Source organism: Scyliorhinus canicula, chromosome 12 (assembly GCF_902713615.1).
Source record: "Scyliorhinus canicula chromosome 12, sScyCan1.1, whole genome shotgun sequence".
NCBI classification, from domain to species: Eukaryota; Metazoa; Chordata; class Chondrichthyes; order Carcharhiniformes; family Scyliorhinidae; genus Scyliorhinus; species Scyliorhinus canicula.
The window spans coordinates 122628209-122736075 of NC_052157.1; the positions used below are offsets into that span (position 1 = coordinate 122628209).

General features: G+C 49.5%; 1 protein-coding gene across 1 annotated transcript; it reads right to left on the bottom strand.

Annotated features, from left to right (window-relative positions):
- Window positions 1-4699: 4699 nt before the first annotated feature.
- Window positions 4700-66920, bottom strand: LOC119974770 (eosinophil peroxidase-like). Its single transcript, XM_038813986.1, has 15 exons — window positions 66874-66920; window positions 62792-62865; window positions 57969-58062; window positions 50314-50489; window positions 44677-44809; window positions 39689-39818; window positions 37379-37585; window positions 34634-34988; window positions 31021-31181; window positions 25755-26013; window positions 21450-21620; window positions 17861-18098; window positions 15199-15404; window positions 7779-7940; window positions 4700-6626 (listed from the first exon to the last, which is right to left on the bottom strand). Exons 2-15 carry the CDS (start codon window positions 62862-62864, stop codon window positions 6619-6621), a joined length of 2373 nt encoding a protein of 790 aa, XP_038669914.1. The 5' UTR covers window position 62865; window positions 66874-66920; the 3' UTR covers window positions 4700-6618.
- Between the last annotated feature and the right edge of the window lie 40947 nt (window positions 66921-107867).

A 107867-nucleotide genomic window follows, 5' to 3' on the forward strand; every position in this document is an offset into this window, starting at 1 on the left:
TTCACGCCGTTGCCAAGGTACCGGAGCATGACATTCCATGCAGTGCCTGTTGCTGGCCTTGCTTTTCGGCTGACATGCGATTCTCCGCTCGATTTGCTTTGTGATTCCACCGTGGCTGGACTGAAAAACCTGCCCAAAATGTTGTCCTGTGGTAATGAATTCCACAGGCTCGCCACTGTCTGGGGGAAGAAATTTCTCCCCATCTCTTCCTAAACGGTCTGCCCGTATCCTCAGGCAGTGGCCCTTGGTCCCGGACACCCCCACCATCGGGAACATCCTTCTTTCATCGACCTGATCTCGTACTGTTACAATTTTATAGTTTCAATGAGATCCCCCCTTTGCCCAATCTATATGTAAATTAAAGTCACCCATGATTACAGTTGTACCCTTATTGCATGCACCTCTGATTTGTTGTTCAATATACCAAATTCTGGCCCCTCATGCCCCCTATGCCAAACTCTGCCTGTCCATCCACCCCCTGTGTTCCTTCATGCCCTTTTGAGTTCCTCTACCCACCATACCAAGCTATGGCATTTACATGCCCACTGACCCATTGTACATTGCTGAGGACCATTGAACCCCTTAGTGCAGAGTGCGATTTGTACTAAAACATTTTGAATAGAAGTAATTCACTGTTAACTTTCTCATATGCTTGAAAAAGAAACGTCTGGACACCAGATAAATGTTAATCATAGAACATAGAACAGTACAGCACAGAACAGGCCCTTCGGCCCTCGATGTTGTGCCGAGCCATGATCACCCTACTCAAACCCACGTATCCACCCTATACCCGTAACCCAACACCCCCCCCCCCCCTCCTTACTTTTTAGGACACTATGGGCAATTTAGCATTGGCCAATCCACCTAACCCGCACATCTTTGGACTGTGGGAGGAAACCGGAGCACCCGGAGAAAACCCACGCACACACGGGGGAGGACGTGCAGACTCCGCACAGACAGTGACCCAGCCGGGAATCGAACCTGGGACCCTGGAGCTGTGAAGCATTTATGCTAACCACCATGCTACCGTGTTGCCCTGGAATCATCTGGAAACTGATCCTATCCAACAATGTATTTACTACCTGTGAGGAAAAGGCTAAGACCATAAGATGTAAGAGCAGAAGTAGGCCATTCAGCCCATCAAGTCTGCTCTGACATTCAATGCAATCATGACTCATCTGATATGATAATCCTCAACTCCACTTTCCCGCTTTATCGCGATGACCCTTGATTCCCTTGCTGATTAAAAAACTGTCTATCTCAGCCTTGAACACACATAATGACCCAGCTCGCTGCAGTAAAGAATTCCACAGATTCCCTATCCTCTTGAGAGAGGAAATTCCTCCTTCATGGATGATCCCTTGCTCTTTGACTATGCTCCCTGGACTTAGTCTGTACCAAAAGGGGAAACAAGGGTAGAATGGGGTAAAGAAAGGAAAGCAAAAAGTTGCCCCTTTATTTTGCCCCGCAGTTCCTTGATTTTCCCTAAAATAAACCTCCTGTGGCCTAGTGGTATGCTCACTGAACTGATAATCCACTCACATAGAGCAATGCTCTGGGGTCCCAGGCTTGAATGCCTCCATAGTGGATGGTCAAATTTGAATTTGAAATTCAATAAAATTGTCCTGTGACAGGAATGGGTGAGCTGACTTATTTTTCCCTTTACCTTGTCCCTCAGTTTATTTGTTTTTTTTTTAAAATGTTCTTTGATTTGCCATACAGTAAACCTCCTGCAGCAGGCATGGGTGAGCTAATTGCTGACATGCCTCCATTTTAAACTTAACAGGATGAGATAACATCACTGGCAGCCCCCTGTCTCACAGAGTTGTGGCTCCCTCAAAACATGCATTGTGGACACTCACCCACCCAGCCCAGTACCCCAGGCTTCCTGGCTCAGTGCCAGGGTTCCTCAAGGTTTCACAGCCCCTTCAACTGTGGACTACATCCTCAGGGTGGGTGACACCTGTTCGTGGCTTTGTTGCCCTTTCATTGAAAATGTCCTTGCCTCCTTATTGGGCCAGGCCATGCCCCCCTCTCAAAATCATGCCACTGGTGGACCCACAAGACATCCTCCCACCCCCAGCTAGGGCACGATTTAGCGACCACATTGCTTCCGGCTGGGATCCGGGATGTGTGCCGGGTGAATAGCAGGAGAGGGTAAAATCGAGATTGTGCCGGGTGAGAACCATTTGCCGTTAAACCCGGCCTGTTCCCGAAGGCGAGTTCTGGAACAGGCCCAGAAATGGCGAGCTTTACATTGACCCACATTTGCATTCATTTCAATCTCATTAACGAGATTGAAGTCGAATGCAGCGACCTTACGGGAATTACCCAACTCCCCACTGGGAAGTCACGCTGGCGTTGTTTCGTACTCCTTTCCAAAAACAGGAACCTGGTGCAGTGGCTACTGAGGGGAAGTGAGGAGGTGAATCGCCATTTCCATTTTCTGGCATGGAGCTCAAGGGCACCGGAGGCCCCAGTGCTTTAAGGAGTGGGGCGGGGTGGGGGTGGGGTGGGGCAGTGGAGGGGATGCACCCAACATGGTGTTGGGCTCGGTCAGTGAGCTGAAAGGTTCCAGGTGTGGGGTTGACCCTGGGCTGGGCAGGCGAGGAACTTTGTGTCTGTTGGGCCTTCAAGCCATCTTTAAACTTCCCAACTTTAAAAGAGAATTTGCGTGGTTCATGGCTGGGGCAGGGGTCATGTCATACAATGGGCAGGGTTTTCCATTCATTCCTGCAGGTGGGATTGTCAGGTCCCGCTGTCGGCGTGCCGTTTCCATGGTTTCCATGGCTTCCCTGGCAGCAGAGAGTGCGAACAACAGTGTCAGGACCAGAAGGTCACAAATCATGTCCCTGGGGTGGGGGGGGGGGTATTGGGGGGGGGGGGGGAGCATTGGGGGGGGGGGGGGGGTATGGAGATGGGAGTAGATAATATAAAATCATTGCCAATGTTGTCTCCTGGACCAGTCACCAAGCAGGACCAAGGACGAATTTTCCAGCTGTCCCTGCGATTCGAATGAGTTTCTGAGCTGTTTTTTTTCACAATCTCAACAAACTAAATGGAGTAAGGTGGCTGATGGCGTAACCTTTAAGGTGTCACAATTAAATAGCACAAGCTAAACCTTTCCTGTTGGACATTTTTGTGAATACAAATCAAATCATATCTCCCAAGCCAGATAAATTGGGTTAACTTATTACAAATTACCATCTCTAAAGGGCAGGGAAAAGCAACAGGAAATGAGTGACACTCCGGTGAGAAACAACCATTCATGTGATTTTATTGTCAAATTTTCATACATTTGAGATTTCATTGAAAAGCAGATTTTGAAAGGACAATTTGAGCAACCCTCCTACATTGCTGACTTGCTAATTCTGAATCCATTCATTACAATAGCTCCTTTAAAATATGAATTCGACACATTACCAGATTTAATTTATACCATCTTCGCAAATTTAAACTCTTGTTAATAATTGGGTCCATTCATTACTGTACGAACAAATAATAATATGCATATTACAAAGCAGAAAGTTACAAGTCACCCGCATATGGAGTAAAAGGATCAATTGTCAGAGTTAGCGAAGGGTCTGTCTTGAAGAAACCAGTAACAACTTACAGTTGACGCAGTGTGAAGGGGCGGAACTGATTGTGGGGCCGAGAGAGTGAAGGGACTGGAGCTGCAGTCGTTCGTCTGGATTTTAAACTAATTGTTTACCTGACGATTGTTAATTTGTCACACCATAAAATGTCATCCTCTGTACTTCCAATTAATATAGTCTTTCGGTTATTGATGGGCATGAAGGAGAGTTCTCATTGGCCAAGAGCTGTCACAGGAAGTCATACAACTCCCTGACAAAACAACAGCTGGGAAGCTAATTGATAATAGGTCACAGCAGAACTGACAGATAATGGCCAACAATAAACAAGGTCAAATTAAAAGGTCCATGAGAGTAATTAACTCAAATAAGGGGGCGGCACAGTAGCATAGTGGTTAGCACTGTTGCATCACAGTGCCAAGGACACGGGTCCGATTCCGGCTTGGGTCACTTTCTGCGTGGAGTCTACACGTTCTCCTCGTGTCTGCATGGAAAGATGTGCTTGTTAGGTGAATTGGACATTCTCCCTCAGTGTATCCCAACAGGTACCGTAGTGTGGCGACTGGGGGATTTTCACAGTTACTTTATTGCAGCGTTAATGTAAGCCTACTTGTGACACTAATAAAGATTATAATAATTAAGAGCCTTTATTGTTCTAATGTTAAATTGCAGGTGGGATGTAAACCAATCCGATTGATTTTCTCTTCTCAATATTTGATGACAGAGGCCACTGTTTATGAAGAGACTCTGACTAGAGCAACCATCCATTGTGTCTTCAAATGAATATTAGATTTTCAATCTTGTAGAAATATGATCACCAGTAGATATTCTGACAGCCTTGAGATGGTTGTCATTGTCTATTAGAGAGCAATGAAATAATTCTATTTTAGAAATTGATGATTTAAGTGCAGTTTGTAATTGCCAGTATTCACCACCCAGGAAGTGCAACAACTCCTGTAAGGTGGATGAAAAAGTTAATGGACAGTAAATCATCTTCTTTGGAACTGCATTCTTAAGGGAATATTAACTTGTGTGTAAAGCAATCAGATTTGAAGAAATTAAAACAGATTTGGTTGAATTTGTAAAGTCTAGAGCTTGGCTCAGTTGAGGATTATCAATTTACCAAAGTGAAGACCTTTTGACATAAAATTAGAGGAACCAGTTGAGACAGATAATACAGAAAACTATTGAGAGAGCTGCTGAGTCACTGGGCAAACATGTGGCAAATGAGATTTAACTGTAAAAATGTTGGCATGACAAATGAAACAAGTCTGCAGTGAATGGAGTTGAATTGGCAGAAGAAGCTTTAGAAAAGAAGCTTGAGGAATTGCTATCCGATCACCTCCAACGTCTACTCCATGTGGTGCAGTCATTGAAAAAGCAACGCAATGTTGGAATATAGAACTTGAGTAGCAGGTAGAGAATTTGCAGATTATGCCGTGGCTCTACAATGCATTTGTCGGACTGTGCATGGAATATTGTGTTCAATCCTGCATTACAAAAGCACTCTCCTGTGCATTTGTTTATGAATTGAGGATATGAGTAGGCCATTAGGCCCATGTGCATTCTCCTTGATCCTTGTATGCTTTCATGCTGATGTGCCAACTTTCGCTTCCTTCCACCCCCTGAGAGAGGTAAAAGTTGAGGCATTCAGAGGGTGTGAAAAGAGGACAAACTGCGGGGGAATGATCAGAGACTTAAAATCTGCAGTCCAGAGAGAGAATGAACATGGGAAGGTCTCACTGAGAAATATCGCATTTTAATCTCTAAGATAAATTGATAGATATCATCTGAGTTTAAGTCACGAAAGCAGCACATTTAAGTACTGAGAAAGGTTTAAGAAGCATTGGAACAGGACAACTAATTTAGAACCATTTCCCATGCAGTGGAAGGGATTTTCTGGCCCTGCCATGATGGGGGATACAATGGGTCAGCCAACAGTCCATTGACTCTCAGTGGGACCGGAAGCTCTCAGTGGTGGGCGGGTCTGGTAAATTACATCCTAATAGGACCAAGCTGAGAACATTCAATATGCTGCTGGGCTGCACGATAGGAGAATTTGTGTTAACGAAATGGGTTTTAATAGGAAAGTTAAAATAGTAAAGGAATGGACAAATGGTGTGATTGTTACCATGTTGAATCATTGGCCTCAAAGGGACATTTTAAAGTGTAAAAGAAATCGGCTTCAAGTCAGTGCTTTAAGGAGTTAGAGAAAACTGGAAAGTGACTTGCCTGAGGTGCTACTCTTGATTATTCCTTTAACATTCCTTCAATGGGCCTGATATTACAGGGAGATAAAACAAATCAGAAGCAAAATGTCCAGAGGATGAATTGGGGGGATTGTGTTTTCTGTGTGGTTCATGTCTGAAATTGTATCTCAATTAGAAATAGTAATTGTGAAAATGTAACATGCAAATCTACTGATAATATCTCAGCTCTTATTGAATCACCCTGAAGGAGAGGAGTTTGAGACAGAGCCAGGTCACGAGATCAAACTTCTGAACTGAGTGGGTTTGTTCTACATATCAAACATGACCACGAGAAACTGCTTTTTTGTGGCAAAGATTACAGAAATGGCTCCTGTTTCCCAGCTCAGGTTTTAACCCAGGGTCTGATCTCTTTAACAGTAAGCTAACAAAGGAAACTTTTCAATTTGCAGATAGTAAAACGTCCCAGAAAATAACTGGAAGGCAATATTGTACCTCCCTCAAGCTCTGAGCCAAATTTGAACCACAGAATTTAGCTGAAGGATGGTGCATCCTGATAAAATATCATACCCATTTCCTCTGTCCAGAACTGCGTGACAATTCGCTTTGCAATGATATGAAAATAGATATACTCTGACAAGTGAATGTTCCATATTGATAATTGTAATATCCCTGACCCTTGAAGAATTCCCTTGTACATTGGATTGGTTTTCTTTGTGTTAGATTGGCTGTTTGAAGTTCTACGGAAAAGGCTGACGTCTCATATTAATGTTGTTCTGTTGGTCCATTGGCATCGAGTTTTCAGAAAGTTCCTTCCATTAGGATGCTGAAAGAATTGCAACAGTAGATCATCATGTTTTTCCGCATATTAGGATCTAAGATATACTTAACAATGCTGCCTCCATCATCGTTAACATTTACAGAAAGAGAAGAAATATGCGGATCAATGGGGGGCAGATTTGACAGGTAACCTGCTCTCAGAATTTGGAGCTCAGATGATGGAGGTGAATTTGATTTGATTTGATTTGATTTATTTTCACATGTCCCGAAGTACAGTGAAAAGTATTTTTCTGCGGCCGAGGGAACGTACACAGTACGTACATAGTAGACAAAAGAATAATCAACAGAGACCATTGACAAATGGAACATCGATAGTGATTGGTTACGGTGCAGAACAAGGGGCCAAACAAAGCAAACAAAGCAAATACATGAGCAAGAGCAGCATAGGGTGTCATGAATAGTGTTCTTAAGGGCAGCACGGTGGCCTAGTGGTTAGCACAACCGCCTCACGGCGCTGAGGTCCCAGGTTCGATCCCGGCTCTGGGTCACTGTCCATGTGGAGTTTGCACATTCTCCCCGTCTCTGCGTGGGTTTTGCCCCCACAACCCAAAAATGTGCAGAGTAGGTGGATTGGCCACACTAAATTGCCCCTTAATTGGAAAAAATAATTGGGTAATCTAAATTTATAAAAAAAAAAAAAAAAATGAATAGTGTTCTTACAGTGAACAGATCAGTCCGAGGGGGAGTCATTGAGGAGTCTTGTAGCTGTGGGGAAGAAGCTGTTCCCATGTCTGGATGCGCGAGTCTTCAGACTCCTGCACCTTCTGCCTGATGGAAGGGTCTGAAGGAAGGCAATGCCTGGGTGAGAGGGGTCTCTGATAATGCTGTCTGCCTTCCTGAGGCAGCGGGAGGTGTAGACAGAATCAATGGGAGGATGGCAAGCTTGTGTGATGCGTTGGGCTGAGTTCACCACACTCTGCGGTTTCTTGCGATCTTGGACCTAGCAGTTGCCATACCAAGCTGTGATGCAGCCGGATAGGATGCTCTCTATCGCACATCTGTAGATGTTTGTGAGAGTCGATGCAGACATGCCAAATTTCTTTAGAAAATTACCATTGTTGTATTTCTATTGAACCTTTTTCACTCTATGCCAACCAACGGCACTCGCTATTCCAAAGTGCTGGATTTCAGATCTTACCTGCACAGCCAGGTGGTTCAATGCTCCAATGTCCATTACTCAGACATTTAACCGTATCCCTTCCCACCAGCTTGAATCCGGACTCACAGGTGTATCTGACAGAGGATTTACAGATCGAGAAATGGCCGTGTTCCACAACAGGGACAGAGCCACAGGGGGTCACTGTAAAAGGTAAGAATAAACAGACACTAATTAGGAGAAAGAAAGCCTCCACTTAGGCATTCATGGAATGTGAGCGTCACTGGCAAGGCCATCATAAGAACTTATGAACATATGAACTAGGAGCAGGAATAGGCAATTCAGCCTCTCGAGCCAGCTCCGCCATTCAATACGATCATGGCTGATCTTCTCTCGGCCTTAACTCCACTTTCCTGCCCATTCTCCATAACCTTTCAACTCATTACGAATTAGACATCTGTCTATCTCCTCCTTAAATTTACCCAAAGTCCTGGCATCCACTGCACTCTGGTGTAGTGAATTCTACAGATTGACAACCCTTTTGAGAGAAATAATTTCTCCTCATCTGTTTCCCCTTATCCTAATCTCTCGATCTAGATTGTCCCACAAGAGGAAGCATTGCTCTACGTCTACTTTATCAAGAACTTTTATCATCTTATATACCTCAAATAGAGCTCCTTTCATTCTTCTAAACACAAGAGAGTACAGCCCTAAACGGCTCAATCTCTCTTAATAAGATAAACCCCATATCTCTGAAATCGATTTAGTGAATCTCCTATGAACTGCCTCTAATGCAACTGCATCCCTCCTCAAATAAGGGGACCAAAACCGTACACTGTACTTCAGGTGTGGTCTTACCAATGCCTTATACAGTTGCAGCAACACTTCCCTACTTTTATACCTTATCCCTATTATGGGTGCCTGTTCAGCTTTCAACAGTGGCTAAGAGACTGGACCCGAACCATAACTCTTTTAAGTTTTAAGATCGTGCGGAAAGATTGAATCGTTCTTGTAGTGATAATATAAGAAATAGTGCTTGGTTATTTTATAAACAGACTTTATTAAAAGAAAACAATATTTAAACTTTTAAAATTCAACCCTAACAATAACAGATTACATGTAGTTTCATAGCCTTAACACACTAGTTCCCATTAAACAACACGTCAATAGAAAATACAGCTCTCATGCCTCTTTCACAGGCAGACAAAGGCAACACTTGCAATTACAAAGCTATTTTTCTTCTAGTAGGAGTAGTCATTCTGAGCCATTTTTCCCAAGCCTGCCTCATTGGCAACTTTCATGACCTTCACGGTCTATTTCCAAAGCTTTCTCCCTGTACCTGTTCAAAGCAGGATTTTCTATCTCTCTCTCCAAGCTCCACCCAGCCCCTCACATAAAAGAACAGAGCCATGATATTGATATGCAAATAACCTCCCATTGATGGACAAAGAGGCTTTCAGACTCTGTAATGGGCTAATGGGCTGTAATGGTCAGACAAGAATGTCCAAAGGACAATGGATCTCGAGTGACACCCTCATTGAACCAGGCCATCCTGTGTATTTCCACTGAAGAGTTTAAGTCTGAATGGGACAATGTAACTCAGCCAGATGTGGCCTTAACCCTCTGACTCTGTGCCAGCAGGTATTTTTTACCCCTCAATATGTTTAACCCCGAAATTTCCTGATACATTGGGGTCTCATTTCTGGACCCAATTTCTGAATATCTCCCTTGCGTAACAATCCTTTAGCTATAAAGGCCAAAATTTAATTTGCCTTATTATTACCGATCAATGATGGTTTTTCTAAGTTCCTCCCTTTCTATTGCCTCTGCTATTGGAATGGTACTAGTGTCCTCCACCGTGAAATCAAGACAAAATATTGATTTAGCGTCGCAACTATTAACTCCCTGGTCTCACCCGCCAAGTGACCAACATTCACTTTAGCTACTCTCTTCCCTTTCATCTACTTACAGAGCCTTTGCTATCCTTTTTCATATTTTGCACCAGTTTTCTTTCAGAATTGACCTTTGCTCTTTTTTATAACATTTTTAGTAACCCTTTGTTGATCTTTAAAAGTTTCCCAATCTTCCACTGTCTTTTGCAATATGATGTGCCTTTGTTTTCTGTCTTTGTGTTATCTTTAACTTCCTTGCTTAGCCATAGATGTTTTTCTTCCCTTCTTACAGTCTTTCTTTTATTTTAATTGGGATAAATTGAATATCTTCTTAAACAATGGCCACTGCCCATCAACTGTCCTACCTTTAAGTCATCCTGCCTAGTTGATTATGGCCAAACCTGTCCTCACACCATGCCAACGTAATTACCTTTGTTTAACTCCAGAACGTAAGTGTGGGAATGGGGTGGAATTCTCCGCTCCCCACGTGGCATAGGAGAATCGCGGGAGGGCCCCCCGACATTTTACACCCCCCCCCCCGGCGCCCCCCGCGATTCTCCCCCCCCCCCCCCCGCCCTGCTCAGAAGAATCGCTGCTCGACGTTTTACACGGCGATTCTCCGACCCCGATGGGCCGAGCGGCCGGCCGTTCACCACCGTTTCACGACGCTGGCAAACACACCTGGTCGCTGCCATCGTGAAACGGGCGCCAGATTCCCGTTTGGGGCTTCTAGGGGGCTTGGGGCAAGAGCACCACGACTGTGCTCGGGAGGGGACAGGCCCGCGATCGGTGCCCACCGATCGTCGGGCCGGCGTCCAAATCGGACGCACTATTTCCCCTCCGCCGCCCCTACGGTATTGTGTGAAGCAAATAATGGCATGATGGGAAAACTAGTCAAGTCTTCTTGGTACAATTGAATTTAACATAAGACACAGATACAAAATACAGCCGAGGTCAACATGACCTGAGAACTGGGTGACTCTGAAATTCTAAGATAAGGCTTGTTCGTCATGAACCTAGAAGCAGTCTCAATAAATACCAAGCTGAAAAGCTGTCTCTTCCTGTTCGTAAACAAATTTGTCCCTTTCTTAAAACAAAGACAAGATAATGATATGAAATTCCATTCCGCTAAAGGTCAGCAAGGTGACGCCATTGTAACAATTATTACTTATGTTTTACTTTCGATTAAATTCCTGACCAAGTTGTATTCATGTTATCTTGATCCTATAATGTATAAAAATCGCCTTATTCTTCTGTAATATCGCAGACTTGGGACGGACTCAGCAGTTTGTAATTGACTGCCTTCCGATTTCAAGTCTCAGCCATTACTGCTAGCAGTCAGTTCTAATTCGTAAATAAAGTTCAGTTTTGCTTACCTAATGAATGCTGTTTGAATTTCTCTATCACAGTCAAGAAGCGGGAAAAATATTGAATACGACACCCGCAAGATCAAGCCGCCACGTCTTGCGGGGCGGCTGAGGGGAAAGACTGCCACCGAGCATGCGTGGGTTCGTGCTGTCAGCATCATGACGTCAGCCGTGCATGCGCGGGTTGGAGCCGGCCAACCTGCGCATGCGCAGCTGACGTCATTGGGCGTGCCAGCCGCATCATTCTTGGCGCGACGCCCCTGCGGCCAAGAGTTACGGAGCACTGCTCCCAGCCCCGCCGGGAGGGGAGAATAGGGGGCTAGGAGCGGTGCTCCGAGGCCGTCGTGAAACTCGGCCGAGTTCACGATGGCCCTCCCGATTTTTCCTGGGAGCGGAGAATTCTGCCCCTTTCTCGCCCTCTTCCTTTACCAGCAAAGCTACACTACCTCATTTACCTTTCTGACTATCTTTCCAAAGTACTGAGAACCCTTGGATATTTAATTCCCAGGCCTTGTCTCCTTGTAACCATGTCTCAGTAATTGCCACCAAATCAGTAATTGTCTCTATTTGTGCTGTTAACTCATTCATTTTGTTTCAAATGCCTCATGCATTCTGACACAAAACCCTTAAGTTTCTTCTATTAACTTTGATTTTCCAGACAACTGACCCCCCCCCCCCCCCCCCCCCGACTATTTAGTTAAAATCCCTACCTGTCACCCATATCTAATTATCCTTGAACTGAGTGGCTTTCTTGGCCATTTCTGAAGGCATTTAAGAGTCAATCACATTTCTATGGGTCTGGAGTCACAAGTAGACCAGATCAGGTAAGGATGGCAGATCTCCTTCCCGAAAGGACATTAGTGAACCAGGTGGGGTTTTACAACAATCGACGATACTTTATAGGTCACCATTACTGAGACTAGTTTTCAATTCAATATTCATTCATTGAATTTAAGTTGTACCGAGTGAGATTTGAACCTGTTCCCCCAGAGTATTTACCTGGGCCTCTGGATTACTAGCCCAGTGACATGTCATGCTACTGGGAGCATTTGAAGTTTCATGTACATAGAACCACAGAATTTAAAGTGCAGAAGGAGGCCATTTGGCCCATCGAGTCTGCACTGGCCCTTGGAAAGAGCACCTTACCCAAGCCCGCGCCTCCACCCGATCCACTTAACCCAGTAATCCCACCTAACCATTTTGGACACTAAGGGCAATTTATCATGGCCAATCCACCTAACCTGCACATCTTTGAACTGTGGGAGGAAACCGGAGCACCCGGAGGAAACCCACGCACACACGGGGAGAATGTGCAGACAGTGACCCAAGCTGGGAATCGAACTTGGGACCCTGGAGCTGTAAAGCAACTGTGCTAACCACCGTGCTATCATGCTGCCCTACATTACAGCACAACATTGAGACTAGAATGACAGAATCATACAATGGTTTCAGCACAGAAGGAGCCATTTGGCCACGGTGTCTGTGTGATTTGCTGAAAGAGCACATCACTCACTTTCCCCCCATGGCCCTGCAGATTCTCCCTTTTCGGATAATAATCAATTTCTCTTGCATTCCTCATTGACCCTGACCACGCTCTTAGGCAGAACATTACAGATCCAAACCACTCATTCCGTGTAAACATTTTTTTCTCATGTCACCATTGTTTATTTTGCTCCACCAACAGGAGCAGTTTATCTCCCTCTACTCTGCCCTATCTCTCATTATTTTGAAGGCCTCATTAAAACCTCCTCTCAACCTTCTCTTCTGCAAGGAGAACAATCCCAATTTCTCCAATCTATCTGCATAACTGAAATTCCTCATGAATTCCTTTTTCTCGTAAATCGTCTCTACACCCTTTCTGATGCCTTTACATAAAGAGGGGTGCCCAGTTGAGATCGGACCAATGTTTTTTTTTTACAGGTTTGACATAACTTCCTTCCTTTTAAACTCTATGCCCCGATTTACAAAGCCCATAAATTATTTGCCTTGTTAAGTCCTCACATGCCAAAGAAGGGACTGTGGGCAGGGAAAGCAGAACCCAAGACGGCCCCAATATTCTCCCCAGGTAGATTTACCCTTTGACACACAGCACATTTATTTTTGTTTTTAGTAGGTGCTTTTGTTTCTTATCTGGCCCAGCTCCAGAGTTTTCCTACAAAATTCAGCAGCGACCACCTCTCCCGCTGGCATGATTGAGGTTTTAATGGTTGCTGACTGGACTGGCAAATTCAGGTGCCCGTCTGCTGTGTTTCATTGGATGGTGCACCCACAGATGGCCAAGTAGGCGGGCCTCCAGTGATAAAATTGGCAAGCAGGTCCCACGGCCAGCAAGTGAGGGGGGCCCAGTTTTTGAACCCCAATGCCTCCTGTACGATCAGCCTCATGAGTTGATCGATGAGCGGGACAGGAAGTGGAGGAGCGTTTAAATTTCCTGCTCCTCAGGATATTACCCTCGACCCCATTGACCCCTCAGTTGATCCCTGAATGACGAGAGGAGATAGAACTTGCTGCATGAGACATGTTAGTGGTATAGGAAAACACTGTGAATGCTGGAATCTGAAAGAACAGAGAATTCTGGAAAAGCTCAAGCAGGTCTGGCAGCATCGCCGGGAAATAAAACTATGGGCTGGATTCTCCGGTCACCCCAGCCACCTGTTTCTCTGCAACGCACCATTCGCTGGTGGCGAGATTCTCTATTCCAGCCGCTAGTCAATTAGGATTTCCCATTGAAGCCACTCCGTGCCACCAGGAAACCTGTAAGTGGGGATGCCCAGCCGGTGGGAAGTGACAATCCCAATAGCTGCAGAATTCCGGTTCAGAGCTAATGGACAAAATTGCCCCCAAAAATGACTAAGGCTGGAATTCGTGTGACCCCCCACACACACCCAATCGCAGACATGGGCAACACCCCAAACCCTTGACCCTGGAGAGGCAAGCTTCGCCTCATCACTATATCTCTGTGTCACCACCCCCCACACCACTCAGGCATGAGGGTGACCCCGCCCCACCGCCGTCCATCTTCACAGCATTGGTGCATTCCCATCCCCCACCCCTACCCCCATCCCAAATGAACATAACTGCTATGGCATTTCTGAGGACCCCCACCTTTAAGGATCCCCTGTTTTCAGCCCTCTCCTCTCCCTATCAGACCCCCTCCCTTTCGCCCCACCTTTCAGGTCCCTCCATCATGCAAGCCCTTTCAGCATCTCCTTCATACCTCCCTTCAGGCCTACGCCCCTTTCTCCACCCCTTAATTCACTCCCCCCTTTTCATCGCCATGGCCATCCTCAGGACTCAGTCCTTGGCACCTGGGCATTGTCAACCTGGCACCCAGGCAGTGACAACTGCCCTGCCCTATCCCCGACTACCCTATGGCTTTAATGGCCTCCAAGCCCCTAAGCATGGTCATCGCGCCTGGTTTACTTTTTTGGAAACCAGTACTGATTCGCACTGGCTTCACGTTGCGCCAGTGGGGTTGCTGAATCCTGGGAGCTGGGAGACTCTGGCCTTGAATGGGCTGCACTTAAAGACAGGCTGAGTTTAAAGACTCATTTAAACATGTGCGTCAGGTTCACACCCACTGAGGGCATGATCCAGCTAGGGTCAAGCGCCGTGGGGCAGAAGCCAGCACAAACCCCATTTAGGGCTCTCCTGCTACTCTCCAGCATTGCAGCCAGAAAGCCAGGCCCAATATTTTGAGTTCATGTGACTAGAAATAAAGAGAGGGAAAATGTGTTGGATATTATACTATCGTTAGGAGAGACTGTAACACAGATGTAGCAACCTTCAGAACAAGTGATATATCCATTCAAAGGATCACCCTCCACCATTTCTGGATGACCATTTTGTGGAACATCTTCGCTCAGTCCACGAGCATGACCCCAACCTTCCTGTTGCTTGCCACTTTTAACTCAGCACCATGCTCTCAGACCCACATGTCTATCCTTGGCCTGCTCCAGTGAAGGCTGATGTAAAAAGGAGGAGTGGCATTGCATCTTCCATTTAAGTAGGTTACAGATGCTGGCAGAGCTAATGGGCTTTTTCCAGCATACTATGTTCTTGAAAACCTAATAAAGTTCAGAGTTAACTTTGGAGTGTCTCTTTGCTCTTTTCTTACACCAGCAAATTTGATTAGTTTGATATCGAAACATAAATTAATTTTAATATCAGCTTTAGGAAGGCTGGGCCCAGCCTTGATCCTACCTTGCGTATCCTCCCTCCAGGCACTCAGGTCTACCTTTGGTATCTGGTTGCAGCTTACATATCCTCGTGGGAATGTTTGCAATGTGAAAGCATTCCGAGGAACAGATTGAATCCCGGTGTTATCACAGATTATCCTGGACATGGAGATTTCAGCAAGAGCCCGACGTTGGCTAGCAGTAAAAATGTCTTTATTTTCCCACCAGAACCTGAAATACAATGAGAAACGTCATTGGTAATTCTCTGAAAAGATTTAACCCATTGACTGCAAATAGTCCAACTGCATTGCTGGGTATAGGAACTGGATAACAGGGAAGTCTGGGAGAAGGAAGGCATTTACTGACCCCCATAGAGAATGCTGGGAGGGGAGGGGAAAGATATACGTGACTCTCACATTCAGTAAGTTTATGATAAAGGGACTGAAGGTGGGATTATGACTTCCTTCAATTGAAGGAACAGGTTCAGTTTCCCAGTGCGAAGATAGGACTATATCCAGTAGTTATATTATTCATTAAGAGTGAGGAACTAATTGATGGGCAAATATACATCCTGGAGTGCCACCTTTTCCTGCAGTTATGTGCCAGGTAAAAATGCATCAGTTCAGCATCACATGGAGAATAGCAGGAAATACACTTGGTGATGCACCAGAATTTTGAGTCTAAAATATGCTTATTTGTAACTGATGGGAACCAGAAAACTTGACATTTATTTTCTGTAGGGGCCTGGAGACTATCTCCTTTCCTCTACCTCATGAAAGACAATTGGTGCATAGGTTTGTCTTACCTTTCTCTTTCGCCACCCAGTGCAACTGGGTGGAAAGTCAGTGGTGCCCAGAACACCCTCAGAATTGCTTTAGCATCCTATATGCACGATAGAATCGTGTTGCTATGCACCCAGTGCAGAGGCTTCCTCTTGATCTGACTCATCTGACTCATCCCTAGAGCATCTCGAAAACAAGGACTCCTACATCAGACTCCTATTTATTGACTACAGCTCCGCCTTCAACACCATAATCCCAGCCAAGCTCATATCAAAGCTCCAAAACCTAGGACTTGGCTCTCCACTCTGCAACTGGATCCTTGACTTTCTGACCAACAGACCACAGTCAGTAAGAATGAACACCAACACCTCCTCCACAATAGTCCTCAATACCGGTGCCCCGCAAGGCTGCGTACTTAGCCCCCTACTCTACTCCCTGTACACATACGACTGCATGGCAAAACTTGGTTCCAACTCCATCTACAAGTTTGCTGACGATACGACCATAGTGGGCCGGATCTCGAATAACGACGAGTCCGAATACAGGAGGGAGATAGAGAACCTAGTGGAGTGGTGTAACGCCAACAATCTCCCTCAATGCCAGCAAAACTAAAGAGCTGGTCATCGACTTCAGGAAGCAAAGTACTGTCAGCATCAACGGAGCCAAGGTGGAGATGGTGAGCAGTTTCAAATTCCTAGGGGTGCACATCACCAAAAATCTATCCTGGTCCACTCACGTCGACGCTATCACCAAGAAAGTACAACAGCGCCTATACTTCCTCAGGAAACTAAGGAAATTCGGCATGTCCACATTAACCCTTACCAACTTTTACAGATGCACTAGAGAAAGCATCCTATCGGGCTGCATCACAGCCTGGTATGGCAACTGCTCGGCCCAGGACCGCAAGGAACTTCAGAGAGTCGTGAATACCGCCCAGTCCATCACACGAACCTGCCTCCCATCCATTGATTCCATCTACACCTCCCGCTGCCGGGGGAAAGCGGGCAGCATAATCAAGGATCCCTCCCACCCGGCTTACTCACTTTCCCAACTTCTTCCATCGGGCAGGAGATTCAGAAGTCTGAGAACACGCACAAACAGACTCAAAAACAGCTTCTTCCCCACTGTCACCAGACTCCTAAATGACCCTCTTATGGACTGACCTCATTAACACTACACCCTATATGTTTCAACCAATGCCAATGCTTATGTAGTTACATTGTATATCTTGTGTTGCCCTATTATGTATTCTCATGTATTTTCTTGAATTCTGTTTAAATCCCTTTTCTTCCCATGTACTGAATGACCTGTTGAGCTGCTTGCAGAAAAATACTTTTCACTGTACCTCGGTACACGTGACAATAAACAAATCCAATCCAATCCAATTAATCAGAGGAGTGCCCTGGAGTGCTCTTGAGAAGTGCCTGTACAAAATTAGGGTGGGTGGGTTTGCAACAGGAATGGTGCAGTAACTGCGGTACTGGAATCTTTGGGCCACTGCCATCACATTCTGATAGGCTGAGCTAAAATGATCCTTCACGTCTCTTGACTTTTGATCTTTTTGCCCTCTGACAAGTTTCTATTTCTTTTTCTTTTCAGTGAACCCCCGTCCCACCATTTATCACAGGTTGCATTCACTTTTGTTTATCTTCTAAATTGGTTTATGATAAGGAAAAGGCCAATGACATCACTTTTCTGCTCAGCGATGCCAACCCATCACCATGACTTGAGCCAATAACACAGCTAAAGACTGAACCGATCACAAATTGAGCTGATAGATTTCAGTGTACGGCAGATCTGGGTCTCAGATCTCCAATCCCTTTAATGTGAAGTGGATACCCGTGACTGAATGGATATCATATCAAAGTTTTCAGTTCTTTTGGTGCTGCTAATAACGTCCATTACCTGTCTCCATCTCTCAGGTTCTTGAATTGCTGTCCTATTAGACAGGCGAACAAGGGGCCCACTTTTCCACCTTCCACAGAGGGTTCCGATATTCCCCCCAACCACACATCAATATTATCGGGAGTTCCATACAAGTCGAGGAGACTATTTGTAAAACTTCTATTTGTGAGGATTTTACGAAGCTCACTCATATTCCTGGGTTGCGAAAGGCCACAGAATCTCCGCCAAGCATTGTAACCTGTGAAAGTGAGACAGTAAAATGTAAAACACACGTGTCAGCTACTGTGTTAGTGGAACTAGAAAAAGTAGACATTGAACTTTGTTTATTGTCACTGAAATGTCCATTGTCCAGTATTTTCTGTTTTTGTTTCAGATTCCAGCATCCGCAGTAATTTGCTTTTATATTACAGAAATATTGAGGCTTGAATGGCGATCGGTCTCTATGATTCTGGCAAAGCCTTTCTAAAACTAACCATGCGGAGCTCTGTAGAATGTTCCGGAGTGGTGTCTACTTTTCTGTTCTCTCACCATAACTGATGTGAGATGTATGCAGGAGAATTGAATGGTTTCTGCTTAGTGCGTCCCTCTTGTGGCACAGCCTGAGGGTAAAGACTGAGCTGGTGGAGGGGGAGTGAAGGCAAGAATTATCACTTTGTATACCATAGGCTACCCAACCTCGACTCATTTACCTATTCTCGAGGTCTTTTAGAGCACACATCAACATTGTAATCACTGTACTTATACAACTGTAAGAGGATTACTTTGTTGATTCCCCTCTGGAGCATTTGCAGAAAACACGTTCACAATCATAGAATCTCTACAGTGCAGAAAGAGGCTATTCGGCATATGAAGTCTGCACCGACCTTTCAAAAGAACACTGTACCCTGCTCCACTCCCTCAACCATCCAACCGTATCCCCGTAACCTAACCTGCACATTCCAGGACACTAAGGGGCAATTTAGCATGGCCAATTCACTTAACTTGCTCATCTTTGGACTGTGTGTGTAATCTGGAGCACCCGGAGGAAACCCACACAGACACGGGGATAACGCACAAACTCCACACAGTCACTTGAGGCTGGAATTGAACCGAGTCCCTGGCGATGTAAGGCAGCATTGCTAACCACTGTGCCACTCTGCTGCCCCCAGTGGCAAAATAATCACAGAACCTGAAGTAATGACACAATGACTTCGGAATATATATTCTTTGGTGGCCAACCATATAAAAATTAACCTGCGGTAATAGAAGAATGACTCCATGGCCATCACAAAACAGCCATTCTGCAGTAATTCAGCAGGGCTGCACACTGGCACACTAATCGTTCCCTGGTTGTCCCGATCAGGGAAGAAGTTGTCAACAGCTGCTATGGCAATTTAAATTGAGGATGGGGGTGGCTATCAGATTTAAAATGAAACAAAATGAGGCTGTGTTCAGTCTTCTGACCTAAGCAGCAGGTCACGCGCTCTACATGTATATTGGACATCAAGAGCCCGATACATACGTGCTTTTGGCACCGAATCACAGAGAAGGGCATCTTCCATGCTCTAGCTGCTAGCAAGCAAAGCAAGAAGACTGTAAAGATGAATCATTTTATTACAGGAAAGAGACAGCCAGAGACACAAATAAGCAGAATACCTACTGGCCACGATCTCACATCTGAATCTGTTGGTGAGAGCTGCACATGAGAGTCCAGGGCAGGACAGAGCAGCACTAAAGTTAACTCTACACAGAGCTCCAGGGCCTCTGGTTCACGAAACTTAACTCTGGAACAGAGCAGTATAAAGATGATTCATTGAGGTATGATTTTGTCAATTGTGCCAGTGCAAATATGTTGCAAAGCCAGTGTATGTTATCTGCAGGGAAGTACTGGCAGTTGAGAGGAAAAGATTCAGATTTTGAAAGAGAAGTGGTGGGTGAAAAATTCCTTTAGAGGTTGAGATCCCAGAGCTGAGTTATTAACTTATCACTGACCGCAAATGAAAAGACTAAGCTGCTGTACCTGGCCTGAAAGTCAGCCAGTGTGAGCCCCAATGGTTGGTGGTTGGCAAACGTTGTCCCCGGGAAACAAAGTTTGAAAAACACTGCATGCAAAGGATTTGCAGGTTGACAATCAACATGGTTGGTCATGTTATGAATGCAATTTTTGTGGTAGTCAAGTCCTGGTGTGGGGCTTGCACCCAAAGATTCTGGCTCAGAGGTAGGAACGAACTGCACCACAAAACATCCACTTCCTTGTAAATAAACATCGCTAAATGCTCACTAGTAAATAAATTCTGATAAATATCCACCCATAACTAATCCTTCAGAACACTTCTGGGTAAATGCTTTGCAGTAAATATTGTCAGCGCATACTACCTTTCAAGTATTCTATGCTAACTATTTCTTCGTAAATAGTTCATGGCAAATACTCCTGTAAAAAATATCCATGTACTATTCTTTAATAGACACTTCTCTGTAAATATTTCTAGTGAAAGCACCTCATTCAAAATTATTGGCAGATATTGATTTAATTGAGCAAGATCTGGCATACGTCGTCAGTAAATACTAATCTTAAGTATTAACACCCAATAATTATTCTGTTAAGTACACCTGGGAAATATTTCTATTAAATATTTCAATTAAATATTCCTGCTAAATCTTCCAATTGCTTCTCAGGAATTGTTTCTGATTGCATAATTCTTTAATGACAGTATTTCTTCAGGAAAATGCATCTAAAAAGTTACCAATTTATTTTACATAATTCCAGGTAGATCCAATAAATGATCCTTGCTAAATATTAATTTATAAATAAACTTTGACAAACATTTCATGGCAAACACTTTGGCTAAGACTTCTCTGAAGAATCGGTAGTAAATATTGGTGCCAAATAGTCCCCAGGAAGTATTTACTGCTAAATACACCTCAGTAAATAGTCTTCTGTTAATAACCTCTGTTAAATGCACTTACATGGCTAAACACGTCCTGGTAAATGCTCGCTGGTAGTTTCAAGGAAATTATTGTGATTTGTCGACCATACATCCTAAGACAGCTGGTGATATACTTAGAAGTATAAGTCTGATCCCATTTCTGCAATCTCTGGTGATTGCAAGATGATCACATTGAGCTTTGCCAAGCTCCTCAGCCAGTACCTACCCACTGTTTCACTACACTGGGCACCAATATTCACACCAGCCTCTCCACATCATTTCCAATCAGTATTGGGATCAACCGGCTTTTCTCAGTGAGTGAAGCCAATATTTTCCTGCTGTCTTCTTGGAAATGGTATCTTTAGTAGTTACAGAGGAGAGTTGAAACGAATGGTTTATTGCAAAAGTAAAGACAAGTATCAGTCCCAGTCCCAGCCAGGACTACTCTGTAGCTTGGCTCCTACCTGGGCCAGCTTTTAATGTCCAGAGTTAACTATTCCGCTGATAGGCCTCCACCCCTCAGCGGGGAAGCTCATACTCCATGGAGCTCATGGGGAGATTAATCAGTCGTCCCCGTGAGAGTTATAATAGTATCTTTATTCATAAAATTGTGAGATTCACTCGACAATTCAACAACACATTTTTCTAAGTTACATTCTACACCATGTTGGTTTTCCGCTTACCTGGGATTCCATGATCCCGGGAACGCTGCATATTCAGAGAACCCAGATCCAGGGCTAAATGAGCGGTCAATTCAAACAGCTTCTCGCGCAATTCGTCCGGCAGCATCTTGTCCTGTACCTGCAGTTTGGCGGGTCTGCCCAACAATCCCCGCATGAGGGGGTCGACTCCACCTAAAAGACACACACACACCTTAGAGTTAGCAGACTTTCTTCATCCATTTCCACCCCCCACCACACACACTTTTTAATGTGCAGCTGAACATTTTTAAAGTTCATTTATGGGATGAAAGGGTCGCTGGTTTGGCCAGCATTTATTGCCCATCCCAAGTTGCCCTTCAGAAGGTGGTGATGAGTTGCCTTCTTGAACCGCTGCAGTCCGTGAGGTACATCCACTGTGCTGTTAGGGAGGGAGTTCCAGGACGTTGCGAGTTGTAAACACCGCCCAGTCCATCACACAAACCCGCCTCAACGCCAGGGACCCACATTCAATTACAACCTTGGGTGACAGTCTGTGTAGAGTTTGCACATTCTCCCCATGTCTGAATGGGTTTCCTCTGGAAGCTCCGGTTTCCTGCCACAGTCCAAAGATGTGCAGGTTAGGTAGATTGGCCATTGCTAAATTGCCCCTGCGTGTCCAAAGGTAGGGTGGGGTTACAGGAACAGGGCAGTTACAGGAACAGGCCATTGAACATTCAAACCTGCTAACGAAAGACGCGTTTGTTACGGGCATAGAGTCTGACTACATCCGCCAGCGCCTCTTAGAAGGGGCCACGCTTGACCTCGCGGCGAGCAAGAAACTAACGCTCTCGCTCATGGTCGCCTCACGCAACGGACAGGCTTATGCCCCCAATCGCGCGCCCACCCCCCTGTGCATCGTGGACCCCGCCAGCGGCCACCCCATCGTGGACCCCATCAGCGACCGCCCTCAGCCAACCCCACGCCTGTGCCGCGTGGCAGCCAACCAACCCCGGGGTCCCAAGTGCTACTTCTGCGGACTGATAAAACATCCCGGCAGCACTGCCCAGCACAGAGCGCACTCTGCAAGGCCTGTGGCAAGAAGGGACATTTCACTGCAGTGTGCCAGGGCCGCTCAATCGCTGCTATTGTCCCGGCACCCCCCACGTGTGGCCACTGGGCGCCGCCATCTTCCTCTCCTCAGACCACGTGCGGCTCGTGGGTGCCGCCATCTTGCTTGCCTCAGAACCAATGGGCGCCACCATCTTGCCTGCCCCAGGACATGTGCGGCCCGTGGGCGCCGCCATCTTACTCGCCTCAGGACCCCTGCCCGTCGGGCAGCTCATCGGGCCACTCATCGCCTGCAACCGTCGACGACCAGCCGCATCTCGCCTCGGTCACGATCGACCAGTCTCGACCGCACAACCTCGCGACCGCTTCGACACAGGTGAAGGTCGACGGGCACGAGATATCTTGCCTTCTGGACTCTGGGAGCACTGAGAGCTTCATCCACTCCGATATGGTAAGGTGCTGTTCCATCGCGGTACACCCTGCTAACCAAAGAATCTCCCTAGCCTCCATGGCGATGCGGGGGTACTGCATCGCCACCCTCACCGTCCAGGGCATAGAGTTCAGCAGCTTCCGGCTCTACGTCCTCCCCAACCTCGGCGCTGCCTTGCTACTCGGCCTGGACTTCCAGTGCAACCTCCAGAGCCTAACACTGAAATTTGGCAGGCCTCTATCACCCCTTACTGTTTGCGGCCTCGCGACCCTTAAGGTCGAGCCGCCTTTCCTGTTTGCAAACCTCACCCCGGATTGCAAACCCATCGTCACCAGGAGCAGACGGTACAGTGCCCAGGACAGGACCTTCATCAGGTCTGAGGTCCAGCAGCTGCTGCGGGAAGGTATTATCGAGGCCAGCAACAGCCCCTGGAGAGCCCAAGTGGTAGTGGTGAAAACCGGGGAGAAAAACAGGATGGTCGTTGACTACAATCAGACCATCAATCAGTACACGCAGCTCGACGCGTACCCCTTCTCACGCATTTCTGATATGGTCAATCAGATTGCACAGTACCGGGTCTTCTTGACAGTGGACCTGAAATCTGCCTACCACCAGTTCCTCATCTGTAAGGCGGACCACCCATACACTGCGTTTGAAGCAGACGGCCGCCTTTACCATTTCCTTTGGCGTCATCAATGGGATCTCGGTCTTCCAACGGGAGATGGACCGAATAGTTGACTGGTACGGGCTGCGGGCCACTTTCCCGTACCTGGACAACGTCACCATCTGCGGCCATGACCAGCAGGACCATGACGCTAACCTTTCCAAATTTCTCCACACCGCCACACTCCTCAACCTAACTTACAACAAGGAGAAGTCTGTGTACAGCATGAACCAATTAGCCATCCTCGGCTATGTGGTTCAGAACGGAGTTCTAGGGCCCGACCTCGATCGCATGCGCCCCCTCATGGAACTCCCCCTCACCCACTGCCCCAAGGCCCTCAAACGATGCCTGGGGTTCTTTTCGTATTACGCCCAGTGGGTCTCTAACTATGCGGACAAGGCCCGCCCACCCATTCACTCCACCGTTTTCCCCCTGATGGCCAAGGCTCACCAGGCCTTCAACTGTATCAAGGCCAACATCGCCAAGGCTGCGACGAGACGCTCCCCTTCCAAGTCAAGAGCGATGCATCAGACGTCGTTCTGGCCGCCACCCTCAACCAGGCAGCTAGGCCAGTGGCATTCTTTTCCCGCACCCTCCATGCTTCCGGAATTCGGCACTCATCCGTCGAAAAGGAGACCTAAGCGATTGTTGAAGCTGTGCGACATTGGAGGTATTACCTGGCCGGCAGGAGATTCACTCTCCTCACTGACCAATGGTCGGTTGGCTTCATGTTTAACAATGTCGGGGTAAACAGGGATCTACCCCCGTACCTGTCACACAGCGGGGTAAAATCAAAAATGATAAAATCTTGAGGTGGAGGATCGAGCTCTCCACCTACAATTACGAGATTTTGTATCGCCCCGGTATGCTCAACGAGCCCCCCGATGTCCTGTCCCGAGGTACATGTGCCAGCGCACAAGTAGACCTACACCCTGCACAACGATCTCTGTCACCCGGGAGTCACCCGCTTTTACCACTTCATTAAGGCCTGCAATCAACCCTACACCATCGAGGAAGTCAGGGCTATCACCAGAGACTGCCAGGTCTGCGCGGAGTGTAAACCGCACTTCTACCGGCCAGACCGCGCGCGCCTGGTGAAGGCCTCCCGCCCTTTTGAACGCCTCAGCGTGGACTTCAAAGGGCCCCACCCCTCCTTTTCCTTGCTCCTCCTTCTCTTGTCACCAAAATGCACCACTTCACAATTCTTTACATTAAATTTCATCTGTCATGTGTCTATTCCACCAGCCTGTCTATAAGTCAATCACAATACATTTGCATTTTGCATCATCTACAAATTTTGAAATTTTACCGTGTGAACCCACGTCAAAGTTCTAAATATAAATCAAGAAAAACAGGGTTCCCTCTGTATCCATCTCCCAGCCAGGAGTTATTCTTGGAAATATTTTAATTGAAATTTTAATAATTTTTATACACAGTTCACAAAAACCAAACAATAACACATAATAACAGTAATAAGCTGCCCACAACAATATAAACTAACCCCACCCCCCTCCACCCATTCTATTCCAACCCCACCAACAGCTAACTGTGACCAACTTTTTAAAGTACGTTATAAATGGCTGCCATCTATGGTAAAACCCGTCCCCGACCCTGTCACAGTGAACTTGACCTTCTTGAGGTGCAAAACCTTCATCAGGTCATCCAGCCATGCCGCGACGCTTGGCCTTGCAGCCGACTTCCAGTCTAAGAGGATCTGCCTCCTTACCTCAAGCGAGGCAAAGGCCAGAATGTCTGCCCCCCGCCCCCACCCAGAGCTCTGGCACGTCGAAGTCAAAACCCCAAAAATCACGACCAGTGGGCATGTCTCCACCCCAATGCTTAGGATTGCCGACATGGTATCAAAAACAACCCTCCAGTAACCCCTCCGCCAGAAGCAAGTAAAGCTATCCATAATTCATGTTTTTAATAGGCTTGAATTAAAAATTAAACAGTGACATAATGAAATTCCAGCTGTGCTAAATACTAATGATTGAAAATGTCGCAAGGTTCAAAATAAAATGCCTACTGGCACTAGTATTTTTAAGCTTTACTGACTTTTGGGAACTCAAATGAGCAGGAAAATAATGTAATAGTATCTTCAGAAATGGTTAACTGTGCTGTTAGTATCAGCATAGTGGCTTGGAATGAACGTGCTGCAGTAATATTAGGGTTTTTTGTAACCTACCTTCCCTGATCAGTCTCCAGGGACTGAAGAAAGTCTGGTGCAGGTCAATGTTTTTGAATTGAGGGTGTTCCCGGTAGTTTTCATCCAAGCGGAACAGCTTTGGCTGAATGCTGAGATGTCCAAAACGGAAAACTGCTGTCGAGAAAACATTGGCAATACTGGGATCTACAGATTCATCGTAGCCTTCGTAAGCTGGGAGATATTTCTCCATTGCCGCCGGCCCAATTACCAGTGGAACATAGTCTCTGTGGTTTATTATCTGTGGCAGTGAGAAAAATTATCATTCAGTGCAGTTTGAACAAAGTGCAATAGACATGAAAGGCATCACTAAGTTTTGTTTTAGTAAATGACCCGTTCAGCTCTGCACAGTGCTTCCAGGTGTGGCACAGACAGATTGAAGGTTTCTATCACTGCTGGGGTTTGGGAGTGAGTGTGGCCCTTTCACCCTGGAACCGTGGCCCAGTAAAGGAGGTTTGGACGTAATAATCACAGTAGCATAGTGTTTAGCACTGTGGCTTCACAGCTCCAGGGTCCCAGGTTCGATTCCCGGCTGGGTCACTGTCTGTGCGGAGTCTGCATGTTTTCCCCGTGTCTGCGTGGGTTTTCTCCGGGTGCTCCGGTTTCCTCCCACAGTCCAAAGATGTGCAGGTGGATTGCCCATGCTAAATTGCCCTTAGTGTCCAAAAAATGTTAAGTGGGGGTTAATGGGTTATGGGAATAAGGATTTGTGGGCTTCAGTGGGGTGCTCTTTGTAAGGGGCGGTGCAGACTTGATGGGCCGAATGGCCGCCTTCTGCACTGTAAATTCTGTGAACATCTATGAATCAGGTTCAGAAGGTCCAATCAATGGGTCTAAACCTTTACAACAGCATGAAAATATCACCTGAACATAACCTAGACACTCTGACTCCAGAACAGGAACACCCCACTGAAGGACTCACAAACAGGGAGATCCCATTCTCTGACCCGTAAACAGGGAGATCCCATTGTCTGACTCCAGAACAGGAACACTCCACTGTCTGACTCCAGAACAGGAACACCCCACTGTCTGACTCCAGAACAGGAACACCCCACTATCTGACTCCAGAACAGGAACACCCCACTGTCTGACTCCAGAACAGGAACACCCCACTATCTGACTCCAGAACATGGAGACCCCATTGTCTGACTCCAGAACAGGAACACCCCACTGTCTGACTCCAGAACAGCAACACCCCACTGTCTGACTCCAGAACAGGAACACCCCACTGTCTGACTCCAGAACAGGGAGACCCCACTATCTGACTCCAGAACAGCAACACCCCACTATCTGACTCCAGAACAGGAACACCCCACTGTCTGACTCCAGAACAGCAACACCCCACTGTCTGACTCCAGAACAGGAACACCCCACTGTCTGACTCCAGAACAGGGAGACCCCACTGTCTGACTCCAGAACAGGAACACCCCACTGTCTGACTCCAGAACAGGGAGACCCCACTGTCTGACTCCAGAACAGCAACACCCCACTGTCTGACCTCAGAACAGGAAGACCCCACTGTCTGACTCCAGAACAGCAACACCCCACTGTCTGACTCCAGAACAGGAACACCCCACTGAAGGGCTCACAAACAGGGAGATCCCATTCTCTGACCCATAAACAGGGAGATCCCACTGTCTGACTCCAGAACAGGAACACCCCACTGTTTAACTCCAGAACAGCAACACCCCACTGTCTGACTCCAGAACAGCAACAGCCCACTGCCTGACTCCAGAACAGGAACATCCCACTGTCTGACTCCAGAACAGGAACACCCCACTGTCTGACTCCAGAACAGCAACACCCCACTGTCTGACCTCAGAACAGGAAGACCCCACTGTCTGACTCCAGAACAGCAACACTCCACTGTCTGACTCCAGAACAGGGAGATCCCACTGTCTGACTCCAGAACGGGAACACCCCACTGTCTGACTCCAGAACAGGGAGATCCCACTGTCTGACTCCAGAACAGAGAGACCCCACTGTCTGACTCCAGAACGGGAACACCCCACTGTCTGACTCCAGAACAGCAACACCCCACTGTCTGATTCCAGAACAGAGAGACCCCACTGTCTGACTCCAGAACAGCAACACCCCACTGTTGATTCCAGAACAGGGAGACCCCACTGTCGGACTCCAGAACAGAGAGACCCCACCGTCTGACTCAAGAACAGCAACACACCACTGTCTGACTCCAGAACAGGGAGACCCCACTGCCTGACTCCAGAACAGAGAGACCCCACTGTCTGACTCCAGAACAGCAACACCCCACTGTCTGACTCCAGACAGGGAGACCCCACTGTCTGACTCCAGAACAGAGACACCCCACTGTCTGACTCCAGAACAGCAACACCCCACTGTCTGACTCCAGAACAGCAACACCCACTGTCTGACTCCAGAACAGGAAGACCCCACTGTCTGACCCCAGAGCACTGCCCTCTTTAAATTGCATTCCTGGTATCTTAATTCCCAACTCTGTGCAAAATGTTTCACACAGATTACACTTCGTACCCTCAGGTTCTTGAGTATTAACTTGTGTTTCCTATGAACTGAATCTTTCAGCATAATGAGTAATATCTGTGACCAGTTTTGCAATTCCTTTCATGTTTTTCATCAAGATCAACTTGAATCTGTTTATTTTTCCCAAGAAAACAAACTTAATTTCTTCACCTTTCCTTTCAATGATCACAGTATGGAGTGGTGGCAGAGTAACAAATGTTATTGGACTAGCAATTCTGAGACCTGCCTAATGATAGGGCACCACAAGCTCAAACAAAGGCTCCTATGTACTTTCAATTCAGTTAAGCTGCAGAAACGGATGGTATCAGTAATGCTGATCATGGGCAAGCTTTCATGGGCAGCACGGTAGCACAGTGGGTAGCGCTGTTACTTCACAGCGCCAGGGATCAGGTTCGATTCCCAGCTTGGGTCACTGTCTGTGCGGAGTCTGCATGTTCTCCCCGAGTCTGCGCAGGTTTCCTCCGGGTGCTCCGGTTTCCTCCCACAAGTCCCGAAAAACGTGCTTGTTGAACTAGATATTCTGAATTCTCCCTCTGTGTATCCGAACAGGCGCCGGAATGTGGCGACGAGGGGCTTTTCATAGTGACTTCATTGCAGTGTTAATGTAAGCCTACTTGTGACACTAATAAAGATTATTTTTGAAATAATGATTAATAGAGGTGGCTATTGGTTGCCTTGTCGGTGCGAGCCCCACGCCACCTCCTTTGGGGAAGGCTGCCCATATTCCGTGCCACTAAAGCCTTACCCAAGATCAAAAAACCAAGGAGCAGCAGTTATACCCACCATGGGCTGCCAGCCCATCAGAGGCTGGCAGCTCCACATTTCCGTCAGCATCACAAGGGGCAGTGGCAGCTGACAATAATGGATCCACCATAGGCCCATGATCAACAAGAGATCCCAGCCCAAAAGTGATTTAGGATTGATTGGAGATCTTGACGATGGCTTTGCAGGATAGGAGGTCGAAGGCAAGGGCAGAGGTCTGACTTTCAGCGACTATCCAGCAACCAAGGGATACTCCTATCAAGAAGGGTGTGGGCAAATCCAACAGGGCAGCCTGGCGGCCTTCAGGGGGCATAAGAAATTCATTTCTTATTCATTTCTTATTCATCTTCTTATTCATTTCATTTCTTACCGCAGCACGGTAGCATTGTGGAGAGCACAATCGCTTCACAGCTCCAGGGTCCCAGGTTCGGTTCTGGCTTGGGTCACTGTCTGTGCAGAGTCTGCACATCCTCCCCGTGTGTGCGTGGGTTTCCTCCGGGTGCTCCGGTTTCCTCCCACAGTCCAAAGATGTGCAGGTTAGGTGGATTGGCCATGATAAATTGCCCTTAGTGTCCAAAATTGCCCTTAGTGTTGGGAGGGGTTACTGGGTGATGGGGTGGAGGTGTTGACCTTGGGTAGGATGCTCTTTCCAAGAGCCGGTGCAGACTCGATGGGCCGAATGGCCTCCTTCTGCACTGTAAATTCTATGATATTCTATGATATTCTATGTCACTCGTCCTTAATCCCTGGGTCACCACAAAACCCTTATGGACTCAGGGATAATTGGTGCAATTCACTCCATGCAGCCTCCTGTGCCTGCCCGTGCCCCCTGTCCTTTCCATCCTGGCCTTTCTCGGCAACCTCCTCGCCAGACAAGGCCTGCCGTTCCTTCTCCTCCAGCATGTCATCCCTCTGCTGCGCGATGTTGTGGAGGATGTAGCAGGCCACCACAATGTGGGAAACTCCTGGGGCTATACAGGAGGCCCTCAGCAGAGCGGTGCAGGTACCTGAACCGCATATTGAGGACAGCCCCTGGACCTGGAGCATGTCAGCGATGGTGGTGAATATCACTGCCCAGGCAACCCAGTGGGCTCTGTCCCTACTGAAGTTGACATATTGCGCCACCCGGGCACATAGAGCATCCATGATAGTGTGGATGCACCCGTCAACAGATGTTTGCAAGATCCCTGACAGGTCCCCACTCGGCACCCGTACGATCCCCGTGACAAAAGGTCCCGGGTGACTGTCACCCTGACGGACACTGGAAGCAAGTGTCCTCCCCCAAAGCCCCACAGTTCCAAGTGTGCCATCATCTGGCACAGATGTCGCATGGTCTGCCTGCCTAGCCGCAGATATCAGCAACACGCTGGGTCCTGCAGGTCCTCGAATGACAGATGCTGCCAATATGCATAAGGCCTGATGTGGTGCCTCCTCCCCACCTCCTCCTCGGCCTGTTGGACAGCCGGCTCTCCAGCTTCACTGGCTGGTGCCTGCCTCTCTTTCCCTCAGCATCCAAGGTGCCCGGTCCCCTTTTTAAAATACCACAAGTGAACCACGATGACTTCACTTCCGTCTGGCGGACGCAGAGCATCATGGAGGCTGGAGACTACCAGGTTGCCCATTAATGATATGTTAACGAGTGCTACTGCACGTTTTGCTTGCCCATGTTGGCATAGGCGTGGAATGCATTCATGCTTCAAGGCACCGGAGCATGGCACTCCATTGGACGGCCAGCACCGACCTCAATTTTCCGATTACATCTGATTCTCCCCCCCAATTGCCATTCCGGCATCGCTGGTCAGAGAATCCAACCCCGGATGTTTGTCGGAAAAGAAACCAAATCTGCTATCAGCCACAAATTCAGAAAGGTTTCTTCAGATTCAGTTTCCCAACTTGCTATGATGGATTTGAAATGTAGTCAGTCAGCCATAGTACCACGACTTTACCAGTCACATTCTCTGTCTACCTGTTGAAAGGCTCCCAGGATTTTTCTTGCTTCTAGGTATGTTGTATCTCCACTCCAGTGAGGGTTCAGTCTCTTCAGCTCTCTCGCTAAGCGATTGTGTTCCCGGAGAAATACTGTATGGAATGTTAACACGCCCAGCTGTTCATTCACACGGACATCACCTGTAGTGAACATGATAAGTGTTGATAAGTATTACTGTCATACTGTTAATGAAGGAGGACAAACACATAGGGTGTAATTTTCTTATTTTCAGGTAGTGTGCAATAGCAAGTGGGAAAGACATAGCCGCTGGACCCGAAGGGGGCTTCCTCCGTCGTATTTTTAGGGTCTCAGAAAAAAGTTACGAAGTGGCCCCATGACATCATGCTGATGGGGTGAGCCCTGATTGAGCCCGCCCCACCAGCAGCTTAGTCTGTAGAAAGAGCACTGCAATCTAACGATGTAAAAATAGGAACACGAGGCCCCATGGACCCCTCTCCCACATGGAACTCCCTCTTCACACCCCTAGAACCATGGAACCCCACCCCATCACAGAAAAGGCCCCACCAGTGAAAGGATTAAGTTCGGAGTTTACGCATTCCAGGAGGAGTGGGTTCATGGCTAAATTAGAAGCTTATTTTTAATTTCTTGGCAATGTTGATTACTTCGGCGTGGATCAGGAACATACAAATATACATAAGAACTAGGAGCTGGAGTAGGCAATTCAGCCACTCAAGCCCACTCCACCATTCATAATCATGGCTCATCTCTCAGCCTCAGCATCACTTTCTTGCCTGTTCGCCATAACCCTTCTTCTAAACACGAGAATGTATGGGTCTAAACTGTTCAATTTCTCTCCATAAAACAAACCTGTCATCTGTGGAATCAATCTAGTGAACCTCCTCTAAACTGCCTCCCATCCAATTACATACATCCACAAATAAGGGGACCCAAACTGGAGAGTACTCCAGATGCAGCAACACTTCCCAACTTTTATAGTCTATTCCTTTAGCTACAAAGACTAAAATTCCATTTGACTTTCTTATTATTGCTGCACATGCATACTAGGTTTCTGTGATTCATGCACGAGGACATCCGGATTCCTCTGCACTGAAGCACTCTGAAGTTACTCTCCATTTTACCGACCAAATTGGATAACTTCACACTTATCCACATTAAACTCCATCTAACAGATTTTAGCCCACCGACCTAACCTATCTATATCTTTTTGTAAATTTATAATTTCCTCATTGCAACTTACTATCCCACCTATTTTTGTGTCATCTGCAAATTTGACTAAAGTACCTTCTATCCCTACATCCAAGTCATTCATATATATTGTAAATATTGGGGCCCGAGGACCGAACCAGATGGTACCCCGCGGGTTACATCTTGCCAACCAGAAAAAGGTCAATTTATCCCAAATCTCTGCCTTCTGTCGGCTAGCCAGTCTTCTTTCCAAGCAAATAAATTACCCTAATCCCATGTGATCCCACCTTGAGTATTAACCTTTTGTGCAGCACCTTATCAAATGCCTTCTGGAAGTCCAGATATGCTACATCTACAGGATGTCCATTATCCACATGGCTTGTTCCATCTTCGAAGAACTCTAGTAGTCAAACATGATTTACCCTTTGTAAAACCATGCTGACTCTGGTGGATTGTGTTTTCACTTTCTAAATGTCCTGTTATCACTTCCTTAATAATGACTACTTCCTAATGGCAGATGTCAAACTAACTGGTCTATAGTTTCTTACTTTTTGCTTCCCTTCTTTTTTGCATAAAGGGATTACTTCAGCATTTTTACAATCTACTGGAACCTCTCCCGGTGTTCATGGAATTTTGGAATATTATAACCAACGGATCCACTATCTCTGCTGCCACTTTCTTTAAGACCCTAGGATGTAGGCCATCAGGTCTTGGGGACTTGCCTGCCTTCAATCTCAATAATTTGTTTAGTATTACTGATGATTGTTCTAAGTTCCTCCCTTTCTATTACCTCTATACTACCTGTTCCTATTAGGATGGTACTAGTGTCTTCCACATAGAAACTAAGGCAAAATGTTGATTTAATGTCTCTTCCATTTCCGTGATCCCCATTATTAACTCCCTGGCCTCATTCTCCAAGGCAGTGTTCTTCAAAATCGGGGGCACGACCCGCAGGTGGGTCACGGGCGGGTGTCGGGAGGGTCGCGGATCCGTTGTCCGCGGCGCACCCGATCGTGCAAATCCCCGCGCAGCAGCCAGTGTTTCATAACGCCGGCTGCAAGCGGCCGCGACCATGTTAAAAAAAATTCAGCCGCATTGCGCTGGCGCGCATGATGATCGGCATGCATGCACATTCCGCGAACATGTAAAAATAATTCGGCCGCATTGGACATGTGAGTCGATAATCGGGCACGCATGCGCAGTGCGGTGACTATTTTTTTAAAAAAGGGTTGCAGCTTTTTGTTTCACATGTTCTGTAGTGGTTTTTATTCATTTATTTTACTCATTTGATTTTTTTTTCCATTTATTTTATTCATTTTATTTGTTTTACAAGTTCGGGGGGGGGTGGTTTATTCATTTTTTTCATTTATTTTACTCATTTTATCTTTTATTTTTTTTTACAAGTTCGGGGCGGGGGTTTATTTGATGAAACTTTACAGGAAAAAAATTCAGAACTTTGGAGTATGAAGACTCCATACTTCCGACACAGGAAGGCTTCACCTTCATCCAACAGGTTCCATTGGAGGAGCATGTACGAGGGCCACAGGGACCCAAAACCATTTCCTCCATTTTTGGCAGCAGCAAACAAGGTAAGAGAAAATGGTGGGCCGTGCAGGTCGGCTGGCGTGGGTCGCGAAGGTTGGCTGGATTGGGTCCCAAAGGTTGGCCGGTTGGTAAAAATGGGTCCCCGGAAAAAAAGTTTGAAGAACACTGCTCCAAGGGATCAACATTCACTTTAGCTACTCTCTTCCCTTTTATGTGCTTCTCAAAGCTTTTGTCAGTTTTTGTTATATTTTACGCTAGTTCTCTTTCAGAATTTACCTTTATTCTTTTAGTAACCCTTTAGTAATCATTCACTGAGATGGAATACCACAAGAAATTTCTTTAGCTGAAAGTAATATCTATGATTGGACAATTCAAAATTACCTTATACAGATGATCTAGGGGTCAGTTTATTTAATTATTAAATCTGATGAGTCAATACGCCCCTGGTTCTGCTAATTGATTTGTTGAAGTCTTCTTCCCATGACCACTAGAAGAATTCACAGTGCAGTGCTACAAGGTGGCCCTGAAATTCTACAGGATTTCCTGAGAAACAGGATATACAGTTGAAAATTGAGTTATAATGAGAGACTGGCAGAACTACCATTCTGGGGGCAATAGCGTAGAAATTGGTGCCTTTTTTTCTGCCATTGCTAATATGGCTCCTGGTGCTCTTTTGGTTCAAAAAGTGCACACAACCAATATTTTGGAAGCTTTGTCATCCATTTTAAGCCTGTAAACCAATTTCTAGGCCAATATCTGCAAACATTATTCAATCTAAATGCTTGTAATGTGTGTTAAACAATTGTAAGGGTGCAGCTGTGCAAATGAAAGGAATGCCCCATATGGAGATGTCATGGGACAGGATCCAGCCTTTACTCACCACCTAGAAAGCACGGAGTTGAATTTTGACCAGTGACACAGCCTTCCTCCATTCTGCCGCAAAGGTTGCTTGAAATGTTGTTAAATGGTAAATATTCTCGTCCATTGTCAGAGAATACATGATTGACAGCTAACAGGCCAAGCTCATTGGTGAGGTTCCTGAGTTTGTTGGCCAAACAATCTGTGCTGCCGTAGACTTCATTAACATCAAGGAAAGAGGTCAGGGCATTGATCTGCTGACGGGTGTTAAAATCTCCGAACAAAGAACCCAGTTCACCGCTTCCACAGGCAGGAGCCGATCGGATGAAAGGGAAACATGTGCTGCGATCAGTGATCCTGGTGTCATTTGCGGGTATCTGTCAGAAAAGATTCAGACCACATTTAGAAATTATTAACCACAGCCAGTTCTACAAACAATAACAAGAGGAATATAAAAATGATTAGTGGCAGTTTTAGTTAGGCTGTAAACTGGTTTAGAATTAGAACACAGAGCATTTTTTTTGGCCGGGATTAGGTGAAGATGGAAGAGGTGGCCATTTTGGATGGGCCCAGCTTGGCCATGTTTTATTGGTGGTGAGTAATGGCTGGATCCAGAAATCCTGTTCCATGCCATCTTCATATGGAACATTCCTTTCAGATGCACAGCTGCACCCTTGCAATTGTTTAACACACATTACAGAAATTTAGATTGAAAGATGTTCGCAGTTATTGGCCTAGAAATTGATTGGCAGGTTTAAAATGGACGCCAAAGCTTCTAAAATAGATGGATGGTTGAGCGGAGTTTGGGTTAGACGATGATGGTGGACCTTAGCAGAGGGGGAGGTCAGAAACCTCCTGCAAGGATTGTAACATGGAATGTGCGGGGGTTAAATGTTCCGATTAATCGGTCTTGGGTGTTCGCGCACTTCAAGAGTTTGAAGGCAGATATGGTTTTCCTGCAGGAGATATATCTATGGGTGAAGAGTCAGATGTGATTAAGGAAGGGATGGGTGGTACAGACTTTCCACTCAGGGTTTAGTTATAAGTCGAGGGGGGTTTGCAGTACTAGTCAGTAAAATGATGGCATTTATGATGGCCAGGGAGGTGCAGGTCCAGGGGGCAGGTTTGTGATGGTGAGTGGGGTTTTAGCGGGGCAGCGATCGTTCTAGTGAATGTAAACTTACCCAACTGGAGTGTATGGGGTTGATGCAATTGGGGAAGGTGTCCGGGCAGGATGGCTTCCTAGTTAAATTTCATATGCAGTTTTTGGTGGAGTTGGCAACTTATCCTTTGATGTTGAAACAATTGTTGGCGAAGGGGGAATTGCCCGCTATGCTGGCACAGGCTTCTACCTTGTTTATCCCCAAGGAAGCCTTTTGTGAGCGGTGGAGATTGTTCCTGTCCGTGTACGAAGATTTGTTTGTCACCACTGGGGAGGGGGGATGGTGGTGGGTGAAAAAGAGGGAAAATTTGACAAACTGCATGTGACATGATTATTTTGAGGTGTTATGTTTTGTTTATATTTGACTGTTTGGAATATATTTTTTTAAAAGAACACAGCGTATGAAGGTAAACCTCTGTCTGGAATCAGTGCGTGAGAGTACACGGCAACAGGTTTTCTCGTGCTAAAATTCAACTAACTATAGTGACAAGATGTTAATTATTACAAGCGGGAGGTAATTTGGGCCTATTGGGCCTATTAGACCAATTGAAGCCCTGAAGTGGTCTATTGATAGCTACTTAAATGCCTATTCCTGCCAGCAGATGGATTCTTTGCCACCTGGGAATGCTGTTCAATAGGATCCGGGTAGGTTACTACAGGGATTCCTTCCTGACCTGGTACCCTGCAACTCATTGCAGTAAAGGCCATCCCTGCTCTCATGATTAACCGTGCCCTCCCGACTTCATCGGGGTCAGCCTGGTTGGCCTCGGTGAGCCTTGAACTCACTTCTGCATTCTGGGTCTGCTCCATCATGGCTGGACTAGGGACTGCTGCAGTCCCAGTAGTGGCCACTATTCCTAGTGGTGCATGAGAATTCACCCATGGTGACTGCGGCTGGCGGAGGCGTGGTTTCCCCCAATCTTCTAGCCAGTGGGAGAATCCAATTTGTCTCCATGGTGTCTGTCACCCATCACCCTGCATATAGAATCTCAGCCTTGGTATACAGTGTCCATACCTGAAGCAGGCATTTGACCATCTCATCCATGCAAGTAAGGGCCCCAATACATTTTTGAGTCTTCGGCTGTAATATTAGTCAGCCAAGAGCCAGTTTCACACAGGAAACCAAGCCTGCATGTCACCTATTTGGTTGTTAAGCTGCAAACAAGACAATGTGACCCCATATCAAAAGGCCACTGGCAGACACCAATTACCACTGACAAATCTTTACCGATCTGTGCAGTTCTCCCCTCCCAATGGATTCTGATCCAATTGGAACCCCATCTGCCAGCTCAGGGTCTAAAAGATTCAATAGCACAATAGAACGGGGGACTGTGTTAGTGTTTGGGGAGATGTCTGTAAATTAGCACCCTTCTCCTTATCCACAAAAAGGAAATTATAGCCCATTTCATCTTTCTATTCTGAGGAACATAATCCTTCAAATTATTACCTTCAAAACCCTATTTCATTACTTGTGTATTTCTTGTTTGTGGGATCATTTTGCCCAATCGCATTTTGGTAGATTGTTGGCCCAGGATTTCTTTCATTTTGGCCTGGGCGCAACAGCAAAAACTCAACATCCGAATGAAACAGAATTGCAGGTCTCACCCTTATTGGGAAACAAGGACTTCTCTGAACACACGTTCTCTCACAGTCGATGCCATCATTGAAGGTTTGGAGGCTGCCAGAAAAAGGACTTAAACTCATGTCGTGATCGATCCACTGACCCCACTGCATAAACAAATGGCTTATGTCTGTATCTGAGACGATATCTTCATTGGATGTTCTCAGGATTTTGTTGGACACGTCACGAACCTACAGCAGAAGTGTAAAGCACGCATTACTTCACTACAAGACAAAGATTTAGAAGCATCTTTGATATGCTCTCACCTGCTCTCCTGTGACATGTTAATAATGAAAGCACTGACTAAAGGAGGGCCAGAAGTTTACATTTCTTGGACGAATACGCGCCCAACCTGGATGCACATAGAACTGCGTGAAAAGATGTCAAGCATGTGCCCCAATGTCCTCGCGCACTGGTTGAATATTTCAGTCGGCAGGTGTGTGGCCATCAGAAGGCCGCTTGCTATTGGTGGCACAGTGGTTAGCACTGCTGCCTCACGCCACTGAGGACCTGGGTTCAATCCCAACCCTGGGTCATTGTCCATGTGGAGTTTGTACCTTCTCACCGTGTCTGCGTGGGTCTCATCCCCAGAACTCCAAAGATGTGCAGGGGTAGGTGAATTCGCCACGCCAAATTGCCCTTCAGTTGGAAAAAAAGAATTGATACTCTAAATTTATATTCAAAAATGAAGTGTTCCCGCTGACGGGCAGCCACGTTTGCCTATTCTGGTGCCATCTGATCTCGATTTTACGTGACCCACTGCTCTTACGGTTGGCGGACGGGCCGAGTGGCCAGGCGGCCTTTGTGTTTTCATTGCAGCCTCGATCCAGGGCGAGGTGAATTATCAGGGCTGAATTAAAATTTTGAAAACGGGTCTGGGGTCTGATGTTTGTGTTGTATGGGCTGCCTGGACATTCTTTGCAGTGCTTTTCCACCACACTTTATTTTTTACAGGACTGTAGCTCTCGGAGACATCTCTGCATCGGCTATCTCCCCCCCCCCCCCCCCCACCCCCCGAGGGAGCACATTAGAAGTGCCAGCCCCTGAACCCTCCCCTTTCTCTGTGCCCTCCCCCTTTTAGCCCTCATCGGCAACACTGAGCCTTTCCCAGTGCGCGTTTCATTCCCACTAACTGGACAGCCAGTGTGAAATCGTGTTCCGGGGCTGCTCGCAGCCTGAAGCACATTTCATGCCAAGAGTGCGCTCGCTCGACAGGTAACAGATTTAGGAAATCCCATCACACTATAAAGTACAGTGAAGCTCCAGTGACACCCAATAAGAGATGAAGATTGTTTTTATACTGTCTCACTGGTGGATCATTTCTTGCACCAATCTGCACTACAGCCTTACCAAGTGAGGCCGCAAACCTTCAGAACAGTTATCATTGCACCAGGAGCAGTTTCTGCTGCGTGCTTGCATCCATTTTAGGAATTGGGTTCATTCAATTCAAAGATAACCCAGGAAAAGAAGCCGTAATTCTTCGATTCTATTTTCCTGCTAGCGGCACATCCCCGCCTGTGGGATTCCTGGCAACATGGGGAGGCTTCAATGGAAAATCCCATTGACAAGTGGCGGGAAGGTAGAATCCAGCCGCCAGCAAATGGGGCACCGCTGAGAAACACGTGACGAATCAAGCCCTAAATGTTAAAAGATGAAAAGAGAGCTTCATCCTATCTGATTGGGCTGGATTTGCACGTAAGACACTGTATTAATGCTTTTCACTGCCTGTCCTCAGTGTTAGCACTGCTGCCTCACAGCACCAAGGAGCCGGGTCCAATTCCAGCCTTGGGTGACTGTCTGTGTGGAGTTTGCACTTTCTCTCTGTGTCTGCATGGATTTCCTTTGGATGCTCTGGTTTCCTTTCACAGTCAAAAGATGTGCAGATGGATTTGTCATGCTAAATTGTCCCTTCGGGTGAATTTTCCACCTCCCCAGCCGTGTGTTTCTCGGCGGCTCGCTGTTGCTGGCAGCGAGATTTTCCGTTCCCACCACTGGCCAATGTGATTTGACATTGTAGCCACCCCATGCCACCGGCAAACCCACAGGCAGGAGTGTGCTGCAGGCAGAATGGAGAATCCTGCCAATGGAGAATTCACACCTTCTTGTTCAAAAGGTGAGATGGGGTTGCGGATATAGGGTAGGGGCTGGGGTCTAGGTATGGTGCTCTTTCAAAGGGTCAGTGCAGACTCGATGGGCCAAATAGTCTCTTTCTATACTGTAGGGATTCTGTGATTCTATCGTGGGGTTCTTGACAGTGAATTGGATTTGTTTGTGTTTGATGTGTGAACCGTTACCAGTGGCAAAACGGATCCTGATTCTCTTCTGCCTGGAGTCCAGCCCAGTGGAAGTGAAATTCCATCCTCATAGCGAGCTGGGAGCCATCGGGTCAGTGCTGTGTTAGACGATCCGAGGCGAGGCTTCATCCTGAAATACGGAAAATGAAAATGTCCTTAGTTTCCCCCAGTGCATCACACCCAAACATATAACTCAGCTTGAATTAATAAAACTCATTAGCTCTTGAGAAACCAGCTCCAACCTTCCGGGCGCGATTCTCCGCCTCCCACGCCGGGTGGGAGAATAGCGGGAGGGCCTCCCGACATTTTTCACGCTCTCCCGCTATTCTCCCCCCCCCACACCTGACCCACGCCACGAATCGCCGCTCACCGTTTTTTACGGCGAGCGGCGATTCTCCGAGGCCGATGGGCCGAGCGGCCAGCCCTTCACGCCCGTTTCACCACGGCAGCAAACACACCTGCTCGCTGCCGTCGTGAAACGGGTGCCAGATGCCCATTTGGGGCATCTAGAGGCCCGATTGGCACGGGAGCACCACGACTGTGCTCGGGAGGGGACAGGCCCGCGATCGGTGCCCACCGACCGTCGGGCCAGCGTCCAAAACAGATGCACTCTTTCCCCTCCGCCACCCAGCAAGATCAAGCTGCCACGTCTTGCCGGGCGGCTGAGGAGAAAGACGCCAACTGCGCATGCGCGGGTTGGCATTGTCCAACCTGCGCATGCGCGGCTGATGTCATCGGCCGCGTTGGCCGCCGTGACGCTTGACGTGCGGCCTTGACGACCGTCCTAGCCCTGCCCGGGGGGGAGAATCAGCCCCGGAAGTGGCCGTGAAGGCTGCCGTGGGTCACGGCCTGTCCCACGGCAGCCTTTACGATTCTCCGCATGTGTGTCCAGTCCTGGGCACAGCAATTCAGGAAGCATGTGAAGGATTCGGAGAGGGTATAGAAGATTTACTCAGATGGCTTCAGAGGTGCGGAATTGCATGCCTGTCAATAAATGGAGAAGCTAAGGAAGGGGCCTGGATGGGTACAATACATCAATACTGTATTAAACTAGCTGGTGTGTGATCTCCAGGAGGTATGGGAGAATGTAAAAAAAAACACGATTGCAATAGACACAGTTGAGGAAGTCAAAGAGCCATAGAGGTCTATGGCACTGGCCCATAGCCTTGTACGCCTTGGCATCGCAAGTGCACATCTAAATACTTCTTAAATGTTGTTAGGGTTTCTGCCTCCACCACCCTTACAGGCAGTGAGTTCCAGACTCCCACCACCCTCTGGATGAAAGGTTTTCCTCACATCCCCTCCAAACCTCCTGTCCCTTACCTTAATCAATGCCCCTCCACAACAGGGAAACGTTTCTTCCTGGGGAATCTATCTATCCCGTTCATAATTTTATACATCTCAATCATGTCCCCCTTCAGTCCCCTCTGCTCAAAGGATAACAACCCCAGTCTACCAATTTCTCTTCACAGCTAAAATACTCCAGCCCAGGGAACATCTCATAAATCTCCTCTGCAATCCTTCCAGTGGTATCACATCCCACGATAATGTGGATTCAAGAACCGCACACAATAGCCTAGCTGTGGCCTCACCAAAGTTTATACAGTTCCAGCATAACCTCCCTGCACTTAACCTCTGTGGGCGCAATCGTACAGTCTTGTCGCACTTGACCCGGGACTCAACGAGGTCGTTAAATCTCGTAAGAGGCCTCTCGCGGGATTTGCGATACTCGGACACCTCTCGAGATCTCATGGGTTGATGCGACTTGGATCGCGCCCTCACTGGGCAGGATCCAGATTTGCATATTCAAGTGAGTAGTTAGGCTCACTTATATATGTCTTTGCTGGAGTCTCCCAACACTCGTGATTGAACACCCATCTCTGGCAGCCTTTGCCATGGCAGTGTTTAGCACTGGTCCATACACACGTGGACCAGGTTTAACAGCACCCTGAGGGGGTCGCCCAGGCCACTGGAGGCTGCTGGGTGGTCGGGTCTGGGCAGGGTGATAACGTGGCATTCCTGCTGCCACCTAGGTATCTTGGCATTACCATCTGGACATCTTGGCATTGCCACACTAGCACTGACAGGATGCCACTGCCAGGCTGGCAGGGCCACTGCCATGGTACCTAGGTGGCAGGTTGCCCATCCAGGATCAGGCCCATGGGTGCCCTGCCCTTATAAGTTCGGGCATTGGGGGAGACTGCAGGCCACGGAATTCAATCCCTGACAATTCCAACCCTGGCGTTCTTCCACCTCCCCTCTGGTGGAAGAGGCCCACCATGGTGCCCTGATGTTTGCTGCCCCTGCTTTCTATTACACAGTCATCTCCCCGAACAGTATCCAAAAAAGGGTGGGTGCAATTCACCCAGTGAGGGCGTGATCCAAGCATTGCGGTCAGGTGACTTGCAATTAGCCCGGCACAAAATCTATTTATTTTGGGCCTTTCCCTTGGTACTCCCAGCGCAACGGGATCCCTTAATTGGAAATGTTCTTTTTAAATTGACTTGAAGAAAGGAATGTCAATCTTCAGGTATTTATTGTTTGGGTGTATGAGAAGTGTTGGACGGGCTCTTCTGGGCATTTGGATAGAATTGCTGGCTTGCAAAGATTTGCATTTTAAACAGACTTCAGAGCTGCGGAAGTTAACAATAACTGCTTGGCCCAAAAATGCAAGTCAACCTTTGTAAAAGCAGCTTCATTAATGGAGGAAATGTTAAACTCCCGCTTGAGATCAGAAGAGGTAATTGTTGTGTTATGCTGCTTCGGATAACACAGGCTGCTACTTGATGCAGTCTTAACGAAAGGATGCTCCAGACTCTGAAATGAGTTCAACGTGTTTATTGGACAATTAACACAGTTCTCAAATGAATTCGACTCTCTGCTAATCTAACTGTAGTAACTCAGTCTAACTGTACCAGCTTGGTCTAAGCCATGTGCTGGAGTGTGATGCTGCTGATCAACCCTGTCTAACTCCCTAGATGTCTGTCTGTGGAAAGAGGCAGGGTGTGAGTGCCTCATCCCTTTTATAGTGTTTATGTCATGCCCCCTTGTGTGATGCCACCACTGAGTGTCCTGACTGCCCATTCGTTGTGTCCTATTCTGAGTGTTCATTGGTTGCATGTTTGCATATCATGACAGTAATGAGGCCAAGAATGTCAGTCGATGAAAGACAACTAAGGATTCAGCTGAGATAAAAGATGGGAAATTGTACTTGGCCTTGTAAAAAACATAAACAAACAGCAGCCTAAAATTTACAGGTGCAGTTCCACAAGCTCTGTTATTCCCTCTCTAAGTATCTCTGTCTCTATCTCTCTTTCCCTTTAAGATGCTCCTTGAAAACAACCTCTTTGACCAGGTTTTTGGTTGCATGGTCAATGGTGCACAGCCTAATTTTACCTCATAATATTCCCGTGAAGCACATTAGGACGTTTTATCACATTACAGGTGCTAAATAGTTATTGTTGTTAGTTTCAGTCTAATTTCATTCGCTTATGGGTTCTAGCATAGGTACACTGAATTCATTATAGATTCTCAGTTGAAATATATTGATTATAGAATCTACTTTGGACTTAATCGATTTATGAACTACACCCGGTATTCATTTTAAAATTAATTCTTCAATTATTTGGGTGATTGATTCATTTTTAGGCACGTTCTATCTCCATTCGGCCGTTAGTTCATTATTTAAGACTCAGGTCAACTCTCTTTAGTCCGTCATGTCTTTGGAGAGGCAATCAGTGGCGGATTGTCACTCCATAGCCACATATCTGTGCTTAAAGTGGAAAGCACCTGACTTGCCTGGCCTTCCTGACTTCAGGCCGGATGAGACTGAAGAAGCAAAGTGCTTCCCTGACACCACGGCAAAGGGGAAAAGGAGTAGGGCAAATGAAGACACACACCCTTTTTACAGCACAAGCTGCCGTAAAGCAGGTGAGTTCCGGACATGGGGGACCTCGACATGGGGGGGGGGGTTTCCGGACCTGGGCAGGGGGGGGAAAAATCCAGACGTGGGAGGGGATCTGGACATCGGGGGTGGGGGTGGGTGGGATGGAGATCTGGACATGGAGGGGGGACAGCAAGTCGGACATGGATGGGAAGGGGGGTGATCCGGACATGATGGGGGATACATACATCTGGGGGGGGGGTGCATGGGGGGTTAGACGTCAGGTAGATGAGGTGGTTGGACATCAAGGGGGATGCAAGATAAGTCGGGGGTGGGGGGGGGGGGTCAGGTAGGAGGTCTCTTTCAGGTCGAGTGGGCAACATTATGGTCGGAGGGGGTAGCCAGGCCAGTGTGTGGGTTGGGCCTGGTCATTTCGGGAGGGGTGATCAGATCGAGGGGTTGGGGTGGGGGGAGGATATTCAGTGTGGGTGGGGAATACCACAGCAGGTGAGGTGCTTAGTTGCGAGGGCTAAGGTGGGGATACCATGCAAGGCTCACTCATAGTGTTTTAACTAGTTACTCTAAAGTCAGAAATCTTTCTAACCCTTTCTAAGTAACCATCAGGGTAAAAATGGCAGAGCCATCTGAAATTAGCAATTTAAATTGCTTAGCTGACTGCTTCTCAGCCCAGCACTGTCCAGGGCAAGTTAGCATTTCTCGACAATTGCTGGGCAAACCCTTACCAGAGAACATCTGAGATGGATTCCCCAGTGTATCTTTGAAATGACCCCCCCCCCCCCAAACACTTCCGAGGGGAGCCAGGTGGTTATGGCCCATTGTGTCTGGAATCCACATCCAAACATCATATGAAAATAGAATATTGACAATTTTAAGCTACACTAACTTCATTAATTTAGAAAAACATGTTTGTGTTTTCTTCAATGGATTCTTCAAAAGAATTGGTTGCATATTTCACAGACCACAGTTTATCATAAAGAAATATTAATCAGGATGAAGGTAGAAATATTTAATGAATGGCTAATTTGTTTAGCAGTTAATCACTGAAGGTGACAGGATAATGGTCACCAGCAACATCCATTCTTACCTATTGTTGCAGACAGAGGTGAAGGTCCTGTATCGATTTGACCAACAGTCATCTTTACAGACTGGGGGCTGACGTATGGCTCGACAGCCCGTGACGTGTGCAATGGTGTCCAGGTCACTCGGTGATAACAAATCTGCAGGAAACATACACTCTTCATCAGTTGCAATCACTGAAAAATTCACACTATTTGCATCAGTTAAACAACAATCTGGCTTTATGTTACAACAGAAGCATCAACAGATACAGGTGGGCGGCACAGTGGTTAGCACTGCTGCCTCACAGTGCCAGGGACCAGGGTTCAAGTCCAGCTTAGGTGACTGTCTGTGTGGAGTTCCCACTTTCTCCCCGTGTCTGTGTGGGTTTCCTCTGGGTGCTCCGATTTCCCCCCACAGTCCAAAGATATGCAGTTTAGGTGGATTGGCCATGCTAAATTGTACCTTTAGGCTCCAAAGATGTGTAGGTTAGGTGGGGGTACAGGGATAGGATGGGAAGGGGCCTTGGCGGGGTGCTCTTTCGGAGGGTTGAGGCACTCAATGGGCCTTCTGCACTGTTGGGATTCTATGAAGTTACCGTTGGTACCTTTGTGGCCCTATTATAGAGGAGGTGGTGACACAGTGGTAGACTAGCAATCCAGAGATCCAGCGCAAGATCTGGGCACCTGAATTCAAATCCCACCACGGCCATACAGAGAAATTAGAATTCTTTTTTTTTTAAATCTGGAATTAAAAATCTAATGATGAACATTTTTCCTATCTAATTTCACTGACGTCATTTAGAGAAGGAAATCCACCAACCTTACCTGTTCTAGCCTACATGTGACTCCAGACCTTTTCCACCTGGTTTCACTGATGTTATTAGAGAAGGAAATCACCAACTTGTCTAGTTCTAGCTCATATATAGTTTGGTGAACGTTTGACCCCCTCCCCCCTTCCGGTTTGGCATAATTGTAAGCATGGAATGGGGTGCTGATCTAAAAAGAGTATGGCGGGCGGTGGGTACCGGAGCAATAGGTCACAAGGTGAAAGCATTGAGGGAGAACTAGGGAATAGGGCCAGTATGGCTCTGAGGAAGAGCAGACAGGGAGATGTTGCTGAAAACAGCGGGTCTGGTGGCCTGAAGTGCATATGTCTTAATGCAAGAAGTATAACAGGTAAGGCAGATGAACTTAGAGCTTGGATTAGTACTTGGAACTATGTTGTTGTTGCCTTTACAGACACCTGGTTGAGGGAAGGACAGGATTGGCAGCTAAACGTTCCAGGATTTAGATGTTTCAGGCGGGATAGAGGGGGATGTAAAAAGGGTGGCGGAGTTGGGCTACTGTTTAGGGAGAATATCACAGCGGTACTACAGGAGGACACCTCAGAGGGCAGCGAGGCTATATGGGTAGAGATCAGGAATAAGAAGGGTGCAGTCACAATGTTGGGGGTTTACTACAGACCTCCCAACAGCCAGTGGGGGATAGAGGAGCAGATAGGTAGACAGATTTTGCAAATGAGTAAAAACAACAGGGTTGTTGTGATGGGAGACTTCAACTTCCCCAATATTGACTGGGACTCACTTAGTGCTAGGAGCCTGGACGGGGCAGAGTTTGTAAGGAGCATCCAGGAGGGCTTCTTAAAACAATATGTAGACAGTCCAACTAGGGAAGGGACTGTACTGGACCTGGTTATGGGGAATGTGCCCGGCCAGGTGGTAGAAGTTTCAGTAGGGGAGCACTTCGGGAACAGTGACCATAATTCAGTAAGTTCTAAAGTGCTGGTGGACAAGGATAAGAGTGGTCCTAGGGTGAATGTGCTAAATTGGGGGAAGGTTAATTATAACAATATTAGGCGGGAACTGAAGAACCTAGATTGGGGGAGGATGTTTGAGGGTAAATCAACATCTGACATGTGTGAGACTTTCAAATGTCAGTTGAAAGGAATTCAGGACCGGCATGTTCCTGTGCGGCAGAAGGATAAATACGGCAAATTTCGGGAACCTTGGATAATGAGAGATATTGTAGGCCTCGCCAAAAAGAAAAAGGAGGCATTTGTCAGGGCTAGAAGGCTGGGAACAGACAAAGCCTGTGTGGAATATAAGGAAAGTAGGAAGGAACTTAAGCAAGGAGTTAGGAGGACTAGATGAGGTCATGAAAGGTCATTGGCAAATAGGGTTAAGGAAAATCCCAAGGCTTTTTACACGTACATAAAAAGCAAGAGGGTAGCCAGGGAAAGGGTTGGCCCACTGAAGGATAGGCAAGGGAATCTATGTGTGGAGCCAGTGGAAATGAGCAAGGTACTAAATGAATACTTTGCATCAGTATAACAGAAGGAATTGGTGGATGTTGAGTCTGGAGAAGGGTGCGTAGATAGCCTGGGTCACATTGAGATCCAAAAAGACGAGGCGTTGGGCGTCTTGAAAAATATTAAGGTAGATAAGTCCCCAGGGCCGGATGGGATGTACCCCAGAATACTGAAGGAGGCGAGAGAGGAAGTTGCTGAGGCCTTGACAGAAATCTTCGGTTCCTCACTGTCTTCAGGTGATGTCCCAGAGGACTGGCGAATAGCCAATATTGTTCCATTATTTAAGAAGGGTAGCAAGGATAATCCAGGGAACTACAGGCCGGTGAGCCTTATGTCAGTGGTAGGGAAATTACTGGAGAGAATTCTTCGAGACAGGATCTACTCCCATTTGGAAGCAAATGGACATATTAGTGAGAGGCAGCATGGTTTTGTGAAGGGGAGGTTATGTCTCATTAACTTGATAGAGTTTTTTGAAGATGTCACAAAGATGATTGATGCAGGTAGGGCAGTGAATGTTGTCCATATGGACTTCAGTAAGGCCTTTGACAAAGTCCCTCATGGTAGACTGGTACAAAAGGTGAAGTCACACAGGATCAGGGGTGAGCTGGCAAGGTGGATACAGAACTGGCTAGGGCACAGAAGGCAGAGAGTAGCAATGGAAGGGTGGTTTTCTAATTGGAGAGCTGTGACTAGTAGTGTTCCACAGGGATCAGTGCTGGGACCTTTGCTGTTCGTAGTGTATATAAATGATTTGGAGGAAAATGTAACTGGTCTGATTAGTAAGTTCGCAGATGACACAAAGGTAGGTGGAATTGTGGATAGCGATGAGGACTGTCAGGATACAGCAGGATTTAGATTGTTTGGAAACTTGGGTGTAGAGATGGCAGATGGAGTTTAATCCGGACAAATGTGAGGTAATGCATTTTGGAAGGTCTAATGCAGGTAGGGAATATACAGAAATGGTAGAACCCTCATGAGTATTGAAAGGCAGAGAGATCTAGGTGTACAAGTCCACAGGTCACTGAAAGGGGCAACACAGGTGGAGAAGGTAGTCAAGAAGGCATAGGGCATGCTTGCCTTCATTAGCCGGGGCATTGAGTATAAGAATTGGCAAGTCATGTTGCAGCTGTAGAGAACCTCTAGAGAACTTGCAGTATAGTGTTCAATTCTGGTCGCCACTCTACCAGAAGGATGTGGAGGCTTTAGAGAGGGTGCAAAAGATATTTACCAGGATGTTGCCTGGTATGGCGGGCATTAGCTATGAGGAGCGGTTGGAACAACAGAGGTTGAGGGGCGACCTGATAGAGGTCTACAAAATTATGAGGGGCATAGACAGAGTGGATAGGCGGAGGCTTTTCTCCAGGGTAGAGGGGTCAATTACTAGGGGGCATAGGTATAAGGTGCGAGGGGCAAGGTTTAGAGGAGATGTACGAGGCAAGTTTTTACACAGAGGGTAGTGGGTGCCTGGAACTTGCTGTCGGAGGAGGTGGTGGAAGCAGGGATGATAGTGACATTTAAGGGGCATCTTTTTTTTTTAAGGGCAATTTATCATGGCCAATCCACCTAACCTGCACATCTTTGGAATGTGGGAGGAAACGGGAGCATCCAGAGTAAACCCACGCACATACGGGGAGGATGTGCAGACTCCGCACAGGCAGTGACCCAAGCCGGAATCGAACCTGGGACCCTGGAAATGTGAAGCAATTGTGCTATCCACAATGCTACTGTGCTGCCCTTAAGGGGCATCTTGACAAATACGTGAATAGGATGGGAATAGAGGGATACGGACCCAGGAAGTGTAGAATTTTAGTTTAATCGTGCTGCATAGTCGGCACGGGCTTGGAGGGCCGAAGGGCCTGTTCCTGTGCTGTACTTTTCTTTGATCTTGTTCTTGTTAAATATGAAGCTATATTAACCATTAGTTTATAGTTCCCGAAAAGGTGGACTGATTTGTCGGGTTTGAGGACAGGGACTACTGGTGCAGCCCACTCTGCGAACTGCACTGGCCATATTATCCCAAGGCTCTCTTAACTATTCGAGTTTGGTCTCTACTTTTTTAAGTAATGGGTCTGGCTGTGCCCTGGAATATTTGGGTAGCACGTCGCAGTCCATATAAATCTTTGTCCTTGCTCCCTATATTCTACCAAGGCCTTCTTGGAATACCTTGGGGTATTTTCCAACGACTGTGTACAGTCTTCTGGTTCCTAGTTTACAAATTGGAGAACATATGGAATTGACATCATCGGAAAAGCCCCTCAAAGGATTTTTAAAAAATTAATTGAGGGGATGTGGGTAACATTGGCTAAGCTAGCATTTATTACTCATTCCTAATTGCTCTTGAAATGAGTGGTTTGCTAGGTCACTTGAGATTGCATTTAAGCGTCAACCATGTTGCTGTGGATCTTGTGTCACATGTTGACCAGACCAGGTAAGGAAGACAGATTTCCTTTCCTCAGTGAACCAGATGGGTTTTTATGACAATCGACAATGGTTTCATGGTCATCATTAGACTCCAAAAATCTTTATTGAATTCAAATTTCACCATCTGCCATGGTGAGATTTGAACCCGGGTCCCTGACTAATCCAGCGACAATACCGCAACGCCACAGCCTTCCCCTCAAGTATCAACCCTCTTGTCCTGCTGCTGAAAGGATATGTGACAGAATTCAGCACCGGCTAACAGCAAAGGATCAGGGCAGGAACCTGAAATATTAAGATATCTTAAACTGAAAAAGATCAACACAATATTGTGTAACTTGACTCAGGCTTGACTGTACAGCCTCTCTCAGTGATAAAAATAATCTTTATTAGTGTCACAAGTAGGCTTACACTGCAATGAAGTTACTGTGAAAATCCCCCAGTCGGCACATTCCGGCGCCTATTCGAGTACACTGAGGGGGAATTCAGAATGTCCAATTCACCTTACAAGCACGACTTTCGGAATTGTGGGAGCACCCAGAGGAAACCCACACAGACACAGGGAGAACGTGCAGACTCCGCACAGACAGTGACCCAGCCGGGAATCGAACCGGGGACCCTGGCGCTGTGAAGCAGCAGTGCTAACCACTGAGCTACCGTGCCGCCCAATTCAGTTATACTGAATTCAATCGTTAGCGGTGTGCTGCTCCGCCCCAGCCCTGACCCTAACCTCTATCCACACCATCCTCATGCAAACGCTGCTTTTTTGAATGTAACTTATTGTCACATGGCTCGGTTTGTTATCCATCTCAAAGTTACAGCAATATTCAAACCAACCCATCTGAGAAAAAGCTCAGTGGTAATGAGGTAAGGAAACTGGGCAAAACAAAACACTTTAATGTTGCCCCAGGGTTGCCTCACTTGTTCACCAACTGACCTGATGCATTCAATGAGCGTTTGTGGACTCGATGGACATGGTGTTGGATGAGGCGCAGTGTATTTTCCATGTACTCTGCAGACCGTACTGCAATCCTGGTCTCTGCCATTGGATGCTTGAAGAAACGCAGCAGGTCACTGGATCTCAAGGATCTTTTGCTCAGCCGCTCTTTTTGGCTGGAAGAGAATAAAAGGAGATCAGACGGAGATAATCAGGAATTCAGGTCCTGACTGAAAATACACAGACACATTTACAATAAACTACTCAGTGACGCAGACCCCATACACTGATCAGACTTAGATGAGTCTAATAAAGCTGCGTTTCAAGCTGATACAAAGTTGCACCGTAACGCAAACTTTGAGGAGAAACCAAAGAAACTGTAAAGGATTCAGTGATTGGGTAAGAAGATGGCAGATGATGGGATATGTTGGACAGTGTGACCAAATCTAGCTTGGTAGGAATAATATAAAAGCAGAATATATTTTTTAAAAGATGAAAGGTGAGAGAATGTTTCAATTCAAAGGGTTTTGGGTGTCCTTGTCCACGAAACTCTGAAAGTTAAAACGCAGGTACAGAAAAGGTTGAAAAGGCAAACTAGCCTTTATTGCAAAGTAGTTGCAGTTTAAAAATAAATGAGATCTGGCATTGGAGGCAGTTCAGAGGAGGTTCACTCGGCTGATTCCAGAGATGAGGGGTTTGTCGTATCAAGAGAGATTGAACAGTTTATACTCTCTGAAGTTTAGAAGAATGAGAAGAGATCAAATTGAGGTATACAAGATGATAAAAGGTATGGATAAAGTAAACGTGGAGCAGAGGCTTCCTCCTGTGCGGCAATCTAGAATGAGAGGTCGTAGTCTTAGAATAAGAGGTAGCAAATTTAAAACGGAGTTGAGGGGAAACTACTTCTCCCAAAGGGTTGTGAATCTGTGGAATTCGCTAACCCAGAGCGCAGTGGGTGCAGGGACAGTGAGTAAAATTAAAGAGGAGTGAGACAAATTTTTAATTGGTAATGGGTTGAAGGGTTATCAAGACTGGACATGACGGTAGAGATAAGGACAAGATGAGATCAGCCATTGCAGAATGGGGGTGCAGACTTGATGGGCCAAATGGCCGAATTCTGCTCCTACAGGTTTTGACCGTTTGAGACTGAATGGGAGGGATACTCCATCCTGCCGCTTTCTGGTGCGGCATGACTCCGCTGGGAGAGGGATCCTCCTTCCCGGTAGCCGATCAATGGGGTTTCCCTTTGTGGCCACCCCCAGGCCATCGGGAAATCCGCAGGCGTGAGTGCGCTGCAGGCAAAGCGGAAGATCCCACTGACAGAGAATCCCGCCCCATGTGTGTATGTCTGAGAATGTCAGGAGAGAACTAATGGACAGATCTGCCAGCGCTGGTGGAGATAGTTGAAGAGAGGAATCCCCCTTCACTCCGATATGTCACTCCTCCGGCCATGTATTCTTCCCTCCTGAGAATACATCAGCTCCTGTCTCAATAGTATCATGAATGGGTATGGGTGATACGTAGGGCGGCATGGTAATCGAGAAAAATTGGCCTGTTCCTCTCTCCCACACAGGTTTGCGTCCGGGAGCTAGGAACAATTAAAGATGGGGATGATTCCCTTGAAATGTATAGGTGGTGGGGAGACTTTAGATGAGGTCACTCAGAATTGGAGGATGGTGATTTTTTAAAAAGATTTTGAGTGAATGGCTGAAAGAAAGAGTTGCTGAGAGAAGTCCTGTTTAGATTTGTCATGCATGGGGAACTTTAACCCTTTGTTGTCTCGTTCTTAATGTCAAAAGCTTAAGTGTGTTACACGTTCTATACAGGTGTTTATGTACACGTATGTCTTTGTGGAAAAAGTATGAATTTTGGCTCAGTTTAAACATAGGAATTGAGTTACACAAATATTTTCAGTTTAAAATGTGGGTTGCCCACTTAAGAAATATTGAAAATATTGCCTTGTAAGAGATGAAATGAAATGAAAGTCGCTTATTGTCACAAGTAGGCTTCAAATGAAGTTACTGTGAAAAGCCCCTAGTCGCCACATTCTGGCGCCTGTTCGGGGAGGCTGTTACGGGAATCGAACCGTGCTACTGGCCTGCCTTGGTCTGCTTTCAAAGCCAGCGATTTAGCCCTGTGCTAAACAGCTATATGTTTTATCCAGAAACCTTGAGATCTCTGAGAGGAACCAAATGGAGCTGTTCAAAAACATCCTTACTGTTGAAGGTTTTATTTAATGTAGAATATTTAAAGTTAGTTAACCTGTTAAGTTAAAATAGAAATCTCACTCCTGGTCACAGTGAAACATTTAGTTGTAACCTTGAGGTATATGTTTTCCAGACACACACATATATAAAGTTTGGCAGTTTTATATTTTCAACCATGTGAATCGGAGATTGATTCTGGTTAATGGTTGTATCAGAAAAGGTAAATTATGGAAAAATAAACTCATAGATTCATAGCCTGTGAGTTAATGGCCACATTGAACCCGGCAGGCCTGGTAGATAGTGGGAGAGCCCAAATCAGGATTCCCGCACCAGGCCCGATCAGTTTCCGATATAACTGGCCCGCTCCGTTGGCATTACGCAGATCATGTCCAGACGTGGCGAGAAACCAATAATCACCAATTAAAGTCAATCTCCATATCGTTAGCAGGAATAACCCCCTATTTAAAGTCCCCCCCTATCTATTGGCCTCCCCAGAAAGTCCCTTGCTGGACGCCGCTCAGTACTGGTCCACACAAACATGAACTGGGCAGAATGGCACCCGGGGGGTCTCCTGGGCCATCGGAGGCACCTGGGTGGCCAGGGATAGTGCAGGGCAATGCCGCAGTGCCTGGGTTGCACTGCAAAGCCAGCAGAAGCACTCCCAGGGTGCTATGGTGGCAGTACCAGGTTTCCCAGGTGCCAGGGTGGCACCACCAAGGGTCAGGGCCTTGTCCATGAAAGGAGAGTTGGGGGTATGGAGTGTGGGGGGATGCAGGGTGGGTACGAAGGGGCCTCTGGAAGGTTGAAGGTGAAGGTCGGGAGACCTGGAGTGGGTGGCCTGAAAGGGGGCATGGGAAGACCGGAAAAGGCAGCACTCAGCGACGCTATAGCGGGGTGTCCTCACTTGGGGGGGGGGGGGGGGGGGGGGGTCGCTATTGCCCATATGTGTGGGGGAGTGACATTTCCCATGGGTGGGTGGTGTGACACACCCACAAGGTCACTTAGAGATCAGGGCACCCTTTCAAAATGATGTCCTGATCTCTGAGGAGCCGGTCTGGCTGGTGAGTTCAGCTCCCAGCAATGAAAATGTGGGCTAAACTGGTGAGAAGCTCCCCAGGGCACACAAAAGTGACTAAGTGTGGTTAGATAGCAGTGGGGAACTTGCCAACAGAGCTGGCGGGAAACTCCCAGTGAAACTTGCCACACCTAGAAGCTTTTCCATTAGATCTTGCCCATAGATTCAGTTCCGTTTACAGCACAGAGGAACGATTCGGGCCAGCGTGTCTATGCCGGTCAACAAAGGTCTGATTACACTAATCTCATTTTTTCACAGCAGGAACCACTTACCTGCTATTGGTGTGCTGAGGAGCTGTCAATCTTGGCAAGAGTGTTTATAAACATTGTGGTCAGTAGGGCAATCAGCATGGAGTTGTCAGAGAAGGCAGCGGCAGCGGCAAAAGCGTTGACAGAGGCTCGAAGCGCATGTGCAGGGGCCCGCCCTACATCCCGAGGATCCAGTCGCCCCTCAGGCCAGGGAGGGACCCAGAAGGGGAGGCCGGCAATGGCCCAAGGTGTACAGGCATCGCTGGTCATTCAAACAGATGTCGGACAGCGTGTGCCGCAGGAGGCTCCGCCTCTACAAGGGGACAGTGCAGCACCTGTCCATGTCCTTGTGGACTTGACACCACGTGGAGGAGGTGGATACTTGCTCCCGGTGGCCGTCAAGGTCACCGCAGCCCTGAACCTTTACATCTCAGGATTATTCCAGGGCTCGAGCGGGAACTTGTGCGGCATCTCACAGGCTCCAGCCCATAAGTGCATCCGTGAAGTCACAGACGCTCTGTTTGCCTGGGTAGCTAACTCCATAAACTTTGATCTGGACCAAACCCAAAATGATGGCCAGGCAGCAGGAGTCTCTGCCATCATTGGGATGCTCCAGGTCCAGGGGGTAATAGATGGCAAGCATGTCACCTGGCACGCACTAGGGCAGCCGGGGGCACCCTACATAAATAGAAAGAGGTTTCAGTCCCTGAAAGTCCGACTTGTGTACGACCACCACATGAAGATCATGCACAGATGTGCACACTATCCAGGGACTGTGTATGACCGCTACATCCTGGGACACAGGGCGATCCCCGGAAACTTCGTGGGACACCCCAGGGTGAACCTCTACCCAATCGCCCTGTTCCACCCTCCCAGGATCTGTGTTATATCACTCCAGAGTGATGGGCCTGTGTTGGCACTGTGTCAGCGGGTCCATGTTGAAGGCAAGAGGATGATGATAACCCACTGTGAGCTGAGTACTGATGCCTCCTCACTATGTCATAGTCTGACTCCTGCCTGTCTGTCAAGTGCGCGTTCGCACCCATCACCTGAACATGGTATGCCTTGTGTGGGGGTGGGGCAGATCCAGGATTACCATGCTTGGGGGGGATGGGGCAGGGGGTTAGAGGTTGGCCTGCATTGCTGAGTAATATGCCAGAGGCTTCACATGTCTCAGGTACAACGTGTTTTATTGTTGTACAATAGTGACCCCACCTGTCCCGAGCCCCCAAAAGTACCACCCCCTTCCATCCCTCTCACCTCAATTCCCCATGCCCCCATCCCTTTCCCTGCTCCTTCTACTCTGCCTCCTCTTCCCTGCCCCAGTATCCTCTCAGTGATCCTCTGTCAGCTTAGCCCTTTGTGTTCACCACTATGGCTGGGTGTTTCCCCAGGATGCACATCAGCGATGGAGGACGCCTGCTGCTTACCTTGTGCAGAGGCCTTTGATGCTCCTGGCGGGCCCTGGGAGCCTTGGGGCCGGTGGGCCTCGCTCCACTCGCAGACAGAACATATCCTAATGTGCCGCCATGTTTCGGATGCTAACAATGAGACGCGTGGTTCTCTAGGGTGGGGGAGGTGGTGAGGGGTATTGGGGTCTGCTATCGCTACCCTGAAGGAAGGCTTTGCTTCGGCCCCCTTCTCCTGGTCAGTGCCCATAGGACTCTGGGGGTCACGCCAGAACAGAAGGGTAGCTGGAATGAGCTCCAGATGTCCCTGCATCATCTGGCTCTGCCAGCCCTGGTGGCTCCCCAATATCTGCACCATGGCATGGACGCCCTCAGCAATGCCCCTCTGTTACCAGGCCACACCCTACTGTGCCTTGACAATGCCCACCTGCATCTGGGACAGGGTCCTCAGAAATTGGGATGTGCTCTGGTGCACCTCTCTGATGCCCACCTGAGACATGCTCCGCAGGCCCCGGACAGACCCACCTGAGACTGGGACACGCCCCCTAGCACCTGGGACAGCCCACTCAGCGACCTGGACCTGCTCTGCAGCGCCTCAGAAAATTCCACCTGCATCAAGGACACATCCCCCAGCGACTTGGACATGCTGCTAAGGTACTCAGCCATGACCGTCATGGACTACGCAATGCTTTGAACACCAGCACTCGTGGTGCTGAGGTTGTGCTCCAGCCTCTCCACTGCAGTTGCCACCCGAACAGCGTTGGCCTCGGTGCCAGTGCTGTCGCCAGCCTTTGGGTCTCCTCCAATCGGTTGTGGACCTGCTGGAGTGTCGCTGACAACCTCCTTCTAATCTCTCGGCTGCACCCTATCGATTGCATCAGCTCTGGGATAACCTGGTCCAGCGGCTCAGCATCTGACTGGGACCCATCTGTGTCCTAGTGTCCAGCAGACCTCTGACTGCTGTCTCAGCTGGATGTTCCTGCCTCCACCTGATGTGCATCAGCAATTGTGTGCTGCTCACTAGGATGTGCCACTACTTTTGCCCATCAAGGTGTGTGTCTCTGTGCTGGTGGAGGGTGGGGGTGTTAGCCGTGCCGCGACTATTATAGTAGCATCCACAGAACTCTCCTCCGTGGAGGGGGGACCACCCAGGATGAGCCAGTGCCATCGGATGGAGATGATGTGGGAGAATGGACATGTGGTCAGTGGGAGGGGCAGGATCAAAATGTTGGCATGTGCAACTCATACATGACCGGAACTCTGGGTGGAAACCAGTAGTTACTCACTTCTGCAGCATAGGCCAATCTCAACGTTGGTAACCGTCCTGTCCCCAGCCACCACCGCAACCTCCAGGGCCTGTTCCCCGTAGGCGGTGAGGACTGTGATGTCTGGCACCCCTCTGCCCATCTGGGCCCTCTGCCTTGTGTGTGTGTGTGTGGGGGGGGGGGGGGGGGGGGGGGCGCATGGGTGAGCACCACTGCTGGACATGGGTGGGGTGGGATGGGACGCACCATTATGCCGGATGGGGGCAGTGCCAGGCACATGGATGTCGGCTGGGTGGTGGGTGGAGGAATGTCATGTGGGACCAGTACTGGGGGATGAGGGGTTGGGGAGGGGGGGGGGGGGGGGGGGCTGACCCTTGTGGCCTGGTAGAGGTCATTTAGCTTTTTGCGGCTCTGTGTGGTGGTCCTCCGGGTCACGCTCCCCGAGCTGACGGCCGTTGCCACATCCTCCCAGGCGGCGCCGGCTGCCCTGCGGTTGACCCACCAAGCCCCTCGGGGGAACAGGGTATCTCATTGTAACTCCACCCCATCCAGCAAGTGGCCAGATCAGCATCCCCGAATCTTGGATTCGGTTTCCTTGGAGGCATGGCTGCATACTGTGTGGGCTGCAGGATTGGTTTGAGTGCTGCTCCCCTTCGATAGCGAGGGGCAGGCGAGTGCGGTTCCAACAAATCAGCCGGCGGGACAGTAATTTGTGGCATGAAGTCCATTGGGCCTCGTTAAGTGGACCAATTAACATTTTATACCAGTGATGGCCTTACCTGGTTGACCGTTGGGAAGCTCACAGCAGTTCTCGCTCACGACCTCACTCAGAAACCTTTCCATTAAATCGCACCCTAAATTTTCTTCACTCTCCTCCCCTGTCATACTGAGAATAATTCCGTGGCCATTGGGGCTGGTTCACAAAATGAATCATTCTTATCATGTCAGTCTGTAGAGTGTGTGTGGACAGATTATTCAATCCTGCAGGTATTTTTTCCAGTCCCATTCTTTCCAAATATCCTCATTGTCCACCACATTCCCGCTGTCTCACAGGAAGCATTAATTAGTAATTAGGAAACCTGGCTGATTCATATCCCTCCTAAGTCTGGGCCTTTAGCTTAATTGTGTTTCCCCCTGTGGAACCTTGGCAATCGTTGTGGGGCATTCGTGATCTGACTGCTTGCAAACCACATTATTCAGGGAAAGAACCTCATTGGTTCATTCTCTGCAAATCTCTCCAATTCAATGACAATGTTCCTTTAACTTTATTACCATATCAATATAAATTAAAGAATATTAACTGTACCACTCAGCAGCTCTTCAAATTAATTAACACAAAACAAAACTTTCTTCTTATTCTGAATATGGTGGACCTTATTTCACATGAATTCAATGAGTTGATCCTTCATGAAGAGCCCAGCCTGAGAATGTTACTGTATTAAAATACTTACTTAGCTCTGGTCTCCTTATAAGCTTTGTCCACCTGTTCAATGGCTTCACGTACTGATCTTTGTAAGAATGTACTGCCCAGGGGCTCCTCGCTATCTACAACAGAAACACAGAAAAACTCTGAGCCTCACATCTTGAGAAATACTAAATGCCTTTATGGAGATAGAAGGGATAGAGTGAGAAGGTGAGTACATAGAAATGCCTCTGTTGAAAAGAAACATGTTTTTCTGAAATATTTTTATCTTCACACTTGTGTACTGGGTTGGAAAATAGAACAAAGTAACTTTTGGACAAGTGCCATCAATCAAAAAATAGCCCACCTTAGACCACCACAGGTAGAGAGTGAGACTATGGGAGACAATTAATTAAGATTAAATGCAAAATTGATAAAAATTGAGCTACACCCATCGTCAGTGATGCGACCATCAATTCACTCGAGACAGAGAATAGAAGTGAACAGAGGCTTCAATCAACTAGAACAGTGCCTGCCTGCGACTGCTCTGCTGTGAAGGCCGCCTACTGGGCAGCTGCTCTAATACCTCCCCTCAAGGGGGTGGAGCCAGGGGCGGAGCCCAAAAGGGCAACAACATGATATAATCGTGGAGTACAGTACAATGGTCCATAGGTGGAGCCCACATGGGCAATAGCGTGATACAATGTAGTACAGTGGTGAACGGTTACTATAAAACGTTCACCACAGTCAGTGATCTTCGCTAAAAGTAAATTACTGCGGATGCTGGAATCTGGAAAAATCAGAAAATACTGGACAACCTCAGCAGGTCTGACAGCATCTGTGGAGAGAGAAGGGTGCTAACGTTTCGAGTCTGGATAAATCTTGTCAAACTGATCATAGCTTTATGCATTTTCCCGAAGTGTCATAATTTGCACAACTAAACACAATTCTATCTCCCACATAACAGAGAGGGCATTAGAGGAAGAGGTCAGACATTTTGATGACATCTAAATCCACCAAACTCCAACATTACTCATTATTGCTCCCCCCTCCCCTTCTGTTCCCTCGTCTCAGTGACCAGCAACTCATTGAAACCATTGACCTCAGTTTGTATCGACTGCTGCAGTAATTCACTGAAATTCAGTTATAATTAATGTAAATTCAGTTAATTGATTGGCAATTGGTATGCAAGACGCATGACCAGCAGCCATCGTACCACTGAACATCAAGAACATTACATGAATCAATGGCCTGCCTTGCCCCACAGCAGAATTATTAGATTAAAAGGTTGATGGACAGTTCATTTCCTGATAATCCCACTCTGTATTGAAATGGTGGTTACTCTGTTCCAATTACGAATCAATTGTGCTAATTCATGCATGATTTTATGTCCATTGTTCATTATGTCTCATTATCATATGAGCTCATTCATTTGTAAACTGCAAGGTAACTTTGCTTGATTAAAACTGCCACAATATCTGGCACCACCTGGACATACTTTGCCAATAGCCTGAGTACAATCTATGCTTACATGTTCTTCAAGTACCCCAGGAAGTACTTGAGTGGTGATTTGAATTGATCTGATTTTCTAATGCAAGGCCTGAACTTCACACTCAGGCATGACCAGTGGGCCCAGAAGTGACTTTGACCTGCAAATGTTGGACTGTGCAATTTTATGCTGGCTGGCCAATCAAGGACTGGCCAGCATGAAACACGGTTGAACATTGGTACAGTGCTGCCAGCAGGGCAAGAGGGTGGTGGGCGCCGAGTCCAATGGTGGTTCAGAAGAGGGCAGAAAACAAGGCCAACCATCTTTCTGAAAGCTGCCAGGACTTGGCAGGAGCCTCACAGCATTGTCGAGGAGAGACTTTGGCACAAGTGATTGCTCCCAGCACCCAGTGGGCACAGCAGGCGGGGTACCAATGCTGACGGGCATTCTGCCCCACCAAACCTCCTCAGACCAAGGCTAGCAAAGCAAATACTTCAGAAGAAACCAGAGAAGGTCTGAAATCTCAACAAGAAAGCAACAGCAAACTCTCAGCTAGACTAACCAACTCACACAGCCAATGCTCAGCCCCACTTTTATCTTCCCTTGGGATCAGAAAAGTGACAAAGTTTGGATGCCGCCTACTCGCAGTGCCTGTGCAGCACCTGACAAATCACACGGGAAGGCTAAATTCGGGTGAGTTGACCTTTTAATTGCCTTAAGTGGTTAATATGTTGTTGGTGTAGCTGTTGACCATAATATTACACGAGTGCATAATGACATCTGGACTCACACCTGATGTTACCGTAAGTAAATGTTATGATTTTTGCAATGTTACCATTATGTGAGTTAACATACTTCCAGGTTGGAAGCATGCCCAGAAATAAATTCTGGTCCAGATTTTAATGTGACTCATGAAACAAACTTAAAAATAGCATCGGGGAAGAGTCATATTCAACTTGTGCCTCTCCACACAGATGCTGCCAGACCTGCTGAGCTTTTCCAGAACTTCCTGTTTTTATTTCAGAATTCCAGCATCCGCTGTTATCAATAAAGTCAATTTTCTTTTTTAAAAAAAACCCTTTTAAATTAAGAATTAAATGATGAATCGATTTGAATGTCAGTGAGAGTCAGGTGAAAGGTTTTGATTATTCTGGAACTTTAATTGTTAGCTTTGCTGTTCGTTGGAGGAACTTTCTCCCCAAAATGACGTGCTACATTCCAGAAACACAGCTGGGTTTTTAGAGCAGATTTTCTGGCACTTAGTACACAGAATACCTGAGGGCATAGTTTGCCCTGTTACTGTGGCAGGGTGGAGCCTGATAAAGCTGCCCAGGCCTGCTCCACAGAGATCAAGGCATTATCTTTAAAGGGCCCGATCTGTGTTTCAAATAGATTCCCTCAACCACACCACCCTCACGGGCAGGGAGGATCACCCCTACAAGCTTTGAGGCTACCTCCCCCCTCCCGCCCACCACAGAAGTACCGGGGTCACTCCATCCCCTCACCCACTCCACCCCGCCCTGTCATCGGGGCTCTCCCCACTCACCCCTCCCTCGCATCTCCCCACCACACATACGGCCCTTCATCATATGGTAGGGATTCCTCTGCCATAGCCCACTTGCAGTGCCCACTTCAGTCCCCCTGGCTGTTGCCCCAGCACTGTCAGGGGGCACTGACAAGGTGCCAGGGGGCAAAGTCTAGCTTTGACCCTCAACTCTTTGGCCTCCAGACACCTTCGCACTCCTGGCGTGACCATCACGATTGGTTTTCGGTTTTGAAAACCAGTAGTGATTCACCACCGCAGTGATGTCATTGCTGCCGGAGAGTGGGGATGGGGAAAGGATCCATCATGGCCGGAAGGATCCTATGTGGGCAGACACTATGGAATAAAGCTGTTTCAGTACATTTAAATTTATTAAAATTCAGGAAATCAGGTTCATGTCCTTTCTGGAAGGTTTGCCCTGATTGAGCAGCCAGATTCAAGATTATCTTGTCTGAGGTGAAGTGCGATGGATCTGAAGAGTCAGGTCCAATCTCTCCTAATTGGCCAGGTTACATTATAAAGATTGGAGTTGCCAGACTGGCAGGATCTTACCATGTTTTTGCAAAGTGGAGGCTCTGACTGAAATCTGGCATGTAGCTCTCCAGCTGCACAGAGCAATTTTCTCTTCAGATCTTGAGCCTCTGAGTGAGTGAGGTTTACGCCATTACTCTTCCAGGGCGGGGCCTGATAGAGCTGGCAAGGCCGGCTCCACAGAGATTAGTGCGCCATCTTTAAAGGACGCCAGAACTGAAGATTTCCCCCCCTCCCCCAAACCCCTCCCCGCATACTCATTGGGAGCTCTCCTTTCCCCCATCGCGAAAGTATTACTCGTGCTTTCCCCCCTCACTGCTTGCTGCTCTCCGTGCTTACAATGTCTCCCCTCACTGTCCCTTACCCCAACCTTGTACCTGCAAGTTCCTCCCTCAATGGCCTCCACACTCTGCCCCCACCACATATAAGAGGAGCCTTGCGCTCCCCCTCCCTCCCCCTCCACAGGGCCGGGCCGGAGAATCCCCGCGACCGGCCCAAATTGCGCCACGCTGCCCCAATGCCGGCACGCGATTCTCCGCAGAGCCGGGAGCGGCCATCGCAAAAAAGCTGAGTCCCGCCGGCGCCGTCCACACCTGCACTCAGCCGGCAGGAACTCGGCGTGGAAGGGTCGGGGGTTGGGGGGGGGGGGGGGGCTCCGATGTGGCCTGGCCTATGATCAGTGCCCACCGATCGGCGGGCCGGCATCTCTGGCTGGGGTCTCCTTTCTTCCGCGCTGGCCCCTGTAGCCCTGCGCCATGTTGCGTTGGGGTCGGCAGGTTGAAGGAAGCCCAGTTGACGCTGGGATCAGCAGCTGGAGTGGCATGATCCGCTCCAGTGCCCTGCTGGCCCCCTGTAGGGGCCAGAATTGCTGATCCTGAGGCCCCGTTGACGCCGTCGAGAAACGGGGAAAATGTGCTGACTCCGCACAGACAGTGATCCAAGCGGGAATCGAACCTGGGACCCTGGCGCTGTGAAGCAACAGTGCTAACCACTGTGCTACCGTGCCGCCTGTTTTACGCCCCCTGGGATACCCTCAGCTGATTCACATCTTCAAATAGCTGATGTCAACCTCGCCAACGCGATCATAAAAATAATAAAATGAAGTTCTTGCCCTTTGTGGGCATGAAGCTCTTGGCGAGGGGCATAGAAAACCGGGAAACTCAATCTCTGCGGAGAGAATTGCGTTTCCCGATTCTCCGCCCGCCTTGGCAATCCCGCACATGGCCTACGCAGGTTCAAAATCGCCCTCTCTCTCCTGCTTGGTCAAATTACACAAGAATGATCTGGGGAGTCAGGGTTAGTCTCTTACCTGCATGAACCCCATCAGTCTGAAGCAAGAACAATCCAGCGAGGAACATGCCCAGGGACCACAGAGGTGCCATTCTGAAAGAAACACATTCAGCATATGGGTCAAGCACTGGACCGAGAGATCAATCATTTATTAAAGCTAGAAGACTTAAAATGGTAAACATCACAGCCTGATATACCACAAGGACACATACAGATGCTGATAGACATAGCTGGAAACATATGGTGACACACCGAGTTAAGGTAACTGACAAAAGACCACCTGAGGAAAACTTTATTTAATGCAGTGGTTATGATCTGAAATAGGCTGACTGAGAGCATGTTGGAGACAGATTTGATTGGGACATTCAAAGGGAATCAGATAAAAAGCTGAAGAGAAAACTGTTCAGGGCAATGGAAAAAGCAGGAGAGTGGGGCTAGTTGAGTTGGAAAGAGCTGACAAAGCTACAATATATTGAACGATGTCCTTCTGTGCAGCAACTGTTCCAAGATTCTATAATCAGTTGATATATAAATGCATGTGAAAACATTGAAATGAACACATAATAGAAAACAGAGTATAGAAGGTGGCAGTAATCTAACCTCAGGCAGAGCAAAAAAGGTGACAAATATGAGAAGGGAGGTGGTCAATGCAGGACTGAGGGTGTTGTACCTAAATGCGCGCAGTATACGGAAAAAGGTAAATGAGCTTGTTGCGCACATTGAAATTGTCTAGAACGATGTTGTGGGCATCACAGAGACATGGCTGCAAGGGGATCAGGGCTGGGATCACAATATCCAAGTATATGTGTCCTATCGAAACGACAGGCAGATGGGCAGAGGGCGCGGGCTTGCATTGTTCGTCAGTAATGAAATTGAATTGCTAGCAAGGAGCGATATAGGACAAGAAGGCATAGAATCTGTGTGGATAGATTTGAGGAATCGCAAAGGAAAAAAGACCCTGATGGGAGCTTTGTACAGGCCTACTAGCAGTAGTCAGGATATGGGGCAAAAAATAAATCCGGAGATAGAAAAGACACATAAGAAAGGCACTATTACAATAATCATTGGGGACTTCAATATGCAGGTGGACTGGGAAAATCAGGTTGGCAGTGGATCCCAAGAAAAGGAATTTGTGGAATGTCTAAGACAGGGGTGTCAAACTCAAATACACCGTGGGCCAAAATTAAAAAATCGGGACAAGTCGAGGGCCGGACTGGTTCAATGTTTTTTTGCAAAACTTATTGAAATGAACTTATTGAACCTGGAACTAATAAAGCTTAGGTTATTGCCTATAAAAACAACATTAAATATTAAATAAATAAAAAAATTAGTTGCATTTATTTCTTATTGCTTTATCTGGAGCTTTTCCAGAGTAATTTCTAATGAAAACATTTTTCCACAGGCCAACACTTTGTGATTCACACTATACCTGAATAAACTCGGCATCAGCCATATCATACGCCATAGGCGCTTCAATTGCTGGGGCCAGCTTTAATAGTAATTAGATATTATTAGGGCAGCACGGTGGCCTAGTGGTTAGCACAACCGCCTCACGGCGCTGAGGTCCAAGGTTCGATCCCGGCTCTGGGTCACTGTCCGTGTGGAGTTTGCACGTTCTCCCCGTGTCTGCGTGGGTTTCGCCCCCACAACCCAAAAATATGCAGAGTAGGTGGATTGGCCACGCTAAATTGCCCCTTAATTGGAAAAAATAATTGGTTAATCTAAATTTTAAAAAAAAAGTAATTAGATATTATCTCGCGGGCCAAAGATAATTCCACCGCGGGCCGGATTTGGCCCGCGGGCCTTGAGTTTGACATATATGGTCTAAGAGATGGTTTTTTGAAGCAGCTGTGACAGAGCCTACTAGGGAACAGACAATTCTGGATCTGGTGATGTCTAATGAGGCAGACTTGATCAAGCCACTTAAGGTGAAGGAACCCTGAGGTGGCAGTGACCACAATATGATAGAATTTACCCATCAGTTTGAGAGGAAGAAGATGGAATCAGATGTAATGATTGAATAAAGTACAATTGAATGAAGGTAACTACAAAGACATGAAGGAGAGCTGGGCAGAGTTGAATGGAAGGGGAGCCTAGTATGGAAGACAATGGAACAGCAATGCCAGGAGTTTTGGGTGGTTATTTGGTAGGTACAACAGAAATTCATCTCAAGGAGGAGGAAACATGTTAAGCGGAGGATGAGGCATCCGTGGCTGATGAGAGAAGTCAAGGCCAGCATAAAAGCAAATGAAAAAGCATAAAAGGTGGCAAGGATTAGTGGGAAGCCAGAGGATTGGGAAGCCTTTAAAAGCGAGCAATTGACAACTAAAAAAGCAATAAGGGGAGGAGAAAATGAAATATGAGTGTAAGCTAGCTAGTAATATAAAAGAAGATAGCAAGAGTTCTTTTCAATATATAAAAGGTAAGAGAGAGGCAAGAATAGACATTGGACCACTGGAAAATGAGGCTGGAGAAGTAATAATAGGAAACAAAGAAATGGCAGATGAACTGAATAGTTACTTTGCATCAGTGACCATTACTAAGGAGAAGTGATGGGGAAACTGAAAGGTCTGAAGGTGGATAAATCACCTAGACCGGATGGAGTACACCCCAGGGTTCTATAGGCGATAGCTGAGGAGATTGTGGAGGCAATAGTGGTGATCTTTCAGGAATCACTGGAGGCAGGGAGGGTCCAAGAAGACTGGAAAATGGCTAATGTAACACCCCTGTTTAGGACATAGAACATACAGTGCAGAAGGAGGCCATTCGACCCATCGAGTCTGCACCAACCCACTTAAGCCCCCACATTCCCGTAACCCAATAACCCCTCCTACCCTTTTTGGTCACTAAGGGTGATCATGGCCAATGTACCTAACCTGCGGGGAGAACGTGCAAACTCCACACAGACAATGACCCAGCGGTGAATCGAACCTGAGACCCTGGCACTGTGAAGCCACAGTGCTACAACGTGTGCTACCGTGCAAAGGAAGGCAGGTAGAAGACGGGAAATTATAGGCCGGTTAGCCTAACTTTGGTCATTGGTAAGATTTTAGAGTCCATTATTAAGGATGGGATTGCAGAGTACTTGGAAGTACATGATAAAATAGGAATGAGTCGGCACAGGGGAGGTCCTGTTTGACCAATCTGTTAGAATTCTTTGAGGAAGTAACAAGGAAGTTAGACGGGGGGGGGGGGGGGGGGGGGGGGATCTCATTGAAATTTACAAGATACTGAGAGGCCTAGATAGAGTGGATGTGGAGAGGATGTTTACACGAGTAGGAAAAACGAGAACCAGAGGACACAATCTCAGACTAAAGGGACAATGCTTTAAAACAGAGATGAGGAGGAATTCCTTCAGCCAGAGGGTGGTGAATCTGTGGAACTCTATCGCAGAAGGCTGTGGAGGCCAAATCACTGAGTGTCTTTAAGACAGAGATAGATAGGTTCTTGATTAATAAGGGGATCAGGGGTTATGTAGAGATGGCAGGAGAATGGGGATGAGAAACATATCAGCCAAGATTGAATGGCGGAGCAGATTCGATGGGCTGAGTGGCCTAATGCTGCTCCTATGTCTTATGGTCTTATCAGGTATGCAGCATTAAAAGGGCTAAATTCAAAGTACAACTGAGAATAACTGAGAAGCTGTGGCTTAATGGTAGTTAATGCTGAGTATGCAAGGTCAATAAATTTCTAAAAAAGCAAATTTAAATGGGACAAATCTTGTCCTCAATGGTTGATCAAACTAAAAGGGAGATAAAGAGCAGAATTGACCTCTACAAATTCAGGAGGGATAAAATGAAAGAGTTTGCTTAAATGTATACAGAAAGGGCTGGTCAGCAGAGAAAAGCAGAGCATTGGAAGAAGCACACCAGCAGGGACTAACCAGAAGAATAATAAAATCCTTTTGTATGAAAACACATGGGGAGTGGGTGGGGGTCAAAGAGAAAAGTTAAATGCCTAAAATACATAAATGGCTTAAAACTGATACAAATACAAAATAGTAAATATTCTGAATGTCAGTCCCTCTAATTGTTCAAAAGAGAAGATAGAAAAGTGTTATCACCAAACAGACCTAACCACATAAAATGGGATGGCTCTCACCTTACGACGTCCCACACCTTCTGTAAGCAGACTTCTGGAACTTGGTCTTATAAATGATGACCGTAGTTATAATATTTGCATAAAATTGAGACATTTTCCAGTTCAACTGGATTTTAAATGAATTAAAAAAGAATGTCAATAATTATCAAATGGAATGAGGATATTTCTATTTTACACACGTGATATTGGAAACAATTTCCAGAAATGAAAATACTGTGAGTGTGTTAATTAATTTTTAACACTTTCAGCATCAGAACCTAGTATCTGTCACCTCAGATTAAGGCAAAAGGGTGATTGAATATAACCAGATGGTAGCCTGAAAGGATGTGGCCTTGCTGGGTATATGAAGGTTATGCTCACTAGGGTCCCTCCGGCATTGATGCGGCTTTAGTTTCTTGGGACATAATAATAATAATTACTTATTGTCACGAGTAGGCTTCAATTAAGTTACTGTGAAAAGCCCCTACTCGCCACATTCCGGCGCCTGTTCGGGGAGGCTGGTATGGGAATTGAACCCGCGCTGCTGGCATTGTTCTGCATTACAAGCCAGCTATTTAGCCCACTGTGCTAAACCAGCCCCTATTGACTGGTAGTGCACCTAGTTAGCGTGGTGAAAGTGGGCACACACACCATTGATACGGTCTAAATGGATTTTAGAAACGCCTTTGACAAGATTCCACGTTGCAGAAGTGTCAGAAAAGTAAAAGCCATGGGATCCAAATGGAAAAAAAAATCAAACTGAAGCCAAAATTGGCCAAGTGTCAGGAAACAAAGGTCACTGGGTGTTTTTGTGAATGGAAGGCTGTTACTAAGAGGGTTCCGTGGGACTCCGTACCGGGTCCCTTGCTTTTCATGGTCTATATCAACAGGTTAGACATAAACATGGGAGGCATGATTCTGAAGTCATGTGATTCATAGTGAGGAAGCAAGCTGTAGACTATGAAAAGTATCAACAGATTGGTCAGTTAGGCTGGAAATGGAATTAAACTTGAGGAGTATGTGGTAATGTATTTGGAGGGAGAGCAAGTCAAGTAATACACAGTTAATGATAAGAAACTCAGAAAAAGAAGAACAGAACCAACTTGTATCCAGGTCAGGGTTTTTATACTAGAGAGGGTACATCTGTTAAGGGGAAACCCCGCCCCTTTACCGGGGAAGCTCATATTCCCTGGAGGCACGGGAAATCTGATGGTTCCTATCCCGTGACCTCCATTGGCAGTAGGAACGTAGGGCCAGTGGTGAGCCTGACGGAGCAGGGACTGCAGGGCGGCGGGGGGAGGGGGAGGAGGCTGCGGGCTGTTCAGCGAGGATGGCCAGCACGCAGCTCTGAAGATGATCTGCATAGCAATTGTATTACCGCCCTTATGTCCTCACCTTGTAGGATACCGGTCCAGAGGCCGCCAAGGTGACACCTGGGACCTATGTGGCCCCATTCACGAAGTTTCAGATGCTCACAGTGTCACCGGGGGCGAATGGCCAGGCCTGAAGAAGGCGACCGGCATTTATCTCGGACTGGTCCTGGTTCTGGCAGACCCGATGGAACCATCAATTCACTAGACACGTGCTTTAAGATATGAACAGTGGTTTTAATCTACTTACTACAGAGCCAGCCTGTTACCCGTTGAACTCTCGATGAACTGCAGGCTGGCTCTGGACAAGGGTATTTATACAGCAGTCGAGGGGGAGGAGTTGTGGGCGGAGCCAAGGGTGGAGCCCTGTACAAACTCCTGAGCATTCCCAGAGCTACTCCCCCTAGTGGTCGGATAATGCTACTGCGCTTACAATGGTATTGATAAATACAGTGTGAATTACTAAGTTACATTCACCACAAGACCATCCTGCCTAGATTGGGGATGACCAAGCTCAGGCAGCTGCAGAGGCGATGGCCCATCAAGAGCTCCACTGGTGTGGCATGTGGTGTCTTGCGATAGATGAAAAGAAAACGTTGCAGGCTTGTGGCCCAGGATGCAGTGTCAGCTCCTTCATGCCCAGCTTAAATGTTTGGACCACTCTTTAGGCCAGTCCATTCAAAGCCAGGTGGTAGGAAGCAGCCCTCATGTTTTGCATCCTGTTGGTGGAGGTGAACAACACACTTGTGAACATCGTGCCGTTTTCGGACAAGAGTACCTCAGTGATTCCGTGCGTACTGAAAGTCTACCATAGTTTTTCCACAGTTGTTGCCTGCATCCACAAAAGTTCCAGCCACTCAGAGTGAGCATCTACCAGGAGGAGAAACATTGGAAAGGGCCCGTAAACTCGATATGAACCCAGGCCCAAGGTCTTCCGGTCTATTCCCGGGGGTGTGCTTGACATTGGGGGCTATACTACTAGATCAATGTTGGGCCACAAGATGTATTTGTCCTGGTGGTCATCGTCCTCCAGATAGTTGTCTAAATCCTTTCCCCCAAATCTAGGCCCCATATTCCCCTCGTCGATTGTAAGCGATGGGCTGTAAAGAAAAATTGTTACTGAAGTTATTTTGGAATTTTTCCGAGTCCAAAGTTACTGCATTGGCTTGAATCCCAGTTCAGGGCACAACTGCTCTTGTTCAAAGTGGTCAGAGCAAATGGAGAGCTGGGTCCCAGGATGGAGGATGAAAATAAAAACAGAAATTTTCTAAAGGGTCATATGGGCTCAAAACATTAACTCTGTTTCACTCTCCACACATGTTGCCAGAAAGCCAGAGTTTTCCCAGCATTTTCTGTTTATTTTCAGATTTCCAGTATTTTGCTGTTATTTTAGAGAGAAAGGTTTGTTTCTATTTTTTAAAATTCAATTAATTTTTTCCAATTAAGGGGCAATTTAGCGTGGCCAAACCGCCTATCCTGCACATCTTTGGGTTGTGGGGGTGAAAACCACGTAAACACAGGGAGAATGTGCAATCTCCACACGGACAGTGACCCAGAGCCGGGATCGAACCTGGGGCCTCGGCGCCGTGAGGCAGCAGTGCTATCCACTGCGCCACCATACTGCCCTGAAAGGTTGGTTTCTAAAGCATTATAACTGCTCAGTACTTCTTTGTCCATACTTTTACCTTATCACATTAAATGAAATTGTTCCAGCTCTGCCCCCCCCTCTTCCACCAGATTGCAGCTGGTCAGCTTCAGAGAGCTTTGAATGGTCATCCACACCCATGAAAATTGGAAATTGCTAATGAGCTCCCTCATGACCTCAATCTACATAATTAACGAGTTAGGCATCTTTGCTTTCCTGTCCGGCCCCTGCTCTCTCCCCCTATCCTCCGGAAAAGCTTCAAAGTTGGAATGAAGTCAGCGCCATTTTGTTTGCTGACCTCTCTCCCTTTCATCCTGATTTGAGAACACAAAATCTGGCCCCGGGAGTCAAATGTTTCACCCACGCATAGCAACGAGGAAACGTCCGTCTCTGCCATTTTGCAGAGGGGGTCTGCCAGCCCTCGCGGAGATACAGAGGCAGACAACAGAGCACGCCCACAATAGGTTTTCGAAAATAAATATTTCTGCATGAACGTCAAATGCCTCAGTCAGCAGCAGTCTTGACTCTGAATCATGGTTTTCCGATTCAATCCCATGGTTTCGCTGCTGACCTTCTTGCTCCTGGTTGAAGAGAGTGCTGCTTCGCTAGAGCTGCTGCGTCTTGGATGGGACATTAATGAGAAAGCACCGATACCCACTCTGCGAAAATAAATAACTCAATAAGTGGAGATCTCCCCAGGGTCTTGCCTAATCTTTATCCTCCAACTCACACCGCTAAAACATATTAACTGCTCATTATCTTATTGTTTGACCAGCTCATTTCCTACATCCCAGAGTAGTGGCGACACGACATTCAACATCTCACTGAATCCCACAATCAGGGTTGCCATTGAACAGAAACTGAACTGGACCAGCCATACAAACTCTGTTCTTCCAAGAGCAGATCAGAGGCTAGGAATTTTCCTGCCAGTAACTCACCTCCTAGGACGGCACAGTGGTTAGCACTGCTGCTTCAAGGACTCGGCTTCGATCCCTGCCCCGGGTCACTGTCCGTGTGAAGTTTGCACATTCTGCCCGTGTCTGTGTGTCTCACCCACACAATCCAGAGATGTACAGGACAGGTGGGTTGGCCACACTAAATTGCCCCTTCATTGGAAATTTTTTTAAAAAACCTTACCTCCTGACTCCCCAAATTCTTTCCACCATCCATAAGGCACAAGTCAGAAGTGTGTTAAATTATTCTCCACTAGGGTGCAGCATTAAGAACCCTACGATAGCAAGTCCCATGTTCCCTCACTGTGGGGAAAAGAGTTTCCTTTGAATTCACTTTTTGGTTTTTTTGTGACTTCTAATGAGAACCTTTAATTTTGTTCTTCTCCACGTGTGCAAGACATTCTACAGACTGACTTTTTCCCATTTCACAGAGACAGTTTTGGAAACAGTGGTGGTTTGTGAGGAAAATGCAATCAACTCAAATCAGGCAGGTTTTATAATGTGTCCTTGCCTCTGTGTGTTTATCCCAGATGCTTGCCAGCAATAGACTATTAATTAGCATTTGTAATAGGACAATTAGCCCCTATTATTGAAAGGGGGTGCATTTTTTCCAATGGTGCATGGGACCCCTGTTGTGTCAGGAGCCCAGAAAGTGGCTTATCATGAAATCAACAGTGCAGAAGGAGGCCATTCTGCCCATTGAGTCTGTACCGATGCTTGGAAAGAGCATCCGACTAGGTCCACACTCTGATCCTATCCCTGTAACCCAGTAACCCCTTTCGGCCACTAAGGAGCAATTTAACATGGCCAAACCACCTAACCTGCTGGGAGGAAACTGGGCCACCTGAAGCAAACACACGCAGACACGGGGAGAACATGCAAACTCCACACAGATAGTGACCCTTGGCCGGAATTGAACCCGGGTCCCTGATGCTGTGACACAGAAGTGCTAACCACTGTGCAACCATGCCACCCATCTCATAAATGGAAGTAGAATATGTTGGAAAGACATAGCAGTTATGGCAGCATCAGTGGAGAGGGAAATAATGTGATGGTTTCGAGTCCATATGACTCTTGTTCAGACACCTTTATGAAGTTGCTGGTGTTGACTTGCAGTGCTCAAACTAACAAGCAGATGGCATGACATTGCAACCACTTCATAGAAACCGATGCCTTGCCTAATGTAGCTCTTACTGCAATGTGAGCCGCTGCCCTCCGATTAAAACCAAATCCACGGCACCACTCCTGCTGCTGGCTCCTCAGCAATGTGAACACTGCGATGGCAACTGGCACACATTTTTTTAGAAAATATTTTATTGAAGCATTTGTAATTTTCACAATTTAACATATTGACATTTCTAAAACAACCGAACGGGACGACGCACAAAATACCCCATAAAATAACATCAAACAATAGACCACGTACCACACTTCTCCCGCCCTGTCCCCAATTACCCTGTCCTTATTTAACATTACCATGCCTCCTGTTTTCCTCCTCCCCCTTTTTTCCCTATCCCCCCCACCCTTACTGCTGACATTCAGTTTTTGTTAAAGAAATCGATGAACGGCTGCCAACTCCGGGCGAATCCCTGTATTGAGCCTCTTGGAGCGAACTCGAATTTTTCCAGACTGAGAAACTCCACCATATCGCTGACCCACACTCCTGATTTCAGGGGCTCCGAGTCCCTCCATCTCAGCAAGATCCGTCTCCGGGCTACCAGGGAGGAGAAGGCCAGAATATCGGCCTCCCTCCTCCCCTTTGCCCCCGGATCTTCCGACACCCCAAATATTGCTAATTCTGGACTCGGAGTTACCCTACCTTCCAGGACCTCCGACATAACATCTGCAAATCCCTGCCAGAATTCCTGGAAGAACCTACTCATCCGAGCGACCGTCATGTGGGCCCTGTGGACTACCTTGAACTGAATCAAGTTAAATCTAGCACAGGATGAGGATGCATTTACCCTTTTCAAGGCTTTATCCCCAGTTCAGTTTCCAGCTCCTCTCCTAGCTCCTCTTCCCACTTCCTCTTCATCTCTCTGATAGGGGGCCCTTCCCACTCTAACAATTCCCTGTATATGTCCGAAACCGTCCCATCTCCAACCTCTGTTTTAGACAGCATTTTATCCTGTAGTCCCCTCAGAGCAAAGCGAGGAAAGCTTTGGACCTGTCTCCGTACAAAGTCCCGCACTCGAAATCCAAATCAAACTCCTCCTCTAATGTCTTCAAGGTCGGGGAGCCCTCCTGGATGAATAGATCTCCAAACTTCTCAATCCCTGCCCGCTGCCATACCTTAAAGCCCCCATCCAGCCCCCCTGGGACAAACCGGAGTGTTACAGATCGGTGACCACACTGACGCCCCCCCCCCCCCCCCCCCCCCCCAGTCTCATGTGCTGCCTCCATTGCCCCCACACCTTCAGGGCTGCCACCACCACAGGACTTGTGGAGTATCGAACCTTCTAATGTTGGATGTCAGGTGCCTGCCCTTTACAAATCCCGTCTGATCCTCCCCAATTATCTCCGGGACACAATCCTCTATTCGAGTGGCCAGGATCATTCAAGAGGGAGATTGAACTGTACAATCCACAGCTCTTCGGATCCTTGTCACACTTCAGGATGAGAGAAATTACGTTGGGGGGAGTACTCCCAGCTCCTTGGACTCGTTGAAAGCCTTAACCAGGAGCGGCCCCAGTAACCCAGGGAACATCTTGTAAAATTCCACTGGGAACCCATCAGGTCCTGGGGTTTACCCGATTGCAACGTCCCCAGTCCCTCTATCACCTCCCCAAGCCCAATCGGGCCCCCCAGGGCTTCCACCAGCTCCTCATTTACCTTCGGGAACTCTAGCCCCCCCAGGAATTGATTCATGCTCACATCTACCTCACTATTTCTGTCTCTCTCCTCAATCTCTCTACGGAGCGTCCTAGTGACCTCCTCTGTGCCTCGCAATTGTGCCAAGCAGGACAAGATTGCCATCGGCTTGCGAGCTTTCTCTAAGCTCTTCTTGTGGATCTCTGACAGGTTCTCCCACCAAGTATGTCTATACTCCTGGGACCTGTTTCGTCATTGGCGCAGAATTCACTCCAAAGAGGCCATCCTTTCCCTTTGAGATATTTTCTGATCTCATTTTCCCATACGGGACACTGTCCTACTCTACTGGTCGCTGCGACCTCAAATTCTTGGGGGTTCATTAGGCGTTCCATTGCCTTCATTGCCATCTTCTCTATCTAGGTTCTCTACTGAATTTGGAACAGGGGGTGATGAAGTGGTGATGTAAACACGGGTACGGCTTACGCTATTTTCTGCCCTACAAAACTCCAGACAGTTTTACGCAACAAAATCTCTCAGGTTTATCTTATATCCACGTTAGTACGCATGCATTAACACACTTCCAAATCTCGGAGGCTTGATCAGTATTGTTCTTATGCTTGTGGTTTTACTGTTTCTAATTGTATTCTCAATTCAAATTTGGGTTCTCTCGGAGTGGTTAGGCCACTTCTAAATCGAATCCCACCAGAGTCGCCAGTAAATGTTGCTCGTTGTGTTCTCTCTTTAATTGGCTCTGTTTATGGTGGTTAATTTGGTCGCCTTCCTTAATTCTAATTACGTTTGCTCAAGAATCGCCAGGTATCTTTCGATACCGCCACAAGGTTCAAAACCGAATACTGATCAAAGACTCGATACACCAGTTAGTAAGTTTGAAATCAATGCTCATTTATTTACACACACAGTCAAAATATTCATGCACGAAACTCTACCAACTAAACTATCCCTACTACTAAAGCCTATACTTAGCTTCGGGCGCCCACTCAGTCAGAGGAACAACGGCCGTTGTCCGGTTCTGAGGCTGCTGGGGTCGAGCTGGACGGAATAGTAGCTAGGAGTGTCTGTCTTGTAGCATGCGTTGACTTTGGACTTACTTGTTCTGGTGCAGCTGCTAGGCAGGTCTCTCCTCGCTAAGAGCCAAGGCCAAGAGAGCGATTCTCTCTTGGGGGCTTCTTCTTCGCGTGCTTTTAGGTGGGCCTTGAACTTGGTCCCAATTAATTGGACCGTATCTTGATCATCGGTATCGATTTCCTCCAATAAAGGGATGGGTACCCTGATTGCTGGCCAGATCCTTGGTGGCCGTTGGCCTGCTTTGTTCTAGTCTCCTCTGGCGCCGGGGCGTCTGCTTTAGTATCGTTTTACCTAAATGTTACTCTTTTGTCCCAGGAGATGGCCCATTAGTATGCTAATGGCTTTGCAGTATCGGTCTTGTCTGGGAGCTCCAATCAACAGACAAACCTTGCACCTGCTTGCTTTCTCAGCATTGTCCATTTTCCCTGCATTCTTTGCAAAGTGTCCATTTTGTAATCGGGACGTGGCCACCCCAGGTGGCTACAATGGGCTTTGGGGTCAGAGTGACCTCCCATGGGACTGTGCTGTCCAGGCACGGGCCTGCATTGCCACGGCCTGCAAGTCAGCCATCTTGCTGCACACCACACTGCCCGCCCTCCGTGGCCCGTGGACGTGCATAGTACCTCCGGACAGATGGGTGCACCCACCCCACCACCCCCTGTATACCCCACTTCCCACCTTCCACCCCACCACCCCCTGTACCCCACTCCCCAACTTCCACCCCATCAACTCCCCTCAACTGACCGACACTCGCCAGCGAAGCAGCACACAGCCCACCCAAGGGTAACACCCACAGTAGCCCTTGCAGTAATGTACCAAATGGGGGTTGCTGAGTGTACTGCTGGCATGGGTAGCATCAGCTGCCGGTACCACTGGCAGCAGGGATGGGTGAAGGTGGGAAGATAGCCACCCAGTCAGCCCTGCTAGCGGCAGATCTGGTAGCCCATGGTTGAGCCTCTGGGAATATGTCCTATCTCCGATCTCGCGCTCAGCAGCCACGACACCTGTTTCATGATTTTTAAAACCAGCAGTACGGTTGCCCCCCGACTGTGACACAATGCGCAACCACCATTCCGGGTGCCCGCCAGCTGGGACCACATGTCATGAACTCGGCCCCTTGGGGACGGAGCATTGGGGGATGGTATTCAGGTGACGCCCTGAGGACGTACCAACGGCGTGCGGCGCACACTGTGATGATGGAGGGGGCGGAGCATATGAAACAGTGTGTAAAACAGGCACCGCCCCCGATTCCATCGTAAAATTGGATTCTCCGCCAGATCACCGATTACTAAATCAGCATCGCGAAACAGAGAATCTCGCCCAACAGTTTTGCCTCAACAGAGGCACAAATACTGCTTCCAAATGGAAAACCCAGGCACAGCGAGGATGACATTCAGGAAATCTTGATGTAAGACCACTGGGAGGATGGTGTTCAACTTCCCCAGCAAAGCACACGAGAGGGGAAGAGCTCCAAAAATATAGGAACACGGCAAACAGTATGAGTGGGATTCTCCATCGCTGACTCCGGAATTGGCTGGAGAATCGGTTTTGATGTTGAAATCGTGCAGGGAAACGGGTACATGCCAAATCGCAATTGTTTGCTGCCTCGACAGCAGGGTGAATGCGTTCCACTCCGCACATACAGTAAACACTGTTGGCATATCATTGGCGGCCTGATCCCGTATTCTCTGGGGCCCTCTCAATTCTCTGCCTCCAACGGGGGAGGGGGGAATTCCCCACAGCGAAGTTCATTTGTGCTTTTAAAAGTCAGGAGCCGGCGCTGTAGCTGATGAGGGAGAGAGCAAAGATAGGACATAGAAAGGGGTGCTGGTGGCCTGCCGGGCTGGACAGTGGCCGGGCTGTCTGGGGATGGGGGGCCCTGCCAGGGTGGGGGGAGGATGACGGGCGAACGGGCCGTGCGGCCAGGGTGACCCTCACAGGACTGTGGAGGTGTGCAGACACAGATCACCATTGCCACAGCTTGCAAGTCAGCCACCTTGCTGCGCCCCCCCCACTGACCATCACCTTGCTGTTGGTTCTGCACAGTAACACCGGCGCTATGGGTGCCCCCACCCAGACACCCCTCTCTTCGCCATGCCCATCCCTCCAAACGGCCGCCACCCACCGCCAGGGCATCACGCATTGCGCCCACAGTAGCCCCAACAGGGGTGCGCTGGACAGGAGCCGCGGAGCCAAACACTGGCAGTGCCCACCGATGGTATCCCTGGCAGCAGGGATGGGTACCAGGTCCAGAGGCCCCCAGCGGTCCCAGGCACCGATGGGGGCCAGGTGTGCAGCGATGGAGGACTTGCACGTCGGAGTCCGCCGTGCCAACCTGGACCACCATGTAGCCTGGCAGACCCGGCTGGGCATGGGGGGTACGCACCGTGCTAACATATTGGCCTTTTATCCCCTGCAGACAGTGGATAATGGAATAAAACCAGCATTGGTGGCTTTCCTCCCAGTCGCCGCAACCCTGGGGGGTGCATTGCAGCTGTACAAGCTGCGCTTCTCAAAGAGGAGGAAGCTGCAGCAGTGGAGCCTAACCCCGAAAAACAGGAGGCAGCTGCCCAAGGTGGAGAGCCTGCCGCCTAACAGACCAAGGAGGAGGTGCAAAGGAGGCACGTCCCAAAACCTACACTCCTTGTGTACCGGCAGCGCCTGTTATTTGAGGACCTGCCGGACCAGGTATGTCGTCGACAGCTCCAGCTGAGCAGCGGGACACATCTGCCAGATCATGGTGCATCTGGCACGAAGGGAATGGGGAGGACACCTGATCCTGTGGTTGTCAAGGTGGCGGTCGCCCTGAACCTTTATGCCATGGGTCCTTCCAGGCGCCCAGTGGGGACCTGTCCGGGATCTCACAGAGCTCGGTGCACAGGTGCATCCATGCCGTCACGGAGGCCCAAATGACCATCTGGCACAATACATCTATGTTAATGTGGGCTGATCTCACCAGGATGCTGAGGCAGCGGGTTTCGCCGCCATCGGGGAGATGCCCCAGGTCCGGGGGGCAATCGACGGGATGCATGTCACCCTACCAGCACCTGCAGATGACAGACCACTCTGCACAAACTGCACTCATTGAATGTACAGCTGGTGTGTGACCATGAGATGCACATCACGGATGTCTGTGCCTGATGCCCGGGCAGTGTGCACGACACCTTCATCCTGGCACATTCGACGATTCCCGTCCTCTCTGAGGTGCACCTCCGGCTGGCGGTTGGCTCCTGGGCGACAGGGGTTATCTGCTGCTGTTGTGGCTGATGAGGCCTATCCGGAGGCGACAGCCCAACGTGGAGACCCACTACAACGACGCCCTTGCACCAACCAGGGGTGTGATCGAGCTGTGCTTCGGCATCCTGAAGATGCAGTACAGGTACCTGGAGAGTTCTGGAGGGGCCCTCAGTATGACGCTGGGAGGGTCACCCGCATCGTCCTCCACAACATTATGCAGCAGAGGGGCAAAGTGCTGGAGGAGGAGGATGAACGCCAGGCCTCGTCCAACGAGGAGGATGCAGGGGAGGATGTCCAGGACATGTGGAAGGAACACATACCTGTCCGGGCCATTGGAGGAGGCAAGCACGGATTCTTAAATTCAAAATAACAAAACAAAATATAAACTCCATACAGTTAGCTCTGACTGGGGGCGATCCTCAATCTCAGTGAGGGTTAGGGTCAGTGAGGACTTGGCTAATCGTACTACCCAACTCCACTCCAACCACCCGCCCATCACCCTGCCTTGGCTCCAGCCATATTCATTATTAACAAAATAAGGGGTGTCAAGACAACACTCCCTTCCCATAACCACACGGATTATAACACATATTAACAAACCACTCCAGCCAAAGGCCATATTTCATATAATTGACTCAATATGATTTTGCTCGAATAAACAGGCGACAGTCGTCCTCGTGCTCACACTTCGCACGCGCTTGCAGGAGAAAAGATAACAATAAGTAATTGACAATTAAACCACAAGTAACTTCCAGGAATATTGAAGAACTGCAGGATAATAACATAATTTGTATTGTTTGAAAAGATCAAAGTCATGGCTACATCAATGAACATTTCTCAGGATCTCTCAAGTATTCCAACGGATGAGCACCTCTGCTTCCACCATGCTTTCCCCCCCCCCCGATGCCCAAGCAACCCAGAATCTAGGCCCCGGCCAAGGGAGGTGAATTGATACAATCGGTCACCTCCAGCCCGAAAATAGGATAAGAGGCCGGGAACTGGGGGGCCCAATTGACCCCAGGCCTCGTGGACTGGATGTGCTGTGCTCCGCCGAACCTGATGCATCCAGCCCCCAAATTAGGGCAGCATGGTAGCATTGTGGATAGCACAAATGCTTCACAGCTCCAGGGTCCCAGGTTCGATTCCGGCTTGGGTCACTGTCTGCGCGGAGTCTGCACATCCTCCTCGTGTGTGCGTGGGTTTCCTCCGGGTGCTCCGGTTTCCTCCCACAGTCCAAAGATGTGCAGGTTAGGTGGATTGGCCATGATAAATTGCCCATAGTGCCCAAAAATTGCCCTTAGTGTTGGGTGGGGTTACTGGGTTATGGGGATAGGGTGGAGGTGTTGACCTTGGGTAAGGTGCTCTTTCCAAGAGCCCGTGCAAACTTGATGGGCCGAATGGCCTCCTTCTGCACTGTAAATTCTATGATTAAAAAAAATCAAGATTACTGAAGCATGGCAGCTAATTTTCAAACTCAATTGGGAACTCAATCCCACTTCTCGCCAGGGACCCGGCTCATGGACACTCCTTATCCAGCCCATACTTTCCGAACCCCATCAAGATTGATGACACACCATGCAGCAGGATCTCAATGACTTGTAAGCTGGCCCTTAAAATGTTCTTTCAAATGCAAGGATTCTCTCATGTGCCGCCACCATTCTCCGAAGGATACCTCACAGATCTTCAAAATGAGCTCTAAACACTTGCACCACAGAGCCGGGATCCTCATCTAGAACAAAATTCTCAGTGGCGGCCATCGTCTGGATGCAAACAACACCGTTGAAGCATAAACCCACTCTCCAGAAGCAATGCCATTGCAGGCTGTGCCCCACACCAGCCAACTCTGACTGCCACTGTCAAACAAGGATTCCCTGCGATTTATCTCAGCCATTCATTGCCAAACCCCAATCAGGATAATCCAGGAACATAGCACAAGACAAATACCCCAATAAAAAAGACAAATCGGAAATGTGCGCGAGGAAAAAGTTAAGGATTAGAAACTGAGCGGAGCCAGAGCTTGTGAAAATGCAACCACTCCCATGCTAACATCATATGACCCCTCCTACTTAATGTTTGTTTCAGAGTTGTCTAATAAAGATTGTTGATTTCATACATTGCATAGCATTGAGTTACTTATTCATGTTCCATCAGATTATGGCTCCGAATCTAAGTGACACTGCACACCCTTATTCCCAGAAATGGTCCTGCCATTGGGATTGGTCACACTCATGGGAAAAACAGCTTTATGTCTATTGTGCCAAAACCTTTCATCATTTAAAAGAGGGCTCTTGTCCAAAGACAGAACAAAGAACAATACAGCACAGGAACTGGCCCTTCAGCCCTCCAAGCCTGTACTGGTCATGATACCACCCTTGGCCAAAACCCTCAGCATTTCCTAGTAACGTATCCCTCTGTACCCATCCTATCCATATATTTGTCTTTTTAAAATTCATTTATTGGAACTGGCATCATTGATGAAGTCAGCATTTATTGCCCATCCCTCAAGGTGTGTGCTTCCTGGAATATAAATTAATGGCTTGTTCTGGCATTGAAGAGGGCAGTTAAGAGGCAACCACATTGTTGTGGGATTGGAGCCATGTGTAGGCAAGGGTGGCAGATATCTTTCCCGATATGTTTTTGCCCCCAGCAGCGCTAGCAGCTTTAATTTAATTTGTCAGATTGAAATTTCTCACTCGCCATGGTGATATTTGATCTGATGACTCCAGATCACTGGGCGAAGCTTCTGCATTGTTACTCCAATAGCATAACCGCTTTGCTACTTTACCCCTCAGCTCAGAGGATGCTCCCAGCGTGAAACAACACTTCAAACATTCACTGCTTGGCTTTACGCCACCCAAAAATAATCCTGGTTTGTGCCAGCACTTACAAAGTCTCGTTTCAATATCTGATCTAAAGAGTTCGAGGAAGAATTGATTTAATGATAAAGATCATGGATTCAAAGAGCATCAGGTTGTTTTGTGGGTCAGTGGCAGTGAATGATTTGTTGACTTATCCTGAGAAGGTAGAACGCTCTGTTACTCACTCCTGTTTATTTTTGGTGTGAATTTGCTGAACAGAAATACAAGTTTGCACAACCTCTGCTTTACTTCAGTTGCTGCTACACCCCTGGAATGAAAACAGATCAAACCAGTGGAGCAAGAAATCGAGTCTGTGGGTGTTAATGTGCACGCTACAGACATGTAGATCGGGGTGACAGCTGCTGGAGCAGCCTCCTGCTTGGCAGCCCTGCCCCGCTTTCAAACTGGTGGGAAGTACCTTGACTTGAGAAGTACTCTGTATTTCTCACTGAGCTTGTCATTTAAGTTTAGGTATTTGATGCACCATCAATTGGACTCGAGTCGTGAAGAAATTCCAAATATCAGGCTTCAGTGAACTAGTGTGCCCGGCAGTCGACTTACAGAGAAAGGCCGACTGCCGGCTGCTACGGGTTCTTATACCCCACCTCGTAGGAGGGGCTACTGGCCTCTCGGCCAATCGGCGAGCAGTCACATGACTGACCTCAGTCAATTGGCAGAGAGAGACACATGGCCTGCCTGAGCCAATGGGCAGCGAGTCCTCTGCACCAATGGCAGCACTACTCTGAGGTACCATAAACCTCCTAGCCATACCAACACATTCACCCCTTGTGGAGAAAGAAGCCTGGGGTGGGGGGGGGGGGTGGGGGGAGACGAGGAGAGGAGTAAGGGGGGGGGGGACGTCGAACTGGTAGTATGACTAGAGAGAACGAGGTGTACCGAGATGTCTGGCGGCTGCCCACTGACCCGCGACGAATGTACAAAAGAACAACAATACCGCGCACAATGCACTTATGAACAATCGAGGAACAAACAAGCCAAAAAAAATGAAAAGGAATATGCAACAGTGTACAAGGGAACGCTGAACAACACGAAGAGTCCGACAAAAAGTCCAGTGGAACATCAAATCGACTCGATCAGTCTGATGGGTGCCTTCAATGTCCTGCTGGACCTGCGCAGTGGCGGCGGTGACGTTGGAGCGGTGGTCGTCCGTGACTCCGGGAGCGGCGGTCGTGGTCCTGTGTCCGTACCCCTGGTCGGAGCTAACAAAGCTCTGGCCGGGGGAGGGGGTTCCTGTGCGCTGGGTTGCGGGGATGCTGGGGGCGCCGGGGGCGGTCGGAACTGGGGGGAGGGGTGTTGGTGTGGGGGGTTGTGGCCGCACGCCGGCGGGTGCCAGGTCTCGAAGGGAGACCGTGTCCTGTCGTCCGTCGGGATACTCCATGTATGCGTACTGCGGGTTCGGGTGGAGTAACTGGACTTGTTCAACCAACGGGTCGGACTTGTGCACCCGCACATGCTTCCGGAGCAAGATGGGCCCGGGGGTGGCCAGCCAGGTCGGGAGCGGGGATCCTGAGGACGACTTCCTGGGGAAAACAAGAAGACGTTCATGAGGCATTTGGTTCGTGGCAGTGCAGAGGAGAGACCGAATTGAATGGAGGGCATCTGGGAGAACCTCTTGCCAGTGGGAGATAGGGAGATTTCTGGACCGTAGGGCCAGTAGGACGGTCTACCAGACCGTACCATTCTCCCGCTCGACCTGTCCGTTACCCCGGGGGTTCTAATTGGTCGTCCTGCTAGAGGCGATGCCCCTGCTGAGCAGCTCGTCACTCATGAAAGAGGACCCCCGGTCGCTGTGGATGTACACGGGGTAACCAAACAGGGAGAAAATGGAGAGGAGGGCCTTGATGACAGTTGTTGTGGTCATGTCGGGGCAGGGGATGGCAAAAGGAAAGCGGGAGTACTCGTCAATCACACTTCGAAAGTATATGTTGCGAGGGGACGGGACCCTTGAAGTCCATGCTGAGACGTTCAAAGGGGTGGGACCCGTTTAGCAGATGCGCTTGCTCGGGGCGGTAGAAGTGCGGCTTTCACTCCGCGCAAATGTGGCAATCTGTGGTCACAGTCCTGACCTCCTCGATGGAGTAGGGCAGTTTGCGGGTCTTAATGAAATGGTAGAAGCGGGCTACCCATGGATGGCAGAGGTCCTCGTGGAGGGAGCGGAGGCGGTCTATCTGCACGCTGGCGCAGGTACCACGGGACAGGGCATCAGGAGGCTCATTGAGCTTCCCAGGACGATACAAGATATCGTAGTTGTACGTGGACAACTCGATCGGCCACCGCAAGATCTTGTCGTTCTTGATCTTGCCCCTCTGTGCATTATCGAACATAAAGGCCACTGACCGCTGGGCTGTGAGGAGGGTGAACCTCCTGCAAGGCAGATAGTGCCTCCAGTGTCGCACATCTTCAACTATGGCCTGTGCCTCCTTTTCCACTGAGGAATGGCGGAGTTCGGAAGCGTGGAGGGTCCGGGAAAAGAAGGCCATGGGTCTGCCCGTTTGGTTGAGGGTGGCCACCAGAGCTACGTCAGACGCGTCGCTCTCGACCTGGAATGGGAGGGACTCGGCGATAGCATGCATCGTGGCCTTTGCAATGTCTGCTTTGATGCGGCTAAAGGCCTGGCGGGCCTCCATTGACAATGGAAACGTGGTGGATTGGATGAGGGGGTGGGCTTTGTCGGCGTAGTTCGGGACCCACTGGGCATAATAAGAAAAGAAGCCCAGACAGCGTTTGAGGGCTTTGAGGGAGTTGGGGAGAGGGAGTTCCACCAGGGGACGCATGCGTTCGGGGTCGGGGCCTAACACTCCGTTACGCCGAGAATGGCTAGACGGTCGGTGCTAAACACGCACTTATCCTTATTGTATGTGAGGTTAAGGAGTTTTGTGGTACGGAGGAATTTTTGGAGGTTGGTGTCATGGTCCTGCTGGTCGTGGACGCAGATGGTGACATTGTCGAGATACGGGAAGGTTGCCCGTAAACCGTTTTGGTCAACCATTCGTTCCATCTCCCGTTGGAAGACCGAGACCCCATTTGTGACACCGAATGGAAACCTTAGAAAGTGGTAGAGGCGCCCATCCGCCCATTCCTTCCTTCAGCAGCCTCTGGACGTCGGACCTGATGAAGGTCCGGTCCTGGGCACTGTATCGTCTGCTCCAAGGGGCGACGGGCTTGCAATCCGCGGTGAGGTTCGTAAACAAAGAAGGGGGGTCCACTTTGAGGCACGCGAGGCTGCTGACAGTAAGGGGGGGAATATGGCCGCCGAATTTAAAGGTCAAGTTCTGCAGGTTGCATTGGAAATTCAGTCCTAAAAGTTCTGGTGCGCAGAGACGGGGAAGGATGAGGAGTTTGTAATTTTTAAAAACCCTCCCCTGGACCGTGAGGTCCACTACGCAGCACCCGGTGATTTGGACGGAGTACGAACCTGAAGCCAGAGCGATTTTGTGCTTAACCGGGTGAACAGGGATCGCGCAGCGTCTTACCGTGTCAGGGTGGACAAAACTCTCTGTGCTCCCGGAATCCAGAAGGCAGCTTGTCTCGTGTCCGTTTAGGAGGATTTGCGTAGTTGCCGTGGAGAGCGTGCGAGGCCGCGATTGGTCCAGTGTCACAGCAGCGAGTCGTGGCAGGAGCTCTGAGTCGTCTTCTCCCATGGAGTATTCACTGGTGGGGTCCTCCGTGCCGACCCAAGATGGCGGCGCCCGTCGGCCGCCCGTGGAGTCGGGGTCCCAAAATGACAGTGCCCAGGGCCCGCACGTGGAGTGGGGGTCCCAAAATGTCGGCGCCCGTGGCTCGCACGTGGAGCCGGGGCCCCAAAATGGCGGCGCCTGGGGCCCACACGTGGTGTCAGGGCCCTAAAATGGCGGCGTCTGTGGGTCACTCGCGGTGGCTGGGAGCGGGTGCAGAGAGGTCTGTGGGCTGACCGGGGCCTTGGGGGGGGGGGGGGGGGGCGCGGGGGGGTGCTCCACGTCCGCTGCGTGGAACAGCTGCAACCGACCTGGACTGGCAGATCACGGAGTAGTGGCCCTTTTTACCGCAGCTCTTGCAGACTGCGGAGCGGGCCGGACAGCGCGGGCGGGGGTGCTTGGCCTGGCCACAGAAATAACAGCGGGGCCCCGTGGGCTTATTGGGGCGTCCCGCAGCGCAGGCCTGGGGGGCTGGTTGGAATCGGCGGGGGTGAGGGGAGATGCGTGCCATCTTGCCCAAGGGGCCGCCGCGCGGCCGGGGGCATATGCGCGGGCGTTTCGGTTGGCAACCTCCAGGGAGGATGCGAGGGTCCATGCCTCAGTGAGGCTCAAAGTGTCCTTCTCTAGGAGCCGCTGGCGTATCTGAGAGGATTGCATGCCCGCGACAAAGGCATCCCTGATTAGCAGTTCAGTGTGCTCCGCCGCGGTAACTTGCTGGCAGGCGCAATTTCTCCCCAGGACAATGAGGGCCCAATAAAACTCATCAAGGGACTCACCGGGGAACTGCTGCCTTGTAGCCAGGAGGTGCCGTGCGTAGACTTGGTGAACAGGCCTGAGAAAATGTCCTTTCAGAAGGTCCATGGCCGCGTCATAGTCCTGTTCATCCTCAATCATCGAATAAACGGCGGTGCCCACGCACGAGTGGAGGATGTGGAGTTTCTGCTCCTTTGTTCGTTGATTGTCTGTAGTGGTGAGGTAGCTGTTGAAGCACGCCAGCAAATGTTTAAAAGTTGCTGATGCGTTTGTAGCATGCGGGCTGATGCGGAGGCAGTCTGGTTTGATCCGAAGCTCCATTTCCAAATTCTAGTTTATTAAAGTGATGCACCATGAATTGCACTCGAGTCGTGAAGAAGTTCCAAATATCAGGCTTTAATGAACTAGTTGTGTGCCCGGCAGTTGACTTACAGAGAAAGGCCGACTGCCGGCCGCTACGGGTTCTTGTACCCCGCCTCACAGGAGGGGCTACTGGCCTCTCAGCCATTTGGCGAGCAGTCACATAACTGACCTCAGCCAATTGGCAGAGAGACATATGGCCTGCCTGAGCCAATGGGCAGCGAGTCCTCTGCACCAATGGCAGCACTACTCTGAGGTACCGTAACCCTCCTAGCCATACCACCACAGTGTTACAATCACAGTTGGTGTTACAACTGGACGGGAAGATCCCAGAAGGCTCAAAACTTACTTTTTTCATAAAACGTGGAGGAATAGAGTCACAGGACTGCTAATTAGTTTCAACAACAAAAAAAAAACATTTATTAAACAGGAAAAAATTGGACTATGATACTGTAGATGCAATAATTGGCAATCACCAGCTAGTTAACAAACAATAACAGGTTTATGATAAATATGGGACAGGATTCTCCGATCCCGCGCCAGGTCAGAGAATTGCCGGGGGGGGGGGGGGGGGGGGGGCGCAAATCCGACCACACCACTCCAACGCCGAGCTGCCGATTCTCCGCCGACTGCAAAATCGGCGCCGGTGCATTAACCGGCGATTCTCTGCGCTCGACGGGCCGAGTGCCCGCTAAGTTCCACCGAGTCCCGCCAACATCGTTCGCATGTGGTCCTGCCCGGCCGGACACCAGCATTCTGGCTGAGGGGGCCATCCTGGAAGGGGGGATCTGACTCTGGGGGAGGGGCTCCACGGTGGCCAGGCCTGCGGTCGGGGACTACCGATCGGCGGGTGGGCTAATTCCGGGGGTGGGGGGGGGCTATGTTCCCCTGCGCCGGGCCCCTGTAGGTCTCCGCCTTGTTGCGTGTGGGCTGGTGCGGAGACAGCAACCCATGCGCATCCGCGGACCCACTCTGGCCGTGGCGCGCATGCGTGGAAGCACGTCGGCCGTGCTGGGGCCTGTATCAGCAGCTAGAGCTGCATGAAGCACTCCAGTGCCGTGATTGGGGGATTTCTGCTCCTAGCGGCCAGATGACACCATCGTAAAATGCCCTGGCGTTTACGATGGGGTCAACACTCTGCCGCTGAAACGGAGAATCCTGCCCATGAACTATATACAGAGCACTATAATCAATGTCTTCATCCTCAGCACTGGATTGGAACTGGCTGCACGATCTGCACCAGGATCCGCGCTCTCGTTCTCCATTGGTCAACCAGGTCAAATAACCCTTCCAGCGCACATACTTTAAGGGGTTTCCAAGGATGAGTTTATAATTCTTGTTTTTGGTTTGCTTGGGGTTAAGGGGTATGGGGGAGGGTAGAGACCTTTGTTCACCTTGTTGCTGCATGCTGGTTTTATTTGGGCATGGTATTGATAGGAGGCGGAGTGGGTGGGGGAGGGGAGGTTTAGTTCTCTGCTGGTGGGAACAACCTTTTGTTTGTTCTGTTCTGATGTGGGGGGGGGGGGTGTGGTGATATAACCACTGTAGTGATGTGTACTTGCAGTAGAGGGTTGTATGCCTGTACCTGTAATACAGGTTCCTCCGGTAAGCCCCTGCCGGCTAGCTCCGCCCATAGGGAGCTTGTGTGTAAATATTCGTGTGAGTCACTCAGACCCTAGTCTACAGTTGCAGATGGAGGAATAGCATCGCACAGCAATAAAGCCTCTATTGTACTTGTCTCTCGGCTTTGAGTATAATTGTTAGCGCCACAATTTATTGCTGTGTGATTTTCCGTTCACCATGGACATCAGAATCAAGCCTGACCGTCTGCAGCTGGATCCGCAGACGCCTCACGCCAGAAAATACTTTGTTCACTGGCTGGCAGTCTTCGAGGCCTACACCTCTTCAACGGACCCTCCCCCGATGGAGGCTCAGAAAAAGCAACTCCTGTACTCCAGACTTAGCTCCAGTGTCTTTCCGCTAATTCGAGATGCGACTGACTACACCGCAGCTATGGAACTGCTCAAGGAGAACTATGCACAGTCGGCAAACACCCTGTTTGCGAGGCATCAACTCTCTACTCGCGGTTGACTTCCGGTCGGCGAGCGAAGCGGTCGCAGGGAGAGGGGCTCCCGCAAGCGGCAGAGAGCAGGGAAGGGACCCCCCGGGCAGGCCGGTCGGCGGAGGATCATCGGCGGCGGGGCTTGGTGGCGGCGGCGGCGGCGACGGCGACGGGGCTTGGTGGCGGCAGCGGCGGCGGCGACAGAGGGACGCGGCGGCGGCGACAGAGGGGCTCGGCGGCAGCGGCGGCGACAGCGGGGCTTGGCGGCAGCGGCGGGGCTTGACGGCGGCAGGTCCAACCCGGTCCAACCCCCCCCACGCAGGCCAGGAGCGGTGCGGCAGCGGCACGCCCCCCCCCCCCAACGCAGGCCAGGAGCAGTGCGGCAGCGGCAGGCCCTCCCCCCCCCCCCCCCCAACGCAGGCCAGGAGCGGTGCGGCAGCGGCAGGCCCTCCCTCCCCCCCCAACGCAGGCCAGGAGCGTTGCGGCAGCGGCAGGCCCTCCCTCCCCCCCCAACGCAGGCCAGGAGCGGTGCGGCAGCGGCAGGCCCTCCCTCCCTCCCTCCCTCCCTCCTCCCCCCCCCAACACAGGCCAGGAGCGGTGCGGGACCGAAGGGGGGGCCAAGCCGGAGGCAGTGACCAGGAGGTCGCGGGGTGCAAAGTGCGGCAGCGGGGACGACCCCCCCCAACCGGCAGCGACCACCCCCCCCCCCCCCCCCCCCCCCCCCCCCGCAACCGGCAGCGACCACCACGTGGCAAGAACAAAGGGACCGGGCAAAAGACTCTCTCTCTCTCTCTCTCTCTCCTGGGTGAGTGAGGAGAAAGGAAGGGGGAGAGAAAACAAAAAAAAAAGACTTATATTTCTGTTTTAAAAAAAAAACCCAAAAGAAAACTGGTAAAGAGAAAGGGGGGAGTATATACTATTTTCTCTCTTTTTACACTCGCTCCCAGCAAAAGTAAGCCCATCGGAGAGGTGTTGCATAAAAGCGGGGAGGAGGAGAGAAAATAATTAAGAAATAAATAAATAAAATAGAGGGGTAAAGGAAAGAAGGGGGGGAAAAATAAATTTAAAAAAAGAATAATAATAAATAAAATAAAAATAGGGTGCGGAAAAGGGCGGAAAAGAAAAACAAGGGGAGAAGAAAAGATGAAAGGGAAGGGGGAGAAAAAAATGCCAGAAGGGAGCCAAGAGAAAGGGGGCACCAGAAGTAGACGGGGCAAAGGGCAAGCCAGCTCGGGCGAACGAATCAGCACACGAAGCGGCGGGAAGGATGTATCGCCGCATCAAAAAGAGCTGGACAGACAGGTACCCTCTCCCCTGGGGTTAGAGGGGGGCGTGAATTGGAAGGCAGCCTTGGCCGAGGTGGTGAGGGAGCAGCTGCAGGCAATCAAGGCAGAGTTGAAAGCGGACGGAGAGGCCGCAGTACAGACAGCAGTGGCCAGGGCCATGTCAGGGGTGCAGCAGGCTCTGACCAGATTGGAGGAGAAAGTGGATGCCCAAGGGGAGAAACTGGAAGCCCATGAGGCAACCATTAAAGAGCTGGAGAAAGCAGCGACCGACATGAGCGACCGGGTCACGGCCCTGGAGAGGGAAGTGGCGAGACTGGGTGCAACACAGGGGAGCCTGAAGGGCAGGGTAGACGACCAGGAGAACAGCTCACGAAGGCAAAATGTTAGGATAATGGGCCTGCCAGAGGGGATCGAGGGCGGAAACCCCACAACATTCGTGGCTGCGATGCTGGGCTCCTTAGTGTGGGGGGACACTTTTCCCACCCCACCGGAAGTGGACAGAGCCCATCGGTCACTGCGCCCGAAGCCCAAGACAGGGGAACAACCGAGAGCAGTCATAGCCAAACTGCACCGGTACCGGGATAGGGAGACAATCCTGCGCTGGGCCAAGGAAAATAGAGCCTGCAAATGGAACGGGCACGCCATCCGAGTCTACGAGGATCTTGGATCGGACATAACTAAGAGACGGGCTGAGTTCAACAGAGCGAAAGCAGCTCTCTACAAAAGCAAAGTGCGTTTTGGTATGCTGTACCCAGCAAAACTCTGGGTCACATACCAAAACAAGGAATATTTCTTTACAGCCCCTGCTGAGGCGAATAGGTTCGTCGAGGAGCACGGGCTGGAAAAACGCCATGGGAGGTAGGGACGAGGGGCCCATGGCAAGGAGAAACGACATGCCGACGGGGGGGTGGGGAGGGGCGAGGCAAAGCCAGCCCCCTCCCCCCCGGCAGGAACACCCAGAACAAAAAACAACCCACTGCCCAAGGGACCGCTCCAGGTGGGAGGCCAGGCCCCAGCACGAGGGAACGGGAGTATTGGAGAAGGGAGAGGAGAAGCGAGACAGCAACCTCCGAGAGGGGAGCCACTGCGCTAGCAGGGCCGCAGTGCACCCCCAACAGGGGGGAAGGCGCCAGGCAGGGGAGGGGGGGGATCACCCATCAAAGACGGGAGAGCAAATGGGGACAGGAATAGGGGATAGAGGGGCAAAGGAGGGGTATACAGGGGAGGGGGGAAAAGGGAGAGAGCGGGGGGGGGGGGGTGGCACTCGGGGTGCGAGAGACCAGGGAGGGGAAATGCAGGGACAAAGGGACAAAAGAGGCCAGAAAAGGAACAGGGCCACAAAGTGCCACAACCAAGGGCCCGAAACAGGGAACTGCTGCAAGCACCCACCCAGGACGGTCTGTGAACGAAGAGCCCCCCCGGAGTGCAGGGGACTACCCGCGTGGCGGACACACAGTGGACGGCCATGGCGGGTGCCCCCAGGACAAGGGGAAACCCCGGAGCGCAGAGACCCGACCGCATGGGGAGAGCAGTGATAGTGGCCATCCTGGACGGCCCCCTAACAAAGGGAAACCCCGGAGGGCAGGGGCGCGTCCACCGGACAAATATGGTTAATCCCACAGGAGCGAGGGGGCAGAAGCCCCCCACCAGGATAGTCACCTGGAACGTAAGGGGACTTAACGGCCCAGTGAAGAGATCTAGAGTCCTCACCCACCTCAGAAACATGAGGGCCGACATAGTCTTCCTCCAAGAGACGCACCTGAGGGAGCAGGACCAACTGCGGGTAAGAAAGGGCTGGGTGGGACAAACCTATCATTCCTGTTATGGGACAAGGGCCAGGGGGGTGGCGATCCTGATTGGCAAGAGGACAATGTTTAGGGCGACAAAGACAGTTACAGACCCAGGGGGGCTGTATGTCATGGTCAGCGGGGCCCTGGATGGGGCGCCGGTAGTTCTAGTCAACGTGTACGCGCCCAACTGGGACGACACGAGCTTCATCCAAAAGACCATGGCAGAAATCCCGGACATAGCGACGCACCGACTAATCATGGGGGGGGACTTCAACTGTGTACAGGATCCAAAGACGGACAGATCAAACCCCAGAACGGGGAAAACCTCAAACATGGCAAGGGAACTCAGTCACTATATGGAGCAGTTGGGAGCAGTGGACCCCTGGAGATTCGCCCACCCGGGGGAGAAAGAATTCTCTTTCTTCTCCCCAGTACACAACGTGTACACCAGAATTGACTTCTTTGTGGTGGGGAAAACGGTGCTTCCAGGGATAGACAAGGTGGAATACTCCGCAATTGTGATATCAGACCACGCCCCACACTACATGGACGTGCGGCTGGAGACGGGAAGGGCCCAGCGCCCCACATGGAGGTTGGACGGTGCCTTACTAGCTGACAAGGCCTTCAGCGAAAGGATAGCGCGGGCCATAGCGGAATACACGGAGAACAACCAAAACGGGGAGGTCTCATCCTCCACGTTCTGGGAAGCGCTTAAGGCCGTACTAAGAGGGGAAATCATTGCCTACAAAGCGCAGAGATAGGGAGGAAAGGGTGGCTAGGCAGAAGCTGGTCGACTCCATACTGGAGGTAGACCGTAAATACTCCGAGGCCCCGACCGTAGAGCTCCTGGCGGAGAGAAAAGAATTACAAAGGAACTTTAACCTGCTCTCCACCAGGAAAGCAGTACACCAACTCCGCCAGGCACGCGGGGCCCTGTACGAACACGGAGACAAAGCCAGCCGCCTGTTGGCACACCAGCTGAGAAAGCAGGCAGCCAGCAGAGAAATTGCGCAAATCAGAGGTACCAGAGGCACATGGGAAACAGAACCAGAGAGGATTAACGAAACCGTCAAGGCCTTCTACCAAGAGCTGTACACCTCAGAGCCCCCAACGGGGAAGGCTGGGATGAACCGGTTTCTTGATGGACTGGACATACCAGTCGTGGGAGAGGGCAGAAAACGGGATCTGGAAGCACCACTACCACTGGGAGAGATCATGGAAAGCATTAGCTCCATGCAGACGGGGAAGGCGCCGGGACCGGACGGATTCCCGGCGGACTTCTACAAAAAATTTGCGACAGCGCTGGCCCCGCACCTGCGGGAGATGTTCACAGACTCGCTAGCTAGGGGCACACTGCCACCCACGTTAGCACAGGCCTCAATCTCGCTGATACCTAAGAAAGACAAAGACCCAACGGAATGTGGGTCATACAGACCTATATCTCTGCTGAACGCAGACGCCAAAATACTGGCCAAAATCCTAGCCAAAAGGCTAGAAGACTGTGTACCTGAGGTGGTCACAGAGGACCAGACGGGCTTTGTCAAAGGTAGACAGCTTACCGCGAACATCAGGCGCCTGCTGAACGTGATAATGACCCCCTCCGGGGAGAGAACACAAGAGGTGATCGTCTCCCTGGACGCAGAAAAGGCCTTCGACAGAGTTGAATGGAAATACCTCATAGAGGTACTGGAGCGGTTCGGGCTGGGAACAGGGTTCACCGCTTGGGTAAAGCTCCTATACAATGCTCCCATGGCGAGTGTACGGACTAACAATACCAACTCCCAATACTTCCAGCTGCACAGGGGCACCAGACATGGATGCCCACTGTCCCCGCTGCTGTTCACACTGGCAATCGAACCGCTAGCAATCGCGCTCAGGGCAGCAAAAAATTGGAGGGGGATCTGAAGGGGAGGTAGAGAGCACAGAGTCTCACTCTATGCCGATGATCTGCTCCTCTATATCTCGGACCCACAAAGCAGCATGGACGGAATCATCGTGCTCCTGAAAGAGTTTGGAGCCTTCTTGGGCTACAAACTCAACATGAGCAAAAGCGAGATCTTCCCAGTACACCCGCAAGGGGGGGGGGGGGGGGGGGGCGGGGGCGTGGGTGGGGCGGGGGGGGGGGGGCAGCACTAAAGGGGCTGCCGTTCAAACAAGCCCGACATAAATTCCGCTACCTGGGGATCCAAATAGCCCATGACTGGAAAGGGATCCACAAATGGAACCTCACCAGCCTGACGGAGGAAGTTAAAAAGGACCTGCAAAGATGGAACACACTCCCACTCTCCCTCGCGGGGAGAGTCCAGACGATCAAAATGAACGTACTGCCCAGGTTCCTCTTCCTGTTTAGATTCATTCCGATCTACATCCAAAAGGCCTTTTTCAAAGCGCTGGACAAATTTATCATGGTGTTCGTATGGGGGGGGTAAAAATGCTAGGATCCCAAAGAAGGTCCTACAAAAAACAAAATCCAGGGGGGGGCTAGCCCTCCCGAATCTACAATTCTACCACTGGGTGGCAACAGCCGAGCGAGTAAGGGGATGGATCCAGGAGCCAGAAGCCGAGTGGGTGCGTGCGGAGGAGGCCTCCTGCATGGGAACCTCCCTCCGGGCCCTCACCACGGCAGCACTCCCATCCCCACACAAAAAACACTCCACCAGCCCAGTGGTGACAGCCACCCTCCAATCCTGGAACCAACTGCGGCAGCAATTTGGCCTGTACAAAATGTCGGATAAGGCCCCCATCTGCAACAACCATAGGTTCAAACCAGCACTGACTGACGCCACCTTCAAAAGGTGGAGACAGGACGGGGGGACACTAACAGTCAGGGACCTATACACGGACGACAGGCCAACGTACAAGAGGAAGAATAGTCGGGTGGCCAAGAATCAGGGGAAAATGGACGGGAATCGGGGGAGGGTAGCCGGGGGGGGGGGGGGGGGGGGGGTGCGGTTACGGGCTCGTTATGGGGGTTTGCTGGCAAGCCAGGGCCCAAAACCAAACTATAAATAAATGCCTATAAACATGTGCCTCGGCCATATTGGGGAATGTAAAATATGTATGCTGGCTAAAGGGGGCGGCCACAATTGTTGTTATGAAGATGCTTACCTGTAAATATTCATGTTAAATTTTTGTGTTTTCTTTTTTTTTTCTCTCTAATAATTTGTAATTTGTCATATATAAAATATGAAAACTCAATAAAAAACATTTATAAAAAAAAACTCTCTACTCGCGTCCAGCAGCCGGGTGAGTCGATTGAGGACTTCTGGAGGGCCCTTATACCTCTGGTACGAGACTGCGACTGCCGGGTCCTCACAGCCACGGAACAGTCTGACTTACTCATGCGCGATGCCTTTGTTACAGGCATTGCATCGGACCCCATCCGGCAACGACTGCTGGAAGGGGCCGCCCCTGACCTCGCAGCCGCAAAGGCTCTGGCGCTTTCCATGACGGCCGCGTCCCGTAGTGCGCGATCTTACTCTGCTAGTCACTCGGCCCACCCGTCCTACCCCTTGTGGACCCCGCAAACGGCCCCCCTGGCCCACCCGTCCTACCCCTCTTGGACCCCGCAAACGGCCCCCCCCCCCCAGCAGCCGCCCCCCGCGCACTACGCCTGCACTGCTCACCACATCGCGCTCCCCGGGGGTCCGCACTGTTACTTCTACGGTCAGCAGAAGCACCCCCGCCAGCGCTGCCCGGCCCGCACCGCGACCTGCAAAGCTTGTGGCAAGAAAGGCCACTTTGCAGCAGTGTGTCAGTCCCAGACGGTTGCCGCTAACACGCCCCCGGTCCCCTCGCCTCAGCTGCTCGCTCAATGGGTCTCGCCATCCGCTTCCCCCGACCCCACATGCGATCAGTGGGCGCCGCCATCTTTCGCCGCCCCCGCCACGTGTGCTCCATGGGCACCGCCATCTTCATCCACCACCGCCATGTGCGTTCCATGGGCGCCGCCATTTTATCCACAGGTACTCCAGACGCCGCCATTTTGTCCTCCCCCCAGGACGGGGCCACGGCACACGGGTCGCTACCGCTCCTCGTCGGACTCATCTGACTCGACCGCCGATCGCCCGCTACCCGCCTCCGTTACACTCGACCAGTCGCATCCTCGCAACCTGGCACCCTCTTCCACATCGGTGCTGGTCAACGGCCACGTGACCTCCTGCCTCATCGACTCCGGGAGCACCGAGAGCTTCGTCCACCCGGACACGGTAAGACGCTATTCCCTTGCGGTCCATCCCGCCAACCGGCAGATCTCTCTCGCCTCCGGGTCCCACTCTGTCCCGATCCAGGGTTTATGCCTGGTTAAACTTACTGTACAGGGCGTGGAATTCGACCGTTTCCGTCTGTACATTCTCCCCAACCTCTGCGCGTCACTCTTACTAGGCCTGGATTTCCAGTGAAATCTCCAGAGCCTCAATCTCAAATTCGGCGGACCCCTACCTCCCCTCATCGTTTGCGGCCTCGCGACCCTTAAGGTCGAGCCTCCCTCACTCTTTGCCAATCTGACCGCATACTGCAAGCCCGTCGCCACCAGGAGCAGACGGTACAGCACCCAGGACAAGGCCTTCATCAGGTCCGAAGTCCAGCGGCTGCTTCGGGAGGGTATCATCGAGGCCAGCAACAGCCCTTGGAGAGCCCAGGTGGTAGTGGTTAAGACCGGGGAGAAGCACAGGATGGTCGTGGACTACAGCCAGACCATCAACCGGTACACACAGATCGATGCGTACCCCCTCCCTAGCATATCTGATATGGTCAATCAGATTGCACAGTACTTGGTCGTCTCTACTATTGACCTGAAATCCGCCTACCACCAGCTCCCCATCCGTAAATCGGACCATCCCTACACTGCCTTCGAGGCAGACGGCCGTCTGTACCAATTTCTTAGGGTTCCCTTCGGCGTCACGAATGGAGTCTCGGTATTTCAACGAGAAATGGACTGAATGGTTGACCGGTACGGACTGCAGGCCACCTTCCCGTACCTCGACAATGTCACCATCTGCGGCCATGACCAGCAGGGCCATGACGCCAACCTTTCTAAATTCCTCCTCACCGCATCTCTCCTTAATCTCACGTACAACAAGGAGAAGTGCGTGTTCCGCACAGACCGCTTAGCCATCCTTGGCTACGTAGTCCAAAACGGACTACTGGGACCCGATCCCGACCGCATGCGCCCCCTCATGGAGCTCCCCATCCCCCACTGCCCCAAGGCCCTCAAACGCTGCCTGGGGTTCTTCTCTTATTACGCCCAGTGGGTCCCACAATACGCGGACAAGGCCCGCCCACTTATCCAGTCCACACATGTTCCCCTCTCGGCCGAGGCACAACAGGCCTTCGCCCGCATTCGATCTGACATAGCCAGGGCCGGGATGCACGCAGTAGACGAGACACTGCCTTTCCAAGTAGGAAGCGACGCTTCAGATGTCACACTTGCCGCCACGCTGAATCAGGCAGGCAGACCTGTGGCATTCTTTTCACGCACCCTCCACGCCTCCGAAATTCGGCATTCCTCTATTGATAAGGAGGCCCAGGCAATCGTTGAAGCGGTGCAGCACTGGAGGCATTACCTGGCCGGCAGGAGATTCACTCTCCTCACTGACCAACGGTCGGTAGCCTTCATGTTCAACAACACGCAGCGGGGCAAGATCAAGAATGCCAAAATCTTGCGGTGGTGAATCGAGCTCTCCACCTTTAACTACGAGATCTTGTATCGTCCCGGCAAACTCAACGGGGTTTGGTACGTTTCGGCGTAGCCCATTTGGCGTAGCTGATTCGGCATGGCCGATTCGGCGTCAGGGAAATAATTGGACTATTCGGCGCAGCCGTTTAGGCGCCAGGACATTTCGACGTCCATAATTGAAGCAGCTGCCCAGTGATCTACACTGCTGTCTGACTTTACACAGCCGGTGTTACTGAAAGTATTAAAGCAGCTGCCCAGTGATCTACACTGCTGTCTGACTTAACACAGCCGGTGTTACTGAAAGTATTTTGCCGGGGGGGGGGGGGTTGCAAACGTACCCCTTTTTCTCTAGTTATTTGGAATGTAAGGGATTGAATGGCCCAATGAAAAGATCTTGAGTGGTTGCGCTCCTTAAGAGTTTGAGTGTTGATGTGGGGCTGGGTTCTCCAATTCTGGGGCTATGTCCCCAAGCCGGCTTTTGCTGCCGAAATGCCCCTGAGAATTGCCATGTCAGTGGCTGCCCATGCACAGTGCGGTGGCCTGCAACGGCCGTGCCGTGCTTCATGGCGGAGGCCGATCGCAGACCGGCCCGCTAATTGTCCCCCCCTTTGTCCGACTCACACGTCCCGGACCACCCCTCCACAGTGTCCCCAGCCCCAAATAATGTCCCCTCCCACCCGTGGATCGGCCCTCCCCCCGACTTTGGCGGCGCTGGATTGAGTCCGCAGCCGGCATGCCGAGTTCCTGACGGGTGAGACCATGAGACCCGCGCCGCCGGGAGCTCGGCCGGTCAGGGGCGGAGCATCGGGGGGTGGGCCTCAGGGAATGTCCTGAGGCCGTTGCTACATGGCGCCACTTTGAAGGGGGTGGAGCATCGCAAAAGCGGCACCGCCCCTGATTTCTTCAGGAATTTGGATTCTCCATCCGTTCGCCGAACGCATTTTCGGCATCGGCAACCGGAGAATCTAACCCGTGGTGTTTTTGCGAGAGGCTTATTTGCGGATCAAGAACCAGACAAGGCTTTGGAAGGGTTTGGTGGGGTAGGTATTCCATTTGGGATTTAATAGTAGGGTGCGAGGGATTGAGGTTTTCGTTAATAAAAGGGTATTTGTTTTGGCGGCTCAAACCAGACCCTAACGGAAGATTGTTAGTGGGTTATTGGCAGGTACTCCGGTGGTCTGAATTAATTTGTATGCACCAAACTGGGACTACAGCTTTCAACAACAAGGTGCTGGCTTCTATTCCTGACTAGGATTTGCACCAGTTGATATTGGTGGGCGGGGGGGGGGGGGGGGGGGGACTTTAATTGTGTACTGGACCCATGACAGGATAGGTTGAGACTTCAGAATTTGAGTCCTTCAGGAGTGGCAAAGGCACTATTAGCTTTCATGGAACAGATGGCGGGAGCAAACCTGTGGTGACTTTCACATCCGAATGAGAAGGACTTCTCTTTTTTTCTCTCATGTCCATCGGGTCTCCTCTGGGATTGACTTTTTTGTGAAGAGCATGGGATATTTGGCAACAGTCATTTCAGATCATGCTCCACATTTTGTGTATTTTTAAAAATATATATTTTATCTCAAGGACACAGTTACATTTACAACAGTAATCAACTTGCAACAGGTCACAAACAGTTTGAAACAAAATGTCCCCATTTTCTTTCTTGCTGTCCCCAAAATACTCCCCCCTACCCCTAAGGCATCTCCCTCCCCCTACCCTTTGGCAATGAAAATGTCTTTAAACAGGAATAGAAAGAGCTTCCTTCTCTTAGAAAACCCTTCTTCCAACCTCCTAAGTGCACATTTGATGTTCTCTAACTTCAAGGATTTGACCAGATGATCCATCCATGCCGAAACCCCCGGTTTCACCTCCCATTTCCAACTCAATAGGATTTGAGGCCTTGCAATTAGCAAGGCGGAGGCCACCATGTCAGCCCCCTCCCCTCCAACAGATCTGGCAACTATGAAACTCCCAAAGGTTGCCACCAAAGGCCACGGTGCCAGCTTGACATTTTGTGGATTTGATGTTGGAGCCAGGCCCCTCTCACTGCCACCCACCCCCCTCCCCCTATGACGATTGCATATGGCGTTGCCGGCGGACAAGGGATTCTGTGAGCGGGTGTCTTCCGCCATTGGGGAGGACATTGAGTTTAATTGGAGTGAGACTATCTCACCTTCCATGTTGTGAGAGGCCCTGAAGCCAGTTATTGGGGAGGTGGGTGGGGGGGGATAGATAATCTCTCGAAAAGCACATAAGGGGAAGAGTGAAAGGGTGGAGAGGCAGAAGTATGTGGACTCCATCCTTGAGATGGGCCGCAGTACTTGCTTGCCCTGACATCGGAGTTGTTGGCAAGTAGGAAGAAGTTGCAGATGGAATTTGAGAGTCTCTTGACGGGCAAGGCAGTACACCAGGTGAAACACCCGAGTACGGCATTTCATGACTATTGGGAGAAGGCCAGTTGCCTGTTAGTGCACCAACTGAGGGTGGCAGGCTGCCTCCCGTGAGAAAGTGCAGGTAAAGGACTCGAGTGGCAGTTGGTTTCCGCCCCAGGGAAAGTCAATGCTGCTTTTGAGACCTTTTACCGAAGTTTCTTTTAGTCAAAAGCCCCGGAGAAGAGGTTGCCCATGACCGAATTTTTGGATGGCCTGTCTCCAATTTACAGAGTGGGAGAGAAGACAGGAGTTGATGTTCCCATTGAGCCCAGAAAAGATCATGAAATATATGGGTTTAATGCAGTCGGGTAAAGGTCGGGGCCCGGATGGATTCCTGAATGAATTTATAAGTAATTTGTGAGTCTGCTGGTCCCATTGTTGTTAGATATGTTTAACAATTCCACGTCCTGGGGGGTATTGTGAGTCACACGGGCACAGGCATCAATCTCCTTGATTTAGAAGATGGAAAAGGATCTGACTGGTCGTACCGTCCCATCTTGCCATTGAACGCCAACACTAAGCGGTTGGCGAAGGTGGTGGCAATGCGTTTGGAACCCTGTCTTCCGGGGTGATTTTAGAAGAATAGACTGGTTTTGTCAGGTGTCTACAGCTATCAGCCACCACACATAGACTGCTTAATATTATCTTGTCCTCCTGTCAAGTGCCTGAGTCAGATGTGATTATTTCAATGGACGCTGAAAACATGTTTGATGGGTCCCAGGTTCGATCCCGGCCCTGGGTCACTGTCCGTGGGGAGTTTGCACATTGATGTGCAGGCTAGGTGGATTGGATTGGATTGGATTTGTTTATTGTCACATGTACCGAGGTACAGTGAAAAGTATTTTTCTGCAAGCAGCTCAACAGATCATTCAGTACATGGGAAGAAAAGGGAATAAAACAAAATTCAAGAAAATACAAGAAAATACATAATAGGGCAACGCAAGATATCCAATGTAGCTACATAAGCATTGGCATCGGATGAAGCATACAGGGTGTAGTGTTAATGAGGTCAGTCAATAAGAGGGTCATTGAGGAGTCTGGTGACAGTGGGTAAGAAGCTGTTTTGAGTCTGTTCGTGCGTGTTCTCAGACTTCTGAATCTCCTGCCTGATGGAAGAAGTTGGAAAAGTGAGTAAGCCAGGTGGGAGAGATTGGCCACGTTAAATTGCCACTCAATTGGAAAACATGAATTGGGCACTCTAAATTTATATGAAAAAAGGAAGTACTTCAGTTTTTTACAAATATTTTTATTCTCCTCCTTTTTCACATTTTCTCCCGAATTTACACCCACCAACAATAAACAATAATCAGTAACAAATATGTCAATCCCCATAACAATAACAACGATCCCATCCTCCCACCAACCCCAAACATCAGCCCGCATGTTTACATAACCAAATGACAAAAAGGAATCAGGGATTACCCATAGTCACCCTTAATACACACAGACCCCTCCCCCCCAACCATCCCACCCATCCCCCCAAACTAATGTTCAATGTTATCCAGTTCTCGAAAGTGCATAATGAATAATGCCCATGAATTGTAGAACCCCTCCGTCCTTCCCCTCAGTTCAAACTTAACCTTCTCAAGGGTCAAGTATTCCAACAGGTCCCCTCGCCACGCCAGGGCACAGGGTGGAATGGCTGCCCTCCATTCCAATAGGATCCGTCTTCAGGCGACCAACGAGGCGAAGGCTACGATATCTGCCTCTGCACCGTTTCCAACCCTGGCTGGTCCGACACCCCGAATTTGGCCTCCCGGGGACCCGGGTCCAGTTTCACGTGCACCACCTTGGAAATTACCCTGAAAACCTCCTTCCAGTACTCCTCTAGCTTTGGACATATGAATATATGAACGTGATTAATGCCCCCCTCCTCCCCCCCACACCCCGCAACGCTCACACACATCTTCTACTCCTTCAAAGAATCGGCTCATCCTTGCCCTCGTGAGGTGTGCGCTGTATACCTCCTTCAGCTGTATCAGCCCCAACCTTGCACATGAGGTGGAGGCAATTACTCTCCGGAGCACCTCAGACCAGACCCCCTCCTCTATAACCTCTCCCAACTCTTCCTCCCACTTTGCTTTGATCCCTTCCAGTGGTGCCTTATCCTCTTCCAAAACAGCTTCATACACCGTTGACACTATGCCCTTCTCTAGTCCCCTTGTTGTCAGCAGCTCCTCCAGCAATGTGGAGGCCGGTTCTTCTGGGACGCTCTGTATATCCTTCCTGGCAAAATCTCGAACCTGCATATACCTAAACACTTCTCCCTGCTCCAGCCCATACTTCGCTTCCAGCTCCCTCAATCCTGTAAACTGACCCCGAAGAAATAAATCTTTTAGCGTCTTAATCCCCTTCTCTTCCCATTTCCGAAAACTTCCATCCCACGTCCCTGGCTCAAATCTGTGGTTCCCCCGAATCGGCATTTCCCTTGACCCTGCCCCCAACCCGAAGTGTTGGCGAAACTTCCTCCAGATTTTCAATGAGCTATTATAACCGGACTCCCTGAGTATTTTCCCGGAGCTATCAGGAGCGGCGCTGTTGCTAGTGCTTTCAGCCCCGACCCCCTGCACGAACTCTCCTCCATTCTGACCCACTGGGAATCAACCCCTCTGACCCAGCCCTGCACCTTCTCCACATTCACCGCCCAGTAGTAGTACATCAGGCTCGGAAGACCCAAACCCCCTGCCTGCCTTCCCCTCTGTAGCAGCACCTTTCTAACTCTGGCCACCTTCCCTCCCCATATGAACGAAGTAATCCTTCCCTCAATCTCCCTGAAAAAAACCTTTGGCAGGAAAATCGGTAGGCATTGAAAAATAAACAGAAATCGCGGCAACACGTTCATTTTAACCGCCTGCACCCGACCCACCAGTGACAGAGGGAGACCATCCCACCTTACCAGATCGGCTTTCACTCTCCCCGGCAAACTAGTGATGTTGTACCTGCAAAGCCTCCCCCACTCCCGGGCAACCTGCACCCCCAGATACCTAAAGTGTGTCCCTGCCCTACAGAATGGCAGCCCCCCCCCCTGCCCCCCCCCCCCCCCCCCGGCCGAGACACCACAAAATACTCACTCTTGTCCAGGTTCAACTTGTACCCCGAGAAAGACACAAATACTCGTGGTAGCTCCAATATTCCCCCTATCGACGCACTCGGCTCCAACACATACAGCAGCAAGTCGTCGGCATATAAGGACACCCTATGCTCTATCCCCTCTCCGCACTAATCCTTTCCATGCTCCCGAACTTCTTAATGTGATGGCCAACGGCTCAATTGCAAGTGGAAACAGCAGGGGGGACATAGGACATCCCTGCCTTGTCCCACGGAGGAGAGAAAAGTATCTCGAGCTGATGTTGTTGATGCGGACACTCTCCTTCGGCTCCTTATATAATAGCTTTACCCTGTTCACAATTCTTGGTCCAATCCTAAACCGCTCCAGAATTGCCATCAAGTGCCCCCATTCTACCCGATCAAACGCCTTCTCGGCGTCCAATGCCACCACCACCTCTGTTTCCTTCCCCTCTGCCGGTGCCATAATGACGTTCAAAACCCTCCTAATGTTCGAAAAAAGCTGCCTCCCTCTCACGAACCCCGTCTGATCCTCACCTATCACCTTCGGGAGGCACTCCTCCAGCCTACCCGCCAGTACCTTCGCCAATACTTTTGCGTCCACATTCAGAAGTGATATGGGCCTATACAACCCTCACTGCGTCGGATCCTTATCTTTTTCTAGCAACAGTGAAATCGATGCCCGCCCCAAGGTTTGTGGCAACACCCCCTTCCCTATCGCCTCTTCAAACATCCCCACCATCAGGGGTGCCAGCTTATCCTTGAATTTTTTATAATATTCCACCGGAAACCCATCCAGCCCTGCCACCTTCCCCGACTGCATCCTCCCAATCGCATCCTTTATCTCCTGCTCCACTATTGCTCCTTCTAATGTAGCCCTGTCCCCCTCCCCTAGCCTCAGGTACTCCAACCCATATAAAAATTCCTGCATCTCACGGTCTCCCCCGGGTGGCTCTGACCTGTACAACCTCTCATAAAACTCCTCAAAAACCTTGTTAATCAGCTCCGCACCAACTTCCCTGCCCTATCCCTCACCTGGAGAATTTCCCTTGCCGCTGCTTCCCTCCAGAGCTGACCTGCTAACATTTGCCCCGCCTTATCTCCATGTTCATAAACTGCACCCCTTGCTCGTCTCAGTTGGCGTCCCGCCTTCCTGGTGGATAGACGGTCGAAGCTCGCCTGTAGTTCTTTCCTCTTTTCCAGCTTCACTGGGTCCCCATCTTCTGCATAACTCCTATCCACCTCCAACATCTCATCTATTACCCTCTGCCACTCCACCCTCTCCTCTTTGTCCACCCTGGCCTTAAACAAAATTACCTCACCCCTCACCACCGCCTTTAGAGCCTCCCAGACAACTGTCTTCGACATCTGACCCGTACAGTTGAAACCTACATATTCCTTAATTATCTTTTCAATTTTCTCACAGAACACCTGGTTCCCCAAAAGCCTCACGTCCAGTTTCCACCCCGGCCTCTGAGCTACCCCCTTCTCCAGTACCATATCCACCCAATGCGGAGCGTGATCTGACACAGCAATTGCCGAGTATTCCGACCCCTTAACCCCAGCCAGCAAAGCCTTTCCCATCACAAAAAAGTCGATCCGCGAGTATACCTTATGGACTGCTGAGAAAAACGAGTACTCCCGTTCCCTTGGGTGCAGGAACCTCCAAGGGTCCACCCCTCCCATTTCCACCATTAGCCCAGCCAGAGCCTGATGGGGCCAGCGAGTGCGGCCGTGACCTGTCCAACCTTGGCTCCTGCACCAAGTTCCAGTCCCCCCCCCACTATCAGCTTGTGTGAGTCCAAGTCGGGGATGGCCCCAAACACCTTCTTTGTGAATCCCACATCGCCCCAATTGGGACCGTATACACTTAACAGCACCACTAACCTCCCCTCCGGCGCCCCTGTCACAATCACATATCTACCCTCCTGATCTGCCACCACCTTCTGCATCTGGAAGCGTACTCTTTTGCTGACCATTACCCCTCGAGCCCTTCCATCAAATCCAAAGTGAAACACTTGGCTAACCCAGCCCTTTTTAAGTCTCACCTCGTCCTTCACACTCAAGTGAGTCTCCTGCAGCATTGCCACATCGGCTTTCAAACTTTTAAGATGCGCAAGCATCCTTGACCTCTTGACCGGTCCTCCTAACCCTCTCACATTCCACGTGACTATTCTAACTGTGGGTCTCTCACCCCCCTCTTCTTATCCGCCATCATCATACCACCAGGGCCTGCCCCATAAGCCTGACCCGCCCCTATCCATTATTAACATTGAATCCCTTACCCCCCTCCCAAGAACATTTCCTCTTGAAAAAACATCTCCCAGCATCAATCCCTTCCCCTCCCCTCGTTTGCCTCGTAGGCCCATTGAAACCTGCTAACCAGGCTCCAATGTCCACAGTCCTCCTCTCACCTCACCTCCATTCACTAGCTGACTTTAGTTAGCTAGCGCGGGTGGCTCCCCCCGCCAAGATATATCGTCCCCTCCCACCCAGTCCCAGAGCAAGAAAAAACAAAAACAACAATCTAACCCATATAATTCACTAAAATAAGATATAACCGTCGCAACACAGAACGCTGATCAATCCAACCATTAACTTGAACTCGATAACAATGTAAAGAGAAGTAAATTACAATACACATCAGTAAACAGAAAGCTGTAGCATTTATACATTTTCCACTCCCCAATCACAGTCCACAGTCTCCCTTCCAGCTCTGCTCCTCACATCTGCCCCAAGTCTTCTGCCTTCACGAATGCCTCAGCGGCCTCCGCTGTCTCGAAATAAAAGTCTTTGGCCTCATACATTACCCTCCAGCTTCGCCGGGTATACCATGCCAAACCACACTCCCTTTTTGAACAGTGCCACCTTCACTCGCCCAAACGCTGCTCATCTTTTTGCCAACTCCACCATCAAGTCCTGGTAGATCCGAACTACAGCACCATCTCACTGCACCTCGTGCTTCTGCTTCGCCCAGCTTAACACCTTCTCCTTCATGCAGTACTTATGGAAGCAGATAATTACTGCTCTTGGCAGCTCGTTCACTTTGGGCTTCATCCTTAATGACTGATGAGCTCGGTCTAGCCTGTACTGGGAGGGGTTCTCACCCTCCCCCATCAGCTCCGCCAACTTCTTAGCGAAGTATTGTGTTGGCCTTGGGCCCTCTGTCCCTTCAGGCAAGGCCACAGTTCTCAAATTGTGCCATCTCGAGCGGTTCTCCAAGTTCGCAAGCTTTGCTCGGAGTCCTCTGTTGACCTCCACCACCCTCCGCAGCTCATCCCTTATCGAGGTGAGCAGGTTGCTGTGCTGTGTCACGGCCTCCTCCACTTCCTTTATCTTCTCGCCCTGCTCTCTCACTTCGGCCGATGTGTTTGCTTGATGTGTTTGCCACAGCCACCCTCACCGGGGCAATTGCCTCCTCCACCATTGGTTTCAATGTGGCCGCCGTCTCCTTCCTCAAGGCCTCCAGGTGCCTCACAAACTGTTTTTCCAGCTCTACCGCCATCACCCCGGTCATCTTCTCCACCGTAGGTAGTGCGACGTCACTATGCGGTTCGGCCTCCGCCAACCTGTCAGCACTTTTGCTCGTCTTCTCATTCAGCGGCGAGCCCGCGTTTCCTCCCTTCTTCGACGCTGCTTTTCGCATCCTATAACGGCGTACTGTTTTTCCTTTTTTTTCCTCCCTTCACCCTCCTGTCCTTCTTCAATCCGCTTTTTCCTTTGAAAAACAGTCAATTTTTCAAAAGGGGAGGGGGGAGAAAAAAAAAACAAATTTATTTAAAACTTCTTCTTTCTCTTCTTTTTTGCATCCCTCCAGACTTTCCCTGGGACTAGACTTCAACTTTCTTAGTACGCTCTAGGTGGGAGCCATCCAACGTGGGACATCTCTTTTACATTCCGCCCTGGCTTCGGGCCTGCCACCTCGGCCCCCATTTGGCTCCTCCCCCGCTGCTCTGCCCTTTGTGCGCGTACTGGGCCCGCGCCTCGGCACCCGCCGCCCGATACCCGCGCGGGGTTCTTCGCCGGTTTCAAAACTGGCCCCGCTCACTGCCCATGACGGTCCTCACGCGATACCGCCCGATACCCGCGCGGGGTTCTTCGCCGGTTTCAAAACTGGCCCCGCTCACTGCCCATGACGGTCCTCACGGCCGTCAATAGTTGGGGTGTGGGGGGAATCGAAAAGTTGGGGGAACCCCCTGTGGTAGTAGGACTAGGGATATTATGGTACCTTGGAAGCGAGCTGCTATTGGTGTAGAAGACTCGCTGCCCATTGGTCCGGGCAAGTCATGTGTCTCTCAGCCGATTGGCTGAGAGGTAGGTAGCTCCGCCTACGAGGCGGGGTATAAGAACCCATACTGTCCGGCAGTCGGCCTTTCTTCTGTACGTCTGCTGCCGGGCACATATCTTGTGCATTAAAGCCTATCGTTTGGATCTCATCCTTGTCTCGTGTCCAATTGATGGTGCATCACCCCGAAAAGCGCCGCAAATCGTGGCCACCGGTGAGAGCTCTTCCCGATGCGGCCGTCCCGCTCTCGTCATTCAGAGTTAATGGATCCCTGTCAGGCTTTATAAATAAACAATGACAGCCTTCCTTCCACATTGCCTGGATCTGTCAATCAAGAGGCTTTTAAAAGGCAATGGTCCATGAAATTGAATTCAGCAATGCAGTTGAAAGCTTTTAGGCTTCTATGTTTGAACAGAGGCTTCAAAAATTATATTTGTTGTGTAAAAAACACCAGAGGTTTCCACCACATTAAAAGGAAGACCTTTGCTTCATCTCACAGATCTTTGATCTTGACATGCTGACAGTAATTTTTATTTTTCTTCAAAATTAATTTAGAGTACCCAATTCCTTTCTTTTTTTCCAATTAAGGGGAAATTTAGCATGGCTAATTCACCTACCCTGCACATCTTTTTGGGTTGTGGGGGTGAGACACAGGGAGAATGTGCAAACTCCACACGGACAGTGACCTGAGGTTGGGATCGAACCTGGTTCCTCACTGCTGTCCGACAATTTAAAGGTTTTAAAGGCTCATGATGGGAAGACCAGCCAAACCACTCCCAATACAGGAAAGACCCCTGAACTGAGCCCTTCCAGCCCAAGAACCCCTGACCCCCACCTCCTCTGAAGGCTCCTCCCCCCGTCGGAACCCTGGAGGCAAGAATGGGCAGGGTACTCCGAGGGCAGGGCCTCGGAGTGCAAGCCACCAGGTTTCCATTACTCAGGGCTTGCAGCAATTCATGCCAGTGGGACTCCCAGCTGGGGGAGGCTGCATGGTACCAAGAAGACGGCGAACTGGGCTTCCTGCCCGATAGTGATATTAAAAGTAGCTCTAATGCATGTTCCTCTCGTGTCTGGGCAGCAAACTCGTCAGAGACGACAGGAACCTTTCCTGGGTTGGCAGGTATCAACCCCATTTGTGACCTCACCCCCAATTCAGCAGGCCAACGCATTGCTTGTCGCTGGCTAGCGGCCCTGGGGAATTCCCTTCCTCCCAACTGCCTCACATTTAGGGTACTGTGATTGAATTCATAGAATTTACAGTGCATTCGGCCCATCGAGTCTGCACCAGCTCTTGGAAAGAGCACATTACCCAAGGTCAACACCTCCACCCTATTCCCATAACCCAGTAACCCCACCCAACACTAAGGGCAATTTTGGACACTAAGGGCAATTTATCATGGCCAATCCACCTAACCTGCACATCTTTGGACTGTGGGAGGAAACCGGAGGACCCGGAGGAAACCCACGCACACACAGGGAGGATGTGCAGACTCCGCACAGACAGTGACCCAAGCCGGAATTGAACCTGGGACCCTGGAGCTGTGAAGCATTTGTGCTATCCACAATGCTACCGTGCTGCCCCATTGGTCTCCTTATTTAAGAAATGAGAGCCATTTCAGAGAAGGTTCACTTGATTGATATCTGGGATG

Coding starts and splice junctions, on each gene's coding strand:
- LOC119974770 (XM_038813986.1), bottom strand. CDS start 62,864: ATGGCACCTCTGTGGTCCCTGGGCATGTTCCTCGCTGGATTGTTCTTG. Junction 44,810..50,313: donor ACGCTCATTGAATGCATCAG/GTCAGTTGGTGA, acceptor TGTTTCCTGCAG/ATTTGTTATCACCGAGTGAC. Junction 21,621..25,754: donor CTGGAGACTGATCAGGGAAG/GTAGGTTACAAA, acceptor TGTGTCTTTTAG/GTGGAGTCGACCCCCTCATG.